Source organism: Conger conger, chromosome 3 (assembly GCF_963514075.1).
Source record: "Conger conger chromosome 3, fConCon1.1, whole genome shotgun sequence".
Classification (NCBI taxonomy): domain Eukaryota; kingdom Metazoa; phylum Chordata; class Actinopteri; order Anguilliformes; family Congridae; genus Conger; species Conger conger.
The window spans coordinates 42,961,237-43,105,415 of record NC_083762.1 but is presented as its reverse complement, the minus strand read 5'-3'; the positions used below and the strand labels follow the sequence as shown (position 1 = coordinate 43,105,415).

Here is a 144,179-nt window from a genome sequence, read left to right as displayed (position 1 = left end):
GATCATGGATGATTCTTCCCTCTGTAACTAATGGGTTTTTGGGAGAATCATTTATACCACACTGGACGCCAAGGGACTGCTTCATCGCATGCTAGTCACCACTAAGACTAACAATTTGGAGAGACCTGTTGACAAACTGTGCCTTCTTTGTGAAGCGGACACTTAGTGATGTTGGTCATACATGGACTCAAGTATTTGATCTTACACTTCCAGCCCAATAATTGTTAGAGCCAATTTAATATCATTACTGTTTTAGTTTGTATAGTAAGATTTTGGTTATGAATATAACCTTCCATTTAAGTTACTTGAAAGTAGGAAATGGTTTTAAATGTAAATATTCTAACATTATTTTAGGAGAAATGCACAGATGCTGAATGAAACAGCCTGCAACCTGGTGTAGCCACATTAAGATCTGCGCGTGCCAATTCTTCACAGTTATATCATTGAGCCCTCGGTAGTCCATATAGGGACTGAGTGACCCGCACCAACAGATGGATCAGACCAGCAACGAGGGACTCATCGATGTACTTCTCCATGGCTTGGGTCTCTGGCTTCAGGAGTTGCTGAAGACTTGGCTAATGTTGTGGTAGATGGTCAAAATGGAGGACAGGTCAGGAGGCGATTCTTCGGTCACAGGGGCAGATGTGGACAGGCCGACTGGAGAGAGGACTCATGGCAGCCGAGGCCATGGTCTGCCCAAAACCATGTGATTTCATCACAAAGAAGGCGGTTTCCTCCTGGTGGTTCCCCAAGATCAGGAGGCTGACAGGTGACATGATGGTGTTTACTTCGGCCAGGAGGACACCAATGTCTGGAGGGCACTCCCATCCGATGGACCAGAGTGGGACACATGAAATTGGTGTAGGCTCCCGAGTCGATGAGAACCCCCTTCCAGGAAATAGCAGTAAGCACGGTGGACTGGGAGGTTGAGGGGGATGGATCAATGGAGGTGCCCATCAGGCCCATCTTCGCTCCCCCAGACGTGAATCCACATGGATGGCCAGGTTGATGAGTCCGTCAAGAGTACCAGGCAGCTTTCAGGTGGTCAGCTCATCTTGAATGCGGTCAGACAGTCCATTATAGAAGGCACCGTGTAGTGCGGTGTGGTCTCACCCAGCCGAGGCCGAGTGGTTTGGGTGCAGCTGACAGTGTAGGTTCACTAGATCTTGGTTCAGGCAGCGTAGTTCAGATTCAATAAGCACAATATGAACATGGTTATTTTATTCTTCATGCCATTGCAAAGCTATTTCTGGCATAATGTGGTTTAAGGTAAATAATCCATTTTAAGAAAAGCACTTAATTAAAAGATTAAGGCTTTGTTAAAATTATTAGATGGAACAAAAACCAATATACATAGGAGTACTCCAGGACCAAGTTTGGGAACCACTTGTTTAGAAAATACTAGCTCATAACCATTAACTAATACTAACATCAGAAGCAATCTGTCGGCACCTATATTGCATAATGTGCTGTGCAACAGTATGCTTCCAGATGCAGTTAGTTGTGACTCGTTTTGGAAATTATGACTATTTCAAATACAACAATCCGTAAGAGCATGTATGTAGTGGGCAATAATCATTCACACTGTCAGCTAGATAAGATAGCTAGCTAGCTACCTCACCAGGTACTAGCTGGTTAGCTAGCTAACTTAGTTAAGTAGCCTAAGTTAGGTATTAGGTATATGTCTTGTTGTCTTGTCAGACAAGCTTTAAAATGCGATCATAATGTAACTTGGAAAAAAATATTTGGACGTCATTCACAATATATTGATTACCTAACAATCAACTATGCACATAGATTTTTATAGTGTAAGGAAATTACAAAACAAATTCAACAACATAATTAAAAAAATGGTTGTATATGTTGAAAATTGGTTTGCAGCAATGAAAAGTAGGCTACAGAAAATGGGCTTTAATTACATTACTTTACATTATTGGCATTTGGCAGACGCTCTTATCCAGAGCGACGTACAGTTGATTAGACTAAGCAGGAGACAATCCTCCCCTGGAGCAATGCAGGGTTAAGGGCCTTGCTCAAGGGCCCAACAGCTGTGCAGATCATATTGTGGCTACACCAGGATTAGAACAATTGATCTTGTGTGTCCCAGTCATTTACCTTAACCACTATGCTACAGTCCGCCCAAAATACTGGTGTGGTCACTTAATTTTCAGAATAGGTGAGCAGACCCAGCTGGAAAAGAAAAGGCATTGCAACTAGATAACTTAAACTTCCATCTCCAATTAGAAGTGAGGAATAAATGAACGTTAGTCAAAGTGTGACTATTCGTGTAGCAGTGCACTGTAAGGTCTGATAAGTGATAGCCAACCACAAATGAACCCATCTGAAGTCAGTTAAGATAAGCATGTATTTGGGAACATCCAAACTGTCTACAATGAATTTTGTACTCATAACATGCATATTTTGTTGATATATTCCTTTAGAGACTTTCCTTTTGTATTTCAAGCAATCAATGTAATGGTAGAGAGTTAGTGTGAGTGTGTGTGCATGTGCTGAACAGACGCACATTAGCACACATGTTCTTTGTCTGAGTAAAGGAAAACGGTAAATTTAGTGTGTTGCTGTAGTAGGCCTATTGGTGTGGCCTACTCACTTGCCAAAGAGGGAAGCAGTAGCTTCAACTCAGTATCGAAAGTTTGTTCAGTCTTACTGACTGACTTACTGTCCTTGGACAATTGTGTAGCTGTGAATTGTGGATTTCAGCGGAGATACGTGCAAGTTGGGGTCCTTTCCCATATGCAGCCCCGCGGCCAGTAGCGTAGTGGTTAAGGTAAATGACTGGGACACACAAGGTTGGTGGTTCTAATCCCAGTGTAGCCACAATAAGATACGCACAGCCATTGGACCCTTGAGCAAGGCCCTTAACCCTGCATTGCTCCAGGGGAGGATTGTCTCCTGTTTAGTCTGTACGTCGCTTTGGATAAGAGCGTCTGCCAAATGCCAATAATGTAATGTAATAAGCAGTTTGTTTTGCTGCAGTTCAAAGTTTTGTCTGCAGTTTCTCACAGACAGCTGAAGCAGCAACATGTAATTCTTTTTTGGCTGAAATAGGCCTAGACTTATTTACAGCAAGAAAAACTACTGTCTGTGGAGAACTTGGCCTCTGAGCATCCAGAGCAAGAGGGCAAGAAGAGTGAGTTGGCAAAAGGCCAAGTACCAGTCTTTGTCTTGAATGGCTCAATCTGGACTTGGATTCAATTTAGGTGGTCTCGAGTACCGCACTGCCCAGTAGAGATGCTCTGGCAGGACCTGACCTTTTTTTCCTATCCACGTGTTCTACAAGCCACATCATCTCAAACGCCCTGCGACCGTGACTCCGAGGCGATCAGGGCACTGTTGTATGTGACGATTCTACAGACCTTGTTGAATCCCTCCCCCCACCCTTAGCACCAAGCAATTATGCTGCTTCCTTGTCTGCTGGCCAAACTTGGCTTTTGGCAGGACCGGGACGCCACTGCGGCACAGTAGGAAAACCAGGTTCTTAAAGATAATATTTTCGTATTCTATGGCTTAATATTAATACGTGAACATATAACCTCTCATGTTCCTTGGCCGGAAGTCTCTTTTATTGTATCATTTTATTGTATTATTTTATTGTATAAGCTTGCAACTCTGAGGTCACATATCTGCCCAGGTAGGACATTAATCAAAGCACTTACCTGAATAGCTTCTGCAAATGTTACATTGCTTCTAGATTTTCTATCTAGCAATGGTCAACATAGAGTTCAATACAATAGAACATTATAGCCATTTCAGCTTTGTCTGCAGTTTGTCATAGGATCAAGTGCCTGTTTTCAGACATCCAAAAGAAGCAGTCATGTCTCATTTTACATTTACATTTTTGTCATTTGGCAGACGCTTTTAATCCAAAGCGACTTACAAGTGCATAGGTTCTACCACAAGTCAAAGCATCACATCCAGAACTAGGAAAATACACATGGAATGCTGTTCTAAACATATAGTCGTCATCATAAGTGCAATTTTATTTTTTATTTTTTTTGGGGGGGTTAGACAATCAGGAGGGAGGACTAAGGTAGAGTTTGAAAAGGTGCGTTTTGAGTCTGCGTCGAAATAGGAGGAGGGATTCTTTGCCGTACGGGAGGAGGAAACTACAAAGTCCTCAACAGTCAGTGAGAGGTCGATTGACGGAGAGGACTTAGCAGGGATGTAGAGAAGCTCAGTTTTGGCAAGGTTGAGCTTCAGGTGGTGGGAAGTCATCCACGCCGAGATATCAGCCAAGCAGGCAGAGATCTGTGTGGTGACTTGGGTGTCGGGGGGGAAGGAAATGAAGAGTTGGGTGTCATCAGCGTAAGAATGATAAGAAAAGCCATGGGAAGAGATAACAGAACCAAGAGACATGGTGTATAACGAGAAGAGGAGAGGCCCAAGAACTGAGCCCTGCGGGACTCCAGTTTGTAGGGGGTGAGGGTCAGAGACTGAGCCCCTCCAAGTCACCTGGTAGGAGTGACCAGACAGGTAGGAGGAAAACCAAGCAAGTGCCGACCCTGTGACACCCATCCCAGACAGCGATGAGAGCAGAATCTCATGGTTGACTGTATCGAAGGCGGCCGACAGGTCGAGGAAGAATTTGGACAGAGGAGAGGGATTTGGCTCTCCAAGGAATCATAATGAATGTGCCGTGCCAATCATGAAGGCTGTAAATACTGTCCAATGCCACTTAAGCTCTTGGTTTCATTTTTAAATGACCACAATTTAAATTGCACTGCATTTCTCTCCTGCAACTGTTTTCTTTTTGGAAGAGAATTTAGTTTCCCATTTATCAAGGACATATTTAATAAAGAGTTTGAGGTCCTTGAGGTGGCAGATTTTAGCTATTTCATCACACAGACCTCTCTGCCACCAGGGTTTATTATTATTTTTAATTAGATGAAGCCTTTGGTGCTGCTAGTGGGTGACTCAGTCATGCTACTGGGCCCAGAGTGGATTGGAAACAAATTATTTTAATTTTCCTCTTAAATTGGGTGAATGGACTAAATTGTGAAATGAAGTGTGCTACCCAAAATATCTCAGAATATACAATTTAAAAATAATTTTAGATTAGTTATTCATGAGTAGTGGCAGTATTCATGTAAATTAATGAATACATTCAACAAGGTATGCAATATAATTGGAGGCCAAGCAGCAAAGCTGCCTAGGCACACAGTGTGTTTCTACCTTTTTTTATTATTGGGGGGCACAGCTGAGTAGACAGTGTGTGTTTCTACTTTTTCTTATTATTGGCACACAGTGGGCCTTATTTATCAATATTTTCGGAAATCTGTGTACAAATGTATGTGTGATCGGAACCAAACCAAACAAATTCGCTTTTTTATTGTATCTACATGTGTATGTTTATAAATACTAAGCAATCTTACATCAAAGGTACATTAACAAAATTTGTGATTAGCATAAATTGACACCTCTAAAATATCACATATGGAATTTCAGCTTTTTAAAAGAAAAAAAGATTCTCTGAAGTGGAGATTGAAGTTCTGTTAATGGGCTCAGTACCCCTTCCTGGTTAGTTATTTGACCACTGGGGGGTTCCACAATAAGCAAAAATGTGTTTTCCCCAATAACTGTTTAAGTGTTTGTCTTAAAAATGTCATTCTTATGTATGGTTGTATATCTAGGGAGATCCCAAGGCAGAAACAAAAGCATTTGTCCATTACATTCAATCAAAAATGGCAGCGAAGTCGCCAAACTGGAAGCGAGGTCATAACTCAGGAATGCTTTGACTTATGAAAACCAAACTTGGTCCACAAGAACATTTTCATCATTTGACCACTGGGGGGCACTGCGTTAAGCAGAAATGTGTTTTGGCTAATAACTGGTGATGTGTTTGCTTTAAAAAAAAAGAAATTTTTTTTAAAGTCTGGTGATACTGTGAGAGTTCCGGTTCCGTCTAATGACGTCAATCATATTTGTTTACTGCTGTGCGTGTATGCTCTGCATCCGTTAGCTTCATATGTAATATCTCGTTCCTATTTAGCGAGCGATCTATCCGTCGGGCTGTCTCGCTAGGTAGATATTTATTTTAGTCATTTCCCCACTTCCATGCATGAGCTCCATCAGTTCAATTCATAAATGTATTGATTAATTGGTTTTATTGTTTGTGATGAGGATCCCCATGAGCTGATGCAGTAGCAATCAGCTAGTCTTTCTGGGGTCCACAACAATATAGTACCAAAGGTATTACACTACCTGGTGTTTTAAAAAAAGGTAGATAAAGCTAATTTAACTACCCCTTCATTGTATGTTCGTGGCCTAATGCTTTTGGCCTGCACTGCACAGGTTCATGTCACATTCAGCATTATTTACACATAACCAAGGTTAGTGGTTCCCAAATGTGGTCCCAGAGACCCCCTGTGCATGCTTGTGTTCATTCCAACAACAATTGCAATCCCAGAATGAGTATTGATTAACCTCAGTCTCACATTTGAACAAAATATGTTATTGTTTGCAATATAGCACAATAAGCGCAATATGAACATGAGAATACAATTATTTCAAACTAGAAATTAATAAAGAAAAAGATTCAACACAATTATGGACATTAACATACAGCATGCAGAAACAGTGCATGAGAACCTGTTATCTCAACTTAATTGATGTGGCTGCCATATTAGGCTTGATCAAAATGTTTGAAAACATTTCAACACCAACATATTTTATCCAATCTTCACAAAACTTGGCACATATCATCTTCAGACAAATTTAAAAAAACTTCTCTGATGCATTTTTGATTTTCAAAAACATTAGTCAATTACAGCTAAATCAAAGGCAAATTACCTAAATAGGTCATGTGCTCATATCTCAGTTACACCCAGTCTTTGGTCAATTGCTTAGAGTCACACTTTTAATATGATCCGATTAAGTTGCCATGGTGACCCTGTCCTGCTGGACTGCTTGCCCTTGCCCTCAACCCTCCTTGCATGTTTAATAAAAAAATTATTTTCCCACTGGCATACATTTTTTGAAAAAAAGGCTGTTTTATACACAACAATATATTTGATATTGGTCTCCAAGGGAATTGCTTAAATTTTTACAAATCTCATTCCCGAAAACAGATATTCCATTAGTATTCAAAATGAGTAGCAACCAATTATCATCAATTGCACTTCTGTAGCAAAACCATTTTTTCTCTTGAATGATATCACAGTGGTGTGCTATTAAAGTTCCTCTAATGCAATATAAATTACTATAATTAATGCTAACTATCTTTTCACTATTTCCATTTTTATTACAACCTTTTGTGCCATTTTAGTATTGAACCTCTCATGCGGTTCTCGTTTCACATAATTGTGATCCTGGCATCAGAATTGAAACTAAATGACAGGACTTTTTAATTGACAATTCTCTGCATTTCCAGTTTATGTTTTTAGTTTTATTTCTTGGGCTGCTTTTAAGACCATGTCATTACCACTTTGCAACGTTCTTTGACTTTTTATGGTTTGACGGTTGTCATGGTAGATGCATATATTGGCATGCATGATGCAGATACTGTGTCTTATAAAATGTTTCATGACAAGTGTTACCACTGCAATGTGACATTCACTTTTCATTTCAGTCTCATTAAGTCCCTTTGCCATTATTAAATTGCCATTAGATGGTTTCACTTGTGTCATAATGCTTGAATGCAGTGTTACAAACCCCCTTTGGCTAATTCAAACGAAGTGCAACAAAATGTAAATGTCCCTACACCTAAAAGTGGAGAGAGATTATAAGGATACCACATTTGATATTGCTGTATTTCATTGATGCCTCCAATAATGGATGGATAATAAAGTTGTGTGGTTGTTTCTAACTTGTTGTATCCTGCATCCAAAGCATGCCTCTTCGACTTGGCACTGCATTGCACAAAATATGATGCAATTGTATTGTCTTTTGTTTCATAGAGCATCAATAACGCATTGGCAAACGCGCAGAATGGTGATAGTCCAACCATAGCTTTTACTAGGCAGTGGACCTCCGCTAAACTTACTTGAGTTGTCTTGGGCTAGCCAGCAGTCAGTTTATTGTGATCACTGACATGGGTAACAGGGGTAGGCTAGGCTATCCATTATCCAAAGACTGGAGGAGGATGTGATTTTCCGGTTTCCAAAACCAGAATCAAACAATGAAAAGTGTAGGCTGTCGGCGAGAAAAAAAGAAGAAAACTCATTCACAAACTAACCCCTCAAAGAGTAAGCTAGCCTCAACAACACAAGAGACAGCAGGCTATCAAAAAAACAGACTCATACCAAGACACAAGAGGACAGGGCTACAGGCAATTCTCAAGTGGGACTAGATTATTTATGTTGGCTAAGAGCCAGACAAACAAAACCAATTTCACAAATTCTGATCAATAAAACATTTTTGCTCACTTTATTGTGTTGTAGATTTCATTATAAATGGTAAATAAAATTGTAAATGGTTTTGCCCATCAATCTACCCACAGTAACCCATAATGACAAAGTTAAAACATGTTTTTAGACCTTCTTGCAAAATGATAAAAAATCTAAAACTGTAATTTCTCATTTACATAAGTATTCGGGCCCTTTGCTGTGGCACTCTAAATTGTGGTCAGGTACATCATGTTTGCTTTAATTATTGTTGAGATGTGTCTAGAATTTGATTGAAGTCAACCTGTGGCAAATTTAATTAATTTGACATTGTTTAGAAAGGCACACACCAGTGTATATAGCTTCTGAAGCAAATTGTTTTGTTTTTCCACTTTTTGTCGTTCACACAACCACCACCAGGTGGCAAATGTGAGTACTTTAATCCATCACTGTCTGAAATACTTGCAATGTCTGACAGTAGGGGACAGAAGAGTGTTGTATCTGTAATATACATAGGCCTATGTTCAAGAACAGTCCATGAACTCCAGTCCATACATTGTTGTAGGCTGCAATGGTTAAACTTTTGTGGTTGGGAAATCTAATCTGCACATTAGGGCAACTTTACCCTGGAGCTGTGTATCAAGGCGCACCCAAAGTAAAAAAAAAAAAAGAATAATTCATAACTCCCCAGCTAAACAGTAGAATGCAGGATCATGCACTCAACAGGCAGGTCTATGGTCATTATAATAAATAACACAACGCTGATGTTTTTTGTTAATAGGCTTTATATTGCTATTCCATTTCATACAATGGCTTGATTAAATACTACATTTTTAGTGTTTGGTTATGATGATGATGGTGATGATGATGATGATGATTATTATTATTAAATGTGCCCGCTGTTTATGTCCTTTGTCGACGTGTGTTGTAGTCAGTGGCTATGCTTTTTGTTTTTCACACCATTCTCTGTAAACTCTAGAGACTGGTGTGTGTGTGAAAATCCCAGGAGATCAGCAGTTTCTCAGATACTCAAACCACCCTGCCCGGCACCAACAATCATTCCACAGTCAAAGCCACATTTCTTCCCCATTTTGACATTTGGTCTGAAAAACAGCTGAACCTTGTGACTACGTCTGCCTGCTTTTATGCATTTACTTGCTGCACATGATTGATTAAATATTTGCATTAACAAGCTGGTGCACAGGTCTAATAGGTCCTAATAAATTGCCCACTGAATGTGTGTGTATGTGCTGTATATGTATAATGTTTATGTCTTTTATATTCTTATATTATATTTGTCTGTGCCCATAAAGCACATTTTCCATTTCAATCACTAGCTAAGTGATGAGATGACTGAACTGTGATCGGTGAGCTTTATTATTTATTTATATTATTTCAATGCCAAGTCAGAATGACATTATGTATGTAGCATCGCCTTCAAAACATATCCTACATTTTCTCTCTGAAATTGAACATCCATTTGTCCAAAGTACTTAATATTTCCGTTGGTAGTTCCATTGGGTAGTTCACACGCTTTCATAGTTAAGAATGCCATGTTTTCTTTGTTGAACTTCCCTATCTTCTCTTCTTTCTCTCTCTTTTGGCTCTGCACTCCAGCGCATTGGATGTGAAATAAAAGAATGAATTGGTGAGATTAAAGTGATTAATTTGATGGTATTTACATCCATACTGAGGCTAGAGGTGCCTGCAGTATGGGATCTTTTCTTAATTACTGGTTAAGATGTCACTGCACCCTTGGATACATTTTGACAGGCTGGCCACTCCTGGTATGATTCACCACCATTTTATACATTCTTCAGAGGTAATGGACTAGTTAAATGGTAAATGGCAGGCATTTATATAGCACCTTTATCCAAAGCGCTGTACAATTGATGCTTCTCCATTCACCCATTCATACACACACTCACACACTGACGGCGATTGGCTGCCATGCAAGGCGCCGACCAGCTCGTCAGGAGCATTTGGGGGTTAGGTGTCTTGCTCAGGGACACTTCGACACAGCCCGGGCAGGGGATCGAACCGGCAACCCTCCGACTGCCAGACGACTGCTCTTACTGCCTGAGCAAATGTCGCCCCACGTTCAAGCGCATAGTAAGGTGCAAGGTTAAAAAGGGCTGGACCTTTTCCATTCCCTTTAACGCCAACTGCATTTGCCCCTTGGCAGACTGCTAATATGTTGGCGGATTTAGCAAGATGTTGAACAAACAAATTTACCACTGAGGAAAAAGACCCGCTTGTGTGCCATTTTAAAAACACTTTTACCCCTTTTTCTTCAATTTTCCAATGCCCAGTCATTATTTAATCAGTGCTCAGCGTCCTCTATTGACAGTGCTCTTATCTGAAACGTATTCTCATCCATTGCTTATGATCACAGCGCTTGCACAAATCTGACTTGGAGGAATATATTTTATGTGGAGCTTAACAGGCAGACTGATTGTGGCCATTTGATTGACCTGTGGGGGTCACTGGTGCTGTCATACATGACTGAAACCCTCTGATCCATGGGAGCTACTAGAGTAGGCAATGGCACTGTCAATAACAGAATGTGGGGCCCTACAAATGTATGTGTATCTAAAATTCATTACACTTCACAGCAAGCTGAAATAATGCCTGTCTTTCAGCAGAGGACTCTGGGGCTCTGTCTCTGAAGAATGCTTGTGTCTGAGCAGGCGGCTGTTCCTGTCTCAAGTGCTCCTCACATACTTCACTTTTTCCTTGTTGCAAATCAGCAGACTTCATATTGCCTCATCAATTGATTTCTAGAAAGAACCCAACTTTACAGTGTGTGTGCATTTTTGGTTTAGAACCATACTGTTTTTTTCAGCTGGAGATGATTACAGGGGGCCATTTTCTTTGAACAACAGTATTCTTTGATTTTAATTATTCCTTCTTTGTAAGAGTATTCTGTCATTCCCTGCTTGGATAGCATTTGTAATACCTGACTGTCCAGAAGATACTGTTTGCGGCAGCAATTTTTAGTCTGAACCAAGCGAACCATTGGCAACCAACAAGAGGTCGGAGGTTCTTGCATCAGGGGCTGACAGAGCAAAATGTGGGAGGTAGCACTCTGTGAACCAGGGCAGAAATGAGTGTGAGTGAGCAGAAACAATGAATGTCTGGGTACATAGATGGCTTTTTATGAGGATAAGTGGGGATGAAATGTCATTGGCCTTTGGTTATATGTGCTTCATCTAGTTCCATGCCATTCTGTATGCAACATTGCTGCACTAGTGTAGGACCCTTTAAGGATACTGGCAAACTGTTATAAGATCAAGCAGATGTATTCACATATAATGATCAATGGCAAATTATTGGCCCACTAAATAATGGTAATTTAGGACAATTACTGGGCCTGGAACATTATTTTTCTTTTTGTGCATGAATAAGAGTTTTTGTTGCCCATGCTTCACTAACAGATGTAGCATGTAATTTGGAAAGAAGTGTACTCTTACTAGAGTTTTACTAGGAATACATGATTTATATAGGGTATGATTTCGTTTCATTCATATGAGGAACAATGTAACAAGACACAGTGCGCTCCAGAATTATTGGCACCCTTAATAAAAATGTATAAATAAGGCTCCATATAATATATATATAATATATATAATATAACTTGGATAATGATTTATTGATATATTTTATGTTCAAACATATGGGAAAACGAATATACATTTCAATACATTTACTCTCATGTTTCAATTTTTTTTATTTAGTAATCTAATTTTATTTGAAATCCACAGGTGCCAAAATTATTTAATTTAGTTAATCTCAGTCCAAGGGAGCTATATTGTGTCATTCCATCACTTCCTGTTTCAGTAGAGTATAAAAATGAGGTAATAAGCATGGAAAATCCATTTGTCAGCCATCAACTTGGGAAAAAGCAAAGAACTGTCAATTCAGAAGACACAGATGGTAATTGACCACAAGTATGGTAATGGCTACAAAAAAATACAAAACACTTAAACATACCACTGTAAGGACAATCATAAAAAGGTGTAAAACTTATGGAATGGTTGCAAACTTGCCAGGAAGAGGACCCAAGTGCATATTACCCCCACGGATGTTAAGGAAGATGATGAGGGAGGCCATAAGTACCCCAAGGATTACATTTTAAGAGATTGGTTGTGTCTTGGGTTCACCATGTCAAAAAAAGAATAATAAAATGGCACCTCCATCCCAGCAAACTCTTTGGAAGGGTGGCAGAAAGACAGCCCTTACTGGGCACAATAAACAAAACCTAGCATCTTGAGTTTTCCAAACCAAATTGAACATTTTGGCCATACACAACATGTTTGGCGGCCAAATGGAATGCATACAAGGAGAAGCACCTCATATCAACTGTGAAATATGGTGGCGGGTTATTGATGTTTTGCTGCCAGTGGTCCAGGCGCACTAGATCAATGAATTCAACAAAGTGCCAGGAAATTTCAGAAGAAAATCTGGTTCAGGAAGCTGAAACTTGGTCATAGGTAGATTGTCCAGCTGGACAATGACTCAAAACACACATCAAAATCCACACTGAAATGGTTAAGTAAAAACAACAACCATATTCTGATTAGGGGGTATCCCAAGGATATCAAGGATTCTGAAAAGTTCTACATGGAGGAATTGTCAAACATCCCTTCATACGTGTTCTGTAACCTTATCACAAATTATAGGAAAAGACTCATGGCTTTCATCTTTGGCAGGGGCCCATCCATCCATCCATCCATTATCTTTACCCACTTATCCTGAACAGGGTCGCAGGGGGGCTGGAGCCTATCTCAGCATACATTGAGTGAAAGGCAGGAATACACCCTGGACAGGTCGCCAGTCCATCGCAGGACACGGACACGGACACACACGGACACACACACAGGGGCACACACGGACACACACACAGGGGCACACACGGACACACACACAGGGGCACACACACAGGGGCACACACGGACACACGGACACACACACAGGGGCAATTTAGACTCTCCAATCAGCCTAACCTGCATGTCTTTGGACTGTGGGAGGAAACCGGAGTACCCGGAGGAAACCCACGCAGACACGGGGAGAACATGCAAACTCTGCACAGAGAGGCCCCGGCCTACGGGGATTTGAACCGAGGACCTCCTTGCTGTGAGGCAGCAGTGCTACCCACTGCACCATCCGTGCTGCCACTCTTTGGCAGGGGTGTTTGCACAAAATATTAAACCAGGGGTGACAACAATTGTTTTTTGCGAAATATTTTTTTCTTTGAAAAATTGTTTGATTCCATTGAATCATTAGCAAAGCACACTGCACATATATATATATATATTGTGGCGCTCCGCTATGGCTGAGAGAGGAGAGAGAGGGAGTGAGTACAAACGGGAGGTAATTGACCAAGCCAGACCAGGATGAATGGTAAAACGAGCAACGTTTTATTTTTCAGACACCTTTAGAGTGTAAGCACCAGAGGAAATTGTATATTGAACAAAAAGTCGGCTTTTCTTTTGCCTTCTCTGTCTTCCGGGATTTTAGAAAAAAAACCCAAAAAACTTTTCATTCAGGACTTTCGTTCGTCTTTATCTTTGGTCAGCTAGCGGGGAGTCTCCCTTTTCGTCCAAGTCCCGGCCTTCCTCTGCTCCAGTCTGGTTTTAGCCCGGAGTGGCTTCCGTCTATGAACAGAGTGAGAGAGGGTTAATTTTCAAAGGCAGTTATGCTCACGTGCTCTTTCCCAGAGCTCTGTTTGCGAGGTGGGTCCTTTGTAGGGCGAGCCGGCTCCCCTTCAAATGTGGTCCAGCTGTATGCACCCTTATTAGCCGTGTGCGGGGGTGTATTCTGCACGTGGCTCATCTTTGCAGGTGACCTATATATACATATATATATATATATATATCAATACACAGCATATATCAATATCTGTATGATAATTTACAGCATTTTTTTGGGGCAATTCTTCAATTTTAATTGTGGTCGGAGGGAAAACCAGCATACACAGGGGGTGCCCAGGACCGAACATGGAAACCACTGATGTAAGGGATGAAGGGATCATTCACCGAAGTGAATTCAAACTGCATAACGTACAACATTATCCCGCTTATACAATGGATTACCAACAAAAAGGATAATTCTATTATAAACATGTTTCAAACATTACTGTATTAACTTACTGTAAAGAGACTTACTGTACAGTAGAAGCGTTGCTGAAGAAAGTATAATATTGCAACAGTTGGCTTATTAACAATTTTCAACAAATAATAAAATAATTTTCCATATAACACACTCAGACTTCAGTATTAAAACATATGCTGTTATAAAACACATAAACTTTTATGCAGTGCATGTTGAAAAATGAAAGTAAGAAAATTTTTTATATGTGCCTCAGAACACTGTTGGCTCACAAATCCTTTTTCTTTTCTGACAGAAACCATCAAAAGACAAGTTGCAGGGTCTGTAATTCAATGACAACTGAATCAATAGAATCTAAGGGGACATGAGCGCAGCAGTCACCCGTCTACATGGAGGCAATCAGTGGTGGCTCAGTGGTGGGAGAGCAATTCCCATCCATCACAAGAATGCTATGAATCTGTGACCCATTCCGTGTGTGATGGGAGATATCTGTGGAAAGCATGCAGCCAGAAGGAAATAAGTGATTGACATTAATGACAACTTTCACTCTTGAAAAACACTTTTTTCCATGCCATGGCTCTGAGAGTGGTACTTTTCATTGTTGCTTTTGTATTTCAAGCATTTTTAGAGAGATTGCATCCACTTTTAGTTTTCATAAGAACTATACATAGTTTAATTGAGAAGATCAGCTCAACGGGTTCATTCCAGTCCGTTTTATTTCTCCTTTTCTTGCCCCTAACTCCAACCATAGCCACAATAAGATCCACACAGCTTAAGGCCCTTAGCCCTGCATTGTCTCCTGCTTAGTCTAATCAACTGTACATCGTTCTGCATAAGAGCATCTGCCAAATGCCATTCATGTAATGTAATGTAATTAAAGTAATTAAAGTGGCAGATATGGAGAGGTGTACCCACAGGTCGATCATTTATACATCATGATTTTGGAAAATATACTTCTGCAAAGGATGTGCTCGTGTTCCCTCACAAAAAAGGAAGTTTTTACTTGTACTTCTAGCTCCTAGAAGGAACATTTAACCCTTTCCACTTTGCCCCGCCTCAAGGGCAATTTCAACCTATTTTGTACTAGTCCTCGAAAAGTGTCAATATCTCAAGAACTATTTAATGCACACAAATGGTTGAAGACTTAAATGAAGCAAGAGGCTTGTACAATCCAGAAATTGGAGACAAAACAAATCTATGTCAGAGCATGTACATACAATGTATGCAAAAAAGACACAAAAAAACCAAAAAATTACAAAATGCCATGTTTTTATAGTTTAACACTGAATTTCTCAATTTCTAAGTCAAATGTTTTATTCACATATATGAGAGTGTGTTTTCATAAAGCATGCCCAAAGTGTCCAAAAAGCTTTCCAAGAAGGATTACTCACCCTAACACATTCTAACCAATCTGCATCACATTTAAAATGGAACTTTATTTCAAAATTATGTTAACCAGCTAGCTCCGTTAGCCAGTACAATTAAAGGTTTAAAGGAGTCCAAATCCAGTAATTCTGCATGTCTGTATATTCATTCTGTTATGTGAACACAAAATATAGCAATGCATTTACGCTACAATAAGAAGTAGTTCAAGACAACATCCACTTAGGTGTAGTCCCGGCAAATTGTTCTCGAAAATGGGTGAACGGATTACAAAATGAACTTCGACGTTAGTCAGAAAACAGTCATAGCTTCATAACCAGATGGGATGTTTGATTCCATAAATATGTCTGGATCAAATCATTTGCAAAACAAACTTGTATTTCTACCAAACTGGAAATATGTCTGCTGGACACGGAATACAAGTGAGCTAAGAACATAAAAGAAAACAATGTGTTTATTTATGCAACTTCTGAATAGTATATTTTTGTTCTTATATTGATTTTTTTGATGTAGAGAAATGGTATCAAGGATTGTGAGAATGTCTTTCCTTGTCTGTGGTGAGGTGAGTTTGTAAACTGTGAGTGTGGCATGAGGGAGCGTGCTGTTTTATTGCCCTGCTTTGCAAATAAGTGGCAGTTAAGCATTTAAGCTATTGATTCACTGTTTTTTGTATGATATAAATATGCATGCAACAATAATTTTAGAGACGTTGACAACTGAACCATATGGGGGCAAAGTGGATAGGGTTGGAATGTCCTTAATGATGGCGGACTGGGTCTGGAGCAAGGAAAGGAAAGAAGTGAAGAAAAATAAGCAATTGGAATGAGCCCAAGATGATGAAATATCATGTCATGAGGAGTGAAGGGGGTAGGGGGCAAGCTATTTAATTATAATTAATTGATATTAAATAGACTGTACCAACATTAAGGTTAACAATTGTATAGTGCCTTACAAATGATTTATTCCCATGATAAAAATGCACATGATGACTAACTGCATGACATAATTATAGCTAATTATTAAACATGGAAAATATTCTGGTTTAACAATCTTTGGTGTATTCCCAACTATGGCTGGCGCTTAGAATTTTCTTGAATTCCGTGGCAGTTTTTTTTCCTGTGGTATTAAGTTTCTCAATTATTGACCAAACAGTGGAAAGCGTTATGGATTTAATTAATTTTTTATTTATTTCATTGTAACCATCTGCTGACGTGTGAAGGTCAACAACCCTTTGTCAGTTTTTTACCTTTCCCCATGGTTACAGATACTAGTTACTGTACATCATAAAATGTAAAAATTGGCTCATCCAAAATCAAGGACTAAGCTTTGTCCTAATCTTTCCCAAACCTAAAGTCCAGTTTATAACACAGCAACAGAGATTGCTGTGACCTTCGACGTGTCACTGGTCGCAACAAGATTTGGTTTATACTCTGGGTGACTGGAGTGCTATTGTATATTTTTGCTAAGTACAATGACCACAGTCTACATTGGGCAATAATATATGAATAACATTCACAAACGTACTGTCATTTAAGTCAAGCTCTATCGCTGGACTATAAACTAGCCTTAGGTCTAGCCTGAAATCTGAAATATAAGATTTTATATCAAAATGAATGAAAAGCTAAAAGATCTTCAATTTAACCTTTTGAGACCTAGGATGATTTCTCAGTTTTTATCGAATAGATAACCTCTCCTGCAAGACCTGTCCCTATCAGACAATGTCAAGCATAGACCTGGATATGATATGGTTTAGTTGATATGTTCACTTGAGTATACAGTATCAGAAGCAGCCATGCAAGCCCAACCCATGACACTTCCTCCACTGTGTTTTACAGATGAACTTGTATGTTTTAGATCATGAGCAGATCCCTTTTTTCTCTCCACACTTTGGCTTTTCCATCGCTTGGGTAGAGGTTACTATTGGTCTCAACAGTCCATAAAACTTTTGTGGCTCATCTTTGTACTTCTTTGCAAATTGTAATCTCGCCTTCCGAATATTACTACTGATGAGTGGTTGGAACCTTGTGGTATAGCCTCTATATTCCTTTGAAGATACCTTCACCCCAGCCCGGTGGAGATTGTTTGTGATGAGACTGACTGATGTTTTGGTTTATCTTTTCTAACACAAATGCAGTCTTCACAGGCAATACCCAAGGTTAAAACCAAGAGTAGACTTTCAGAACTATTGATTATTTAACCAATCAATCTAACCGGACACATCTGGGCAACAAGAAACTGTAAGTCACTTGTTCCAATAGTTTTCTCACCTAAAAATTGGTCTGACACAAAAGGTGATATGTTCTATGATGTTTAACAAATCTAGATAAAAATACCACAAAATTAAATCTGAAATTTGTACATCTTTTGACCTCAAACTCAATTATCTTCAGTGTATTGCAAAACAAAGTGACCTTGCTGTTCCAATACTTTTGGAGGGGGCAGTATATTCTGTCAACAAAAAACCAAGTACAAACACCTAGCAGCCATTTCGATCCACCTCACAATAATCTACTGAGAGAGGTTTTTATGTATTAATATTGCCATACCTTTACTTCTACCATTCTACCCAACCCATTCTTGCTTCAGTTTTACATGAGTCTCCTGTAGCATTGCAATAGAAGCTCTCTCCTTTTTGAGAAATTATAATCTTTCACATTTAATTTGATTTTTCCTCCCTTTTATGTTAAATGAGTACATTTTAATGCTAGATTTAGACCATCATACTGTACACTATATAGTCTCATCCAACCAGACCAATATATTTAATTATGTTTCCCCATTCTATACCATAGCAAACATCAACCCCCCAAAAAACAAATAAACAAGTATTTAGTTTAGGGGGCAGTAATAATTGATGCACTGTATTTATTCAGTAAAGGATAATGCAGTCAGCTCAGCTTAGTAACAAAGTTTAATTCTGAAGTTACCAGGATACAAAACTTGTGCTTTGGTCTATTCACATATCATTGGGCTTTCATTTTGTTTTAGTCCATTCAAAAAATTCTAAACTTCCATGGGAGAATCAAATCTCTTTTTCATAACTTTGTAGGCTATTCAACTGAGAGGGTAGCAGGAAAGTACATTGCATACCTTTTACCCACAGATTTCTGTTTATTTTTAACCAGAACAAACGCCTTGCGCTTCTTCTGGACAGCAGTGCTGAAGTCCGGAAAGATGGAAATTCGTCTTCCATGAAAACAAACCTTTGCTCGTTCCCGTGCATGGTTCATCACTTTAAATTTTTGCAAGTAGTTCCCATATGTAACAATTATCGGTCTCCGTTGTGAGGATGCATTACGTGTAGCAATGGCCTCTTTCCACCTGTGGAGCAGGGCAAAAATAGTCCAGCCCAAGACCACTGCAGGCAGATGACAAATAAAGGCCACAGTGTCATTTTTTTACTCACCCTCTGGAACACCAAAAATAAGCTAGATTGTTGACTTTTTCTCCAGGTAGCCATATCCACCTTTGACTTCAACACATCCAACGTTACCTCTCCCTCCGCCATAGCTACAGGACTCGCACAGGAGGTCTATCTTGCAAGTAAATTGGTGTGGGTAGACAATGCCGAAAATCGAATCGGGAAGTAATAGCCAAAAATATAATTCTTTTGAATATCTCAATTTATGAAACTGCGGCAAATATATACTACTAATACTGCACAATCAGTTTCACAAGTTTCTTCATAACCTTGATTGTTAACTTTGCATATTAATACACAAGGCAGACAGACCCTAGTTACTTGCGCTCCTCCTGTGCCGCCATTAAAAAAAAATTACTGCACTGAGCACTTTATTAGGACACTATACTAACACTGGGTAGTGCCTGAAAACAGCCTCAGTTCTTCATGGCATGGATTCCGCAAGATGTTGAAAATATTCCAATGAGATTCTGTTCCATGTTGACATGATTGCATCACACAATTATTGCAGATTTGTCAGCTGCACATTCATGTTGCAAATCTCCCATTCTACCACATCCCAAAGGTGTTCTTTTGGATTCAGAGCCAGTGACTGGGAAGGCCACTGAAGAACACTGAACTAATTGTCATGTTCATGAAACCAGTTTGAGGTGACTTTTGCTTTGTCATGCCTGTAGCGTAGTGGTTAAGGTACATGACTGGGGCCTGCAAGGTCGGTGGTTCGATCCCCGGTGTAGCCACAATAAGATCCGCACAGCCGTTGGGCCCTTGAGCAAGGCCCTTAACCCTTAAGGATAGTCTCCTGCTTAGTTTAATCAACTGTACGTCACTCTGGATAAGAGCGTCTGCCAAAATGCCAATAATGTAATGCCTTATCATGCTGGAAGTAGCCATTAGAAGATAGGTACATTGTGGCCATGAAGGGATGCACATGGTCAGCAACAATACTCAAAAAGGTTGTGGCATTCAAGCGATTGGTATTAATGAGCCCAAGGGGAGCCAAGAAAACATTCCCCACACCATTACACCACCGCCATCAGCCTGGACTGTTGACACAATGCAGGTTCGGTCCATGGATTCATGCTGTTGGCATCTAATTCTGGCCCTACCTTCTGTATGCCTGAGCAGAATTGCAGCAGAGAGTGGCTATCTGAGTTACCGTAGCCTTTCTGTCAGCTCAAACCAGTCTGGCCTTTCTCCGTTGACCTCTCTCATCAACACGGCATTTCTGTCCGCAGAACTGTTGCCTACTGGATGTTTTTAGTTTTTTGCACCATTCTCAATAAACCCTAGAGACAGTTGTGCATGCAAATCCAAGGAGATCAGCAGTTACAGAAATACTCACAAGACTCATGCCATGGGCAAAATCACTGAGATTAATTTTTTCCCCATTCTGATAGATGATGTGAATATTACCTGTATCTGCATGGTTTTATGCATTGCACTGCTGCCACATGATTGGCTGATGAGATAATCACATGAATTAGTAGGTGTACAGATGTTCCTAATAAAATGCTCAGTGAGTGTATATTTCACTGAAAAGATATATGAACATAAATCTTCTGTAATTTTGTGATTCATTTGACATTTGTCCATAGTGTTTCAGGGTTTTTCACACAACCACCACCAGGTGGCAAATGTGAGTGTGAATTTCCCCAACAGTAACCATTAAAAACAAGATACTTTTGTAGTGCATGTTATTATCGTTAATTTATACACGGTGGCCTCATAGCTAGCCTACAATATGATGAGTGTTTACAAAATTGGAAAATTCCAACTTCCAACCTCCAAGCATTCCAGGTGTATGACACAAAAAGCAAACAATTTGGCATGTATACACTTCAAATGCCTGCATTCTGCACTGACCCAAGGACAGAAATAACAACACAGTTGTTTGGCCCTTGAGCAAGGATTGTCTCCTGCTTAGTCTAATCAACTGTACGTCGATAAGAGTGGATAAGAGTGTCAGCCAAATGTCATTAATGTAGTCTAATTGTTGGAATGAAAAACGGGATACTCTCGGTGCTTTAATGACACATGTTTGGGCAGCCCTGATTTAGTACATGCAGAACAGATACTATATTCAACCCAACAACTATGTTTTAAAGAAGAGATAATGATTGGCAAAAGCCAAAAAAGACAAGAAATTCACACAAGCACTCAGACCATTATATTGACTTATGCACTGACAAGGCTCCCAACTACAATGCAACATGTACCACTGGGCAGGCTGCTGAGGATTCAATCAAATATTCTCTTTGAATCAACAAACTAAACAGATTATTTTCAGAGGAACACAGGACTTAAATAGTTGATACATTTATAGAAATCAATTAGGTAAGTATTTTGTTGTTATATGTACTTAAAATTTACCAGTGTATCTTATTACTTTCCAGTAATTAATGCTCTGTAAAATAAAATAAAAGAGGTAATCACTGCTAAATTACATAAGTACATAGTGTATATCTGAACGAAAATGAACTCATTTTAAAGAGCTTACAAACATACAAATGAATGACTGTGTCTCACTCTTGCTACCCTCCAAATTCAAATGCCATTACTCTCCAGTAATTAATGCCCTCAAAAAAAGTATATATATATATATATATCACTGTCACATTCAATGTATGATAATGTAAAGAATAGTGATAGAGGAATACACCCATTTACTTCAATCAATATATATCTCCGTATCTTAACTTTAAATATACTAATTTAAAGTATTTCAAAATATTGAATGTTTAATTTAATATGTACGTCTTACCTTGAAAGTCAAATATTGCATAGTTTGTACTGGTCTTAATACCAAAATCAATGGAAAAAATATGAACCAGCTGATATTAAGGTAAATCCTGTTGTCTTTAAATTTTCTGTAATATAGCCAGTTGGCTATGCAATAAAAAAAAAAAAAAAAATGAATCCACAACTGTCATTAAATGTTTTTAGGAAGCATATTAACATGTAGCTAGCTATCTGTAGGCTGCAATAATATATTTCAGGCATTGTTTTAATTTAATTTTTTTATTTCTTCATTGAAACGAGTTTGAAGTGTTAATAACTGCATTATAATTTTAGCTGAAGTTGTAAATAATTTTAGATGTCTTAACTTTGACATAGCCTACATTGAACATTGAAAACTGTGAAGGGAGGGTCATCATTTATATAGGTTTTTTCTTTTGTTAGGCTACAACATGTGGTCACGAGCAAAAATCAGCTGTTGGGGATGGTTGTCACATTTACTTTGGGGTTGTTACTTTTGGGAATGTAATTTTTCATGTCAAATCTATAGCCTAAAACAAATGCCTATGAAAGACATGCTTTTTATCAGAGCAGTAACTTACCTCATTCAGAAAATTTTGCTATGAAAGTTTTGATGAAAAACCTGGAAAAAACACACGTGGGCATATGTTCTTTCATTTAAACATTCAGTGTGTTTTAAATAAACATATTTGATGTAATAGATAGGCCTATTTCAAAGTTCTACAAATTTCTACAAGCTTATTTGGTGACTACAATATTTAGGAATGTTTAAAAAGATTAGTTTTTCCTGAAAACAGTTTTTGTGACAACCAACCCCATATCGTGTGACAGGTTGTCTTTGTGAGTTTATAATTTTTCTTATATTAATGCAAGAGGATAAAATGTATACATACTATTCATTAAGTCGTAAAGGGTTGCACTAGTGGTGAAATTACTTTAAAAAGTGTGATAACCATCCCCAGTCTCGCCTAATGATTCTGGTTATATAGCCTATATTATTTTCCTCTTCTTTTGCATATTTGTCACACTTACTTGATTCAAATGTTCAAACAAAATGTAATATAAAAAAGATAACCTGAGTAAAGTACAGTTTCTAAAAGATCATTTCATTTGTTGAAGAAAAAAGATTATCCAACAGCCCCTGTGTGAAAAAGTGCCCCCAAAATTTCTCCAAGAGTGCATCGACGACTCTGGGAAGTCACAAATGAACCCAGACGAACGTCTAAGGAACTGCAGATCAGGGTCAGAGTCAGGATTCATGATTCCACCATAAGAAAGAGACTGGGCAAAAATGGTATCCATGGGAGAGTTGCAAGGTGAAATCCACTGCTAAGCAGGAGGAACATAAAGACTCATCTCACATTTGCCAAAAAGCACATTGATGACCCCCAAGTCAAAAGTGGAACTTTTTGGAAGAAATGGGTCCCGTTACATCTGGCGTGAAGCTAAAACAGCATTCCACAATAAGAACATCATACCAACAGTCAAACATGGTGGTGGTAGTGTGATGGTGTGGGGATGCTTTGCTGCTGAAGAAGAATGGACACACAGCGATGTCAAAGACTGATCTCCAGTTATCGGTATCGTTTGGTTGCAGTTGTTGCTGCTAAAGGTGGCACAACCAGTTATTAAGTTTCAGGGGGCAATTACTTTTTCACATGGGTGATATAGGTGTTTCATAACCTTTTTCCTTCAATAAATGAAATTATCATTTAAAATGTGTATTTTCTGTTTATGCAGGTCATCGGTCATTTGTCTTATATTACATTTTGTTAGCAAATAATTGTTTCAAATCTTCAATATATTTGCAAAAATAGAGGAAATCGGGGAGGGAGCAAATACTTTTTCACACCACTGTACACACAGCTAAATGGAATGTTCACACATCTTTTAATATTACTCCGCGTTTGGAGATCGCCATTATCTACTTTGTAACTGAAAATAACGTGATATTATCATCATATCGCTGCTAGTAGCCTGCCAAAGTAAAACAAAACGAGCAATTTTAAAGTGTCCTTTCACCTTCTTGGGGATTCAGAAAGAAAAAAAACACATAGACTGAAAAACCATGAGTCATGACACCTTTTTTACAAAAAAAGTCATTTTTTGTAAAAAAGCAACAATTGAATTGACACAATAAATCATAGGGGAGAACCAGCACAGTTGTAAATGCATGCAATTCAAAGCTGTGAGGGCATACACTTGTCTGCTACAATAAGCCAAATTATGTTTGAGTTGCTCACAAATGGTTTGTTTACAATTTAAACAAACGTAAATGTTATCTGATGTTACAATTTTAAAGTATGTGCAGGTCATTTCTAACAGAGGTATGGTACAATTGTAACAACAAAAAATATTTGCAATAATCATTAACACCTGCATTATTTCCATGACAAAAACAATTGGGAATGCCATTTATTTTTAGTTTATTGTGAGAGATGGATTCACATTGTTGTCTCGTCCACATTCTGGGAAAAAGACAGCAATTGCACCCCTTACAAATACATCCATATTTAAAGCTTTTCTCTGAGTTGTGTATAAATAGAAACAAAATATAACCATGATCCAAATGTCTCTGTTGTTAGTTTGATTACCACAGATCTGTTCTGAGAACTGTATGAGAGTTCTGTGTTTCATGCACGCTCCCTCCTCATTAAATTCCCTATGGTGAGTATGTTGGTACTGTATTTACCTCTTGAAACGGACATTTCAGCTGTATAATGATAATGCAAGCTCCTTATGACGAAAAAAGGCACTACTGCCCTCCTACTGTCAGAACCTACAAGTATTTCAGACCGCAGAGTGCTCACTCATTTGGTGATGGTTGTGCGAACAACAAGTAGTTTCTGTGGAAAAAACAAAATATATTCAAATTTGGTGCTGCCCAGCAGATCTCCTGAGGAGGAGCACCAAATGAAACACAAAACACGAAACCACTGTAAACACAATGTAGTTCACTTATGAACGCTATGAATAATATTGGAGTGCACTGTATATATTTGATTTCATGGAGGTGAGTTCTCATCACGGTAAAGTGCTTTTCTTCTTCTTTTTCTTCTTCTTATTCTTCTTCTTCTAGTAATAATTATTATTATGTTCACAAAGGGAAGTCCACATCAGCATTCTGAACTAAACTTAAAGGATGAGGTAGGGTTAGATCATTCAAACAGCTTTTAAATTTCAGGAAAAACTGAACATGGGCACTGCAGTGTGCAGTAAATACTAGCCCATGATGAATGCAGAGGCAGGCAGTCAGGAGCAACAAGGCCTTCCCTGCAGTCCTAGCAATTCTCAGTGTCAAGTAAAAACAATATTTTCATAAATGCAATACATCGTTTTGAATATTTCATATCTATCAGTCTATTCTCTCATCGCAAATAGTGCTGTGTATGCCAGTGCTGTTGTTTTGCCAATCAGATTATTTTCTGTCATACCTAAACATGAAAATTAAATCTGTCCTCTACCCATAAGACCTTCAGAATTTTAATACGGAGGGACAGTGCCAGTCCTATTTGGTGCCCTCAGCAAAGTTCCTCTCCCCTGGAGCATCTAAATGTAATGTTAATGTTACCGAAAATAATGTTAGGATTACCGTTAACGTAGGATCTTCAAACAGCGATAACATTAAGTTCCAAATGCAGGCTTTGATTTCCACTGATCTGTTTAAAGAAATTGAATATATATATATATATATATATATATATATATATATATATATATATATATATATATATATATATATATTTGGTCTTGACTTGTTTTAAATAATTTTAATAAAATAAAAAAAAATATTTGCACATACAATTGTGCAGATTGTGGTTAAAGAAGAGACTTTAGAAACCATTTAGAAACAAATTCATGTCAGAGCATGTACATACAGTGCACACAAAAGTTAAACTAAAATACAAAAAAAATTGACAAAAAGTCTTGTTTTTATAGTTTAGCAATGAATATCTCAATTTCTAAGTCAAGGACCAAGCCTATCCACTTAGAGTTATGATGCGTTGTGTGTTCAGAGATGCTCTTCTGCATACCACAGTTATAATGTGTGGTTATTTGCATTACTGTCACCTTCCTGTCAGCTTTGACCAGTCTGGCCATTCTCCTCTGACATCTCTCATTAACAAAGCATTTCTGTCTGCAGAACTGCAAGCTCTAGAGACTAGTGTGTGTGAGATCAGGAGATCAACAGTTTCTGAGATACTCAAACCACCCTTAGATCACATTTGATATGAACATTAACTGAAGCTCCTGATCCGTTTCTACTTGTATGCATTGCACTGCTGCCACACAATTGGCTGATTAGATAATCGCATAAATAAGTAGTTGTAATAAAGTAAAAATATTCCTAATAAAGTGCTCGGTGAGTGTATATGAGAATATGTCTTTAGAAAGCTCCCCAAAGTGTTCAAAAAGCTCTCCAAAAAGGATTACTCAACCTAATGCTTTTTAACAAATCTGCATCACATTTAAAATGGGGTTAACCAGAGCCCCTGTTAGTCAGTACAATTACAGGTTCACGTCTATAGCAAGTCAAAATCCTGTAATTGCACACGTCTGTATATTCATTTTGCTATGGGAATGCAGTGATATGCCTAAACACTCCGTCGCCAGAATATGACACATAGCTTGTAGGGTTACGCAACGTAGTTCAAGACGGCACTTGCTTAAGTATAGTCCTAGCAAAAACATAGTTTTCTCAAAAATGGCTGAACGGATTAAGAAATAAACTTCAACGTTAGTCAGAAAACAGCTTCATAACCAGGTCGGACATTTGGTTCCATAAACTTGTATTTCTACCCAATGGGAAATTGCAATTGCAACTTGTGAATTGTATATTTTTGTCAAGGATTGTCTCAGTCTCTCACATTGTATGCTGTTCATATGGCATGGAGGAACCTGCTGTTTTATTGCCCTGCTTTGCAAATAAGAGGCAGATACGAATCTAAAGTGCTGTTCTCGCGGACAGAGAGTCTGTTTAACAATTGGGCATCACCATTGTGTGGTTTTATAACATCACAGCTTTTATTATCTTTTATTATCTTATACATATGATGTCAACGACTCAATAGCGTGGATGGGGTTAAACAATCTTCAAGTGCAGGTTAGCATTTGTTGCAATTTGGTAGTTAACTGAGTACTTTATCTTTTTTGTGTACACTATAAATACAATGTTGTCCCGGTGAAAATGTGCTTACTGGGTAGTGAATACGACATATTTTCTAAAGAGAACGTATTATTTAATCTTCTTAACTTGGCATGAAGAAAAAAGCTGTTAGATCACCTGTCAATGGATTATTCGAATCACTGACAAACTTGTTAATCAGGTAAAATGATTGAAAACATATCAGCAGCTGCCACTGTGATTGGTACAGCTGGGCCTCTGACACCTCGGACCTCTTGAGTGCTGGTTCAGTGCATTCACAGGCATTGCAGCATTGCTGTCTGTGAGGAGTTTCATTTGGGATGAGGTGTTTCTCCAAGGAAATAATTCTACACCCAGAGAGGTCCCTCTGGACACACAGATGGGATCTGCACTTTTCTTATTAAAGCCCTTCTAAGACCCCTTTGAACCCACTGAAGCTCTTTTCACAATGGTCATCTCTTTGGTTGAGAGACAGCTTTTAGAACAAATCATTTATAAAGTCGGTATGTACAAAATTACCAATGGTACGTACTGAAAATACATTTCAGCTCCCGGGCGGATTCATTTGGCCATATGAGCTGAACTCCCTGTCCCTCGCCGCCCCTATTGGTCCACACACTGCCCTGACTCTTTCCCATCTTCCCTATGCAATGTATGTGTTACGTCGGGGGGAACAGAGGAACCAAAAGCAGACAGGGGTGAAGGAAAAATGGCAGGTTTAATAGCAAAAGCAGGGGCAGACAGAGCGGAGTCAAAAAACAGGCCAAGGTCAAAAACCAGGGGGTCAGTCCAACAAGGCAGAGGTACAGATATCCACAACAACCAAAGAAGAGTCCAGGGAAGCAGGCAGGGGTCAAAACAGGAAATCCAGAAAAACAAGGGCAAGGACTCAGGAACAAGGGCAGGGACTCAAAAAACAGGACAAGATGAACTAGCAGGGTACAACTGAAAAGGACAGGTATAAATACAGAGGGGGATGAGAGAAACTAGGCGGGGCATGGGAGTGAGGGCAGTCTAACAAATAAACATCAGGTGAGACACATGAAAGGGTAATAGCATAACGAGAGGGAAACGAAAACACGGACTGGATTCACAAAGACACACATGTAATACAAACGGCTCCGGACTAGGGAGTAGACAATTAGTACTGTACAACTTCTACGTTAGGATTAGTATATTAGTGCTATCTACAAACATGAAATGGAGAGAAAGCTGGAAGTAAGTAATGCAAGATTGGAAGGAAGGTTGAACCCCGGAACTACCGTAAACACCCGAATAGTGGGGCACGCAGACAGGGGAGTGACTGGGCTAGTAAACATTCAGACTCAGACATCACAGGGGAAGACGAGTGCAAAGACTAATGAATATAAACATAACACTAGACATGAATATGAAAAATAATAAATTACAAGAATAATGATAATAAACAATGATAAACAACACAGGACAGAACACAGGAACATAACAGTATGAATAGCCTACAAGGCATTTCGGCAAATTATAAAATGCATGCGTACTTCCAATCACTTGGCTATACAAACAGAATGTTTCGTATTTGCACTGTAGGCCTTGTAAATATATTAACAGAGGCACGACAAGCAAACACACTAATCAAATTAATCCTGAAAATGTCATTAAAATCTGTTTGGTAGTTTTTATTAAAAAGATTAGTGAACATTTTAGGATTTTTTTTCTGGTCTTCTACAAACTTTTTACAGCGTTTTACAGTTTCTCACACAATTAGACACATTTTTTTAAACGGACTAGTGCCTTTTCCACAAAGCGGGTCTTCATGTGTTACAGTTGTTATTAAAATGTATATTTTTGGAAATCATGGTTGCCAGCTTGTACACAGTTTAGTTGATATGAAACCGCCTCTGATTCTTTCTCAGACCTCATTGAGTAGGCTCGCAAAGTAATGTGTTTGCATTTTTATGGCAAGCCAAACCAAACCCATAGAATGATGCACTTGCCAGAAAAAGAACTACTTGCAACATATGAATTGGTGATGTTCTGCCAGGCCTGTACTACAGCCATCATAAGTTCTGATATGGATGGAAATACCCTCAAATTAAAGCTGACAGTCTGCACTTTAACTTCATAGTATTTACTGTCCAAATACTTGTGGGCCCACTTGTGTATGTCATTTGGTTTACAACGTACAATCCATGAATACATGTAACACAATATATTTACTGGTTACATACATCTTCATATCAGTGGTCACACTAATGCAGAATTCTGTGCTACATACACAGAAGAAAAAAAATGCTGATTAAAATTTGTCTTCCGTTCCAAAAACACAGATATTTTGAGGTTAACTTTGTCTCATTAAAAGGTGCTGATTAGAGAAGCTACAGCAACTTCGACTGACCCTGTGGAAATAACTGAATGTCTTTCTAAGCCAATCAGCTTTCAGCATCTAGCATGTGTTGTAGTTTGTATCATAATATTTACATGGTCCTGGGTAGCAAGATATAGAAAGTAAAGTGCATGCATCTCTTTCATCACGTTTCTTTTTTTTGCACTAGCTTAGTGACCTAGCTAACTAGTTAGTTTAAAACAAACTTTAAATGCCATACCTGAAGGTTCGGCAAAATCAGCCATCATAATGCTTCTGGACAATTACCCTAACGTTCTCATTTTTGACTCTGTCCGGAAAAGGCGGAAAACGGGGTTCAATGCTTGCTGGTTACTTCAGTAAAGCTCTCGCTGTTATGACATTTACGTGTAAGGTCCATTATGTATTTTATAGGAAACAATCTTAAACTACTTACGTTCTCTTCTCTTTTTAAATGGTCAAATACACATTATATAAGTCATTAATAGTTCAAGTTATTATGGCAAAATTAGCACAGATTATTCATAACAGAAGTGGAATATTGTAAAACAGAGATTTCAAAATGGTGTATGTTCTGAAAACACATATCATTGGTCAGGGCAACCACTGTTTATATAGATATGATTACATTACCTTTTGGTAAAAACTAAAGAAGAGATAATGATTGCCAAAAGGCAAAAAAGACAGGAAATTCACAGAAGCAGCGAGAATATTATCTTGACCTATGCCCTGACAATGCTTCCAACACACAATGCATTAATACCTGCTACGGGTACTGTAACTATGGTCTACTTCAAACAACATGTACCACTGGGCATGCTTCTGAGGATTCAATCAAATATTCTCTTTGAATCAACAATAAAATAGATTCTTTTCAGAAGAAAAATAAGAAGAGTTGCTTAATTTCCGGAAACAGTTAGGTATTTCATTGCGATACGTACTTAAAATGTACCAATTATTTGTCTTGTTACTTTCTATTAATGCTCTGTAAAAGAAACTAAAAGAAGTAATCACTGCCAAATTATATGAGTACATTGTGTATATCTCATCTAATGGGAGCAGCCATGAAAATCAATAAGACGTTCCAACTGTATACCAAATTTATTTTTAAAGGGCTTACAAACATACAAATGAATTGCGGTGTCTCACTCATGCTACCCTCCAAATTCAAATGCCATTACTTTCCAGTAATTAATTCTCTGAAAAATAATTAATGCTCTGAAAAATATATAGAATATAATATAGTCATAGAGGAATATCAACACCCATTTGTTTCAATCAGTATATATCTCCATATCTTAATTTGAAATATAGCTACACATTGAAATATACGTATTTCTAAGTGTTAAACTATTTAATCTAGTCTTGAATAACACATACAATCCCCTCCAAAAGTATTGGAACAGCAAGGTCAATTATTTGTTTTTGCTATACACTGACAACAATTTGAGGTCGAAAGATGTATATGAGATGACAGAGCTCAATATTTCCTGGTATTTTAATCTAGATTAGGTGGTCTGATATCAACTTTTGTATCAGACCACCTAATTTTAGGCGAGCAGGTGACTGACAGATGTTTCTTGTTGCCAAGATGTGTCCTATTAGATTGATTGGTTAAAAAAAAAAATAGTTCTGAATGTCTCCTCATGGTTTTAGCCTTTGGGTTTGCCTGTGAAGCCTGCATTTGTGTTAGAAAAGATTAACATGAAGACTGAAACTTAAAAAGAGGGGATATCAATCAGGGCCATTGCACAAGCATTGGGGATAAAAACATATTTTGTAATCTTTGTCTCATGTCTCATGCTCATCTTTTTATCTCAACCCCAAATGTATTCAGTGTATTGCAAAAACAAAGGCCTTGCTGTTCCAATACTCTTGGAGGGGACTGTAGGCTTTATTGATTAACTGAAGTAGTTTCTCTTTTATTATGGATACTCAAATTGATATTTCACCCCAAAATGAAAATGTCTTAGCTGTTCTCTTACCTTGAAAATGGACTAATGGCTAAATGAATCCATATTGCATCGTAGATTATGTACTGGTCTTAATACCAAAATCAATGGAAAGAATATAAACCAGCTAATTTAAGCCAAAACACTTTCCTATCTTTACAATTCATTTGGGTTGAGCAAAGTAAGGTATGTATGTAAAAGATCCTTTTGAAAGTGAATTTATTTTTCCATTAGACTATTTTAGAGATAAGAAATCAGCTGACATTTGCTTGCTTTAAGGATCCATCTTCAAAATATAAATGCTGGTTCATTTTACAGAGCATTAAAGGTACAATAGGTAAGATCTTTGTGTTAAAACATTATTACAAGACCATTGTAAATACCTTCCTATCGTTGAAAAAGGGTCACTGACATGTTGCCTGTGTTTATATTCTGGTTTCAAAATACACAGTTGATAGGCCATCACTTTGTATCAAAACATTGTACAGCTGTAAACTAATTAAATAATTAAATAATTCATAATTCAAAATAATTACTTGGTTGAAAATTGGTTCTAATTGCCACAACCAATGGCATGGGGGCTTATTCTGATTGTTCATTTGTAGCTGCCCAAATTGCACTCCAGACAAGTGATCACTGAAACTCTGTATACTATTGCTTGTTATCCAAGTGAATAATAAATATCTAGTCATAAAACAATACCAGTTAATTATCGGTTGCAACAAGCAAATTACCTATTAGTTAGCTTGCCGAATTTACAAAAATCCATTGCTACCGATTGCAAACTGGTATGTTTTATGCACATTCCTTTTATCTCTTTACATCTTCAATCATGCGTGTCTAGCTAAACCTTTATTTGTCTCAAACTGTAAGTTACAGTCGCATTGTTTGCGGTAAACTTAGTTATATAGCCAGCTAGTTACATAGCCAAATACATTGCTTGCTCATAATATAGTTGGTTAGCTAAAGTTAAAAATTCAAAAAGACAAAAAATAGAAATAGTGTTGTGTCGCACACTAAAGTCAACATTTCATGAAGTCACCAAAAAATTTCTTACTAGAACATTATGAAAAGACGGCAGGCTCTGCCCATTTGTCACTGTCACTGCGCTGTTGTTAATTATATAATATGAACAGATTGTAACAATTATATTCCATGTTGATATTAAACAACTAACCTGAATGACACTGGGCTTCACTAAAAAAGTGGTTATCATCAACAAATCAACAAATCAAAATAGAAATATGAATACGAAACATGGATCTAAGAGGAAAATATTATAAAGGTAGCACATCAACAAATGAGAGAGTAATAATAATAATCCATCCATCCATCCATCCATCCATTATCTGAACCCGCTAATCCTGAACAGGGTCGCGGGGGGCTGGAGCCTATCCCAGCATTCATTGGGCAAAAGGCAGAAATACACCCATCGCAGGGCACACACACCATTCACTCACACACTCATACCTATGGGCAATTTAGACTCTCCAATCAGCCTAACCTGCATGTCTTTGGACTGTGGGAGGAAACCGGAGTACCCGGAGTAAACCCACGCAGACACGGGGAGGACATGCAAACTCCGCACAGAGAGGCCCTGGCCGATGGGGATTCGAACCCAGGACCTCCTTGCTGTGAGGCGGCAGTGCTACCCACTGCACCATCCGTGCCGCCCAATAAGAAGAAGAAGAAGAAGAAGAAGAAGAAGAAGAAGAAGAAGAAGAAGAAGAAGAAGAAGAAGAAGAAGAAGAAGAAGAAGAAGAAGAAGAAGAAGAAGAAGAAGAAGAAGAAGAAGAAGAAGAAGAAGAAGAAGAAGAAGAAGAAGAATAGGCTCATTATATAAATAGGAAAATTAATAAAATAAAAATCTCCAGTCTATGGATTATTATTGAAAATGTGTTAGTCGGAGGTGTGGTCATGTCACTGGACAGCACACCCAATCCAGCGGGGTGTCCAGTGCCATAACAAGTACCAGCCCATTCCACTCTGAGAATAGTGTAAATACCATAAACATTTTGATATAGGCATCTGGTATGCAATATAACAGGGGTTGTAAAGTGGGCAAACGTAGTTCTATGAATAGTGATGCTGATTGTCTCCATGTTTTATTTTCCCCTTGAAATTAAGATGAATTACATTTTGTATCTTTGTATTTACCTGAATCTGCTTTATATTGTAATTCCAAACCAAAATTATTTCTGTACTTTTAAAATGAATTACTGGACACCACCCTGGGTACTTCCATAAAATCTGAGAAAAATCAGGCATAATAGTCTCTGAATGAATAACTTGATGGTCTTGTGTGATCTTTGTTTAAATTCCAGCAGCTGCATTGCAAAATTTGCCAATGTGCCCTCTGCATTGGAAAGAAGAAATCTCACAAATAAAAAAAGAGAATGTTTTTATGAACAAATGGTATAACTCAAGGACTTCTGGTTAATCCATATTTTACAGGTAGAGATGTGGAAAAATGTTTATCTCTGTTTACCTATGCATTCACTAATTTGTTTTGGCATTACGCAACCAGTCAGGAACAATGCTCTCTGTGGGTGTTTGAAATTAGATGGTCCAAGAGTCTGGAGGCAAGATGTACGAAGAAATGCCAACTTACAAAATGTTGCATATTAATTTGCCTTATATAACAAGAAAATATGTAAATGATTAGATGCTATTTGCAAATCTGTTGTTGGATTGCTTACTCTAGATAAGCAATGAGATTGTACATGAGAATGCTGTGACTGTTATAAACTGCAGAAGTAGCCTGCCATAGAAACAGTATACCATGAACATAAATAAACAGAAATCATGCAACGCATTAAGCCCAGCACAGCTGGGGTAAAGCTCAGATCTGTTTCACAGGCCCCATGAACCTTGCCGAGAGTGCACCAGTGAGTGGGATGTCTTGTGTGGGGTTGTGTTCTGTTAGTGGAGGAATCTCAAGATTCAGTTTCTCTCCAGTTGAGCACCTCACAGGCCAGAATGATATTTATAAAATTTTAGAAAGAGAACAGTAATAAAGCAAATAGAAAAAAAGCCACCACCCAAATGGTGACTAACAATATGGAGGCAGAGTCTGAGTGAATGAAACCCTCATGCAGAGAGCTGGCCGAGTTGGCTGCTGAAATCAAGCAGAGTGGAAACAAATGGCATAATTCTGTCCTGCAAATGCTGCAGACAAAGCTACTGATTCACTGTGAACGGGAACACCCAGCCTCAGTCCTCACTTAACATGCACGTGTGAAGACAGCCTGTTACTCCAAATGACTTGTGTTTCTTGGCTACTGTAGTTCTAGTTGTGATTTTGAATGCCATTTGTCTGATATGCACTTCCTGTTTTATGATGTTGTGGTTGAGCGAGAGGGAAGGAGACGTGTGAGAGCATATTGGTTGTGCTTGAGTGTAGTTGTTTTTCATCCTTTTAAGTGGGAGTCTAATATTAGTTTGCATTTCAAAAACCAGTATGATCAGTGAGGTAAGGTGGATTTGCTTTTAACCCTCTGGGCTCTGATGGTAAACTGAGGAACACTGGTGATTGTCCTATGCCCTGACATTTGTGTAATTTTATTCAACTTTATATGCAGGGATTCCAGTGTTTCATGTTTTTTCAGCACAAACTCAATAGCTACAATATTATGGCAGCAGAAAGTAGGTCAGAATCATATGTGGGTAGAAAATTGCTCTAAACCGCACTATTTGTAAACAGTAGTTTTGAACATGTACAGGAATGTTGTAAAAACACACATTTACATTACATTAATGGCATTTGGCAGATGCTCTTATCCAGAGCGACATACAGTTTATTAGACTAAGCAGGAGACAATCCTCCCCTGGAGCAATGCAGGGTTAAGGGCCTAGCTCAAGGGCCCAGTGGCTTTGCGGATCTTATTGTGGCTACACAAGGATTCAAACCACCGACCTTGCAGGTCCCAGTCCCAGTAACACTATGCTACAGGCCGCCCAATCGTAACAAATTCTTTGGATTACTGAAATTTGTTCATCGAGGTCTTGGGTATCAAAAGATTACAAAATATTTTTGCAGATCCAATGAGAAATATATAATAAACCAGGTGACAATGGGAGGGATAATGGACTTTTAGTGCTGAATATTTATGCATAAGGGAGAACTTTGGCAAGTAGGCTATTCACACCTGGCCTCACCTAGGTGTGAATATGCGCTGTTGTATGCGGCGATCCTACTAACCCCTGCTGAGTCCCTCCCCCAGAGCCAATTATGCCGCCTCACATGAGCCGGCCAAACTCGGCTTTGGCAGGACCAGGAATCAAATCCCGGGCGTCGGTGTGCAGCTGTAACAAACTGATGCCTGCATCAAGGTCTGTTACTTTACTGTAACTGTTGCCAGCGTGCACAAGGTTTTTTTGGGGGGGTTGCTCACCCTCTTGGAAGCAAATCCTTACTGTTGGAAGATATTTTTACAAACTAAGTGTTACTGTTAACAGTAGTCCATTATAAACGGATGCCAGATAAAATTTGGGATGCATATTGTCCTGAGATAAATGAAAATACAAGGGTTCTTACTGCCATTTAGCAAAGTAATATAACTATAATCATATTTATTCTGCATCTGGTCAACCTTCTGTGTCATAAAGTAAGCGTTTATTATTTTTCCTTTTTAGGTCTTAACTACCTTTTGGTTGCTTCCATTGTTAAGTGCTAGGCCAGCTAACCTTAACATTAACTGAAGTATATTTTAAAAGGATTCCGGATTTGTTGGTTGAATTTGGTCCTGTGACAAATAAAATATTACCTAACTAGTACAAAGGTTTCTTTCGAGTTATAAAGCCTTTGTTAAGCAGCAACACCAAGTTTGCTGACCTGATTTACCACCTAATAGTTCTCTTTGTGCAGTAACTTAGCTAAACTTAGAAAGTTAAGAGGCGTTTTATCCCCCGGTTTTCTGCTACTAGCTGTTTGGAGCCACCAGGAACCAGAGAGAGAAATGGGCAGGCAGGCACAGACTGCCCAGACAGAAACGGTCACGCCTACATATAATAGTGAGAGCAGCAAAATTTTAGTAATGGTGGCTTGGGACAGCAGGGAGTGAGGGAGTGAGGAAACGGGAGAGGATGTGTCGAAAACAGTCTGAAATGTTTTCGTTTAAATGCGAGAAGTGTAAAAAATGCTTGCACTGGCATCAAGTATTTAACCTTTAAAGATTTAAATAGATCCTATGGCAGGACATTGCTGTTTATAGATGGTGCAACAGAAATCACTTTTGGCTGAGCAGTATAAGCCTGCCCGTTTGTATCAGCACCACTATCTGCGTTGCCGCAGTTAGTAACAAGGGATTTTTTTTTTTTATTAACGTGATTGAGAGAGCTGTTCATGCCCAGTGCCACAAGGGGGCGTTATGAATCAGTTGTATTTTCTTCCCCAAATATTCCTATTTCATGTTATGGCCTTGACGCACAAACACATGGAAAAGGCAGCGAATTGTTTGCGTCTAGTAAAAACGCCACTGTATTGCCTCCCACAGGATGAAAACAATGCAGAAATAGGCATAGCAGAATAACCAACTGTTTTAGTATATAAAAAGATATAGGAGGTTTTTAACTGCCCCCCAAAGAAAAAGCTAAAGTAAAAGGTTTTGAAACCAAAAGAAAATAATGATTGGAAGCTCTAAAGGAAAGTTTGCTGACAAGCCATGTTAGCTTTTTTTCCTTTTTTTTTCCTTGGCTGCTCCCCAGTGAATATGACAATACTGTACAATAGGTAATTTCGGACTCCTAATGGTCAAGAAAGGAATTGCAGCAGCAAATACCTTCAAACTACAACACTGTTTATCCTTCCCACAGTCACACCACATGCATAACATAAAGCGTTATTATGCAGTTCAGTGTTCTCATGCACTGTTTTGGAAAGCTGACAGTGATAAACACGATAGATAGAGCCTGCCGTCTTTTCATAATGTTCTAGTTAGAAAATGTTTGCCAAATGGGTGACTTTATGAAATGTTGAGTATAGTGTGCTACGCAACACTATTTATATTTTTTGTCTTTTTTAAGTTTTCACTTTAGCTAAGCAACTATTTTATTAGCAAGCAACTTATTTGACTATCTAAGCTATATGACTAAGATATGATAGTCTACCACAAACGATGCAACTGTAACTTACAGTTTGAGACAAATAAAGGTTTAGTTAAATAAAGATGCATAATTGAACACGTAAAGATATAAAAGGATATAAAAGGAACGCTGCCCAAATTGCACTCCAGACAACACTGAAATGTTACAGTAAACAGTTATGTTTTTATAGATTTTTACTTTGATCCAATGTTGCTGGTTACATATCCATTTGTGTATTGAGGCAAACTGCAATGTCAGTTTTGTGTCTTTACAGGCTAATGTATCCTACTATGCTACTTGTGCTTAGAAACTTCCAAGCGATTTTGTAGCTGTAAATGGGCTGACCACATGTACAATCTCTAATTGGCTATGGAAATATGCATGGGCTGGCTAGCTGTCGTCCAACACATAGACCAGCTAGCCAGTGATAATATATAAGCTTATCTAAAATCTTTGCTAAAAGTTATTGTTCTAATTAGCTAGCTAAATTTCCATCAGCTAGGTTACTTATCTTACCTAGCTAGCTATCTATACTAAGGGCTTAACATACTTTACACCTTTTCCCTCTAGGGTCTTTCAGCGAACTTATCCCTGGTCATGGGTATGCACTTTGTTGTACGTCACTCTGGATAAGAGCGTCTGCCAAATGCCAATAATGTAATGTAATGTACACCACAAACAGCATCTCTGGTTAGTCTGTAGCTATTCTAGCCATTGAAAGTCTCTATCGGTGTGTCTTGTTGGGTCATTGAGGTATCGATAGCTAGCTAGCTTATATCGGTTCAGTGGTAAAATAATGTTGACGTAACGCAAATGTTTTTGTTTTTTTTGTTGCTGCACTCTGGGTGAAGTTGCCACATAGGATCTAGGATCAGATTTCCCTCCCAAAATCCTAACCTTAACCATTAGTAGATGAAAAAAACAACAGACCCACAATCTGACTTTCTTGTTTTCATTCTTGTTTTTTTAACACTGGGCAATGTTGCCATGGCAAGATGGGGAAAAAAACTTGCTCACACAACTTGACAGAACCACAGCATTTTGGCTACATCATCCACTAGCTATGTCATCCAGTATCTATGCAGATTCTGCACAGATCTTTAGGGTATTTTTATTTTCCCAATAACAAAACTTTTCAGGAGTTGTATCTTACTGTCTATGTGTTGCAGCTAATATTATTCCATTGAATGTCTGAATACAGCTGATGACTACACCATGGCAACAATAGGCTACATTTTCAAGGCACAGAGAGCGGGGTGGGGTGAGAGGATTGGCTGGCCTGTATACCATCAGTATCTAGAGCACTCTGTAAAAGTAGCACTTGCCTTATACTGTGACAGCGCAGCTACAGAGCCTGTGTTCCCTGATAGTGTGTCTCACTCACGGTCTGGGTGCCTCATCTGTGCACTGACAGGCGTAGCTCCGGCCCTGGAGCACACACACAGGGTGCAATTCTGCAGACGCTATGGTAGAACATAAGAGCACTGTGCAAATGCAGCAAGCATTCTCTTGCCGTGGATTCACTCCTCAGAGTAAGTGATGATGCATTTTATAGTTAATCACAATGTACTACAAATACGATAGTCATTCGTCAGCTGGCAATAAAACAGAATTGTGACAGAAGTGTCCGCCGCATATATACAGTAATACTCATAAAGCACCAATTTGTTATTATGCTTTGTTAAGCGAGATTATACACTTATACAATATATACTATACAAATACCTACTTATTAGGTATCATATTATTAGGACTTCAATTTTTTTTTACTTCTACTGCTGTAGCCTATCCACTTAGATTTATGATGTGTTCTGTGTTCAGAGATGCTCTTCTGCATACCACTGTTGTAATGTGTGGTTATTTGCGTTACTGTCACCTTCCTGTCAGCTTTGACCAGTCTGGCCATTCTCCTCTGACATCTCTCATTAACAAGCCATTTCTGTCTGCAGAACTGCTCTCACTGGATTTATTTATCTTTTTTTCACCATTCTTTGCAAACTCTGGAGACAAGTGTGTGTGAAAATCCCAGGAGATCAGCAGTTTCTGAGATACCCAAACCACCCTGTCTGCCACCAACAATCATTCCACGGTCAATGTGAACATTAACTGAAGCTCCTGACCCGTATCTACATGATTGTATGCATTGCCACACAATTGGTTGATTAGATAATCACATGAATAAGTTGGTGTAATAAAGGAAAAATGTTCCTAATAAAGTGCTTGGCGAGTGTACATGTGTATATTTCAAATTAATATATGGACATATATGCTGATTTAAATAAATGGGTGTTGATATTCCTCTATGACCATTCTTTACATTATCATACATTGAATGTGACAGTGATATATATTTTTTATTTTTCAGAACATTAACTACTGGAGAGTAATGGCATTTGAATTTGGAGGGTAGCATGAATAAGACACAGTCATTCATGTGTATGATTGTATGCCCTTTAAGGAAAATCAGTATACATAGTTGTCTGAACATCTTATCGATTTTCCTATCTGCTATCATTAGTTCAGATATAAACTATGTCATTTGACAGTGATTACCCCTTTTAATTTCTTTTACAGAGCATTAATTACGAGAAAGTAACAATAAATTTCCTGCCTTTTTCGTCTTTTGCCAATCATTTTCTTTTCTTTTTTTGGTGGTTTTCGTTTTTTTCCGATCATAATGACATTGGCCGCGTTTCCCGAACGCGTTAAGAACGTTCTTAAGCTAAAAAAGTTCTTAAGGACCGTCAATTAGAAGGTCCTTAAGAACTTTCTTAGCTTAAGAACGTTCTTAACGCGTTCGGGAAAGCGGCCATTATCTCTCAATTTAAGTATGAAAATTAGGTAACAAGCATGCAAAGTCCCTTTTTCATCCATCAGCATGGGAAAAGCCAAAGAACTATCAATTTAGAAGAGACAGATGGTAATTGACCGTGACAAGTCTGGTAATGGGAACAAAAAAAACATAAACAGTGAAACTTACAAAACATGCCACTTAGCGCTGTAAGAGCGATAATAAACACTTTTTTACACAATGGAATGGTTTCATATTTGCCAGGAAGAGGACACAAGTGCATGTTGTCCCCACAGACAGTGAGGAAGTTGGTACGGGAGGCCAATGATGACAGTTTAAGAATTACAGAGATTGGTTGGTCTAAAAAAGGACTCTATACTCCAGCACATTGATTTGAAATTAAGCAATGACTATGAAGTAGTTTTAGGCTGTCACCTTTAATTTACATTCATATTGGGTAATCCATGTGGAAATTACTTCTCGTCGTATATGTAATCCCCCCATTTTAGGAAACCCTAAATAATTGGACAGTCACCTCCTTAGTGTGGCAGCACGGATGGTGCAGTGGGTAGCACTGCCTCCTCACAGCAAGGAGGTCCTGGGTTCGAATCCCCGTCGGCCAGGGCCTCTCTGTGTGGACTTTGCATGTTCTCCCCGTGTCTGCGTGGGTTTCCTCCGGGTACTCTGGTTTCCTCCCACAGTCCAAAGACATGCAGGTTAGGCTGATTGGAGAGTCTAAATTGCCCATAGGTATGAGTGTGTGAGTGAAGGGTGTGAGTGAATGGTGTGTGTGAATGGTGTGTGTGCCCTGTGATGGACTGGCGACCTGTCCAGGGTGTATTCCTGCCTTTCGCCCAATGTATGCTGGGATAGGCTCCAGCCCCACTGCGACCCTGTTCAGGATAAGCGGGTTAAGATAATGGATGGATGGGTGGATGGACCTCCTTAGTGCAGGCATAAGAAAGTTTTCAGTATCCAGTCTTGTTTGTAGGATCCTGATTGCCTTTGGAGTCAATGATTGGCATTTGTCAACATAAGAACCAATGACAGTCAAGGATTCCATTATGAGGCAGAGAAATAAGAACAAAACAATTGGTGTACAAAAATTATAGAAATTGTACCACTGTCCAAATACTGTACTGTAATACTACAGTGGTGAATTAATGAACTAATGGACAGAGGCTGATCCATAGTCCTCATAGACACATTTTTTTTTTGCAGTGGTGGAAGAAATTAAACTGCTGCCTCAATTTAGGGGTAAACACTGGTAAGAAGGCATTACATTTCATGAGATGCCTTGGTAGGGTTCAAGCCCCAAACACACAGGGGGGCTTGTACATGACTGGAGAATTGGCTGCTCTACATCTTGCTAAATATATGGAATAAATATGTTTTGTTGTTCCTGAAAATACAAGGTTTTGGTGTTTGTGTGACTATAGCAACATTTTCTGACACCGCACATCCTATGTCTTTTGGCAGAATTGTTCTTGACATCAATATAAAAACATAAAAGTAATCAACTTCCTCCAGACACGCTTAAAATGAAATAGCGAACAAGATGACGCAAATTGCTCCCAAGTAATATCTATAGCTGCACTCATATTCAGTGTGTATTACCAGATGGGACTGATTGCATTTCATGTAGGGGCCGTCAGACAAGTGCACTTTATATTTCAGGTTATAACAATGAAAACCAGAACAGGCTCATTTTAAATTTTAATTTATTATTGATTTTTTTTTATTTTTTACTTTATTATTAGTCTGTTGGCAAACTGGGGTAAAAAACATAGTTGTTTTATTTTATCTAAATATTTAATACATACTGGGTACCTTACACAATAGAAACATGAAATTATTTTACAATAAATATTACAAGTGGATTATAAATATGTCTAATGTACAACATGTACAGGTTTTCTTATTTCAGTAGGTTGAGTTTGTTGCAGAAGAAGTCATTATCATTGTGCATTCAAACAATCCTCTGTATCAAGTAGAAGGTCATGGATCCATTACGAGGCTGGCACTTGTTACCAGGTTCACAGATAATAAAAGACACTTGGCCACTTGTTTCTCCTCTATAACAATGGCAATTATCCCTACAGTATAATTTGTTGCTGGCTTCAGTCTTATATTGAAATGTTTGACATACAATACTATCAGAAAAAAACAATAAATGCTAAGGTTTCCCTTCCCTTTGCCCTTTTTTGTAAAATCGTTGTAATTTTTTCTTCTTCTACATTACTCTGTCATCACTGTGCCTCCAGCACATATACAGAGAAGACTGGAGCTGAATTCTGTGAATTTAATTTCTCCAATATACCTTTGCCCACAAGCCAGAGACTATTTTACACCCTACAGAAATGACAGAATAACCACAATAACTTCTCACAACCAAATGAGTAGCTGAGGGGTGGTTATGTAGTAGTAAGCCATGAATCCCTGGACAGCCCCAGTGCCTGTGAAGTCCACTATGTCCCACTGCTGAGCACTCTAGGTGGACCTGGAGTAACCTCTTCTGGTCTGTTACCTGGATTCTCATGAGTTTCAGTGGTCAAGTGCTTTTATAGTCTAACAGGCAAACCTTGACAAAGCACATTGAAAGAACATGAATAAGTGTCATTTCATGTTCAAAGGCATACAACATTTGATCGCCTATGAAAATAAAAATAATATTGATGATACATTAAATATCATGTTGCACTAGTACTTGCTATGGTGTTGTACATAATGGACACTGACACAGACTCATTTAGGATATGGCATGAACTCAGAACAGAGGCTGGAGTGGGAAGAGGGCTGGATGTGAGGATAGTATGGGGGGGAATACCTCTGGTCGGGCCAGGGCATGGAACATCATGGCCACAGGGTAAGTAATACTTTGTCTGGGATTTTTGGCCTTTCATTAATTTATTTTCCTAGCACATTAGTCAGAGTCTTCTGAAGAGCAGGGTGTTGAATGGCTGAACTTACAGTTATACTTTCTGCAGCCACTGTGAGCATGCCTCTCTCATCCTTTGCAGGTCTTCGGTCAGTAACTGGGCTAGGGTTTGCCAATGGAGCTCTCTGTATTTTTCTTTTCCTTTCTAACCTGTAGCAGATCCTAGAATCACTGTCAGACACGTCCACCTTAGCAAATAACTCTAGCCCGTCAGATCCGCCTGCTGATAACCAACTTGCAACTGGAGGCTGACGGGCCTCCTCTCCCTCGTTACTCAGAGATGCACGTTTTTCATGTTCAAAGGCATAAAACATTTGATCTCCTATAAAAATAAAAATATTGATGATATATTACATTTATTGTTACGTTACACTTTGTACTTGCAGTGGTGTTGTACAAAAAAAACATTGCAGTAATGCAGTGTCCTCAAGACTGCTATAGCATTGGCATTAATTCATTTGGTATGTGTACTGTCAGATGTATTCATATCTATCAATATTAGATGTATTTCTATGGTCTACATTCATGCATGATTGTCTTCTCAATGTAAATAAATAAAAACAAAGAAACAAAGAACACAAAAGTTCTATGATCTGTTGGGCAAAGATTAATCACAAATGGATTTAATTGGCTATGTGGTTCATTTCTAGACAATAATTCCAAAGTACAAATGTCGTGCTATTATCGTGGTTTCAGTGTACAAAATGAGCATGATCATAATGGACATAATGGACATAATGGACGCTGATACAGACTAATTTAGGATATGTCATGAACTCAGAACAGAGGCTGGAGTGGGAAGAGGGCTGGATGTGGGGATAGTATGGGGGAGAAAACCCCTGGTCGGGGCAGGGCATGGAACGTCATGGCCACAGGGTGCAGGCCAGTTGGGGCCACAACAGAGAGCTCAGGTGGGGGCATGAAGGCAGGGCGTACTGGGGGGCACATCTCTGCTGCCAGGGATGGAGGGGTAATGGGGAAGACCTGGGAGAAAAGGTGGGGTTGAGGCTGCAGGAGGGTGGCGTGGTGCTGGAGAATGGTGTGGCGGATGGTGATGGAGGTGGAGGACATGGGCGGGGGTAGGTGCACGGGGTGCAGAATTGGAGAGGGGACCTGGATGGGCGGACCAGACAGGACTGGTTTCAGCTTGCCATGAAATCGAGCCTGTGGTCTTAGCGCTCGCCTCTGAGCCTGGGCCTGAAGGAGGCGGTGTTTCTCCATTGTGTCTGAGGGATGCTGGAAACCTTGTTGACTTGAGAGGAATGCTCCACTCGCATTTTCAAACCTGAGGCCCTCGCGACTCAATTTCACCTCCTGACCTGCAAGGCCTAGGTGCCTTTTTAGAGGCTGGCTCTGAGAGTTGTGCTGAAATGATTTGCCAAGGCTCATGCTTTCTGAATTTTGCTGCATAGCTACCTTCACCTCCTGTTGGAAACCATTGGCCTTGGTGGAAGGCGGATTATGGTCCTGTGTGTTGCTAATTTCAGCCTTAGATTCAAGATGAGATTCACTCCTCATGCTCATGTTCTCTATTGTTCTGAGGTCTCTGGTGAGTGTAGATTCATGATGACTTGGTCTGGGACATCCAGCCCTGTTCTGAGCACTAGAGGGGCCACCAGTCCTCCCAGTACACTTCTCTATTTGGAGACCCTGTGTCAAGGAGTCAAACAAACAGCTGTCATGACCCCCATCAACACAAAATACTTTGTCTGGGCTTTTTGGCCTTTCATTCATTTCTTTTTCTAGCACATTAGTCAGAGTCTTCTGAAGAGCAGGGTGTTGAATGGCTGAACTTACAGTTATACTTTCTGCAGCCACTGTGAGCATGGCTCTTTCATCCTCAACAGCCCTTCGGTCAGTAACTAGGCTTGGGTTGGCCAACGAAACTCTCTGTCTTTTCCTTATCCTTTCTAACCTGCAGCAGATCCTAGAATCACTCTCAGACACGTCCAATAACTCTAGCCCATCAGATCTGCCTGCTGATGAGTGACATGCGACTGGAGGCTGACGGGCCTCCTCTCCCTCGTCACTCAGAGATGCACGTTTCCTCTTCAGAGGGCAGTCTTGGTGTAAAGTCTGACTACAGCACGGGGATTGCGCCTCCATTGTGCTGTGTTTCTCCGTCTGAGGCAAGGGGATGCAGCTTTCTATGAAATCCGCTTGCCTCACTGATGCATCTTGCACATTTATTTTGTTGTGTCCCTGTGGCACTCCACCATTGCTGTGGTTGCCACTTGAAGGAGGTTGGCTGCCTGCTGTGCCATTTATGCCGCCTGCAGCTTTCCACCTCCCGCTTCCTGTTGTGTCTACTTTGCTAGCATCGCTGCTGTTCTCTTCTTGATTTTGAGGTGATTGCTTTGACTCATCTAATGGCTGCACTTGTTGTAAAGTGTTGCTGCAAAATTGGCTATCAAATCCATCCCAGCACTCAGGCTGTTTGTGGAAATTTGTGGATTTTTCTGTTTCGCTGTCATACCTGCCAGCACCCTTGCACATCTCCCTCCTCCTCCGTCTCCTCCTTTTGTGGCTCCTGTATTCTCGCCTGCTGTTTCTGTCCCATGATTTGTCTGGGGCTCTTTTGCAGGAGTGAGTCCACTTTTTTGATGGCTTCCTAAAACATTTTTGTTTTTGCTTTCCATACCTTTTCAGCTGTCTCAGACAGCCCGCCCTATCATTTTCAAAATGGTCATCCCTCCCTCCCATGGATGCACTCAGATCCTGATGCCCTGAAGAGCCTGGCAAATAGGAGTCTGTCCGACCAGGGCTGTTTTCTGAGTCATGTGCCGGCTGCTCGATGTGCTTATCAAAGTGTAATGGGGTTTCTGGGCCACCGGATTCTGTGCCATCATCAGGCTTCTGTGACAGAGTCAAATTGTTTGTCTCACTCGTTCTGGCCCCCCCGGTCCCTTGTTCAGTTCGGTTCCTGGATGCCCGGAAGTCAAAGTGGAGGGGGTTACAGCTGAAGGACAAGGATGGCACCACCCTGGTGAAGGACAACATCTCAGATGGCCACTGCAGCACGGTGCTCCCGTCTTTGCTCAGCACCGAACAGAAAGGCTGGCTGGGCTTTGTGAAAGGAAGTGGTGCCCCGGAACCCATGTCCACTTCATTCCTCACACAGGAAGGCGTGGCTGCTGTGGTCTCGTTTGAGGATGGGGGATCACTGAGGGGGTGTCTTGGTTCCATGGCTCCTGTTCCGTGCGCTCTTGGCTCGCTACCAACTTCCTGAACAGTTTCGCATTTCTTTTCTGTCTCTTCACATTTTAAAGATTCCTGTGAGTCTTCCATATGCAGCACAATGCCTGCATCGTTTAAGTGAAAGGGAAAAGTGGATGGGGAGATGCAAGGGCTGGATACATCTGCCGAGTAAACAAGTAAAGCACACAAATCAGAAGTTACTTCTGGGCTGGCTTGATTTGACACCTCAGAAGTTGTGTGTGTCTGTGTACAGACATTTTCCTGGCTGACCAGGTCTTCCTGTGTGTCGGCACCGTAAATCGTCTCCCTGTAATTCAGCGCTTTTTCAACAGCAGGAGTAGATAGGAGATTGAGCTCGGCAGCAGCTGCTTGGAGCCTTTGCCTGGAGCTCCGATCTGCCAACCCCTCTTCTGTATTCTCACAAAACACTGCAGCCGACGACTCCAGGCGGATGGATGCCTTCTTTGGGAGGGAGATGGAAAAGGCGATTTTTTGCCGGTGCATCTGTTTTTTGGCCTTGCCAGTGTAGGGCCACTGGACCTGCCTGCTGCTGCTGGTGTTGGAGGCGCCATTTTGGGCCCCTGTGTCCAGCGCTGTGGCAGGCTGTGATCCCTCTGCATTCTCCTCACAGCCGGCCTCTCTAGAGCTGCCCTCCACCGCCACTGTGGTCGACCTAAACTTGGGGCCGCTGCCAGGGGCGCTGCAACACATGACACAAAATATTCAAATCAATATGTAACAGCACCCATACCCTCAAGCACCAGAGCATACTGCAGACAAATACACCATTGCGTAGCAGTGCTAATTTTAGGTACTGCAGGCCACATCAAGCAACAGAATATACACTTGGGGCTTGACTACCTAGTCGGCAGTAATGCTTTTCAATATGATGGGCCTAGTCAGCACAAGCCGAGTATACACTTTGCTGTATTACAAGCACATCCCATATTGTGCTTAAGATGGCTTCTGACAGATGAGAGTCTTGCATAGTATGCATAACAGGGAGATGTTAGGATTGATTTAAGTGAGATGTACTCCTGACTGTTATTTCTTAAATAATAAATAAGGGCATCGGTGTAGGTAAATAATGTATTTATTATTAATCAATGCAATAAAATATTTAAAAAGGAGATATAACAATAGACAATGAATTTATGCTAAACAAGATTATGTACACTAAAACTTTCAAACATTAAACAGATTAGCCTTCTTAAAAGCAGCAAAGAAATAGACATGGGAAAATCTGTCAACACTTTTAATCTGCAGGTGAGAATATTTAATACAGCATACAGCATTCCCGATAATTGTATGGTAATGCAATTATTACAAATGTATTCTGCCCCTGAACAATACAGTGAAAAAAGTTGTGCCACTGTGCACATTAAATAGGCATATTCTGTTTCAATTCTCTTTTCACAGAAATCAATAGCTACCAAGCTAGCAAAATTTAGTTGAGATGATTTCCTGCTGCTGGAATGTAACCATAACAACAGGGCCAGTGACTAGATCAAAGGTCAACATATCTGATTTCTCAAAAGCAACTGGCTGTAAATGATAAATGTGCTATAATATCAGTCCGACCTCTATGGCTTATTTATCTAAAGTAGATTCTGCTCTGACTGAACCAACTTTGATTGATGTACACTGATTGATTCATGCTGTACACTGTAGATTAAATGGCAGTTACAGGACTGCACCCACCATTGCACTTCTCTGCGCTGCTCTGCCAGTTCATGCAGACGTCTGAGGGCTCTCTCCTGTTTCCTCTCATCCTTCCTCAATTTTGAAGCCACGTTCCGGGCAAACTCCCTCTGCTTCAGCTCTTTTAGCCTCTGAGGAAAAAAAACACACACACCTTGGTATTCTCTTTGAATCTGCTTTCATTTGTATTGACATTGGTTTTGGCATTTCCCACAAAATAGAGCATTGCGTGGTTCAGGCAGGCCACCACCCCAGCTCCTCCCTCATGTGTATATCAGACTATCCTTATGGGTTCAAGCAGGCCACCACCCCAGCTCCTCCCTCATGTATTCATCAGACTATCCTTATGGGTTCAGGCAGGCCACCACGCCAGCTCCTCCCTCATGTGTTCATCAGACTATCCTTATGGGTGGCACATTGGTGGACTGAATGGAACTGTCGCCTCACAACTGGAGGGTCCAGGGCTCAAATCCGACAGGGGACCTATCTCTGTGGTGTTTGCATGTTTACCCTACGTCCATGTGGATTTCCTACCACATCCAAAGACATGCTGTCTATCTTGTATAATTAAAGGTTAATAATGTTCGTCATTGCTGCTGGATCTGTTCTGTGTGCCCCTCTGGGGGAGGGATTTGCTGCTACCCTCCCTGCCTTATCCCTGCAAGCTTGTGTGGATGGCTGGGAGGGATCCCAGAACCAAACCACACTGCCAAACGTAACTATATTACCTTTTAAGATTTAAGATTTAATAACGATTCAAACTTTGACCAGAGTGGTCCTGATTGAACCACAAAAATAGTGTTCTCCACATTTTTAGATGTTCGGTGCACTTTAGTCACATATCTTTATCTCTTCAAAAAAATACAACACATGTTGGAGATTTTATCCGTTTAATAATATTCTTTTGGTTTGGAATGTTTTTCTGGGTTTTTCATGCAACTGTGAGAGTGGATGATGTGAGCAACCTCATTCGCTACATCAGTGAATGCACAAATTAGTTAGAAACCAGAAATATCCTAATAGTCATATCTGAGTGAAACTGGTGCTGAGATGAATGAGCCTGATGTCTCTTCTACTGAATCTGAGTTTATAAAAAGAGAACAACCCATTTTAGTGAGTGCAAACTTATTCTATCTAGATATCACAGATATTACAGTTAACTGCCAATTAAGTTGACAAGGTTATCAATTGGCATAGTTTTGGAGGAAAATAAGGCAAATCATAGTTACTTGTAATTGATTAAAAGGTTTGGCTTATAAACAAATATATAAATGCATATATTGTGCTGTATAACCAATTATTGTCTACGTGTTCTTCATTTCTTATACTATACAGTAGTTTCAGGAAGGTGATGTCGCAAAATCTTGATGACTAAACTACAGGGATAGTGATAACAGATTTGTAACTATGGAAGTATATACAGCACAAAAGAAACATGGAACTAATACTTGTGTAAAGCACATATTAATGTTTTATCAGTAAAGATTGCCAAGTTTCCCTGTCATCTCAAAGGGATCATTGCTACGTACCTGGTGAACCAATACTGTCCACTTTTGTTAAGAGCTTATAGTTCATCTATAGCAGTTACTCAGCCCGGTAATGCATTGTTCAAAAAATAACAGTAACTTCACTCTTGCCATATGTTTGCTTCCACCCTCACACAGAAAACTGTGAATCCTCATCTTTTGGAATTCCCTTTTTGCTAATTCATTACTGTTAACATGTGGCATTGGAGGAAAACAATGAATGCTCATACTTCCTACTTAAATTTGCTATATTAAAGTACATTTACATTACACAATCACATACAAATTATGTATAATTAGAATGCATTCCAAAAAATAGCTTTTTACTGGCTCGTAAACATTCACACACATTTTTTGGCTAACCTTATATCAACAAGGGAGTACAAGACTGTTGTTGCATTTGTTTTATTTGTGCCAGTGGTATGGAAGTATGCTTGAGAAATATTCAGAAAATTCAACAATTGGTCTTCAATGTCACAAAAATAATTCTGAATAGTAATTCTGTTTCAGAAGTGTTTTCTGGGAAGCATCCTTTCATGGTAAGATTGGCTATCAGACATTCAAAGACACACAGTCAGCGATTAAGAGTCTCTTCAGAACTAAAGGAGGTAATGAAGGTGTTTACATACCAATGTTCTGCTTCATCAAACCTATTTTCTACATAAATGAAAAATAGTTCCACATGAGGTTGTTCAATTGCATGAAATTGTCCAATTTATCTAAAATAAAACTGCCTGATGATAATTTACACTTGACTTCCTGGTCTGACTGCATATATATTTTGAATCTCAGATCTCTTTCTCACCATTGACTAGACTAGACTTATTGTCAAACTTCTTATGAATATATATAAAATATACTAATTGTGCTACATGTTTTAAGAATCACGTACCTCCTAATAATTTCCAAATCCTTCACAACACTCACAAATTATTGCTCAATTAAAGAAAAGAAGAATGATTAAAGAATTACTAAAATGAATTATACTGTTATATTATACCAATTATACTGTATCTTTAGATTTGAACGAAACAGCAGTACAACCATTAGGTGTGCAGCCAAACTGAAGTTGAAGTGAAGATCCATACAGAATTGATACAACAGGGCTGCATTTCATGAAGCCTTCTTAACGCTATGTCGTTCGTAAGTTACATTAAGTACCTTAAGCTCTACCTTAACGTTTCAGCATGTTTCCCGAAACGTCCTTAGCTAAGTATTCCTTCTGTACATTGTACTTTCGTAAGGTTGGTCCTTAGCGATGTTATCAGCTCACTCCGCTAGTGGCCACCACTATTACGACCGCAAGCCTCTGAAATCAGCTGTTGCACTTAATTACATCAATCTGTTAAGCAATACGTACACTAATAATTCCACAGTTGTAGTTGGCTAATAATATTACTAAAATACCATATTAATGGGACTGTTTTTATGCAAGTAATAAAATTGTACGTTATGAAGGATGCATGTTGCACTTTATTGAACATATTGCCTAATTGTCTTTTAAATGATATTCATAAACAGATGATTTCCCACTCTCTCTGTGGGCTGGAGTGATGTTTAATCATAGTTCTGTCTTTGTTTTGTTGGACACTGTAGTCCTAAAACTGGAAAATAATGTTTCTTTATTCAGCACGATGTTAAACAATATCTCCATTTTGTTTGCTGTGAAGCAAAACCATATCTTATGTTGTTTTCGTGTTGCTGCGTTTTGCTTGTTGCTTCTGGCAAATCAACCCTGATTGCAAAGTCATTTAAGGCACCATGACAAAGATATCAAAAAAATGTCTATAAAACATGACATGCCAAAGAAGGCGTATTGCTAGATGGTGTAGCCACAAACCGTATCACTAACCATATATATATATTTTGGCGAAAATTACATATACGGTTGGATAATTTAGTTTTGTAAGTTTTTAATTCTATTAATACGTTCCCACCAGGCGTGATGAATGCAATATTTTTAAGTATTTCTGCAGTGTTTTATTCATAAATAACACTACTTTCTCTCATTACGCAGTCAAACAGTTGCTGCATGGAGTCCATAATTGATCTTAGAGCGAGTCGATGGGCCTAGTAACATCGCACGTAGAAGCTATCCCTTAAGCAACCGCCTAAGTGATAGTTTGGGGAAGATACATAAAAAAGTAAACAACTTTGGTAAGGTATACCTTTCGAGTCTTGGTAAAATGCTAAGAGGCACTGTTATCAGGGAAACACGGCCCAGGTCTTCACCATTTCAGTTTTGAGATTAGATTAGACCTACTTCACATTAAAAACTGAATGTTATTATTTTCCTGTTTAGAAATGTGAAAAAGTAAGCATACATCTTCACCCATGGTGTAATAACCCCTTCAAAAAAAGAAGATTGCACAAGGTCTTTGTCATTTGAATCTTAACTATTAAAATCTCATATTTTAATACATATATTCAAATCAAGCAGCATTGCAATCAGCACAATAAAGTGAAGATGAACATACCACTGACAAATTAAATGTTTTTTTAACAGAACTTACATGGGAACGGCATGTCTATATGGATGTATAGGTAATTACATAATTACATAATTTGCGCAATTTTATACTAAAACTAATCGTGACATAAAACATTGAGCCATAAATAAATCATTTTTCAGCTCCAATATAATTGTTTCACTGTAGTGGTTTGGATACATTTCAATTTAATTTGCTGCAAGGCAAAACACTGGCTGAAACAGGCACATTGACTCAAATTTGTGTTTTTACAGCTACAGGGACACTGCTGCATTTTAGTAGTCACAGTTAGAGTAGGGGTAGCTGTGCATAACTGCAGCCACACTCACAAAAGGCTGCAAGAGAGTCCACTTCAACATTAAGCATTCCACTCGAGCAGTGTGATGTTACACATAGTTCAACAGCACTGTAACCTTTCTTATTTCAAGCAGCTCAGATGATTGCAGTTATAGTGGATGGGTTTCATTGTCGAGGCCGTCATGCGTTCACATCAGATATAATTTTGGCATGTTAACGGCCTCCCCTTTCAGAGTCAGTGCACAGGGGTAACTGATTTGATCCCCTCCAGATAGGGTTCACACTCTGTTGCTTCTGTGTGGGCAAACCGAGTCCCTCTTTAATGCACTGGTCTTTGTCTGCCCATCCAGCAGAAAATAGCGGGCTATCTACATCTGTTAAAGTCCCTTGGTAAAATACAGTTTCTGGGAAAACGCCTTACTCCTACTTCATATAATTACTGCAGATTTTCACAGTCCTGCAGAAATTAATTTTGTAATACTGTATCTGCTGCAGTTTTCTGTTTAGACTCTCATATTGATTTTGTGGCACAAAGATGTGGCAAAATGTTACTGAACAGTTCTGTGTAAGAGAGGTTGGCTAATATAAAACATTAGGGAGATACAAGAAGAAAGCAATTCATATTTGATTAAAAGGGAAGATGTGATGAATCTGAGATCATATATTTTTATTTTAGGGTAGCTTTGCTAAAAATGTCTGTCACATTTTTTACATTACAGAATGAGAGACATTTTAGGCTATTCATTTGCAATTTTCCAGAGCGTCTTACAAGAACAGGATATACACAGCACACCTGATATATGCTGCAACATTTTAAAAATGAGGAATGTCATGGTTCTGCTCTTTGCATTATGTTCATGACACAGTTTAAGCATTGTATGAATCAACCTAATAGAGTAATATTGGGATTACACATACCCTTTATACATTATTATGGTAAAAGAGACATTCTATGATCAGTTGAAACAACAGTCTGCACACTGTAACACTCCCATCTAATAATTTAATGAACCAAACTGAATGATATTTCAGGGACCCAGGGCCTTCATCAGACGTGACATGGCATGGGCCATTGTGTCTGATGAAGGGTCTGTGCGCCTGAAATGTCACTCATTTTGGTGCATTAAATTATTGAACGGGAGCCTTGCAGTGCACTGATTGTTGTTTGATGTACTGTATCGTAGCTCATATAGATGTTCTGTCCAGCACCTGCTGTCCTAATTAAGGCAATGGATGTGTGTGCCACTACCACTCTTGTTAAAAGTGACATTCTACCCATTACAGTATTTTTGACAATGCATCAGATTAAATAACTCCAAATTGACACATATGGATGACATAGTTCTTTGAACATGTTCTATCAGAGATTTTATATTGCATATATTCTCACCATGAAAGTGACTACGTTCACTGGAAGCACCCTAGCAGCAAATATAAATATGGTTACCTTATATTGCGTGTATGTCTACTCACTGTAATGACCAAGGAAGTTTGCATAGCAGTGCACAAAGTGTAGTAAACACCTGTGAACTGTGTGTGTGCTCAGCACAATACAATAGACTACCGCCAGCCCATCTGTAGTCAGTTAAAGTTACTGTAAATGTAAATCCTGGTAAATAATTTCTGATGATTTTCTGGGGGTGCAGTGTTTAATGTTATTGTCCCACAGTAAAAAAAGGTCCTGGATTCAAATCCAAACAGAGGTCTTTCTGTGTGGAGTTTGCATTTTGCTATTTGACACCTTATCCCTCTCCCAATCTCCTTCCTTCTCCAATACTATATACTTCTTGAAAATATATTTTATGGATACATCACTGTGTGATAATGTATGGCTCTTTCAACTTTTTCCAGCCCTTTTACAGTCACTTCATTCCTTTCCACTTTGCCCCATGCCCCCAGAGGGCAATTTCCACCTATTTTGTACTAGTTCTATAAGTGTCCGTATCTCAACAACCATTTACTGCACACACATGGCTGAAGACTTAAACTAAAGAAGCTTCATTCAGAAATGTGTACACAAAAGATACACTAATATACAAAAAAAATACTCTTTTATGTTTTTAGAGTTTAGCACTGAATATCTAAATTTTGAAGTCAAGCACCAACCCAGAACAATTTTTTTTTGTGCACAAACTTGATGTCAACATGTCTACAACATATGGTAAAGATATCTACAGGCATTCACATACGTTTTCCCAAAACTGCACCCAGATGTCCTCAAGTGTCCATAAATCTCTCCAAATATGAAACATCTGTGTATCTTTTTTCCAGGCACATGAATAATTGGAAAAGCGTATTTTTCTATTAAAACAGATTTTTTCATACAAAATGTAAAGAAAATGAACCTTGTGTGTTTTACTCACATGTATAGTAAGCATGCCCAAAGTGTCCAAAAACTAAAACGATTACTCACACTAATGCTATCTAACCAAACTGCATCACATTTAAAATGGAACTTTATTTTGAAATTAGGTTAACCAGAGCCCTGTTTTACCCTGTTAGCCAGTGCAGTTACAGGTTTATCTATACCAAGTCCAAATCCTGTAATTATGCACATCCATATATACATTTTTCTTTGTGAAAATTTATTTTGCACAGCTCCTAACTGTCCTAAACTATTCGTCACCTGAATATGACACATTATACGTTATTGGAAAGGGTAGGAAACCCTGTACAAGAAGCTTACCATGTTTTATATTAGTTTGGTACTGCATTCACGCACCAATAAGAAGTAGTTAAACTTATATTTCTACCAAAGCAGAAATATGTCAGCTGGATGTGGAATAAAAGTGAGTTGAAAAAAAAAAAAAACAATGTGTATATTCGTGCAACTTCTGAATTGTATATTTTTTGACATAGAGAAATGGTATCCAGGATTGTTAGAATGCCTTTTGTTATCTGAGTCTGGCGAGGTGACGGTTGTAAATCGAGAACATGGTGGAGGCTGGAGTTTTATTTCTCTGCTTTGCAAATAAGAGGCTGATAAGTATCTAAACTGCTGTTTTTAACAGTCTTTTTAACAATCTGCTATCACTGTTTTTAACTTTTATTACGTCACAGTTTTTTGTATGATATAAATACGAATGCAACAATAATTTCATTTGTCGACGACTCAATCACAAGGGGGAAAAGTGGATAGGGTTAAAAATAGCAAATCAAGCAAGTTCAGTGGACTATTGCTTTGTTCAGTGGACTATTGCTTTGTTCAGTGGATTATTGCTTTGTTCAGTCAACTATTGCTTTGTTCAGTCGACTATTGCTTTGTTCAGTTGACTATTGCTTTGTTCAGTCGACTATATTGTTTTTTCTAGGGGTGTAACGTTTCACCTATTCGTCCCCAACCGTTTCGGTACAGGACATTCGGCTCAGTACAGCCGTGAACTGAATGAATACAATCTCGCTCACCTCTAAAGCAGAACTTAATTCGAAGACCTGCTGTATGCTAGCTGTCTGCTAGCTGGCGAGTGACGCAACTGTCAAAATAACAAATAAAGCATTAAACATCACGTAATTTCGTACATGAAAGATAACATAACGAGCATAACATAACATTCTTCCGAATACGTAATTGTTTATTTGGTTCAAAATTACAGGCATTTGGTTATTCAGTTTGCTCAGCTGGCTAGCTAGAACCTGTAACACAGTACAACGCCATTAAGGGGTTGACGAGGAACAATAATTTACTTTATTTTAGTTCCTAGGGGGCAAAGCAGGCTCTAGAACATATTCGTGTTGGCATAATAAAAAATTCATAAATGCTTCATGAATGCTGCATTGAGTGCTTATGAATGCTTCATGAATGGTTTATGAACATAGAGTTCACATACACTATTTCCATAGGCTTCTTGCCTTTTGTAAAATACAAATTTAGGCATTGGCATAATAAACAGCATTCCCTGTGATCAATCAAAAAGAAAGGCGAAATTCTATTTTTGCATTTCTATTTCCCCCCGCTGTACAAAAAACCGAACCGTGATTTTGTGTTCTGTTGAACCCTTAGTTTTTTCTCATGAATGTAGCTAGACAGAAAGGCATCCCAATACAAATAATATTGAAGAAACTTTGACAAATACTGTATTTTGTAGAAAGATACAACAATAGCCAGGATACTACTACTACTACTACTACTACTACTACTAATACTACTCCTACTACTACTACTAATAATAATAATAATAATAATAATAATAATTATTATTATTTTTATTATTATCATTACGCATTTCACAAAACACTTTTCTTTCATACTCACTTAATTTTGTTGCAGTTAGAGATAAGAATGGACTATGGGTATTGTACAGTCGCTTTGTGAATACTATGCTCGACTGTTCATTGCAGCAGCTCACTTACTGAACAAAAGGGCCAGAGGCTTACTACTTCACTCACAACTTCTGAAATGAATTGCCAAAGAAACAAAACTTTTTAGTGAAAGGAGCCAAAATGTCTGATTCTGCAATGCCCACAATCCTGGATATCGATCAGTATTTGGTTTTATGTGCCAGTCAACAAAATTTGCCTTCACTGCTAACCATTTCCATTTCAATAAGCATAAAATTGTGTTTTTTGGGCTGCATTCTTTGAATAATTCCTTATCAAAATGTTCATATTTCCTATAGTTTCCTATATTTGCTTTTCATTGCCTATTTCAAAGTCAGGCCACATTTTATTTTAATAGTATTGTGTATGTTGTGACTAAGAGATAAGAGATTTTCAAATTATATACAGTGGAGCTCACTTTTGGCATGTGACAGCATAAGTGCAAATTAACATGGGTGTGAATGGAATTGCTACTTGTGTATTATTATTATTAAACATGCATTTCAGATGTTTGGAAGGGGGTTAGTGGCACTTCACAATACAGCCCTCAGAACGTCAGTGCATTATTTGTGGCATGTGTTGTGCATTACATAGCCATACTCCTTTGATGTTAGTAGACCTCACAGATGACACATTACAGGACATTCATGCAGGGAGAGGCAGATACAATTGGCTGTAGATCTATTTCCCTCGTGAGTGTAGGCCCACATTCATCTAATCATTTAATGTGTGAAATTAATTTTAGTTGAAGTGATGATTTTTTTCTTTGTATTTTACATAGTGGTATTAAACAAAACTGACATAAAAGAAACAAAAACCTATAGTAAATTAAACTAAACATGCCATCTTATTTCCTGTTCTCTGGTTCACAAGTGTGATGCTTGCCAACTTCATACAGTAGTGGCAGCAGCATGATGGAGAGGCTAACTGGAAACTGTTTCTGCCAGCTGTCTCCTGCTTCTAGCCAGTCTGGGAACACTGAAATGGAATTGTTTGTGGGAGCCATTTATTATAGTTTTTAGGGGGGAAATAAATGTTAAAACTAAAATATTCAGTCTTCTCATTCTTTCGAGTAGTGGGTCTTAGAGATACCTGTAATGCATTTGTTGACATACAGTAAGGCAATCATGAAACTGAAGAGTGATAGATCAAGCCCAGTTCAAAGCTGGACAATCATGTGATAGATCTTCATAAACAAGTAGTTTCCCAGAAACCTTTGTAAAGCACAATTACAAACAGGCAAATATACAGATTTTTTTTTATTTTTCCACTTTTTACAACATCAACTTGTCAGTCTTTTGCTGAATTGTCAAACAAAAAAATAGGAAAAACACATTATTGGTTTGTAACCATTGGGGAGATATGGTATGCAAATGAAAGGTATTTTTAGCATGAGCAAAGATCTTCTCTCATCCATACAACTCAGCAGTCTTCTTGACACTGATGCACAAACTTCAGCATGGGCCCCTCCCCACCTCAGGCCCTGGTGCGATCACACCACTAGTCCCGCCCTTAGCTCCGCCCCTGCCTGCCATAAAGTGTCACGTGCATTGACTGACTTAACAAACTGCCTAGAAGGCTTACTGTGACAGGTGTGTCATATCACTATTTGAAAATAACTATGTTATTTACTAGTTGAAAGCGATGTTACTATGTGCCAACCCATCAAATAATGATACTTCATGCAAAAACAGCTTGTCATTAGTTTATATTCTTTTCTGTGTGGGTTGGGATGACTTAATCTTGATAGGCAATGTAAGAATGTTAATTTGTTGTGAAACACACCATGGAACAGCTCTGAATCTGAAATGCATCCCTGCAATGGCTTCTTTAATACACTCATTTAAAGTAAAATGTTCCCGTCAAGACCATGTCATCTCACTGTGCTGAGCATGTTACCTTAAAGTTTAATTTGCATTGGCCTGTGTTACCCATTCTTAGAAATGATGTGGCCACCAAAGGACAAATTTTATGTTGTTTTTTTTCAGTTCTGCTTCTCTAGCTTTAAGTTTCAAATGCATCAAAAACATCTTGCCATTATAAAAATATTTAATTTAATTGTACTCAATTTTAATGTAATCCAACAAAGTTAAAAATATATTTCATATTCATCCTTCATGACAGGCAGTCAAGCCAACAATATCCTAATAGTGAGCATATTACTGGCAGTGGAGAAGATGGCATTAATTGGTCAAGACAAAGAAAAAGGTTGACCAACAACGAGTACAAGTCAGTATTTTTACAAGTATGAATTGAAAAACCATAACATTACTGCCCAAACTAAATGAATGAACTCACAGATAACTATTTATTTAAACTCATGACAAGCTGCTTTTTTTGGCAGGCTGGCACATAGTGACAAAGCTTTCAATTATTAATTTACGTAGTCATTTTCAAATGTCATGGTCAATCTGTCGTACGTGTGCATGAAACCTCTGTCATAGTGAACCTTCTATGCAGATTGTTATGTGAGTTCCGTCATAACACAAACTGAAGATTCTCATAACAATGGTATGTCATAGTTATGAATGGACATAACTGGACACTTCATGACAGGAATTATGTCATGGTAATGATGACCACTGTCAAATACTATGTTACCAATTACTCAAATAACAATGTCCTATTTATATCTACTTGTAATTCAGACCAATATATAATGCTTTGATAATTTGATACTTTTCATAATTGTATATTTACTGCTCTTAGTCTCTATGGCTATGCTGTATTCAGCAGTATTCTGGAGGAATTACTCTTCATTTCCTCTCTATTTTGTTAAAAGCAAAGAACTGTGCTAGTTTAATGTATACTGCTCTCAGAAGTGCGTGAGGTAAGAGGGACCAGTGGTGAGTGAGTTTAAGTGCACATTTTTACATTTCAATAAAGGTTTCATCCATCCATCCATCCATTATCTGAACCCGCTTATCCTGATCAGGGTCGCGGGGGGGCTGGAGCCTATCCCAGCATACATTGGGCGAAAGGCAGGAATACACCCTGGACAGGTCGCCAGTCCATCACAGGGCACACACACCATTCACACACACCATTCACTCACACCCTTCACTCACACACTCATACCTATGGGCAATTTAGACTCTCCAATCAGCCTAACGTGCATGTCTTTGTACTGTGGGAGGAAACCGGAGTACCCAGAGGAAACCCACGCAGACACAGGGAGAACATGCAAACTCCACACAGAGAGGCCCTGGCCGACGGGGATTCGAACCCAGGACCTCCTTGCTGTGAGGCGGCAGTGCTACCCACTGCACCATCTGTGCCGCCATAAAGGTTTCACGACGAAGAAATTACAGCAGTGTTTATACATAGTCCTCAATTTCATTGCACCATAATGTTTGGGACACAGCAATGTTATGTAAACGAAAGTAGGATATGTTTAGTAGTTTGTTGCATATCGTTTGCATGCCATGATGTCCTGATATCTGTTGACCTATCAGCATCATCAGAGTCTGGATATCTTATTTTCAGGTTGTCCTACAAGCAACACTAAAACTCTTGGGAATGGATCTCTATGGGAATTGACAGGTGGGACTAGATTACGCTTAAATTATACTGATACAGTATGGAACACATTTTTTGGCTAAATGGCTTTAAAGCATCCAGTCTAAGGTATGAAATGGGCCTTAAACCACTGTTCTGCAGAAAGATATACAACAGATATGACAATAAATTTTTTCCTGAATATTTTTTCCATTGAGTTCAACAGGAAGATTTGTCAGGAGAAACAATTATTTCTTCTTGGACCCTGGATGACTTAAAGCCATTTAGCCAACAAATGATGGGTCTTTGTCCCAAATGTTATGGAGGGCACTGCATTTTTGTGCCACTAGACTGGTGTGTGGTATTTCTGTGGTACAGTATTATGTATAGCATTTTTATTTTATGCATAAATATATTATTATGTATAACATTTGTGTGGGATTTTTTTTCTATATTATGAATATTATTTTAAATCTTGCAACCCCACCCCCGGTCTGATAATGTGAACATTCCTTACAGGTGTCACCAGTATTTGCCTGCTGTGATATAGCTATTTTATGCCACATGTACTTCTGGTGTTAGTGTGCCAATGGATCAGAGGTCATAGAAGCATTCAGTCGATAGTTCAGATATTGACAGTGCCATAGACTCAGGAGATAACAGATTGTATGTCTTCTCCTCTTGATGGGACGGAAAGTAACAGTATTGGTCTGAGGGGGTCATAGTAAACACCAACATAAGGATTAATGCCCCATTTCCAAAAAGGCATTAAGGTTGTTGTGGTCGAGCTATTAAATCTTATATATTGATTAAAACACTTAATGAATCCTCATTCAAATTATCCCATCAAATAAAAATACATTCCAAAAACATCTAAACCATCATTTTCCCATCCATACTTTCCTAATAGCTACCATCATTAATTTCGGCTAGAAAGTACTGTGTAATTAAAAATGTTTTACAATGCATCTTGTTCAATTGATAGTTCACCATACTGAATGTTCAGTATGAATGGATTTCTTCAGCACCTTTTAACTCCTGCAGAACAGTACACAACAGCGCTCAAGCAATGTACAGCATATTGCTTTGTTTGTAGAGAACCTAGCAAATCACTTAAAATAAACAACATGGAGAAGAGCTGGAAAGGTATCCTTATACCAATAAAGTGAATGGCCACACTACAGAATAATTGATGTACCTTGGTGTTTATTGGGAAAACAGAGGAAGAAAACGGTTTTATCTCCATCCACAAGAGATGGAAAACAAAGCTGACATCACCAATTTGTCTGTCTCCCAAGATACTGTACATGACCCTGGAAATAAAATCACTTCTGCCACAAACAAATCTTCCAACTTCTATGGGATGCGACAATAGATCAATTTGTCTTGTACCTGTTTGGCACAGTCTTTGTCTTCATCTGCAGTTAACATTCCAACATTTCTCACTCACATAAAGAAATTGTCAAGTAAGAAAAACCTAATTACCTGCGTGTGGGCATGATCATATGAGTTGATATGGTTGTCAAACTCCTGATGTTTGTAATATTGTTTGTCACACAGCTTGCAGTAGAAGTTGGCCTTCAAGTCTTCAAGGGCTTTGGCCATTGTCCTCTCCTTCTCTGCATAATCCTGTATTGCAGAAAGGGATTGAAATCAGTGAGGAAAACACAAAACTTTCTGACCTTTGCAAAACGTACTTTGCTGTGATAGAGCAAACTCAATTGATTTTCTAAGCCTGTGCTTATAATTTCTGTGTGCTGGCTCAGTTTTTTTTTGTAAACCAAATCCATGTACAGTACAGAACTTAGTATTAATGAGAGGCACCACCCAGTGGGGTTCCCTTTGATATTACATCTTGTAAAACTACATGAAATGCTATTTGACCATTAGAGGAGGACACAATTCCCTCACAGAAATTATGTTGACATTTCAACGGGATCAGCAATAAACATTTTACTTGCTAAGAATATAAAAATCTCCATTGAACCTCACAAAGAAAATAAAACTGGCCACACTTTTTTCTGTATTATATTTTGAAGTAATGTTGTGTAATGCAATATTTGTTAAATCATTTAAATTAATGTAAAAATGTGGGAAAAGTGTATAGTATTTCAAGGAGTCAATTTCCCACATTAAACATGGAAATTAAAAATATCCTGATTAATCAACCTCTACATTAAATTTGACAATGCCTTGAAAACACAACCACCTCAGCAATTGAACACTGCTCCAAGCTCCTGTCAACTCTTCACCTGTCTGTCTTCTCACCCTGTGCTTTAGTTCTCTTGCAGTATAAATTTTTACCTGACAAAATGAAAGGCAATAGCTTTTTGAGTTTTGAGTACTTGCAACTGCAAGGTTCAGTTCCACAGCATGCATGAGACTGACTGGGATTTCTGACACATCTGTTGTCATTGTAAAAATGAAGGGGCGTTGATCAGGGAGGTTAACTGCTGAGTTTCCATGTAATGAAATGAGAATCCCTGGGATAATAGCATGGGGTAAATGCTGTAGGGAGTGGGGCCCGGCAGTAGTGGGCAGGGGGAGGAGGGGAGGGGTTCGGTCACAGGATCTTGACTGATGGACAGCAACTGTCATGTCAACTGAGGTATGAAAAACATTGCACAGCAAATTCCCATCAGAAGTACCTGCAGGGTCAGAACATTTGTTGAGCAAATATCTGATGATCCGTCTCTGTTACTAATTCTCAGGTGAAATGTACTGAATGTGTCGACAGGCCTGCTCTGCTCAGTGTGAAGTGTATGTGTATAGGAAGAGATTTGGTTTATTTACCATGTACTGTATATCTCTCACAGTATTACATTGTAAGACATACAGAAACACAGGGTTTGTGAATTATTTTGTCCCAATTTAACAGCATACCTATATTATTTATGCTTCTTTGATGTATATACAGTATACAGTGTAGCATGAGAATGTATTGAATCTTCAGCATTGTCTGCACTTCAAAAGCCCCCCCCCCCCCGGCAACTGACCTCAGCTGTTTTTTTTCACCAGAGGCAGATCACTTTTCAAATCTATTTTTTTTAATACTTGGGAGATGTGGAATATTCCAGATTCAAAGCACAGCATGTAAAACCCATCTCTTGAAAGAAATATCTCTTAAAGTCATACAGTGCTGAAGGAAATTGGCCCCAGTCATAATCAGAATCTATTTACAGCATAACCTGTTCCAAATACTAGACAAGTTACCACTGAAAAACTAGACTTCCCAGTATAAAAACAAAAAAAAGTTGTAGAAATACACCCTGGACACCAATTCATTGCAGGACACGCTGTCAGGATTCAGACTTGGGACCTTAGTAGTGCTACCCACTGCACCACCACCAAAGCGTATTTCATCTGTGCATTGTGTAAGTGCCCTTTAATAGTGTACTTTAACTATGATTAAATAAAATCATATATACTTTCAATAAGGATACTAAATTACACTGGTTTCTTATTTCATTTGCTGTTTTTGGCCAAGAATGCTGCTGGCCGGGATTTGTAGCAAAATTACCCATAATCCACAGTGGTTTAGGCATGCACAACCACCACACAACCACCACCAGGTGGCAAATGTGAGCACTCTACTCCACAGCTAAACAAGAGACTTTTGTTGTGCATGTTATTGATCTTGCATGCTGTTTTGTTGCCCACCATTAGAACCCTTTTCTTAAATGTCTTGGTTTCAGTGACATTATTGTCAATTCATACATGGTAGCACAATGGCTAACCTACAATGTGACAAGAGTGTTAACCATGTGCTTTACACACGGATTTACGAAGTGAACTAAAGTGATCACAGACAATTTGTGTACAATTTAACCAAACGTAAATGTTGTCCGTTGTTGCAGTTGTAGTGTGTGTGACATTTGTAACAGAGTTGCGGCACAAGTGTGACAATGAAATATAATTGAATAAATCGTAAAGATCTGCAGTATATTCCAGGACAAAAAATACTTGGATTGAAAGAGCATATCTTGCGTGGATGTTTAAACCAGCAACCAATTAGAAATGCCATTTATTTAAGTTTATTTGTGAAATTGGATGAGTTGTGGTTTCTCGGTTAGTCTCTTCTCCGCATTCTGTGAACACTAGAGAAAAATTACAAACAAATCCATGGTTAAAGCTATCCAAGTTACCATAATCATGATATAAATGACCAATTTAATACCAACTGTAAGCTAGCAAGTCTGATTCATTATAATGTTTCAGTAGCCTAATGTATGCTAACACATATAGTGAATGGGGAATATCCCCATGACTATGCATCATAGAAATACAGTATACTTGCTGTTTCATTGCTTTTCAATTTATGCAATACAACCCAAACACATATGGATTCGGAGCCAGGGGATAATATCAAAATGCTATGTGTTTTGGTTTAATGAGCACAAACATAGAAGAGCAAACAAAAAACCACTACAGATTATTCATTTACATACATTTTTTTTTAAATAGCTCACTATATTAATGCTTTTTCACATCTGTGCTTATATTTTTGGATGAGAAAATGTGTTTTTTACAATTGTGAAGAGTTACAATTGTGCCAGTTATCCCCTATGTATAAATTGGATTGAGGCCCTTATTGAAGAATCTGTTAACATTAAATTACCTAAATCTACTAATTTGGTGGAAATTAAATTAGTAGAGCTGACATGCTTGAAGCCACATTGTTAGTTCAATATAAATGTGTGAAACAGATAATTATCAAAATACTCTTGATCCAACCTTGTTATGCTGGATGTTTGTGTTAAGTCCCATCACATTAGTAGAACAATAGTAGGTTACTATAGCTCCGAGAGAATTTTATATTTTTTAATTCTATAAAAAAAAGACCACCTGCCATATTAAAATCCATGGCATCTAACCCTACATCACTTTCACCAGTATTACAAGGTACTGCATGTGGTGAAACTTTATTTATTTCTTAATATGAAAAATTATACAGGTTCTGGAGCAAGATAGATGTGATCATAAACACTAATACGTACCAAGATGTTTAGTTTAAAGAACAAAACAATGCACCCCCCCCCCAATGAGATTTCTATTTTCATTTAAAAATTTAACTTTTGAATACAATTCACTTATGATTATCTGCTTATTTCAGTACGTATATCATATAATGAAATATTACGTGTTTATAGACAAGTTTATACAGTTTAAAGCATTTTTATTCATGAAAAACTGGTTCAAGCAGGGTTTAAGCAAATAGGTGTATATACTGTACATGAAGGTAAATTGAAGTATAACTTTTTACAAGTATATGAAAATACCACTGTAAATATATGTGTAAATATATATGTGTATATGTGTACTTTTAAAAGCATTTTAAGCATACTTTAAAATACTTTAAAGAGTATAAGCACACTTGAAACTATTTTGTTTTGTTAAATTATGCATATAATACATTTAATGTACATGCACACCCTGATATTGATTCTGACTGAATAATAATAATAATAATAATAATAATAATAATAATAGTCCTATCGTAGGCCTAAGAAAACATTGACAAGATCAAATGGATAAGCATTATCTGGACTTCCTACATTTCAAGTGTCAATTCATATCATTGGGTCAATATGCCCAACAATTCAGGACAAGCTTCGAACCAATATGGGTCAAAATCATTGCTATTTTGGCCATTGTCTTTTGACTTATCATCTTCAAATCTAAAACTTATTTTTGGTTGTTATGATGTTTTCTGATGCTATGAGTTATGTGAACATGCACATCAATGAGATATGGTTAATGGCAGAGGAGGAATCCAGGAAAAAAGTCAATAGGTATGACGTTACAGAGCTTTTATCTTCATTCATCTTCTATAGTGCCATTTTGATCACTATTTATCAAATAAGCTCTCTATCGAATAAGCTCAAAATCCATCTCAAATCAGCATACTTTTTGTTTTTGCAATATTTGGCTTTTCCACTTAGCTTTTCTTATTTTAGACTTTAAAGTGCATAGAATAGCTTGATGAAAATATGGCTAATGACAATATGGTGCCTACTCCTATATGATGTTTGCCCCCCAATAAAACTAATAATAAGATTCCAGCACAAAGTGTCTATCTGGGAGAGTAGATTTTTGTAAATTGCCAGATTGTTCTACCAGCCATGGAAATTGCACTGCCAAATAAATCTGCGTGATTGGCACAGATAATGACGCACTTCCTTGGCACCCCTGCTGTGAAACTATTACAGTATGATTGTGTTTAATGAGTGTCTTTTATTACCAAGTGTGCAGATGATGTAAACCACATTTACTGAGAGAGCTTTGGAATTTCTTCTTCTTTCAATAATTAGTTACAACCTTTTCTATACCCAGCTGTATGAGAGTGTGAGAATGAGAATTTAGGATTGGGAACCATCTGTACTTTCACACAGAATACATACCTCAATAAATAATATTTGTATTTATTTAATATTATTCAAATATTTATAACGCTAAAATCTGTCTGTAATTTTGATTGGATAAAGATGATATCATTTCAAATACAAAGAAAGAATAAAAATGTTGAATTATATTTTTTACTAAATAACATTTTTGGCTGCAAAAATAAGGAACAGAACCGGTGAAAAAGAATTTATACAAGCTAAAATGTTACTGCGCTTCATAAAAAGAATGGCTCCAATGAAAGAAAATTATATGCTCCTACGAAGGAACAAATAAATCTAAAATTCATTTTATTATCATCAATACAACACTGCTGTGGCAGGTGGCAGTGCGTACATCAATTAGCAATATACTACAGAAAAAAGCAGCACCAAGTTAAAGTGAGCAATTAAACAAAGAGTGAAAAGACCCGCCAGATGAAGTGGCGGAAAGCCGTGAATCCTTTCACACAGCAGGGAGAAACGATCGCGGCTGGCACCGGGAAAGTTCGGCAATGAGACATGCTCTGGGGTTTCCTTCGTGAATCTGGGTTGAGTAGCAGAGGTTCCGGTTTCCAGTGAAGGAAAGTTACTGACTGAGGGCACATCGTTCAAATTGGCTTCCTACTCTTGCCATGGAAGAGCACATTATAATTGCCTTGGTGTGCTGTCACTGCCACGCAATCTGTCATGCAGCAGGTGGCATTGGAGAACGGTGGGTGTGCGCAAAGGCACGCTGCTAACCCGAAGGACACCCGCTCTCTTCTCCAGCAAGAAATGCATTACTGTTCACAGTTTAGTATGCGGCCTTGGCTCCTTTCATTTTGCGTAATACACATTTGTTTTGGCCATTGTTCCTCATCTACCCAGACATACTCTCATTTCCAAATGAATTGGTTCATATAGTGTGTGGTGTTGGGAGTTTTCAAAAAAATATTTCAGACCTGGCAAACACATCAAACCAATACAGCAGAATGCAGAAGGTAAATGTACATGGCATGGCATGTAATAAAAGTTTCTGTGTGTTTCAGTAATGACATTAGTGTGCTCACTATGTGCCTTTGCAAAATGTGTAAGGGTAAAAAGCAGGAATACATCTCTCAACCTTATTCTGTGGTGTCCCAGCAGAATTTAAAGACAATCAGCAGGAAAACATATTTACTGTGTATACGTTAAGTAAAATAATTTATGGATTTTAATGTCTCTGTCTTTACGATCCTTTAATCATCTATGATTATGACTGATTTAGTGTTTATCACTAAGGAGGCAAATATTTGGCTAAGTACTGTGCATCATAATTAGTGTTTAGGGAATAGTATAGTTTGTATAGTTAACAACGCACAGATAAGTGAAATCACACTGCTGGTATTTCCACCGGCAGAGAATTATGGTATTGAAAAACATTTCAAAAATGAAATATTAAAAAAGCTCAAACTTTTAATTGAAAACATGGCTGAAGCTCTCAAACAGGCATTACATACTACCCAGACAATATTTCACCCACTGGTTAGTAAAATTATGATGTATTACCAAACAATATATTGTACAGAAAGTCCCTGGCTGTAAAGACACAACCCCTAAGAGAACACAGTACCCACAGACTAATTTGTTGTTTATTGCTCACAAATGGGATCTCCCCCCAATACCTGAGAGACCCCAATATATGGAAGAATAGCTTTTCCCAGTTTGCATAATTCTACACATTTGCTACACTGTAAAGGGAGGATTTACCATGTTATGTAAAACAGCCCGTGTTGTAAGAGTTAGAAAATGATTTCTGAGTCAAATGCTGCCATGTAGTGCCTTAAAATAATTGGAAGAAAATGGGTAAAGTAGTTGCCATGACAAACAACCGTTAAATCTTTCTGTTGTTCAGGTGCTTCAGAGGAGACAACTCTACTCAGCTACTTGCTTGAAATTCGAATTTCAAAGAAACACACCTAAAAAGCTTTAATGACAATACATGTGTCACAGGTGATAAGAGAATGACCAGGAACAGTTTGAAAGTACACACATTTCGGGTTTTCAGACTTAATTGTCTGGCTTCTGTTAGGATTTTTGTCATCTCCTTAAATTCTCTCAGAGCATAACAAGACAGTATGGTAAAAATAGGGTTTATTTTATTATCCTTTTGTCTGTCTGAAGCATAATGCTTTCATGTATCCTCTCCCACAAAAGAGAGAATGACTAACTGTTTTTTTTTTCCACAAAGAAAATATTTTTGTGCCCCAGTTTGGCTGCACTTACCCTGAACACTGGCAGGGTCCAATACTGACTACAGTATATCAAGCTTTGACTCAACTTAATCAATTTAAATATTTGTTAAATATGTTGCTTGTAAAACAAGTGTTGCTTGTGGCAGCTTTAACAATAATGTACATTATATCCATATCGGGTTCATCTCTGAATCAATTGCAGCCTTTTTTTACATATACACTCAGTGAGCACTTTATTAGACATTTTTTAGACTTCTACTGCTGTAGCCTATCTACTTATGGATATGTTATGATGCATTGTGTGTTCAGAGATGCTCTTCTGCATACCACTGTTGTAATGTGTGGTTATTTGCATTACTGTCACCTTCCTGTCAGCTATGACCAGTCTAGCCATTCTCCTCTGATATCTGTCAATTACAAGTAGTTTCTGTCTGCAGAACTGCCGTTCACTGGATTTTTTGCACCATTCTTTGCAAACTTTAGAGACTTATGTGCATGAAAATCCTAGGAGATCAGCAGTTTCTGAGATACTCAAACCACCCTGTCTGCCACCAACAATCATTCCATGGTCAAAGTCACTTAGATCACATTTTTTCCTAATTCTGATGGTTGATGTGAACATTAACTGAAGCTATTGACCCGTATCTACATGACTGTATGCATTGCACTGCTGCCACACAATTGGCTGATTAGATAATTGCATGAATAAGTAAAAATGTTCCTAATAAAGTGCACAGTGAGTGTACATTTTATACACAATTTTCCAAGATGGCTCATCAGTACAAATACAGAACCAAAACCTCCAAACCCAAAACCTATAGTCGTTACTTTTTGAGCTCACTGAAATGCTTGAAGATCAAAACTGTAAATGAGAGCTAAAACTAGCCCCCCACAGACATCTGTTCTTTCTCACATAATCTGTGCTCACAAGCACCGATCCAGAAAACGAAGAAAAAAAAATACGAGGGAGCAGATATGTCAGTAAGCACTGCATGAAACCTAATACCAGAACCGCAACAGCAAAGCCCCAGCAGATGCTGAGCAAAACTTTGATCCCTGAAAACAATACTGAAGCAATATCACGTTCGCTGAGGGACTTATTTCCTTCTAGTGCAGCCATCTGTTCTATCTGACTCCCTCCCATTCAGTGGTGCAGTGAGTCAGTAGTTGGAAAAGGCCTGATATCACATATTAATGCAGGACCCAATTCAGGATTCAAGGGGAATCACAGGTATTACTACAGGGCTTTTTGGGGAGTTTACAAACTATTTCTGCATCTAACTCCCTGAAAAAATCTCAACTCTCAAACTCTCAAACTAAAAAAAAAAAAAAACCTTGTGCCCATATGCAATCCACACATCATCCTTTGATTCTTTTTCTTTTTTATTATGACGCATACAAAAAAAATACAAACAACCAAATTGACATACTTAATTTAGTGTATTTACTTCATTTTGGCACTTCTACTGATGATACAGGAAATAGGACACACTATTGGCAATTCACAGCTTGGTACTATTATTAGAATATTTCCCTCTGTTTTTAAAGGTAAAACAGACATACAGTACATTTGAAAAATATATGAAAAAAACCATATTCTTCCAGGGTATCCAGACATCCCACTATACTTTCTTTTGGGTGACTCAAGTTTACCAAAGGTTATAAATTATACTCCAAACCATGGGAAATGTCACTGCACCGAGGACTGTTTTAGCTGGATGTTCACCAGGGAATCCTATCCTATTCAGAAATAGCTTCAGCAAATTTGAACAGCACATTTGTAAACACCCAAAATGTTGGTTGCATTAAGCTATGGCAACCATGTACATGTATGTCTGTGATTACAAAAAAGATGTGCTACTAGCTTGAATAAGTTAAACGTTAACACTTTACACCATTTTTTACTGACATTTGTTTAATTTCCAGCTGCATGATTCATTGATTGATCAATGTATTAACCTCATCTGTGCTTAAATACTTACTGTGTGATTCTGCCTATGATATACTGTAGTCCAGCATGTTACAGGCAAACACAAAAATTCTTATTATAGGAGAAATGAGCTAGGAAAAATGAACTATTTTCAACTCATTCAAAATTCAGTTTGCCTTATTAATGCCTTTACATATAAAATGACAAATAATCTACATTGGCAGCATCCTGGTCATATTAATTAGGGATTTTCCATTGAACATTTTCTTCCACGGTAAATGTAATTACTTATAGTTTAACAAAATAATCCTTATCGTAAAAGTAGAAGAATGAATGACAGGGGAAGTCTTTTGTATAGGGATGTTTAACATTTTCTTTTTTTTTCTGTGGAAATAAAATAGCCCGTTCTGTATAAAAACCGATGCAAATTAATCAAGAAGAATAGAAACACATTTCGAAAAGCATTTCATAGGCTCCAAGCACAGGGAATCGCAGCATGGTGGGAGGGTATCTTTCTGTCTCAGAAAGAATACATGCAGTAAAGTTTCAGGAGATCTGACTATATGGCTGCCTTTAAAATTGCTTAGCCCACCAGGTGCTGTGTCTGCTGGTTTGGATTCTGCAGAGCAGACTGCTCAAAGAGCCGTCTATTTGCCATGATCGCGCAGCTTCGCGATTGTCCCTTTGACTGCGGCTCTCACCCCTATCACAACACCCGGAAAGACTATGGGGCGGTTTTGTCGAAAGTGCGGTTCTTGGCCTAATAAAAAAAGAAACCTGTCGAGGGGCTGTAAGTACAGCTTGACACAAGGGCCTAATTGGCAGCCTAGCAGATCGTTTGACTGCAGGGAAATTGGCTCAGCGCTGTTTCTCTGGTGTCACAGAGCAGAGGATAAATGATAAGGCTTGATGCTATCCGTGGCCGCAGAGACGGAGCGCCGGTAAGGAATGCGGAGGTGGTCCTGAGGTTTATTCATCTGGGAGCCCAGGCTCTTATTATGCGCGAATGTGTTGAAAATCAGGAATGTAATTCACTCCCATGTTTCACTACCTGTGAGTTCCATAGCCCGAGGCCTGCTTTCTGAAGAGAGCACGAGGCAGACGTGGCAGAATTAAGAGAGGGATAGAGGTGAAATCAGACAGGAGGCTTCGTTAATAGCTGGCTTCACGTGCTATATGCTCACCGTGCCGATGGATTCAGGGCAAAGCATAATGAAATGAAAGCAATCGTAATGACTGTACTTATAAAATCAGCGAACCACAAAGCTTACTGTATATTTCACGTAGGCTAGTCACACAGGGCAAACTGCTACAGAGAGAGAAAAAAAATAAGGAAGGGTGCTTCAGAGATATTCCTGACAGCCCTGGCAGTAGATGTGGCTTTATATGACAGCTGTTTTTTTTTCTTTTTTTTTAAGTTGCCCTCCCATCGTGAGGGAAGTGGCGATGCGGTAATTATCATCTGCAATCAACTGAGGTTATGATGGGAACAGCTCTATTTTTTTCCCTTCTTCTCTTTAAATACATGACACAGGAGCTCAGAAAATCAGGAGGAGCAGGCTGTAATTACGGAGACATCCTTCTGCCTGATGAGACTAAGCTCACATGCCCCCCCCCCCCCCCCCCAAACTCCAGAAGTTTCCTCTGAAAATTAATCTACTTAAAATACACCCACATCTGGAGGTTCTATAAAAAAGAGAGGATTGAAACACTAGAATACATTAACAAACAATACAGGAAAATATGGTGGTTTTCGTTCTCCATCTACCATGAAGGAGAGAACATGCTCAAAAAATGGTAAAATAATATAACATACCCACCCTTCATTCTTGGGTTGTTATATATAAAATGATGAAGGAAGGAAAGCCTTGCATTTTAACAATATTCAGTTCATTGTTTTCCTGTGATCACTAATCGTGGGTGGAAATTGCAGTCTTGACCTCTAGAGGCAAATGTGTGGTTTTCTGTTACAAATTTTGGCACTTCAAATTGAAATCAGTTTATGTGGCACTGTCATTTACTCCATGTAAGCAAATGTATTTTAACCAATAATTTATGGGAGGAGGATGCACATACTGTCTTGATATTTGTCATATTCTTCTGGAAAAATATTTATCAACTGCAACGTTCAGGGTCTGCACCTGTTTTTGGTGCATGAACTTGAAAAATGGATATTACTGTACAGTTATAGTTCATTACTGGACTTTCCAGCCCCTGGCATAGCACAATTTCTGCTAATTATTTGAATATCGTTTCCGGAAAAGTAGTACCCAGAATACAGTATCATATAGTTTGTGATAGCTCATAATGTCAATACACAAAATACCAATAAATAGGCAAAAAAGAGCACAAGATTTTAGTTTGATATTGTTCAATGTCATTAACAGGATTCCAGTACGCAATGCACTCGCTTTCCCAGTTCTGAGCTTATGGACATTAATTCTATATAGTGAATGGGGGATGCTGATGAGAACTTAATATGAGGTATGGTTATATTCATTTATAAGCCGTTTTCTTTGAGTAATTGAGTGCTCTAGTTCTGAAACCCCTCCACACTAAGCGCACGGTGATTTCAAAAGAAAACAGTCTTTCATTATCATGCTTAGGAAATCTCACTCCCCTTAGAGGCTCTTAGATTTAATTATTAAGCCCCCCCCCCCACCTCCCCATTTGCTGTCTGTGTGAATTACCAATCCTTTTAATTGAAATAACAATACAGATACAGCACTGCAAGCACATGCAATGGGTTCGCTAGTAACAAAGATTATTTAAAGGGATTACTTGTATTTTGCAGAGCATTTCAATGAATCTATACTTAGAATTAGGGACTGTAATGAATAGCATGTTAGTAAGGCAATGCATGCTTTACTTATCTTCTCTTAGAACATTTTACACATTTTGGTAGGATAGTATTCATAGAACATTTGCAGGTTACAATTCCTTTACCTCGACTGAAATGACAAATATGTTACAATATAATCTTGTAAACTAAGGAGTCACAATGTGACTTCACATTATTGTGTCAGTCATGGTGCCAAACCTGGGAATAATTTATTTCAGGAAATGCATTCAGTTTAGCAGGTGAGATTGAATCAAATAAATTTGATTTGATTTTACTTGCAGCCAATAATCAAAAAGCCACCCTGCACATGTTCTGCTACCAGAAGCATTACATTTTGAGAGATACCTGCAGGAGTCCACCAACCAAAAACAGGACGCAATATTATGTGCAAAATGGCACTGCATAATGCTATTATCGGCTTGGCAGCATACTGAACTTCATTCGGATGTAAACTGAGACAAACAGGATTAAAAACTGCCCACAAATCGCAGCAAGGATTATTTTGAAAGATGACTAAGTCTCTTGTCTTCTCATTGACGTAATGAGGTGTGAATAACCGTAGATACGGCATGTAAGGCCTCCCTGAATTTCCATTTTCTTTACAGCATTGCTGAGGCTGCTGCATAATTTTCATTTTATCATCTCATGCCTCAAGTGTGCTAAAATGCATACTTAAAAGCTCAGTTTTATGGAATGATAGCAATAAAATGGAAAAATTAACTTCAGCTCTCTACTTGCTATTGACCTTAGCCTCTTGGCCACCACTCAGGAGAACAATGGTACTGGACATGTGGATACATTTTTTTTTTTAGCTACACTTAAAGAGAGGCAATCAACCTGACCACTAAAATTAAAATGATGTGAGCATATGTCTCTAGTGGTGTATAACTATCATATTACTCTTTCGTCAAGAAGAGACTACTTCGGAACCCTTGCAGTGAAACTCAGAAAAAAGACCAAATGTCCATACTTCATACATGTAAAACAAGAATGCTGAAAATAGCACAGCTTTCCGACAATTGTTAGCTATGTTTTTGCTGGTTGAGCAGCTTAAAGATGTTTTAAAAGTAGAAATTAATACTGGGACACTGTAAAGCTGAAATAAATTCAAATTTGATCCAACCACATGAGCAATGTGAGTTACTGTATGCATGTATGAAGGCCAGTGTTCATTACTATCAAAACTTCCTGATCAATGCTTAATAAGACTGTATGAAAAAATGGCTTATTTCTTGTATCAGTAAGCATGGAAGCGTATTGTCACTCATTTTTGCACCTAGATTTAAATTAACCCTATCTTGTCTGTGCTGGATTGCAGAGGTTGTTGTGATGGTTCTCCTTGCTTAACATATTTCAGAGGATGAGATACTGACTGCAAAATGAGACAGATATTCATGCACAGCTCTACATATAACTAAGAATAAAAAGGTTGTTGCCAAGGCAACTTTGTAAACAATCCTCTGAATTAGCATGGCTATATTTAGCTGCAAATCCATGCCGACCTGTTGTTGGCATATTGAATGTATCTCCAGTTCACATTCAATCACTTTATTATTGTGAGACACAGATTTTCAGGGGATTAAAAACTCACTCTGGTTTCCATGGTTGCATTAACATTTACTGTAACTAAAATGTAAAATGACACACAGCACATGGAAGCTATGTGACATTAATTCCCTCTCAATTTGGTTAATTACAGTTGAAGTGAAGGTACAGCTACCGGTAGGTGGTCAGCAATTTGGCTATTTACACATACACCAGTTACAGTGAGGTCCATAAATATTTGAACAGTGGTACAATTTCTGTTCTTTTGACTCTGTACTCCAGCACATTGGATTTGAAATAAATCAATGAAAATTGAAGTACAGACTGTCAAGTTTAATTTGAGGATATTCACATACATATTGGGGGATCTGAGTTGGAATTACATCCCTTTTTATACATCGTCCCCCCATTTTAGAGGATCAAAAGTAATTGGACAGTTGGCTTCTCAGCTTTTTCTGATTAGACAGGTGTATTCAATCACTTCCTTAGTACAGATATCAGAATCTAGCTTTCAGAATCTAGTCCTGATTCTAGGCTTTTGATTGCAATTTTGCAAGTTTGTCAACATATATACTTTTATCATATATACTTTTTACTCTCATGTCTCAATGTTTTTTTATTTAGTAGCCTAATCAAATTTTTTATGATATCAATGACTCTGAAAAGTTCTGCATGGAGGAATGGTCAAAGATAATGTGTTCTTTAACTTTATCACAAATTATAGGAAAAGACTCATGGTTGTCATCTTTGCCAGAAGTGTTTGCACAAAGTATTAAACCAGGGGTGCCAACAATTGCCTGTCTTTTGAAAAATGTAAGACTTCAGTTGATTCCACTGAATCATTAATAAAGCATACTACTTTACACATGTTGGAAAATAAAGCTTATGTCAACTATAATTTTTTAGTTTGCAGCAATTTTTGGGAAGATTTATCAGGGTTGACGATAATTCTGGAGGCCACTGTATATGGAATTTATGTTGGAAATGAAACTTCTTTCAAATGGTATAAAAATAGTAAAGGAACTGTGATTTTACACATTTCATAATCAATCTGATATGCTTCTGTGATAATTACCAAACTACCTTGTTTTAGCCTTGGAGATGACATTGTGATGATAATTTTTCTGTAACACAACCCATACACTGCATATATGTAACTCTCTGTATTCCCTTAACCGTCTCTTTTCATCGGTGCTGGTGCTTTATGTGCAAATACAGTACAGGAGACCAACCATTTCACTAAAACTGAGCTCCCTGAGGACCCGACCTTCAGCATGGATCCCAAGGAGCATGTGACCACTGATCAGGTTTTTTTCATTTCTGAAAAATTAAATCAAGCATTCTTCTGTGAGACTGAACTTTGCCCACCCATTTCCAAGATTTTCTTCACTTCTGTCCCTGCTTAAGACACCACCCTCAGATCTAAAGCCTGAGGATTATTGGTCATGTCACCCCAGGCAACATCTAATGTTAGCTCTTTCAATACTGCCTCTGTTGTCTCGTATGCTGCGGTGAACAGACTCTTCCTGTACAGTGATCCCGGCCCCTATTGCTCTTTACAGGATTAAAGTAAAAAGTGTTTAGTACGGAACGATTCAACTCCAGGTCTTGTGGGTTGCTGTGTCTGTAGTATTTGCCCCAACCATGTACTGATTTCACTAATGAGTTTACTTCCTGACAGCGACGGTTGCTGGGCTAGAAATAGATGGAGCGGAAACCTGATCATTGGTCTCCACCTGTTTTCATTTATTTCCATTGATTAAGAAGTGTGTCAATGGTCTGAATAATCAATTGGCAGGTAAAAGCCCAGCTTCTTTCTTCACATCATATTAGGCAGATTAAAGGATAAATTAAATTTAGGAAAAACTGTTTTAACCACAAAATACCCACTCTGTTAACTACCACATTTGCTTTCAGCACAACCAATAAAAGCTACAAAACAAGTTCTTCAGAATAATTTAAATAACACAATCTGTGCATTGCATGAATATTGAGTCATACATACAATGTGGGAGCAGAGAACAGAGTGCACAATTTTAAATAATGTTGATAAAATATGCATAATTTTGTGATGCAAGTAAAAATGTTATTACTCACCTAATTCATTGTCAGTGAGTATTGTTGTATTGTTAAACAAGGGAACTATTGAAAACAGATAAAGACCAATATTCAGTTCCAGGGAAAGTTTTCTGCCCCGATAGTTTTCAGCTCTGCAGCTGCCACTGCTTCCTGAACCAGGAAATGGCAAAAAAAAATCCATCAGTAACCATCAATGTTGCGTCGGTCAATAATAATGATGGAGAACCTGCTGATCGATGCAGATTGCAATTAATCCCATGCCTTTGTGACTGCTGGCGTGTCATTACCAGCTGCCCTGACATCGTCCCATCTTCTGAAGCCATTTAAAGACGGCCATACATATGACAGGGGCACATGTTCAGGGGATGTACCTGCAATACAAGGGTCATTTCCAGGCTTTCTATCTATAAAACCATTGGAGAGCTCAAAGGACACCGTGCACCAGGAAATGGATTGAAATGTCTCTGTTAGGAGCCCCATACTGTATATAGCCCCTGATTCCTATTGCCTTACAGGTCTTAGAGCAAGGCCATTTGCCACCGGGCCTCAGAAAATTTTGGATATAATACAATCATTGCTTGCCCCCCCCCCACTATCTTTTATATCGGTTAATGATTAAATATTTGTGTTGAGAACTCGGCTGTCATTTCTGTTTCACTTCTTTACTTCAGCTGAAAAAATTCTGAAATGGACCCAGCAGGACTCCTTTAATATGGTAAATGGTGCTATTTCATTACTGTAGGCTGTTAGTAAACCAAATAAATTAAATTTAATAGTAAGGTTGAACTGTATGTGTGGTAATAGCCTATTTGTCACAAGCATGCAATAAACAGTCTATTTCCTACACATTTAACTTCTGTTTATATTATAAAGTTAAACATCAGTCATATGCTTCCCAGTCATTCACTGTTTGTTTTGTGATGTCCTAATGTTTGACCTACTTAAAGTACAACAGACTTATTGATATTCCAGTCGTGCACTCTCACCCCCACCCCACTCGACAGCTGGTCCGCAAAAATACTGTCAATACAAAACCAGTCTGCGGTGCGAAAAGGGCTATCTTAAAGAAAACTGTTAATTGGAAGGCTAGTTACTGCCACTGCACATAGAGCCATTGTGGATTCAGTTTGTTATGGCCCTACCTTTTGAAAATAAAGGCATGACTGAGTGGTATTCAATCTTGCGTCCTTTAGGTTATCAGTGCAGTTTTGTCAAAATAGGGTGTCGCTTTGTGGTGGAATATCACCTTTTGACCCTCGCTACACAGCAGAAAAGGCTAACTGAAAATGAGCTCGAAAACACTTCAAAGGGGTAAACAAACTACTGCACTTTGATGAAAGGACAGATTAGCGTACACATTTCCTCCGGCTCAATTACTGCACCTCCTCCCCTAGCCGAATGCAGTGAAGAAAAGGAAAATATGAATTTCAAAAATAATTTGACCTACTTCTGTTTTCCCTGTGGTAAATTTCAGCAGTGTCAAGAAAAACAATGCAAAGATTATAAGATGCATCATTGTCTTTTTCAATGGAATATAAATCACCCCAGTGCTGTCATTTTCCATCAATCATGGCAATTCAGGTTTTTTTGTGAAGTGAAGTACAATGACCAACCCAACTTGAAACAATATTACATATGTTTGAAGAACCCCTTTTGCAATCAAGTATTCAATCTGTGGTCAATTAATTTATTTCAAATAGTTGCAAACTATTACAAAATATTCAGATCTTACAGCCATGTCATAATTCCAGATCTATTTTTCTTTGAACTATCAGGGACATAGCTTATGAGAATATAACAACCGTAAAATACAATTACTCTAGATACCTGAAATATAATAATTTTTAATTTGGTTGCCAATTGTACCCTGTTTATTTAAATTCATGAGGAAATACTACTACGACCCTGTCCCCCAGCAGCTCGGCTTTGGCAGGACCGGGGCATCAAACTGATGCCTTAGCCATGCGCCACCCCCAAAATATAATTTTGGACTCTGTTCTACAGAGATGTTCCTACTATTGCCTGCTTTTTCAGACACAATTAATCAAGGAACATTTTAGAATACTTACTACATAGCCTGTTTCACAATCTTAATTATATTTGAGAGGTCTTGGGGGCTGGGGATATGATGGTGCTGTATTCATTTATCAATGTCTATTGGGAAGGACTGGACTGCAATCTTAAAAAATAACACAAAAAATGCAACTGTAGACTTAAGAAAATAACACACCTGGCCACGTAGTTCTCCCTGCTTGCCAACAAAAATAATGTCTTCTACTTCCATCTTATCTCCCAAGAAACTGACAATGTATGTGTGCCCATGTTTAAAATCTCTTCAACAACTTCCCTGAACGAAACAGTAGTATGTCAGTACTCTCGGTTGCGCATCTCTTCTTTTCACAAAGACAGCTTTTGTTGAAGGGCAGGAGCAATCAAACAAGCGGCTGCCTTTTAGAATTTAGCCGTTTGATGTAAATTGCAGGAGATTGGGTAATTCTGCCTGGTAATTAAAGCTGTTCTGTAGACTGTATCACTGATTAGAGGCCACTGCCAAATTGCAGTTCTGGTTGAGAAGAAAAAATATTTTTTCAAAATCCCCTCATCTCTCTCCTCGAACCTCTCCTCTTCTTCACAGTGGCTGGCTGTCCCCTCGGTTGTATTAGAACAATAAACTAAAATGAAGCAATACATATAAATAAGAAATATAAATAAATAATGAATAATGAAGAATATTATATTAATAAATAAGAAATACAACTATTCATTCAGATAAGGAATTTACTATATGTGTTCGTTTGATGGATTTCCTCGATATGTTAATTGTTGGCATGATTCCGGTCTGACATACCATATTAGTGATTGAGGGGGAATATCTTTCCCCGCGTTATCTCTTCTTGCATCACTGGGCCATCTCCCCTCTGTGGGTCTTCTTCTTTCCTTCCCTTCTTCATTCGATACGCTATGATAACCCTCAGAATTTCTCAGAAGGAACAATAAATGAGGCAGGGTGGCTAATTGCTTGTAAAACAACTGCCGTTCAATTTTTAATAGGCTCCTCTTCTGGATGTATTCCGAAAGGCTGCTGCGACTTCACATCTAAGAGTCAGTTACTTTCATATTGGACAACTTATTTGAATTTGAGTAATTGAGTAAAGATGAAGGGTTCAAGGGGAATTTTATACACTAATGTCTTGAGAATCAAAGTTGAAATACTAATGAACGGAAAAAGAGAGGTGCCTCATTGGCCCAAGGTAGGACCATCGTCAGAAAACCTTCCCATTAATTTTGATTGGATTACATGCAAATACACCTCATCTTAAACCCTAGCCAGGAAAAGGGCTCTTAAGAGACAGATCTGGAAAAAGTCAGCTTGTAGAAGTGACACGAGCACCTGAATTTTATTGCTGTTAAAAAATAATATTCATTTCATAATTATTCTGAAATCCAATCTGTGGGAACAACCAACCTTCTGGCAGACAGTTCCAAAGTGATGCCGCGAGAGTCTCCAATGGCTCCGCAAAATCCATTACAATCAAAATGACATTCATTAGTATTTACAACTGTCTTGTTTGCCTACAATAAGCCTGCTGGTTGAGAGTACTCCTATCATTCAGATTAAATACCACTATGGGAAATCCAATTAAGGTGATACACTTTTATATGGCGAGATCAAAGGAAATATTTGGCCGGTGTTACATTCTCGTTGAGAGAAGGCAACAGCAGCGCGAATAAGCCACTGCTGATAACTCCCAAGGACAGTGAGAGCCAGGTGTCAGAACCTATAAATGTCCTTTCGCGGGAACACACACGTGGTATGCTGTTTGGGATTCTGTCACGAGCTATTAGCGACGGCGTAGCCGCTCTCCGTGAGGGAGCAAGGGGTCCGTGCAGCGGAGGCCCCCGCAACGGGCGCACATCTGGGAAAGGATCTCTCCAGGGGGGCGCAGAGCTTCTGCGCTCGCATATGGCACATGCGCTCCGGTTGCCAGGTGTGGCTCGCTCGCCCACGCACGGAGGAGAGCGAGAGGAAGAGGGCGTTCGGCCCAGGCGAGCCGCGGCGCAGTGCGAGTGAGATGTTCTCAGATTGGCACTCCGCTGGCCCCCTGCTTCATAATCCAGTTGAGTCCTCCCCCCACTCCATCCCCCCGCCTGCTTGCCGTGCATTGTTGATTCCACTACAACCGCCACTCGCATTTGAATCCTTACATAACATTACATGCCTGCATTTGTGTGTGTCTGTGTGTGTGTGCAGGTGGGTGGGTGAGAATATTGTGTGGGATGGGAGGGGGGGGGGGTTGAAGGGGAGGGGGCTGATCTGTTAAAAGCATTGGCCCCTAGCGGCTGAAGCGGCTTTTGTCTCCTGCTTGTTTGGAAAATGTCAGCGCCGTGTTGGCAGCCGCAATCATCCGCCCTGCAGAAGCGGCTCCTCCACTCCTCCACTCCTCCACTCCTCCACGAGAGAGGTGAGATACTCCTGCTGCTGAAATGTGCCAAACTCAGGGTCAGGCTGGGGTGAAGCGGTCAAGAGCGCGGCAGAGTGGTGGTGGTGGTGCAAATCCTGAAGATTCACTGTCTACTGGAGGTTCATGCTGCAGAAAAATCTTACTGTAATGTAATGTAATTACCTTCAGATGTAATAATTTACAGTGCAAAGTCCCTTCCTGGATGTATGCACCAAGGTTGAAAATCCAGCTTGTCTTTGTACATAGCCACATTTTGAATTGGCCATGTTTCTGGCCGTTGGTGCTCTGTAGATCTGTTGGTCAAACACCTGAAGTTTGCTCTGTAAAGTGTGTTATTTGCCCTTGCATGGCAGGAGGAATGAGATAAAACTCTGTGGGATTACAGACTGGGAGCCTCTGGAGACCTGCTCCCTTCCTTCTATCAGCTGACTTATAGAGCATGGACAGGTGAAAACAATAGCAGAACCATCACTGTGTCAATCAGTGGTCAGTTGCAAAGAAGGGAAGATGTGAGGGAGGATGCTAGTTCAGAGTAGTGTGAAGAAGTAACAGTGAAGAGGACTGTTATAGTGACCCTCAATAGCAAGTAGACAGCATTTAGTCAACCGCAATACCATTAACTATATCTAACTGTACAAATTTCACCAATTCTCAGCAGGGTTCACCGAATGGTCAGTGTTACCTCTGTGTGCATATGCCTCCCCTTTGGTTGTGGCAGGCTACCAACCACCCATCTTTGTGTTTGATCAATTCATGTTTTCACCCAGACTATCCTAGTTCAAGTCAATATGCAGGCATACTGACAGGTTAGATCGACCTAAAGGTGATAAAATTAGCAAAATCCCTAACAGATTATATAAAGTTATATTTCGCTTAATAATCTTGAACAGGAGTAGACATTGTATTACTGTATACAAAACTATACTGTAATACAATATCAATATATACATTCACCGAGCACTTTATTAAGAACATTTTTACTTTATTACACCTACTTATCTAATCAGCCAATTGTGTGGCAGCAGTGCAATGCATACAATCATGTAGATATGATCTAAGTGACTTTGACCACTGAATGATTGTTGGTGTGGCAGACAGGGTGGTTTGAGTATCTCAGAAACTGCTGTGATCTCCTGGGATTCTCCTGCATACTAGTCTCTAGAGTTTGCAAAGAGTGGTGTAAAAAAAACAAAAAAAAGCAGACAGAAACGCCTTGTTAATGAGCGATGACAGAAGAGAATGACCAAAGCTGACAGGAAGGTGGCAGTAATGCAAATAACCACACATTACAGCAGTGGTATGCAGAAGTAGATAGGATACAGCAGTAGAAGTCTAAAAAATAAGTCTAATAAATACCTAATAAAGTGCTCACTGAGTGTATATAACAAAGTTAAAGGCGAAAGTGTTGTATTGGGAGAGTGATAATATTTTAGTTTTTTGGCTCTGTATACCAGCACATTGGATTTGAAATGAGACAATGAATATCATGTTAAAGTGCAGACACTTTATACAAAATCCCCTCAATAATTTTGCATTTAACTACAGGTATACTGTATATAACAGCAGCTTTGCACCATGGCCATTATGTTTCAAGTTCCTCATCTACCAATCTATATATTTTTTGGAACCCTGTAAAAAGCAAATTAACATATTGTATACTACAAATATTATACACTAATTTCTTAGACTTTAATTCAGAGAAAGATGTAGAGGTTTTGCACCCTCTCTAGTTGCAGGATTTTCTTAAATAACTTATGTGGTCAGGAAAAAATGTGGTATATCTAAAATCAATTAAAGACTACTGATTTTCCAAAGTTCCTTAAAGTACATGTATGCTTTTAAAAAGTTTCACAACTGACTGTTCTGCACTTTCAAACTGAAGATGTGAACAAAGGGCTCTTGACAAGAATCTCAGCATGCTACCAACGCTGTCAGTTTGGATAAAGTTATTTTAGCTTAGTTAGCTTTTCAAGTAGGTTAGTTTTTTACTTAATTAGAAAGTGAGAATCCTGTCACCAGAGAGGAAAAATGCCATGCATAAAACCACAATAATTTAATTTGAAGACCGACCACATATTTATGATCAACAGCAAGGAAATCTGACAGGAGTTTTGTAATTAATAAACACTTTGTACTTTTTGTTACTAGAATGTGAACAATGTTCATAATACAATTAAATATAATTCATAAATATCATTAATGCACAGTAAATATCATAACCATACTAAGTTGTGTATAGACAAATTTTGAGCTCTGAGCTGATTGATTGAGACTTCACGATAAAAATCAGCAGCGTGGATAAAAATCCACAGAGAAACTGCACTGACACACACACATTAACCTGCCTTACAAATTACATCTAAATAGTTATACAACTGCACTAAGTAGTGATGTGAGAGAAACATGGTTGCCTTGATTCTTGAACATGAATTATCCATCGCAGTGGCCTCTCTTTTCACTGCAAGCAATGCAATTCCCACATAAGCTCTTCCTTGTTCAATAGTGAAATATTAATAAAGCAGATATCCTAAAAGGCAATCCGGTTTAGAGTTTCCTAGTCATACATCCAAGCAAAGTGACCAAAAGCAGCCTGATTTTCTGCCTAATTTAACATGGGTGCTGTGCTCTCTGGCTGAGGACCAGCAATACAGTGGCACAGGGCTTATCAGCTGAAACTGTGCCATTATATAAAAGGTCGCCGAGGCCAAGGCTGTGGAACTATTCAGAGGAAATTTGTCAGGATGCGATGCCCCTGTGTATTATTTATAAGTTGGGCCAGAATGAAATAATAACTTTCGGCACCCTGCCCATTTTGTTTTTTGTTTGTTGTGTTAGCTTTCAGAGATCCGTGAACTAAAAGTGCCATACCACGGCCATATCCTCTAATGTGTTTTCTAAACGCTGTGTTTTTGGAGATGCCGGAGGAATGAGAATGTTTTTTTTCAGACTGCATCTCATTTTGGTGTCAGACATTTACAAATATTTCTCAGCATCAATAAGCACACTTTTGCATCTAAAAGCACCACTCATGTTTAGTTCCTACACTGATGGCGTTTTTTACAAGATGCTCCAAGTCATTTAAATCGAGCACACATAATATACTTTATGACATTCCTTCCACTCCCTCACTTTACTACTGTATGGCTTATCTAATTATCTTGCTGGTTGGGCCTAGAACAATATTATATTACAACCTACCACACTTAACATTTTCCAAAGGTCGGGTGCAGAACACAGCAACACAAGATTAGGGCACAAGAATCTTGGAGCAGTCAGCCTTACCTACTAATTAAAAATCCATTGGACTCTAAATCAATCTTTTGCATGTCATATAATAAGCTCAAACAGTACATGCATGCAAAGTATTGAGCCATTGTGGCATATTAATAAGAAGCCAGTACGGCATGATTGGGGTAAGACACCTGATGACTTATGAGTTCAGCTAGCCAACCCCCTCAATATTCAGTCTGCATTTTCTTTTCATTTACACCCCTCCTGTCTGGTTCCATAGACTTGTTTTATGCTTGGTCTGTTCAACATAGAGGTCTGTATTCCGAACCGTCCTATCTAACGTTCCTGGCTCCACTAAGCCTGATGTGTAAATACTCCCAGGAGATGCCTGCGCCTTGTCCCCTTGTCCTCAGTCCATCTCCTACTCTGTTCATCTGAAAGGTCAGCCTCTTTCCATTGACCCTGCCCATTATCCAAGATCTTTGGAAGCAGAGTCATGCACACACGCACACACACACGCACACCCATACACTCAGACACACACACACACACACAGGTGCATGCATACTTGACACACAGAAACAAACTAAGCAACAGACAGACAAGCAGGAAAACAGCACACATTTATAAAGCTGTGGGTGAATATGAACAATAGTGACCCTGTTCTCTCTACTGAACACAACAGGAACAAAAATTGTCACAGACTAATTTCAAATACACAGCAGTAGAGGAAAAAAACTTAAATGCTTGAGGGCTCAGTAACTAAAAATATACTTATGTTTTTGTGATGAACGCTCTGTGCTCTGGTTCAAACCAACTGGGAATACCATAGAAGCACTACACTGGAGAACAGATAGCAGTCAAAGAAAGAAATTAAAATCAATTGCAGCAATGGTAGGCTTAAAGTTTAAAAGTGCTTTGGGGATTATGGATGCTTGAATCTAGAAACACGGTAATGCTCTACCTTACTCCGTCTATAGAGACAAAAGCCAGGAATAGCACAAAACAATATACACTCAGTGAGCAATTTATTAGGTATTTATTGGACTTATTTTTTAGATTTATTAAGTCTTCTGCTGCTGTCTATCCACTTAGTGGTTTGACACGTTGTGTGTTCAGAGATGCTCTTCTGCAAACCAATGTTATAATGTGTGGTTATTTGCGTTACTGTCACCTTCCTGTCAGCTTCGACCAGTCTGGCCCTCTGACCTCTCTCATTAACAAGGCATTTTTGTCTGCAGAACTGCTGCTCACTGAATGTTTTTTGTTTTTCGCACCATTCTCTGAGTTTGTTGTGCATGGAAATTCTAGGAGATCAGCAGTTTCAGAGATAGTCAAACCAACAATCATTCCATGGTCAAAGTCACTTAGATCACACTTCTTCCCCATTCTGACATTTGGTTTGAAAAACAGCTGAACCTCTTGACCACGTCTACATGCATGATTGGCTGATTACATATTTGCCTTAACAAACTGGTGTACAGGTCTACCTAATAAAGTGGTCACTGAGTGTAGAACGCTGTCAGGATGACTGAGAGGCCTGGATACATTCTTATACTTTTCATCCCAGGTTACAGCATTTCCTTCAGGCAGTGAGGGCTGTTGTTCAATATAACAATACCCCCATTCACACAGCCCAGTGGTTTGAGGAGCATGAAGGTATCCATATTATGGATCTATAGTCACCAGACCTGAACCTATTCAGGCATTTATGGAACATGTTGAAACAGTGCTTGTGACACTCACTGCTATCAACTAAGTGTGAGCTATCTTTCTCATGGAAGAGTGGTGTACTATTCCTTCCACAGAGTTCCACACACTTGTAGACCACACCAAAGTGCGCACAGGCTGTACTGGTTACAGCTAACATAGTGTACAGTGACTTTACTTTGGTATAATCATTTTTATTGCCTACTTGTTTCACAGATCACAATTTAGGTTTTATGTTCCACTGTTTTGTAGGTGTCCGTTTACGTTTTGCAGTGGTCACCACCAGATGTCTCAGGTTTTTCAGGTTTTTCAACAGCCCCTGAACAATGTATTCTGTGCAACTCTTCATGAGAAAGCAGTTGTAAAAATGTACTGGGACAGATTTTATTGAGTGAGTGATTGATAACTGTGAACTAGGATGCCCTGCTTGTGCTAGGACAGTGAGAACCATACAAGCTGGTGTGGGCAGCACAGTGGTGAGTCAAAAGACAAAATTGCCGATTTCACTTTGGGGAGAATGAGAAATGGAAACAATTATTTTATAAAAAATGAGACCATACGGAGGCACCACACAAAGCCCAATGATTTGTTTGTAATTCCTTTTTACAAACCCCCTTTTGCTTTAATAATCGTTTCACTTTCTTGGCAAGCTGCGTAAAATATTTCTGAAGTATTCCTGGTGGTCCTGTGGTTACATTTCCAGTTTGCAAGAGTTGTGGTTCTCTCATATTCTGACGCGCTCCTGTACCCTTGTCGAAATGTAGTTTCAAATGCTTGCAATGAGATTAAAGTCATGTGACTGCAGTGCCCAGCCCGTAACCTCAGTTCCCCCGAAAAATACGCTTCCCCACCGCAGTCATAGCAATATGTGGTGTTATCACTGCTGTCCTATGATTCAAAATGCACTGCCTGCATTAATCTCAAGAAAGGCTTGAAATTAGTATTGAAATTCAGGTTCAAAAGTATTATTACGTACAGGCGGGCGTTTCTATATGTGGAGACTACTTATTTCTGACTGTGGACGTGTGATTAGAGAGGTTTCGTCATCCTTAGCCTGCCAGTCTGTAATGGAGACTGATCTGTTCCCTAAAGCTCTGGTTGTGTGATGGAGGCACTTTAATGTGCTATGCTCTGAGATCACCATGGCCAAGCCACAAAAGGCCCACAGTCTGAAAGCAAAAAAAAAGGATACTCTTCTCCGGACTGCCAAAATAATACTGTGGGTACAGCACATTTCTGAGTGATGTATAGTGGTTCCTTCTGGATGTATGTAATCTGCTCGATGACACCGGTTCAGATAAATAATGCTCACGAAGAGCTAGCCAGCCTTGAGGAGTAACAGATCTACAAGGCCCGATTTAATAACACTTTGAAGAAAATGCTGGAAAATGTGCACTGCTCCAATAAAAAGGGTTCTTGTCATCTGACTATGGGGGTGGGGAGTGAGTATGGTTGTATGGTTAAGCTCCGTTTGATTTCCAATGAAGCAGGGCTGGAATATGGATATGTCTGCCTCTTCTTCTTAAACCTTCCTGTCCTATCTGTGCGGTTTGAACACTGATGCCCAGAGACTCTTTTTGTGTTTCTCTGTCTCTTTCCCATTAAATTGCTCTATAGAAGAAAAAAAAAACACATACCGAGAGGAAGGAAAATGAGTCATCTTTTTTATATGTGAATGTTCCTATGAAATGAGGCTGTAAAACAGTTGAGTGGTGTGGCCCGTCGGCACGGCAACCAGATGGGTCTAACCGGGAAGACATTCCCTCACAGAACGGCGCCGTTCTCAATCCGGGAAAAGATAGGAGGGAAATAATGCCCGGTCGCAACCGATCCACTGGGAGGCGCTAAAAGTATGACGGACGAGCCAAAGGGCAGACAAGGTGATTCTTAATGGAAAGGCGAGTCATCGGAGACAATACTTGTCCTGTTACCAGTCTGGCAAAATGAATTCCCATCACAAAAAGAAATCAATACTCATTGTACCCTCCTTCCTTTTCCACAGTCATTTGTCTTTTAAACAGAATTCTGTCACTTCCAGTGGGTCAGAATAGACGAGAGCCCCACTCCTTAAATCCCAAGGATGTCTTTGCACTTTTGTTACCACTGTGGGTTATATTTAAACAGTAAATTATGGCTTCTCTCTATCCCAGTGGAAAGAAGGAGAGAGATAGTATTGTCCTCTGAAAATCTATCAACTAGAAGAGGATTGCTTTCCCTTCGCATGTAAGGCGAATGACATAATACGATGACATTACTTAGATAGAGCGCTGCAAACAGAGCATCTGAATTGATAGGTTTTGGGCTCTGGGCACAAATGGACACAAATGGACACAAAGTCCATTTCCTTTTGGCGATATCAAGCCTTCAGCAGACATTGAAAGAAGGAATTCCCCTGGTATTAAAAATGGCCAGACTCTCTCTGCGTATCTGTAAACAGTCACTCGGTTTTATTATGACAGGAAATGAATATCATGGATATTCCTCAGTCAGTTATAATTCAACAAACTGAAGCCCAAATCTGTGCCTGTGTTGTTCTGGTGATTGACCGCTTCTATGGCAAGTCTATACTCTCTAGTATTGGACAACTGGACCTGGTCATTGTGTGTTTGCACATGCACAGGACCCTCCTATATATATATAACTGTGCAGCTTGTCGTAAATAAACCTTTAATCGAAGTGCTTCTTCCTCTAAACTGAGCACCAAATGTCACTGATGGCAGCAGAGAGAGAGAGAGAGAAAAACTGCCATGGTTGTAAATGTCACTAGACCCAAAATCAACAGTAATAACCACTTTGATCAATAATGTATTGTGCTGTCAGGTACAGAAGCAGCCTGTATTAATTAACTCCCCTGAGCGAAATGTTGTCTGACGAGATGCAAGGCAAACCCCCGAGTTCAGACAACAGGGGGTGGGGAGAAAAAAGGAGGGTTGGACCCACCAATGTTGGAGAGGCAGAGAAGCTTTGATAAGGGCGCAACACCAAAGAGAAAATAATGTGATGAGTTTGATCCTCAGTGGCTGCTGCTCCTCATTTAACAGATTTTTGCCATGTTCAGTATGTCCCTCAGGAAGACATTTCAGTATTTAAAAAAAGAAATGAAACTGAGGATAGAAAATGAAAACACCCATTTTTTTTTATTGTGTTCAGTATTCTATTTTTCTATTGAACTAAATAAATTCAAAGCTGGATATATGCTATAATAAGCTTGGCAGGGCAGCATGAATGCAATATATCTGCACACAGGGGCGCCATAAAGGGTGTGTTGCCGGGTGACTGACAGGGGCCCTGAAAAAAATATGACAACATAAGATTTTCTGGGGTGGTAGGGCCCAGTGTGATATCGTTTCATGGGGCTGAAAATCGCATATTCCTTTTTGGCAAATGAGGATTTTCGCCATACTGCTGAAAAGAAAAAGACAACAAAGGTTACCTTGTACTCAATCAGAGTAGTCAAAGCTATATTGAATTCTCATTTCAGCCGAATGGATGCTTTCTCTTTGCAAAACGATTTGAAACCGAAACTGTTCAAACACAAATAGGAAAGCATTTGCCAATGCTTCAAGAACGTGCTTTATCCCTGGAATAACCTGTTCGGATCGTGATGTTTCCGAGATTTATACTGCTTTGTCGACTATATTGTCTGTGAATAAAGAACAGCTGCAGTCTGACATTCAGTGCTGCGGTGCATTAAAACCTACCAGGACATGTGCAAATTGGTTCTTTTAATGCCTGCGCTCTTTCTTTATCTGCAAGTTTATGTTGGCTGCAGGTTCATTGTTGCTGTTGCTGTTCATTGTTACCATCCCTCAAAGATGTACTGCATTATTGCAGACTTCGCAATGGACGACACCACATGCACATTCACATATAGTACCAAGGCCCATCTGGCTATAAGCCAGATGCTGCACGAAAAAAAACTAAACAAACAAAAATCATTAATTTGCTATGCTTTCCGTATGTCAGGGCTCTGATTGCTTATCTCCAGCACTGATTGAGGTGATCCTAAGCAAATCAAACCACCTTTTACTCTCCGCCGTCAGTGCTACAGGAATACACTGACCGCACATTAATTATTAAGCAGCCAAAGTACTGACTCATTACTGGGAACTGCAGATGATAAGGAAAACCTCTATAGGAAAGCAGAGATTCTATCACAGCCCCACGTACTCAGCCCACAGGATCACAGAAAATCCTATAAATAAATTGGTCTAATCCTGAACTAATCTTCTCAGTGCTACAAAGCATTTTGTTTAATTATGGTATAAAAGTCTTTTTTCTGCTTTCATTCTGTTGAGACCGAGCACGATTCTTAAAATAATTTAGGTTACAAGCTGAGGACTGTGATAAGAAAAGTTAAAAGAGGATTTTCATTTATTCCATGATGAGAAGTTATTGAGAAAATGCCGGTTGACCTTAAAAAATACAAAAGTCGCCCCTCCAGTACCTCCAAAAAAATTCCTTAACGTACTTAATTTGACATACAGTTCAACAACTTAATTAGCTTTCCGGTACTTAGGTGGAGTAGCTAATGAATTTGATTAAGTTGTTGAGTGTCCTGATGACACTCAAAAAGTGAGGGTGGTGAGGAAAGGAATACATAGCTGGGTGGGAGGAGACAGTGGTGAATGGGAAGAGACAGAATTAAGGGTGCGAGGAGATATATCCAGCTAGCAAGAGCATACACACCCACAAAAACGTCATAATCTCTCCATGCTCAATCACCGAGGGGCAAAGTTTGGTGGAGTCTATTTAGGAAATGAAGGAAGCAGTGACAAGTCTTTAAATGAGCAGAAAATGTAGTATATATAAACATTTCCACTTTGCCCCCCTAGAGGAAAGTTTCCGCCTATTTTGTACTAGTCCTAAGTGTCAATATCTCAAAAACTATTAACTGCACACACATGGTTGAAGACTTAAATTAAGAAGTTTGTACCATTCAGAAATGTGAGACATAACTAACTTATGTCAGAGCATGTACATACAGTGTACACAAAAGATACATTAAAATACAAAAAAAGAAAAAAAAACCTTATGTTTTATAGTTTAGCACTGACTATCTCAATTTCTAAGTCAAGGGCCAACCCAGAACTACTTTATATATGTGCACAACTTGATGACAACTTTTGTTAAAGATTTGGTAAAGATATGAACAGGCATTCAAAATCCACATGAGTTTTCCAAAAGACTGCACCCAGATGTTCTTGTGTCCTCAAATCTCTCCAAATACAAAACATCTGCATATCTTTTTGTCCAGATACATGAATGATCAGAAAAGCTTATTTTTCTATTAAAACAGATTTAAAGGATTACTCATGATTTCTAACCATCCTGCATCACATTTAAAATTGAACTTTATTTAGAAATTAGGCTAACCAGAGCCCCGTTATCCCCATTAGCCATAAATATTACAGGCCTATCTATAGCAAGTCCAAGTCCTGTAATTGTCTGTTACCACCTCATATGACATAAACATGGGGTTGGATTTTATGAGGCAAACGGACATAAAACAATTTACAAAAGTACAATATCCGAATATACACAGACCGAAAGCACTACGATGCCTGGAGTACCACCAAACTTGCTCTAAAAAATAATGCTCATAATCTTCTGATATTGACAGTAATGTATGCAGAAATACCCCAGTATAAGCTAAAAACTCTGTTTTTATAACGTTATACATTTTGACAGTTTTTTTACAATGATATAGCACATCCCTTTGGTGAAAGCTTTGTATATTTTGCACAGATTTATGTCAAACAAAGATTAGCCTGAAACGCAAACACTCATAAGATGGTCACGCATGTATATTCATTCTGCTATGCGAACACAGCGATATTCCGAAACTGTGCGTCGCCTGAACATTACACATTATGTCTTCTTGGGTAGGAAGGGTAGGAAACCCTGTACAAGAAGCTAACTATCTTTTACATTAGTTCAGTGCTGAAATGACTGAGCAATGCATTTATGCAACAATAAGAATGGTTCAAGACGACATTCGCTTTGGTATAGCCCGGGCAAATATTGTTGAAAATGGCTGAACGGATTACAAAATAGACTTCAACGTTAGTCAGAAAACAGTCTTAGCTTCATAAGCAGATGAGATATTTGGTTCCATTAATGTGTCTGTATCAATTAATTTGCAAAACAAACGTATATTTCTACCAAACCGGAAATATGCATATATGCAAACATGCAATAAAAGAGCTAAAAAAACAATGTGTTCATTCATGCAACTTCTGAATTGTGTTTTTTTGTTCTTATATTGGACCATGATTTTTTGACATAGAGAAATGGTGTCAAGGATTGTTAGAATCTGCCTCTTAGAGTCTGAGTCTGTGGTGAACCGTGAGAGTGGTTGTAAACCGTGAGAGTGGCGAGGGGGAGGCTGGAGTTTTAATGCCGTGCTTTGCGAAGACATGCCTATGACATGCCTATGACGCATTGCCGACTAGATCTATAGCTGTGAGAGTGGGAGGAGACGGAAGTCAGAGTGGTAGGAGATGATAGCAATAGTATATTAAATCATCAGTCTAAATCAGATGGTTCTCGGAAGTCAACCGATGCCAGAAGTATGACAGACGGGTCATTAATTTAAGATTGAGCTGTTATACATACTGTACTCGATGTCTTCCAGTATTCAGCCAGAACTATACCAGGCTGTCGTAGGGGGCTGTGCAGTAGGGTGGGGAGGAGAAGCCCGAGCAGACTATGAGGCACTGTCAGTTTCGCAGCAACCACATGCAGACCTCTCTCTCTCGGAGACTGCATAGGTTCCTGGCGCAGCCCATAGCAAAACTGAGCCTGGGTTCGAACCCCATCCATCCCCTGGGCCTGACCCACCTGACACCTCCTGCCATGTACTGCCCCAGATCCATCAAACAACAGCAGCGAGGCTCCAGGCACAGTGTGTGCAGAGCAACTCCCAACTGAACAAACAGAGCCAGCAAGGACACCCCAGCACCGATACATTCAAATTACTCACAAAGTGCATTCATTATCATACAAATAAGGTATAACCAAACAAATGATCGTCAATAATGTCTATGTCACCCATATAACAATTTAGGCTGAGGTAACAGTATTGCTCAATACACACAGCTCTGTGCTTTAAGTTGAATGGAGTACAGTATATGCTATGAACATAAAAGCAACAACTCATCTGATCAAATGAGTCATAAAGTGGGAAGGCGGTAATAGAGAGCGTATATGAGGCAATGAGGTATAACATGACACGATATTTGCATGAGAGGCACACTTACACAATCAAACATACACACAATTACACACAAATGCAAATACATACATGCACATACAAACATGAACGTGTATACATGCACATATACTGCACACTCACATACAGACATACATTTAGAATCTGAATGTGCACACAAACATATACAGCTACACCCGCAAGCATACACACAGGACTGGACACGCGCATATATGCACACAAACACATGCATGCACGCACACACCCACACACACACACACACCCACACACACACACGCACACACACACATTTTCCGACAGAAAGAACCTGCAGCAAGCAGTTTCTCTCAGCATGAGAGTACTTCAATTTACACAAGCACCACAGACCTGACGAGCTGACAATGCATATTTCTGAAGATCCTTCTACAGCTATTACTGCTGCTTTTCTTTCAAATGGAGATTAAATGAGAGGCGAGAGAAAGATAAATTCCTGGGATCTGCTCGGCTGAGGGCCAGAAAAATCAATGTTTTATCAATGTGAGCATTTTAATGAAGGGACCGCAGGCCTCGCCTTACAAATCACCAGCAGGTTTAGCTCCTTTGATGCTCATGTTATCCCAGGCCCTTTGTGTTAAAATAAATGGGGAACCAACTGAAAGAAGCACCCTTTATTAATTAAGTCAAAGGTGCTGCTTCTGTTATACAGTCTGTTTACTCCACTGTGATAATAAAAGCCTGCAAACTATTTTCAAAATGTGACTGCCTTTAGGTACCGTTTGTGGAAGTGTATGATTTATTTACATTTCCTCATCAGTAAAGCTAGGCAGCTGTGCTGTGATTTACTGAGTCTGCCGATTTACCGCTCTGATCCCAAATCCGACCGGAATGGATTTGTTGCGGCTGGCAAGCCCGTTTGACCACCCCAAACCCGCCCCCCCCCACGGTCAGCAGCCACACTGAGGCTTAAAAAATAAACAAAATAATAAAAGAGGAACATCAGCTGTGGTAATCGGATCACGGGGAGGAGATTAGGAGGGTTACCAAAAGGTGCACGAGGAGGGTGCAGCCTAGACTCGCAGTCGGAGCAAGATATGGGGAAATATGCTTTCACTTAATCAGGAGGGCTCCCAAATTCCCAAACTTGCCAAGCCAGAAAAGAGCCACCAGTCCGATGTTCTTAATCCGCAGGCAGTAAACGGAAAGCGGACAGTGAGTGTGACTTTTTTTGGGGTGAGGGTTGGGTATAAATGAGCAGGAAAGGGTTCAGGAGGAAAGCCACATGCGTCCACAGAAGACCGCATTGTGCTCTTTCACAGAATGAACACACATACAGTACAAGTGTAAGCACAATAAGACTCCTGCTCTGTTTCTTCCACTCCCCATTGTGTTGCACACGCAAGCTAAACAATGCATTCTGTAGGGCAATAAAGTTTCACAGCTGCTTCTCGATAAAACCCACAATGCTGTTGCCTATGTGAACACTGTGATATTCCCGCTATGTCAAATTGAGTCAACGGTTATTTTTGTATTTTCACAGGCTTTTTTTTCTCTCTTTCTATGCATTAGCTGTCTCCCACAGATTATGAAAGGACTGTGGCTCAGAGGCACTGAACCACCACAGCATGAAATTGGTCCAATCACAGTCACTTCCAGTAATGTCGGGAGGTAAACACCACAGGATTTTAATGTTTGCAAAAATGTGACAAGCTGTGGATTTGAGGGTCAGGAGTCTGAAAACTGCTGTACTTTGTGTCTTGCTGGTCCTTTTCCACTGCCGCATAAGAAAATAAACTCACTACAGGATGACAGAAGCACACGTGGGGGTGTGTGGGTGCTGCTTACAGCCCTCAAACTAAGGTGGTTGGCTAAGCCAGCGGATACCACTGCTTCAATGTTTCATGTGTGTAGGTCAACCGTCTCTCAGAAAAATTCCTGCTCTCTTGTATCTTGAGACGTTTGGAAAATTTCCCCCAGTGATTTCTACACGGTTCAAACCCAAGGGCAAAACAACCTCTAAGAATCCTCCTCGCTTTGTTCAATATCATTGTCAGTAAATAAAGAAAATCTATCAACAGGAACTCAATACAGCTGCTCCCCGATTCAAAGGATTATGGAACCCACTTTAATAATAAAACTCAGAGCTGGTGTAGTCTCACATCGTGACCCTAAGCAGACACATTCTTTAAAAATAACACCTTTGAAATTTAAAGACAGGCAGAGGTGACTTGTGGAGGGGGAAAGTGCTTCAAATATGCCTGTTCTAAATGTCAGGATGGGCGTTGCGTCTCTTTTTCTGGCCGTAGTAGTGAAGCGGTGAAACATCCACAGATTTCAATCTGTCATCGTCCACTTACTGTCTCACCACCTACTGTACAAACCACTGAAATGGCACCCAATGACCTCAGCCTTAACCGGCAAAGTCCCCTAACCACCCACACCTGAGTTATACAATCTGTCACACACATGTCCACAAATATGCATGCACAAAGCTTATGCGCGCACACACAAGGCGTAACAGATATCTGCTCATACCCTATGTACAGGTCATGTACACATGAACATAAATACACACACAATAATTATTTGTGTACACAAACATATACAGTGGGTTCAAGAATTATTGGCACCCTTAATACAAATAGAGAAAAAAGTGCATATAATAAACAACATGGATAATGCTCTCTCATGTTCAAATATACAGGAAAATACTTTTAAAAAAATACATTTCCTCTCATGTTTCAATGTTTCAATTAAATTTTTCTATTTCCTCACCCCTAAAAATAAAATAGTACTTTAATTTAGTTAATAAAGGAACTATATTGTATCATTCCATCACTTCCTGTTTATAAAAAATAGGTAACAAGCATGCAAAATCCCAGTCATTCCATGTGGGCCAATCATTCCATGGTCAAATTTCTTCCCCATTCTGACATTTCGTCTGAAAAAGCTGAACCTCATGACCACGACCATGTCTACATGCTTTTATGCATTCAGTTTCCGCCACATGATCTGCTGATTAAATATTTGCATGAACAAGCTGGTGTAGAGGTCTACCTAATAAATTGCTCACTGAGTGTACACACCTAACCTGAACAGAGCTTCCGAGCACATCTTTAGTTCCTACATGCATTTTAATGCATTAAAAAAATAAATGTGTTGGCTAAACTCTCTGACAGCTATTAAATAATATTTGATCCCCAATAGAACTGCAGCACCAAGCCAGAAATGTTCAATTTGCGTCTTCCGTCAGTCAACAGTCAACATGGTAAATGGTCTTCATTCATATAGAGCTTTTATCCAAAGCGCTGTACAATTGAAGCTCATTCACCCATTCACATACACATTGACTCACCAACGGCGATTGGCTGCCATGCAAGGCACCAACCAGCACATAAGGAGCAATTGGGGGTTAAGTGTCTTGCAAACGGACACTTCGACACACCCAGGGCAGGATCGAACCGCTAACACTCCGACTGCCAGATGATTGCTCTTACCCCCTAATGCCACCGTTAAGGTTGCCTGTTACTGAACCTTAACCTCTTTGGATGAAAGATGTCGAGATCCATAGTGAATAAAAAAAATGTTTCCAAGGACACTTGAAATATTAACAACCTTCAATTAAGCTTCTTTCTGAAAGAGTACTCGGTCACCTGTTCTACTATAAGAAGAAAAGGTGAGATGAATGAGGCTCGGCAACCTCACATAATTAAGCCAGGCACCAGGCAGTCTGCGGTGTGTTCATGCAGGGAAGAGCTCTGTTGAAATTAATTGATTCATACAGCAGTCAAAAAGCTGTCACTGTCCTCTTTAAAATCCTTCTAGTTTGAAGGCAGTGGGAGGCATGAGAACGCCTACTCACTCAGCACGTATCCGTATGGTCTTCTTCAGAACATGTCACCAAGGAGCTGTTCGCTGGAACCGGAGCAGTTCTCGCAAGCAATGCGGTGTACGTCACCTGTGTTTCTGCCATTCATCTTTCACCTCGTAAAGGTTATTATTGTAGCTTTTTCTAGAAACACCAGGCATAAGCATACCTTAAAATGGGCAAGTGAGTTGGAGTGCACATCTGGCAGACAGTCAGGAAGAACTGAGCTGTAACATGGTACAACAATGTCTTAGCAGAGTGAGCCAAAGTTCATCCATGAAACTCAATTTAAAATAATAAATGTTTTTGTATTTTAAATGTTATGCCTGTTCTGTTTCTTTTTCTGAGCAACCGAGTACATTTATTAAAAGCACCCTTTTAAGATATAAATAGTACATTGAATAGTTCAGCAAAACCTTTGGTTGTTTATGTATTATATGATCTGTATTAAGTATGCTTAATTCCTACATCATTTGTATTGCCCGGTTGTAAATATAACCACCTGATTCTCGACAGAAATATGAATGCACAGCACTAACTGAAAGTTACAAATTGTTATCAATAATGGAAATAAATAATACCATGAGAAAATAGTATGTGTTGATCCAAATATTAATAGCATACTTATGTTTTGTTATCAATTGTTTTATTATTATTTGAATACAGATGGAGATTGTGGTTATTATTCAGTCGTCTTTTATTTGTTTGTATTTGCTATAAGGCACTGATAGCAACAACTATTTTTTAAAACTATTCAAAATTACCAATCAATTCCAATGTACCCTGAAATGTAGAATTTCTGAAGCAATTTAAATGTAGATTTTCCTCAAGGTTTAATAGAAATGTATAGAAATGCACAATAAATGTAATTATAAAGGCAGGACATGATGTATCCACTCTCTAAACCTGTAATGGAATTGATTTCTTTGAATGAAGAAAAAAAGGCTATTTTTGCATTTAATGAACAATCAATGGCTTCTACTGAGATCAACCCTCACTTTCCATGCAATACCTCTGAACAAATGTCGGCACATAAAGTCTATCATATCGAGAAAAAATTTCCAAATATTTTAATATTGCACCACTATTTCCAATTGTAACCTTATAGATGAACTATTATCCAGTAATGCAGTGTGACTGCAAATGTGTTAATGTGAATAGCCCTCTGTATTTTTCTGCAGTGATCATACAATTGTTAAATGTGGTCAAAACAGCTCAAATATAAAGCCACTTTGACAGAAAAGATTCCATATTTCAAAAGCTGATTCAAAAAATGATTCAAAATGAATTATTTGTAGTGTAACTGTATTAAATGATTGTTTTATTGAGCTATTTTTACCCTGCCAACACTGACTGCACATAGCAGATTCAAACAGGAGAAAGGATATGCTGGAGTGTTAAAAGCACTATTGGTGGTCATATTTTTGGCAGCAATTTATACTATAGTGCAAGAATGCTTAATAAATTATTAAAACAGCTTCATACTGTACATCACTTAAGCACATTGTTTCCATACGTTTTGATACAGTAAATGTGCTGGTGAAGAGGTGGCTAGAGTGAGAAAATATTAGAAAAGGTTACAACATAGTGCATACTGTATAACAAAGTCATTTTCGATCACCAGTTTGCCAGTTTCCCCTACACCTCTGAGATAAAAGAAAAAAATTGGATCAGCTTTTCGGCCAAATGCAGGATAAAACACACCAAAGCCACTCGAAACTGTACAATAAGATGTCATTTTCAGGAAACATGATAATTAATAAGCTTTGAGAAACTTGCGGTGAGCAGCTTCGAGAAAATGATGGGACAACAAAGAGATTAACTTGTTCAATTATAGCCACAACCATGGGATACTCTCTCGAAATTCTCGATATTCACGTTGTTGAAACTTTCAGTCACCTTCCACGTTAGTTTGTTGTGTTATTAACCTTGGTGGAGGTTTAGGCCCCCCGGGTCAGAGGACATGTCATGGAATAGCTCATGGAGAAGTAAGCAACTGCTGGAAGGGAGGAAGAAAGGTCGACCCCAAAGATAAATGAGCTTTTGCATGCAAATTTAAAGAGGACACATGCACAGACACATGCACGCATGCACACACAGACACGCGTGCATGCACACACTTGCACACACGCATGCACGTTTATGGATGTTGACTTAAGCTTTCACCCTCAAATAAGAAATGTTACCATGGTGGCCTTTTTCAATTCGAGAAACATTACCAAAGTACAGCCTTTCCTCTTGCAAACAGATGCTGAAAGGTTAATGCACACTTTTAGTACTACCAGATTAGACTACTGCAATGCTCATTATTCTGGTCTTCCAAAACAAATATAGAGCTGCTGCAACAATCCTGACATGATTCAAGAAGAAAGCGTGCCTGGCCCCTGTATTCTTTTTTTCTTCGTATTGGTTGCCTGTGAGATTTATAATTGAATTAAAAATAGTTTTAATGGTTTATAAAGCACCAACTCAGTTTTTAAAGCATTTTACCGCACCCGGCTACATATTTATCCTTTTAATTGCATAGCAGCCCAAATGTGCTCTCAGATCGTCTGAAGATAGTCTCCCATGTAAGTGGCAACGCTTGCTTTCATTTTTATGGCCCGGCACAACAGCATACCCAACCCAGACAGTTCAGTCACCTGCTATGGCACTTTAAGGGCCTAAGAGTCTAAAAGCCTACTTCTTTAAGATGGCGTTGAGATGATTGCACTTTGTTTTATCTCTATTTTCACCCATTTTATAATATACCGATTATATATTTTATTTTATTCTGTTGTATTAATTTGTGTTTGTAAATATGTTTTACTGTCACATCTGTTAATTCTGTGAAGCACTTTCAGCTGCAATTATGAAAGGTATATTATTATTATTGTGTGTGTATGTGGGGGGACGGGGCTATTATTGAAATTGAATACTTTGATTACGTTCACTTAATACTTACAGCTTTTAAGCTGCAAATGTTTCATTCTGCATTCTATGCCGGATCCCCAGGATAATCTGTGTATGGTCTGAAACCAAGCAGGGGAGGGGGAAAATGACATATATTCAGAGAGGACCCACCGTCATTTAGAGCAATTCAAATATTTATTTTTTCCAGTAAACAATAACCTATATAATAGAGACAGGGCCCTTGTGTACAGTACGGTGTGAATGATTTCATTTTGCAATTTCAGCTGAGTGTGAGATATGAGTGTGAGCTATTGAATGGTAATGCATCTCTTGATACTGTGTAATTTTGGTATTATGACACATCAACAGCCGCACAATAAAACCCTGCTGTGCTTTTGTGTCGCATAAATACTCTGTTTATCTAGGGAAGGGCTTTTTTTGGGAAAGGGAAGTAGTGTGCAAATTATTTCACCTCTGGCAGAAGAGAGATTTGCACATTTATTAGGTTCTGAATTGACTCCTGAGCCGCTTTTGTTTGGGAAATTGTTAAAGAAGGATCTTAAAGATAGTGATGCTCCATCATCATTAGGTTGCCTGTGATACTTGTACAGTACGTCGTCTGAGATGCAAACACACCAGGAATGGAAATCTGACCTGGATCACTGATTTCGTTTTTATAACTTTGAAGTCAAAAACCCCTATCTTATATTTGATTTATTTGAACCGTGTATATATTAGGATTGCGGCTTACATTAATGTTATGATTGGTTTAAAGGAGCTAATAACAAAACAATTATCTGGATCTCATTAGAACATGAATGTTTTCTTTGGTACAAGTCAGCTTTCTGGAGGATACGCCTTTTCAGTGAGCCCATGATTTTGGACTTGTGATTGTGTTATGGTGCTTAAACAATTCAACTTTAATGTTACCACATTGATTATTCTAGCAAAAGTGCAAATTCTGCCCCTTTCGCTACTTTTGATTTTGATAAATTTTTCATCAATAGAAAAGTGAGACGTGTTTCAGTTTAATACTCAGCTTCATGAGCATTTTGTAAGCACTTCATATGCTTCACTCCATTATTTAAACTTCCAAAATTCTAAACGTCCTCGCATAACTCTGGAAGTTCAGATCTCAGATGTCCTGCTTGAACCCTTCGTGCTGAGTTTCTTTTTAGTATCCTTTAATGTATTCAAACAGTATATGGACACATAATCACAGTTTTTGTCTTAAACCATGTATGACAGGACAAGCAGCCTCTTGACTTGTATAGGATGCTACAGTCGTATAAGCATTTATCTACAGCTATGTGAGTGAATAGATCAGTGCTACACCATAATTATCTGAGAGAGCATGGTCAGCCATGTCTGAATACAACTGTAATAACGCGCTGTTCTTTTACATGTTAATAAGTGTGCTTGAATAAAGGTTTGTACACCGGACTATGTACAACTTTTTCTATTGCTGTGCTTGCAACTGTATTGATTGAAATAATGACTTACATTTTGGACATCTCTGTCCTTCAGAGTCTTAGAATGAATGGTAAAAAATGGTCTAATAATTAGTCCCACATTTGGTGACCAGCCAATGACATGAATACAACAATTTCATAAGCATTCACCATTATATAAGTGTAGAGAAATGCAAAGAATATACAACATATAAATATATAAAATGTAAACAACATCAAATTACAAATAGAAATGAATTAAATGAAGAGAACACAAGAGAGTTATCATACATGATAAATAACAATAAGGGATAAAAAGTCAGTCCACCAGTCTAAAGGCTAACTAGCTGCTTAGTGTAATGAGTTATTAAACTATTACATTGATATCATTGGCTGATCACCAGTCATAGGACTGATTATAAAGAGTCTTTATAAGAGGATCCGTTACCACTCATTAGATTCTGAAGAAGGATAGAGTCCGAAACATATGCCATTATTTCAATCAATAAAGTTGCAAGCACAGCAAGTGTTGCAGAGTTGATTGTTTTATTAATAGCGGTGTGCTTAAAAATGCAAGAGGTTGATTCTGATTTACACCTGGGTGATATGCTGAACACACAGAAGGCTTCTACATTAATTACCAAGCGCAGCAAATCAACAGAGGCTAATTTCAGCATAGTTAATTTTGTCATTAATTAGGACCAAATTTATCACAGAGGTCCTGAACTCACTGGGATTCGCCCGCACCTCATGGGAACTGGTTTCTGTCAAAAGCAGAACACAGCTTTGTAGTCTTCTCATCCAAAGATTACAGAGCCTCTGTCGGTTCAGCCTCGAGGGAACAGCAGAAGGCGGGCTTTCTCAGTCTTCTATGGCGATAGGGCCATGTTCACACCTCGAACTCGAGCATTCCTTTTACAACAGCGCCTGCAATTAGCGCATTCAGGGGCGAATTCTGAAGAAGCAGCTGTGAATCCCAGGGACTTGGAGAACAGAAGTGCATAAGTCGCTCCTCAGGAAGGGAGGGGTTTACCTTCTAAATAACCCTTTTAACACCCATTTTAGTTCCTGGTGTTTTGTCTCCTATGAGATAAATGCATTGCGCTGTGATGCTAATGTTCCATCCCAGAGCTGCGTTATTTTTGTTACTGGAATAGGGGAGCTCCTTTGACTTGTTTGGAGCCATCATTCAAATTTGTATCGCAGTGCCAAGAATTTCCTCCTCAAGGAGGAGGAAATTAAATACTAATTCTCCCTGACAGTTTACAGCACTGACAAATATAAATCACTGCCTTTATATCAATATCAATATGGGTGGTGGCCGTCGCAACAGCTATATGCACTCAGCTCTAGCCTTCAGGAATAAAAATAAGGAACTGCGTGACGGCCTAATTCTGCTTTTGAAAGCAAGCTGCCACATTTCCAAATTACTGTGGCAGATGTTTGGCCCAGACAAGTCGGCAAAGGAGAGAGAGGGTGAAGAGAGTGGGCAATTTTTTTCCCACCGGTTCATGTCAGACATCACCGTGATAAGACAGCAGAGGCTACAGAGGTTGAAAGGCATCTTGCCCCCCCCCTGCCATTTCCGCACAATTCCCCATTCTCACTGTCCATTTGGCGGCAGTGACCGCGGTTCCTTTTAATGACCCTCACCCAAACGGCATGCGACGGGTGTGCCTGTGACAGCCTCTTAACCTTTTACCGCATAGCCTACCCTTATCTCACCATTTTATTTTCGGCTTTGTTGTACACTACAGGAATTGTATTAGGACAACCTGCGTGTCAGGCGAATCACCGATCACATTGCACCCAAAGGGAATAAAGTTGGACTTGGCAGGAGCTGTGCAGCCTAAGCGTGACTCAGAAAGGAAATCGATAAGGGCTGCAGAGATAACCCTGGCAATATGCATATTCGCGACAGCTGAGGAGAAAAATACCCCTCGCACCCCATCACTCACTCTCAATCTGACGGAGGCAGGGAGCGATTGCAACAGCGTGTGCTTTTGCGGCTCCAAATGTACAAACAGTACACTTACATTTTTCTCCCTTGAAACTGGCAGAGTTCACATGGCAGACAGAGCTAACACGATTTCCTGTCAAAATTTCCGGCCTGGGTTCGACTCATTGCTTGTCTGTTTCTGCTTATTTATCGATTTTCTTTACTATACCACTTCCAGAAAGTCGGCAAACTGTAACAACCCCTGGGTTCATTTAACAACAAATCATACACATGGGAAATGGCGGAATATGTGTTGCTAATGGGCCATTTAAAACAATTTCCCCGTCTTATCCAACCTCATTAAAAAAGAGCTGAAATCAAGGCAGGGGAATGAAGTGGGAATGTGTGGAAGTGAGGGGAGAGATACTCAATATGTGACAGGGGGTCTCTTCACTTCCTGCTGCTGCAACATCAGCTGTTGGGGGTCTAATTTCGGTCTAGTGAGCTCAGCATCCGCACGACATGAAATTAAATCTCGCGCTAATGATAACAGTTTGAGTCCTTTAGTGCGGCGCTGCACTGACTAGGGGCAGGCTCTGCTTTCCCCACAAAGGCTCCTTTTTTCTCCATCCTTCAGCCTGTCGCAGTCAGAGGCATCAAAGATCCCGGCACAGCCGTAGCCTCGTGTTTAGACAATGCGTTACGACCGTGCCCAGATCCTTCACTCTGGGAGCAAACGGGGCAGGTAACAGGCTGCGTTTTTTGATGTGCGCCTTTTGTTGGTCACTGCCGGTGCGCCGGAGGGCTTCCCGAGACCTCACCCGAACCGCATTCCGCCCCACATCAAAGCCTTTTCCTTCTAGAGAAAACCATACCTTTTTATATCATTGTCCGCTCCCTCTCCACCTCAGCCGGTGTGTGGTGGGCGTTCTGCCACGGTAACTAAGGTGGGTGCTACACACTGGTACTGGTCTGTCTGTCTGCCTACCTACCCGCCCACCCACCCGAGCGCACTAAATCACAGCGATTCCATAAGGCGAGGAGAGCGTGCCTACAATTACAGGGGATAGGTTTCACTGAGCGTCTCTCCAATACTGCAAATACGAGTGGGCCGCACCGCAGGGCGACCACCGCACCGCACTTCCTGAGTTCACCTGCCTCGCGCCTTACCACAAAGCCGGCAAACGGGAGCCTCTTTATAGACAACGCTCGCCGCGCAAACCTTCCCCGGCATAACGGCTTTCTTCCTTCACAAGCCTCCCCGTGCTCTAGGAGCCAGATGGCAGCGCATTAAAAAAAGAGAAAGAGAGAGAGAGAGAGAGAGAGAGACGAGATGAGCGTAACTCTTACAGAGCCACACGTGCTTCGATACGCTTCGGAGCCGTCAGATTTACGGCCGCAATATATACGACGGCGGGAGTGGAAATGTATATTTACCATGGCCGCACGCGGTGGCAGGCGGGAACACCCCTACCCCCCACCCTCTACTCTCAGCCCCATAATTCTAGATTAAATGACATGAGGTCCCCGGTAGTAGTGAAATGTAGTGAGGCCATTGTGGGAGAGAGCTAGATTGAGTTGGATAATTGCACCGAGCTCAATAGCCTGGAGGGAACTGGAAGCCCTTTTCCTTCCTGTTGACTGGAAACAATCTGTTGCTGCTCCACTGTGGTACTGCTCAAACCCTCCCACCGTTTTGCTGTTTTATCAGGAAAGGGGAGGCTTGTGGTTCATCGATACCGCGTCTTTTTCAGAATGTAGAATCTGGAATCATCTGCCAATGAGAACTGTTGCTCTTGAAATGATTGACTCTGATGTCAGTAAAGCCCCCCCCCACTCATGGTGATATACAGTGCAGGGCGAAGAAAAGCAATTAGGGAAGGCGTGAATTTTAATCGTTCTTTAAAGACGCAAAGGCAATGCTTCGGGAGCAAAGCATTAAATTATCGTTGAGGAATGCAGCACTTTCATTTCAACAGACTCCCTGTTGTTACACCAAGCAAAGGAAAACAATCTTGTTTATTATTTATTTTGAGTGAACTATACCTGCCAAATTTTCTATTTATGCATACAGACAGTATAGGTTCTAAAGTCAGAATTGTATATAGGTTCTAATGTCAGAATTGTTTTGCTCTAAATTGAAAGTGTTGTAACGTATTATGTGTTTAGGCACAATGGGAGAGTTGTTGGTTGGGAAACAGAGAGATTACGGTGGGGCTAAGCCCAACCACTGGGCTAAAGCTCGACAGGAACTATTAGGACTCAATCCCAGGACATCACTTACGACTGCCTGTGTTGGGATTATAGTCATCCCCATCCATCTGTGAGGCATTACGCCACTGTCACTGGTCAGAACATTTCTTACTGTCCATCTAAAACGCTCTCGACACATTGTCATGATGAATATTAAAATGCAACCCACAAAATCTGCCAACTGCATCCCTATATTGCATACACACATGCATTTGTGCACTCACACGCATACACCCCTACAGACATGCATTCACCTACCCACCTACCAACACAGGCAGCACACACCCACCACCTGTCCACCCGCACACGCAAACAGCACATTCACTCTCACGCCACCCGCCCACACTCGAACACACACACACACAAACACAGAAAGTTTAGCACTGCCACATGCCTTTGCGCTGAACTTTCTAGGATGCTTGTGCTGAGACCATTTCATCCCCTTTGTCTCCATTTCCTTTCCCTGGAGTTTCAGTTACAGCGACAGTAGGTGGTGTGTGTTAAGGAGAAAGCGGGGAGTAGTTACCAAGTTCTTGTTTCCGTTCTTGCAGAGCGGGCCTCGGAAAACTCCTTTGATGTTCCGAAAGTGGCCATTGCTGAGGTGCGTGGAGCTGATGACGATGTAGTAACAAGCCATGGGAGATCTGCTGCCTCCGGGCACCGAGTGCGCGCGGTCCGGACAGACGGGGCGAGAGCAAACTTTGTCCTGAGCGAAGAGAAGAGGGGGAGGTCCACAACTCCACTTATCTACAGATGTGCACTCCCCTTTCTGCAGCCAAAGCCATGGGTCAGTCCTCTCGCTAAATCAGTGGGGAGTTTCTCTCATTTCAGAAGGGGGAGGGTAGGGGAGGAGGAGGGAGGTCGGGGAGGCTGGGGGAGGCGGCTTCAGAGAGCGCGGAGCATCACGGTGGGGGAAGCCGGAGCGGCGGTGGGCTGGGGGCTCTTTGCAGCGCTTCGTTCCCCTCTATCGGCGCGGTCTCTCCGCGGTCGCTCTGTCTCCGGCTCTACTCCGGTCTGCCTGACGCGCGGGCGCTGCCGCTCTCTCCCTGGCCGTCCTCGAACGCGCCGCTCGCCGAGGAGGGCATGCTGTTATAGCGCTCTCTGCGTTGCCGGTCCACCGCGCGGAGCCAATGGCAGGGAGCCGACGGTCTGATGGCGAGGGCTGGGGAGAGAAGTGCATCTGTCACACGCTGCCTCTCTCCAGATCCACTGAGTCAGCCTCTGCTCTTCAGCCAACCAGGAGGAAGCAGCATCGCTCCCTCTCTCTCTCTCTCACTCTCTCTCTCCCTCTTTCTGTCTACACTCTTACTCTCTCCCTCCCACCCCCTCCCTTTCGCTCTCTTCAAGGCACCGTGGCAGAGCTTCTCCGAGACTCACACGAGGAGCAGGTACTGTAAAACAGAGTCTGCCGTTAGCCGAGGATCAAGGGTACGCTTTCCGAAGATGCCACACGCCCCCTCTCATTTATCTTTCACGGCGCTGACATGTCGCTGGGGCTCTGTGCTGGGAACGCTCAAGCTGTGGTGCGCAGCGCGAGGGCACACGTGTGCGTGAGCTTCTGTTTCTGCACGCATGCATTCGCCTTCTGTCTCCGGAACATCTCAATGAAATGTTGGCCTCGTCAGCATAAACAATTCTGTCAGTTCCACGATTAAAATGCAGATTACGAGGATTCTTTATGTAAACATATGCCCATAAACACATTTCAGCAGCGTCGCGCAAATCATTTTCCACTAAAAGCTAGGTAAAACAGCAACTTTGTTTTGTTTTTTTTTAGCTGGTCTGCATTCAAGAGAGACCCGTCAGTCAAGTAACCTGTTAGTCACAATGCTCAGAAAAGCGAGGGCAAAACAGAATGCAGTAGACCGGAGTAGTTCTGGAGTTAACGTAAGAGCAACACTCTCAACACACTAGCTGGGTCTGGGTAAAGGCAGCAGAGAGCAAGCCCCCCAGGAGGAAAGGGAAGCAATAATGCCTTGTAACCAAGCAACAAAATTTTCAAATCAATTGCATGGGAAGGCTAGTGGGAAGAAGTCAGGAAAGAAATATTCTCTTTTCTTCTGGCCTCATTTGTTCCTTAGCACCAGTGCTGTTAATAAAATGTAATTTATTTCGACCAGAACTGTAATGCCACCTAACGAGTGAGATGTTACGGAGTTCAAGAACAGAAGATCTAAGAACATGAGTCCTCCCAGCTCGCCAGAAACAATGTTGTAAATGAGCCGTATTATTAGCAGGGGAATGGAAGTCGCCATGGAAGACTGTGTAACTGAAAAGAAGGATCATAATGGGATTTTGGAAGACCTCTCTTCTAGCACTTCAAATCTCAAGGTGGTTAATTTGATTATCAGTGAGATGGTAGCCTTTGTAACCACATGATTGTAAGGTCATTACGGAAATACTTGTAGTAAATATGAAAAATAACTCGAAATAGCCATCCCAGAAAAAACATATAGTACATATTTTAATAGTTTGTTAAACATTTATAAGGTAGTGCAAAATTCCATCAAGTAATTATTAAATCAGACTAAATAAACATACTTCTAATGCAGTAGGGCATCTTTCACATGCTGAATGTTTTATTTATTTATTTATTTCTTTCTTCGGGGCATTATTTAAATTCTTGTTTACATTATAAACACAAAAATCCATATTACATTAAGTCTACAGTGGCGCAGAGTAATCAGAAATGCATTCATACTGGAGATAAAACACAAAGGTCATTGAGAGTAAGGGTAATGAGCTCACACGGGGTATGAGTGAAAACTAGCACGTGTTCATTCATGTGTGCTCTGTGCTCATGTACTTCTCTACTTATAGATGTACATCAGAGAGGCAGGTTTAGCCAGCTTGAAGGGCAATTATGCCAACAAAACTAAGAAAAATTAAGGGAATAATATTTAGATGTGGTGGAGTGTCAACAAAATGGTCAACAAAATGAATGAAAATAAATTATGGAGACAGCAAATGTAGTCTCGGCTGAACCCTACATACAAGCAGTGATATAAAAAAGGGTTGATTTGAATCTTAAATCGAAAAAATTATAAGCAGCAATAGACAAAGCAGTAAGGGGTGGTCACACAAAATGAGTCAAATGCAAGAATTACCTCAATCATAGGTAAGACCTCTCTCTGCGGTATCGTGCCTGACTTCACAATCACCCTAATATGGATGATAATTAAATAGCATCTTATTTGTTTTAACGTAAGAAGGTCTTATAAATTGTGGATAACATTTTTAATGAGCTGCAATAAAATTTGCACAATAAAATGACACTAAAATGTGGATATAACTGCTCCCCAGGTGTCAACCTTGCATTCACCAGGGCCTCGCACATTAACTTCCCAGCCAAGAGTGACAGACGACCAGAGTTTTCATGGCTGCAGTTCTGAAAAATCAGCACAAAATACAGTACTGTGTCTTGTATAACATTCTGTACAGATTCTTTCCAAAATAATTCAATGAAAGGTCCTAAATAAACATACTATGCATTTTACATTACATTTGATTAATTTGGCATAATAGTTAAAACTGCATCACTTCTCTGAGATAGCCAACGCTGTCCTGCAGTTCTATAAGACAATCAGCAGGGAGGTTGTTCCAAGCATGATGAATCTCAAATGTGTTATTTTATACAAACACACACTAAAAAATAAACATATACAGTATATAATAAAGTTTAGGGTGCCTAAGACTTCTGCACAGTACTGTACATCAGCCAATACTGGAAAGTTAGGAATAAATCAGTAGATCCCTGGTTGAAATAAGCATGACTCCGAATGGGCTGCAGTGTCAAAATAAATAAATGTTGTACCAAGCTTGTCCTTGTATTGCACTCTAGAATTGAGATTGTATTGGGAATATAGTTGAAATTACTAAACTCACCAACCTTTATGAAATCCGGTGCACATAAGCCAGCAGAAATGACTCATTCTACTGCAGAAACACACTGCAGACTTAGATATATGCAATTAAAACACATTCTATTCAGTCACGTTTGTTCAAGCCATTCAGTGATAACATATGTAAAAACTGTGTTCATGTTGCTAAAGAATGTGTTGTTTGTTCACAAAACCAGTCATGAGGCAGAGCTACATGCTTAGGTCTCCAAGGAAGTTCATTAAAAGCATAAATTAATAAATGAATGGTGGTACTCTCAATTACGGGAAAAGCGAGTGAACAGTAATACGTAGAACACACTCATAATTGAGGCTCCTTGTCTCACTTATTAAGGAGAAATGCCTGATTTGTTCGTTCCAGTAATCAATGAATCCCTGAATATAATTTTATTTTTGTCACTTCCCCATTGAGAAATGCTACTGTATTAAACTCTCATCGAAAAGAGCCCACTTCACATTCATATAATCACGTTTCCAAAACTAGTCATAAAATAGCAATGAACCTGTTCATCAACATCAGAATGAACTGGGAAGCCGATTGCCCACCATTTGACACCATTATTGAGAATAAAAGCTAGTCCTATTTACAGGACCCATTGGATGTTCACTGTTGGGCATAGGGTCCTCTTGATGCGCTTCTTCCATTACACAATTATTGAGGCCCATCTCTGTATAGGACTTCTGAAGCTCTGTTAGAGTGACTGTTGGGTTCTTGATCACCTCCCTGACCAAGGCCCTGCTCAGTTTGGCCGGATGGCCAACTCTAAGAAGAGTCCTGGTGGTCTCTTCAAACCAAAGCTTTAGAAAAGCTCAAAGCTTTAGAAATGGTTTTACATCCTGTGCCTCAACAGATTTTTATCATAGAGGTCTACAGAGTTCCTTGGACTTCATGGCTTGGTTTTGTCTTGACATGCAGTCTGAACTGTTGGCAGTTCATTTATCTTAGACTCCAATCAAGTTCTAGACACATTTCAAGGATAATTAAAGGTGGTTAAACAGGGTGGCTAAATGGCACTGCTTACCAATGAGGAAACCATCTTCAACTTATTTCCAACATCTTGTTTCTTAATTTAAATGATGGCGGAATGTACGGAAACAGGTTGCACGTACCACATGGCAAAGAGGAAATAATGTTTAGCATCTCGCAATAGCCATTGGAAATTAGCTGCTCATTGATGAAGTGATGCACACGTAAGTACAATCTACAGCTCAGTCCAGCAATAGCATTGAATTACTTTTCAAAATTGTCTATTATGCGACAGTGTATGGCAATTGCATATGCGTTGGCATCAGACAATTAATGCTGTCCAACACATTGGAGAGTATGGGGTTGATTGACAGCTGGGAAATCCCAGTCCTGTCACCCATCTCCCATTGGAACGGCCCAGTCATTAAAAAGCTTATGAGGGAGAATATCTGAAGAGGCTGTTGGACCTTCGTCGCAGGTCCACTTTCACTCCCCATTCTTCCTTTCTCTCAAAACCGTGTTTTCCAATAAAAGCTGAAAAAGCCCCCCAAAAAATAATAATAATCACCCCACCCCAAGCTCTACATTCTGGTTTGACATCCCTGTAATGCTTTCCCTTAAACACATTAATGGCTGAAATGCTAAATGGATACAAATCTACTAATATAAAATGATTCTCCACCAGGCTGCTAAGTGGCTTATCCAGATAAGGCACTATTATTGTTCTAGTGCAGGGGTGTCAAACTCTAGTCCTGGAGGGCTACAGCGTCTGCTGTGTTTTGAGTGATGAATTTTTGAGTGATGAATTTCAGTTTTTCATTTGGGTGACCCATAACTGGTACCAGCACCACTCTGGGTTTGGATAAGCTCAGTATCTGCATCTTATTCATCTCAAGCAACCCTCCCCGGGGCCCCTGTAAACCTGTCTGTTAAGTTGAGCATTGAGTTTCTTCCTTTGATGAATCTCTGAACGAGTCTTCCGGGCTACATTGTGATAGGAAGAGGTGCTGGACATTGCCAGCTTCAGAGAAAAGCATGTGCTTGTCTCTGCTCTCCTGAACAGACAGTGGGAGCTCCTGAATGACTGCTGATACATAAGATTTGGCATTACAAATTGGTGAGAAAAATCGACAGCCGCATGGTTTGCTGGCTTTTGTTGTTACTCAGCAATTAATTGATTACCTCACCTGATTTCTTGGGTGTGAATTGGTTGTTGATATTAAGGTGAAAACAAACACCAGCACATCATGTGACTCTCCAGGACCAGGAGTGAGGACCACTGTGTTAAACATTGATTATCCATCTTATAGCTAATCTAATGAAATGGCAATTGCATTTGAAGAGCTTGGAGAATTGGAAATAATATGATCAATAGATGGGTATTCATCTCAAAAGAATAAAACAATTGAAATTGATTAATCTATTACCAATCTATCAGCCATTGAAATCACCAGAACATTGCCATAATACTATAATTTAATGCACATTGATTTTTCTGGTAATTTAGATTCAAATCTTTAAAATATTTTAAAACATATCATCATGCTACAGTAGATACAACATTTTTCTGGAATTGAACCTATGGTCCTTTTTGACATTGCAGTGGAACACAAATCCTCGTCTGATGTATGGTGAGAGTTTTGAAACAGAATGTTGACTATGCTTCACACAGATGGGTGGTCTTTGAGGTCATTTATTTTCTTTAATTGGTTTATTTTTTGCTTTGAGCTCCCCTTGAGATAATGAGATAAATGGTGCTACATCAATGAAATGCACAACATTATCAATGTATTAAAATGTGCCCATGGACCATGCCACCCCGGATGCATTATTTTTGACAAAAGACAAATCATTATATGTAATCTGACCCTACTATGAAATGGGCATCAGACCTCCTGTTGACTTGATCAGAGTGAGGTTTTGCAGAATACATTTACAGAGCTACGCCCTCTAGCAAGTAAGGAAAATCAATATGAATTTTGTGATTTTATTCGGTTCCAGCCTAATATATCGCCTGTGCATAAAAGGCTTTCATATGATCATAAGGGGGAAAATGCCAGACAAAATTAATAGTTATCAGTTAGTGAGAGTAAAATTGCCAGGGCCCCTGTGTTAATAACTTCATTAAGGCCCCTGAAAGAGATTTCTGTGGGGGTATTGGACTAATAGGTCAAAAGGGACACACAATTTTTTTTTAAACACCTCTGCTCTTGCTGTAAGCATAATAAGCAAAGGAATACATTGTATATCAACTGCTTCATGATAATTGCACAAATGCAGCTTATTATAATAATAATAATAATAACAATAATAATAATAATAATAATAATAATAATAATAATAATAATAATAATTATTATTATTATTATTATTATTATTATTAATGTATTTTTTCTAATAATTATTAGCAGATTTCAATATGCTTAATATGTGCTGTTTCACCTGAAGTTTCTATTAATTATTTTCGATACATGTCACCATACATAAATCCCACATGATTTATCCCATCAAGAATTTAGTGGGCAAACATGAATTTGATGGTTGCATGGAGTGTTCTCATAAGGACATTATCAAGACGGAGCCTATATTCATTTATTATTATAAGGTTAATAAGGTTAAGTGCTCATACTGACATCGAAGTCATTATGCCTGTGATGAGCAGTTCGGGATACAACTCATGTGTATGAATTAAGTTAAACCACAAAAACAATTTCCCATAATGTAAACCTTCCATGCCCCCGACAGCCTACTGCTGTATGCCGTTAAAAAGGACTAAATGGTAACCACACACTTTTGGAGTCATGATTAAAAAAAAACAAAAAAAAAACATTCTTCTATTCTTGAAGATGAGGGCTACTGTGATTGACCAGCAACATGCGTGAAGTCAGCTGACCTCTCCCTTTCCTCTTTCTGCAGTCAGTCAGAGGAGATAGTAATGATGGTGGACAACTTTAAAAATTGAGTTTTACTGTTTCAATAAAACAGTGTTTTAATAACACATTATTATACTATAATAGTCATGTCAAGATTTTTTAAATGTATTTACTGGTAGACTAAACAGTCTGTTACAGTAAGACGCTTCTACCCAATTCACAAGTAATTGCCAAATTCACAATCATTCCTTTCTTTAAAACACACTATTTTTGTCAAACATTAGAGATCCAGGCCATTGAGTTAAGCTGCTTATCTCTCACACATAGAATCCCACTTTCTGCTGGCTCATGCAATGACAACTCTCCATTTTCTATTTTTTTCAGATGGTAATATAGCAAGGTTAAAAGTAAAGCATTTGTGTAAATTTAATCAGCTCATAGAGGTGGCAGATGGCAGACATCAGGGGGCAGTATAGCAGGGTAGAAATGAAATGGTTTTCTATGTGAGGATGTGCAGTGTCCTCTAAAAGTATGGGATGTTGGGTAAGTGAGAATTAAGTAAAATGTGATTAAAGCAACAATTTCCAAATTCCAAATAGGGCTTTGGTGATAACTTTGCTGCTGTGGTTTGTCAGGCTTTACTGCCATTGTCAACCTGATGCCTTGTCTCCCGATCAGACCTTGGTCAAATGTGTAATTGTTTTCGATTAAAATACTTTTTTGTGCTGGATTGATCTTGCCTGGTGCAACTGAGCCAACAAAGGACCAGAAGGCAGGTTTGCTGTTTTTGAGAGTATTCCATAGGTTCCAATACACCTATCAAGGTCAGTAAAGGATAGAATGTATTTGAAAAAGGAAAGTATTTGAATGCAAAACATAGACACATTTGACCCAGGCCTGCTCACTATATTTCAAAGGTAAAGTTCTTTCTAACTTTTGCTTACCATTGGTGTCCAGCCACAAGCTTTGCCAATGTCACTGATTGTTTCAGATTTGGCTATTTTTAGCCTACAAATTTAGCCTATAGTTGGTAAGCCTATTTGATTGCAGTTTATATGACAAGTATTGTTTGGATCAATGCCATTGAGATTACTGGTTTATTACTTGTAATAAACCAGACTTGAAATATGACTTGAAATAAACTGAACTGATGAAAATATTACATTCCTTCAAATTGTGTATTTTAACATCACTTTCAGAGTTCTGGAAATGTCACTGTTCCGAACAAGCTTAATTTCCATTATGTTTTGTTCTCTGAGGTTCTATTGTATTAACCTATTGTAAGTTATGGAATCCTAAGAATATGAGGTATGCCAATGTGAGGCAGGCCACCCCAGTTAATTGTTTTCAGATTCATATGAGCAATGTTACGATCACAAAGCAAAGATTACAATGGAGTTATAATTGCACAAGGTACCAATGAACAGCAAAATCGTTTGCCCTCATGAGTCTCTTTACCTCCACCCCTCCCACCCTCCTATATGCTTTCTATTACAGAAATCCACCTTCCACATCAATGCTATAGGCAATTATGCCTTACCCTGCAGCACTCCAATGCCAGTGGACACTACAACAGTTTGGATTCAGTCCCTCAGGGCTGCATTCAGTACTGCTATGATCTTGATTCAATCAATGACTAAACCAGATGTGCCACTGAGGCACCCACTGGTCAAATTTCCTCATTTATTGGGAACTTGGAAAATTATTAAAATTATCAAGTATCACTCAGCATAAAGGCAAGAAATAAAGAAATCTGTAACCAGATTCTGGTAGCAAAAGCCATAGTGGCATAGTAGTCTTTCTGCATGTCCCCACTGCCTGTCTGTGTGGAAGCTATATTGGGCTTAAATCTATTCACAGAATCACAGAAAAAAGGTCAGCCCGGAAAGCCATACAGCATTTATGTTTCTTTCGCTTTGGTGTTAATTTTCAACAAGCTGGGTTGTGTAGCTGGAGAGGGCGGCTTTACCCAACTTTTCTTGCTGTTACTGTCACTGGTGCATTTGGGAATCTAAATCAAGAATTGATTTTGGTTTTAGCTGACAGATTTTTCTCTGAGTAAATTTCCTCTGTGGCAGTATGATGACTCATTATTCCTGCAAAGGATTCAACTGGTGAGCTGTTTTGAATCGATTATGAATGTGCTCCTCAGCAGACAGCTGAATTAATAGTATTATTATTATTATTATTATTATTATTATTATTATTATTATTATTATTATTATTATCATTATTCATAACCTGTAATTTGCAAAAAAATAACTTCAATATTTAGCTAATATTTTTAATATCTTTACTTATGTGGGACATTTAATGATTTCATGGCACAGTAGAAAAATGTAAGTCACATAAAGTATGGATATAAAGTCAGTTCTTTATATCAGTACACATCTTAATATCAGAACCATTGAAATGGCCTTTGCAAATGTAGCCTATTAGGGATGCACCCGACAGGATAAGATCATCAAATAATTCATGACTGATATGAAGTTTCGGTCAGTTAAGGGATCAACCCCTGTATTTATTCAATCACTTATCAAAACCTATACACCAGCAAGACCCCTCTGCTCCGCCCCTTCGTGCTATCTGGTGCCTCCCCCTCGCCACAACTGCACTTCTCGCTCACAACTGCTGTCTGCCCTGGTCCCACGGTGGTGGAATGACCTCCCGGTGGATGTCAGAATGGCAGAGTCTCTGACCTCTTTCAAGTGCAGACTGAAGACTCATCTCTTCAGGCTACACCTTTCCCTCCCTAACTCACCACCATGATTAGCCTTATATATGCCATAGACTGTAATGGCACTTATATAGTTGTATAGATATTGTTGTTTTTTGTATTAGCTATTGTATTGTTGTACTCGGGGTATTCTAGCTGCCAACTGTGGTATGCTAGTTTGGAAGTTGATGTATTCTTCAAGGGTTCCGATTGTATCTGTATGGTTACATAAGGAACTGTACTGTCCTCTCAGGTCCTCTTCGCACCTGTACTTGTGTTTGATCTGCACTTGTACATTGCTCTGGATAAGAGCGTCTGCTAAATGCCTTGTAATGTAATGTAATGTAATGTATTGCCACTGTGGCTACAATATGGCCAGCACAGAACTGACAAGTTTATTCATTGTTGATGTTTATTCATTGTGTTTATTCGGTGATCTCTGGTGCTGTCCTGAAAGCTAAAAGGGTGTCAAATTTTTTCATGCAAAGTTTTCAGCGATCGGATAACTGTAGAAAGTATTTAAAAAATAGTTTATATTGTGGATAATCTCCTTTCGGGTATAATAAGCAATTGGGGGATGGGGCTGCTTTCATTTTGTTGTCTTGAGCTAAAGGGAGAAGAGATAGGCTACAGACTAGCTTTGTTAGCTTTAGAAGTGTCTCCTACATGCTCTGAGTGAACTGTTGGCATGTTTTTGATGGGTTTTGATAAATTACAGATATGTAAGTAGTTCATAATCTGACCCGCCGGTGGGTCAATCGCTAGGTGGCCGGAGGTAAAGGGCTATGTAGCCTATTAGAAATGCACCTGACAGGATAGGATCATCAAATAATGGAGTATTGCAGTTGTGGCTACAATATAGCCTACACAGTACTGACAAGCTGATATAAGTGTTTACATTTGTACATATGTTTTCCAGACATATTCTTTGTACATATTATCCTTCATCACGTCCAGCCTCATAGCATATACATCCTTCTGAGCACTTTTTGTGAATGTAACATTAATGAAGAAAATTTTGAAAACAGAAATTAAGATTGCCTTTCTCAAAACCCACCAGACCATCCTGCTTGATTAGTTTCAATTTAATATTATTTACTGCATTTAAGGCAAGCAGTCTGATATGTTATTGTATAAATGTGGTTTTCAAACCCAGATCACAAACAGGAGAAGCTAATATGCTAACCAGCAGAACCTCTACACTGAACCAGCCGAGTAGTCAAGCCCAGCTCCTGAGAAATGCCTCCTCTTTTGTAATTTTAGGTTTAGCACCCCCAGTGGACATTTGATTTCAAAACTGCAGCAATGTGTACCTGTAAGAATGTAATTGTGGATCTGCAAATAAGCGCTCAGAAGTACGTATTCGCCATGAGACTGAGTAGGCCAAATTTCATGATTTTGAAACATTGTCAAGTTTCATGATGATTTTATGGATTTTACGGATTTTATGGTACTTCTCCAAATGGTGAAAGGAGAGAAAATAGTGTGTCAAGGGGGCTCAGGCCTCTAATAGAAATCTAAACAGTGTCCATTGAACGAATTAATACAACATGCATGCTGGCAATTCAAATGGTCTTGCAGTAGACGCCAAGTGGCTGAAGATCCAGTAGGTGGACTCCATAGGGCCTTTGTTGCCTGAGTTGTTATTATTATTACTAGAAGTAGTAGTACTGCAGGCTTGTGCTTAGATGTTTGAGTCTGGTGAAGTCAGCAGACCAGTATAAACTAATCAGTAATCGCCCATGGGCCTCTCCACAGGTACTCTGGGACTCCACCTCCACTTCAGACTAAATTTCCAAAAAGTTAATAAAAGGACTTCTTCGAGTCTCCCAGTGGCTGGAAATGTCACATTTAAAAGGAAGCAGCAGAGAAATAATTCCAGCTGGCTAGGAGCTTGGAGGATGGATTAAGCTCCTTTTCCATGTCTCCCCCTTTTTCTTTCCTACTTCAGCAACCTGAATACCCACCATATGGCCAATCAGGCTGCATAGCTCTGCTGCTCAATCAGCATTTAAATGAATAACTGCTTTGATAAATCATTTCAGAAAAGAATAAGGTATTTACTTGGCTCCCTTAAGTCAATAAGTGCTTTCTGTGCTCTTGCTGTGTGTTGTGAGAGACGTAACGTGTCCGTTTGAAGCTTTGACGAGAGTGGGTAATTAACCGGGAAGCTTGTTATGGCTACGTTTCAGGGAGATGGAAAGGTATGTAAGGCAATCTGATGATGGACATGCAATTTAGTCTGTGCCAGCTGAAACTGCACACAAATATGTTGTAGACAATGTATTCTAAAAGGTCTCAATTTCTTCATAAAAGCCCTAGATGTACACACAGCACTCCTCACATCATCCTCCAAGAAAAACCAAAGTACATTCTGTGCCTAACAATGAAATGCTGATTTAATGCTTGGAAAATATTGCCCATAAATACTTAGCAGCTCTTTAGTGCACTAAATTTTATTGCAGATCGAGGTGTACTAACAAGTCCCATTCATAAATGCATTGTGATTATCAAAAATGAAACTGTTGCTGACTGTTACTGTTGCTGAATATGTTCTCATTAACTTAAGGTAAGGTAACTATTCAGGGAATATAAAAACATAACTTCTGAAATAATTTGGGCAATACAATGTGCAATATATTGGCCCCTAGATATAGACAATATTGTAATTTGAGGTAGGGATGGCGTAAGTTAAATGTCGTGCTGCTATTATTTTTATTATCTAGACTTGCAATGTAATTTTCCTGGTACAGGCATCGGTATCAGCACTTCCCTTGCATTCTGCCAGAGCCTCATAGATAGAAACACTCAAACCTGCCTACAACATTACACGGTATAGCAGTACTGAATGAATGATGAGAGGAGCTATCTAATTTTTTTGCTACAATAGATAGCCAAGTCTTACCATTCTTTAGCAAGCCTGACCACACCCTGGGGTCCGTTCCAGAAAACAAGATCACTAGGAGCGGCCTGTAGCGTAGTGGTTAAGGTAAATTGCTGGGACATGCAAGGTCCCAGTGTAGCCACAATAAGATCCGCACAGCCGTAGGGCCCTTGAGCAAGGCCCTTAACCCTGCATTGCTCCAAGGCAGAATTGTTTCCTGCTTAGTCTAATCAACTATACGTCGCTCTACCAAATGCCAATAATGTAATGTAATGTAATGTAATGTAATGTAATGATTAGCAAGTTATTTGAATCTATTAAAATGTAGAACAAACCCAACCTACCTCACAGCATTTGGTGAGATTAATTAAGCGGATGAGACACTTAGCAGATGAACTTCAGATCATGTCCTGTAATTATATAGAAATAAATACAAAATCACATTATTTTACTGTATTTAGCCTAACCATGAATACCCCATTGTGATCTCTTTTGTAAAGGTATCTGAAAACTGACTTTTTAAACTTCAAGCATTTGTCTACTGTTGCTACAGTTGCACATATTATTTCTGTCGTTTCTCACTGCTGTATTTGAGATATAATTCTCCATCATATTCAACGACTTTGCGTGCTGACTGTTCCGCCATTCAGCCAATATTTTGTGTTATTTTCTTTCAGTCTTTTTGTTCAGTAGGCTGTTTTTTTTTTAATGCAAGCCTGCTGACCCCCCTAGAGGGTTGCCGTTTTCACAGTGAATTCATTTCAACTAAAGTTGTGCCCAGATGATTTTTGTTTTCTTCCTAGTCACTGAAGTGATAGGCTCCATGACTCCTGATTGTCCATAACCACCAAATAACATTCTAAACTTTCATGTTTCTCCCCATCTTGAATATTTCCCTGTGGCTGTGAATATCTCACAGTAGGCTTGCAAAAAACTGGGCAGGGGAGAGGGGACAGGTATAATTTCCAGCACCCACCCGACAAAAAATAGCTCTGCCGTCTATGTTTTGAGGTATATCATCTTAGAGCCTTGGGAAAGTATTACATCGCCATGACACAACATATAAAAGTGATCTGTTATGAATGAGGACATGATACAATATTTCAAATATGGATTGACAAAAGATGTCAAGTATACAAAAGTCCTGCTTATAAATGCTTAATAAAGTTGATATACTACGATAACAAAGCCATTCTAAAGGTTTCATGAAGGGTTTAGGAGTATCTTTACTGCTTGGTGATATGTACTCAGTACCAACATGTTAAGGGATTTTACCAATTTGTTCATGTGAGAAATACCACAAAGGGATCCACACTGTGGAGGATACTTGCTGCTATTGGCATGGAAACAAGTCTGCATTTTTTAATTCAAGACTCAAGGATGTGTCTTGAATCAAAAAATAGAACAGTATTGTAGACCTTGGCAAGTAACAAAAAAATAAAAATATACTCGTAATTATAAGTATACACTCACTGAGCTCTTTATTAGGAATATTTTTACTTTATTACACCTAATTATTCATGCGATTATCTACTTAACCAATTGTGTGGCAGCAGTGCAATGTGTACAATCATGTAGATACGGGTCAGGAGCTTCAGTTAATGTTCACATCAACCATCAGAATGGGGAAAAGATTTGATTTAAGTGACTTTGACCGCGGAATGTTGGTGGCAGACAGGGTGGTTTGAGTACCTCAGAAACTGCTGATTTCCTGGGATTTCACGCACACTAGTCTCTAGAGTTTGCAAAGACTTGGTGAAAAAAAATGTTTTGAAAAATCCTGTGAGCAGCACTTCTGCAGACAGAAACACCTTGTTAATGAGAGACATCAGAGGAGAATGGCCAGACTGGTAAAAGCTGACAGGAAGGTGATAGTAACGCAAATAACCACACATTACAACAGTGGTATGCAGAAGAGCATCTCTGAACACACAACGCATCATAACTCTAAGTGGATAAGCTACAGCAGTAGAAGTCTAAAAAATAAGTATAAATATATAAATATCTAAGAAAGTGCTCACTGAGTCTGCTCATGACAGTTACACATATGATGTGATTCATTCACTTTACTGTATTTGACTTGCCAGCTTTTCATCTGAGATGTACTGATGTTAGTTTAAAATCTGTTTGGACTGTGCAAATAATACTGCTTGACCATTGATGACCATTGAATGAGGTCTCCTGCAACCTGAGTAATGGGTGTGGTACTCTAACATGCCTATGGTATAATGTAAAAACATGAATAAATAGTGCTGGATTAAGGCATAGGCATTGCATCCATTACAGTGGACTCAGAAAAGACAGAAAAGTATGAGTGAAAGAAAAGATGTGGCTGAGATTAACATAAGCATGTCAAGTCTTAAGCATGTTCTGAAGTTTCATTTTCCAGCATCCCTCCACATCTGCACTCGTTTTCATTTTAAAGCAGCAAGTGATTATCATTTCCCTTACAGGGCTAAATAACAGTTGTCTGCCCAGATAGCCCCCATTAATCTAAATATCAGCATTTAACTTTACTTTTATATATTATACATTAGTCAAATGGAAATACACCAAGATTAACCAATTATCTAAATGGACAGGTCCATTTGGAGAGCTCCCACTTATTGGAAAGTTGCCATTCTTAAACCAATTTTATGGCCAACACATAAATGGACTCCTGTGTTATAGTCACTTCTACAATTCAATAACGGAACTGTAATCACTTTACCCTTTCAAAAATTATTGATCAGGATACACTCTGTGCAACTCGATTCGAAAAAGATTTCCTTTTGGATCTGTATGCTGCTGCTCACTTTGAGTTGTTTTTTTCTGACCCTATAATTATGTTGTTTCAGTGAAGTGGTTCATCAGTGTGGTTTCTGTGGCATGTATAAAGGTGGATGCTAAAAATACTTGTGCCTTGCGACACAAAGTGCTCCCTTCCTGCCTGGAAGAAATTCAAAGAAAAAAAGATACCTTGCTTTGTACAACATTCCCCTACAGCATTCAGGAGAGCTGGCAGGTTGATGGTGTGAATACAATCCATGGGGGTCAAGCTCCTTGTTCTGTTCTGGCCCTTGTGATTGTTTCCTGCAGAGAAATCCATTCATGGTTGGTACCGACTGTGGCATGTTGTTTTACTCTCACCAGTCTCCTTGCTGACATAGACACAGGTGATGCTCACATACAGCCCAATGATTGAAGGTTTGGCTCCCTTTTTGTGTTGTTCTAACATGGCAGTGACAACGATAATGATGTCGTTTGCATTCTCTTTCATTTCTCATTGGTTGAAATATGTTGACTCACCTCTGCCTGTGTTTATAGTCCTTAAATTCGGGTTTCACAGTGTACATTTGTCGAGCCGCCACTCTGTATCAACAACATGTTGTTCTTCAAATTCTTTTAAAAATCCACCCCATTTGCTCCCATCTTGGGATAATAATAATAGGAATAAGAAGAAGAATTATTCATTCATTCCTCATCAGAATTAAGACAGTATGAAGAACTTTGAATTGTGTTTGAAAGAAATTGTAGTTCCTGCAATAAATGCTTTCAACAAAGAGCACAATGGCACCAATCTGCATTCCCTTTATGAGTCACGTCATAGAAGAATATTCAGGCTCAAACTGGTAAGGTTATATATGTGCCATTTCACAATATACTTTGGTAGATTTTTATGCACAGTATCTGTCTCGCTCATGACTGCAAATTGACACTTGTAATGCAACAACGGGAAGCAGCCATGTGACGTTACGCTCCCTGGATGCTTTGCGCAAATTCAAGATTGGATAAGCCCATACTTTCGCAGTACATAAAATATAATAAAAATGTTATTGCATGGATTTATTTATTCATAGACTGATAAGTAAATTCAGTAAGATTATCTTAATGCCAGAGGTTTCTTTTAACCTCATTTCCATTGCTTCATAAGAACAAAATACTGTCCACTGTCCAAATACTTATAGACTGCACTGTATTTTTAAGACCTCATTCAAGACCTCAAACTACTCAATCTATCTTGATGTTTCTGTTATCTCTTATCAGAAAAAAGAGACTTGGCTGACCACCTGCTAGAATATGTAAATACACAAAGTAATACTTATAGGGAAAGTGAGGAGGGAACACTACTACTAACGTACTTATAGTGTATTACCCTACTACTGACATACTTATAGAAAACATATATGTATAAGACTAGGGCTACAATGTTGCATAGTACTGCCTGAGGAGGCAGAAGCAAGTGCCCACAGTACGAGGGTAAATACCGGCAATCATGGAACATGAGAAAAGGCTCTTAATGCAGGATTCCAACAGGGAAACAGCTGTGTCAGGATTTAGAAGACATTCCTCAGCCTACTTCCCCCCTGCTCATCCAGATATAATCATTTTCATCCACAGATACAAACTACATTAGCATATATATTGTGCTACCCCTCTGTGCCTCCGAGGAGAGCCAACATGGACGCATTTGCTGAAGATATCATTTTCCCTCCCAATACTGGGAGCACAGCAGCCTACAGTGAGTCTACTTCAGTATATGGCAAATAAAAGGCAGCATTCGCACAAGAAGCAAGGACTGCATTATTATAAAATGCTAATCAGATATAAGAATTTTACATCAGGAGTCTGTTGTTGATGACAATTGAACAACTGGATCACAATAAATATTCCACAGGGGTTAAATGGTTTTCACAGAGGAGGCAAAGAGAACAAACTACAGATCTACTGAATATTTAAATCTCTAACTTTGCAGAAATGAGCCATCAAAAACAGATATCAGAACAGATATCACAGACACCAGCGATTCCTACATGCAGATGATGGTCACCACAAGTCAAAGAGAGACTTAAGTAATTACTGAAAGTTTAAAGGTACAATAGGTAATTTCGCACTCCTAACAGTCAAGAGAGGCATTGTAGCAACAAACAACCTCAAACCATAACACTGTTCCCACAGTCTATGAATATAACGCGTAATATAAAGCGTTATTATACAGTTCAGTGTTCTCGTGCACTGTTTTGGGAAGCTGACAGTGACAAAAGCAATAGAGCCTGCCGTCTTTTCGTAGTGTTCTATTAAGAAAATGTTCGCCGAACAGGTGACTTTATGAAATCTTGACTTTGGTGTGCTAGACAACACTATTTATATATTTTGTCTTTTTTAAGTTTTCACTTTAACTAACCAACTATATTATGAGCCAGCAAGTTATTTGGCCATGTAACTACCTGGCTATATAACTAAGATATGATAGTCTACCACAAACGATGCAACTGTAACTTACAGTTTGAGAGAAATAAAAGTTTTGCTAAACACGGATGATTGAACACGTAAAGAGATAAAGGGAACGTGTAGCTGCGAAAATTGCACTCAGACACTCTGATAGCGAACTGGTATTGTTTTATAACTAGATATGTAGTCTTTGCTTGGATAATAAGCAATAAAAGTGCCAACTGGCTGTGGCAGCTAGACCCAATTTTCAACCAATGAGCTTGAATTGTTGTACAGCTGTACAATGTTTTGATACAGAGTGACGGCCCGACAAATGTACACTTTGAAACCCAAATTTAAAGACTATAAACACAGGCAATAATAGGAAGGGATTTACAATGGTCTTGTAACAATGTTTTAACACAAAAATCTTACACAGTGTACCTTTAAAGTGCACATATTTGCATGAATATACGCAGAGAATGGACCAGGCAACTGTGACCAAAACCGAACATTTCACCTAAAATATTCTCAGTGAATGGGTCTACGGAATGATGACTTGGTTATACAGCTGAAGCTTGCTATCTGGGCTCATGTGCAGATTATTAGAAGTTCTGGGAATGATCCGCATATCTGCCCAGATTTCAAAATTCAGCAGCAGGGCCCAGATTCAGCATTCATCCAGGAATGTTCTGTGTGCTGTAAGTGAACATTTTTATTCTACAGTTAATTGTAGCACCATGTAACCACTGACCACCTGCTTGTGACTCTGGAGGAAAATCATATACTGGGGGATTACCCATTCGTATGCTACGGAAGGTAGAGAAATATGGCGCATGACCATGTTGTTAAAATCTGTTTTTATTTGATCCAAGGACACAATACAATAAACAACAAAGTTCACTTCATGGCTCAATAATTAGCTATATTCATCCTAAGTAGCATATTCAGAAGTAAGAGAGATGGGTCTGAGCAGAAGGTCATTTATGTAAAGGGACATCCATCTAGCCCCTCCCAATAACACTTAGCATATATTATTTGTGAGCACATTAGTGGTAGGAAATGTAAAGCAGCTCATTCCACAAAATATATAACATGCCAAGCCAAAAGTCCCAAAGTATTTAAAACAAATACTCTCATTACATTCCATTGAAGGAAAATGTTGCATCTAATGCTATGAGACCTTGTGCTGTTTGTGTGGAGGAAAGTGTATACATAATATTAAATAAGTGTGTTTCCACCTTTTAATTACTACCCTTTGGTCAGGAGAAATTATATTGTAAGAAATAATAAGAACAAATATTTTCTTCATGTTTTCTATGTAAAAAGTATCATTGCATCAAATATACTGTATGTCAGTTCAAAATGACAGATTTGCCTCAGTAGGGGCCACAGTTAGCAATGAGGGCCAGGTCCAATTATAACCTGTTAATACTTGCTACAAATATATATAATAACTCTAACTCCTTTTGCATAAGCATATTCCCTTTCCCATGTGGTATGGTGTAAATATCATTGAAGAGAAATTAAGTTCACAGCCATCCATATGCAGTTTGTAGCTATTGATATAAACACAATGTTATCCAGGTATCTTGGTGGGACTTGGTTAAACATTCCAGTACAGATGGGAGTCGCAAAATAGAGTTTGTAATTTATGATCCAAAGGTAGGCCCATATCTGCTTTTTCATTACTAAGACTGTAGCTCCTTTGGATTTGGCAACGCAAGTGCTGGGCACAGCTGTGGGAGACAAGAGGATTACAGTCCCCAAAAACCTGCTGAATTATTCAATTAAATCCCATACCAAAATGGCCATTTACATTACATTCCTGTTCTGTGGCCAACCATGCAAGCTATGCATCACGGGCCAAGCCATGGGGAAAGTAGGGCTAATGAGATGCACTCTGGAGTACAAATAACACGGTTCCGGGTTGATAACGTCAGCCTATAACGGACCACCTCCAGAGGCACGGACAAGGAATCACTTCTCTGGGTATGCAAATGACCTCATTTTCAATATTTGGCCCCTGACTCAAAAAAGGGTGTTTATTTTATCAGCACACTTTCATGTAATCCATATGCAAATTTGCAGAATTCTTACCCATACTGGGAATGACCGGTGGAATCAGAAATTACTGCAGCTTGATTGAAAAATTTGTGTCTGATTTGCTTATAAAAAATTGCTGCAATAAAAAACACTATCCGAGAGATTATTCTTTGTTCGTGAAATATGTTTTCCTTTTTGTTGCACTGTTACAATGTTCTCATGTTATGAATTTGGATTCTAAGCTTCTACCAGAGAGGGCTTTGTTGAAACTGTAACAGTGTTATGGCCTCCACATGCTAACAACAAAATGCTGTTTGGAACGTCGGAGAGCATTGGGAAACTCCTTTCCAACATTTGGATCCGGGTGTGCTGCGTCTGAAATTTTCTGAAACCGACATTCTGAAGTTCACACACACTTTCCGCAGCCATTGGCCAGGTGTGCAATAGATTAGAAAAGAGCTAATTAGAGATTTCGACTTTGAGTACTAATTTAAGTACAATTCTTTTGCCAAATTCCCTTGATTTTATTTACGATAATTGTTTGGGGTGCCAATCTCCATAAAAGTTGTTGCAACCGATTATTAAATCACATTTAACTGTCAGTCGCAACAACTTTTAGATTGCTTTCACAAGCTAGCATTTAGTCCGTTTTATTCGAACCCTGGTCCCTGGTGCAGTTCATTTGGGTGATTGTGAACGCAGTAATTGTACCAAATGTGAACAAAACCAACTGGTCCGAGACCGCTTGCGAGAGGTGGTCTCGGACCGTTTCAAGCAAACCCTAGAGCGGTTTGATTGCAGTGAGAACATAATCTTGACCCAATTGCGGGAAGTGAACCAAAACGCAGAGGATTATCGGCTGCCTGCGTGGGCATTTGTTGTTAGCCTAGCAGCTACTAAACAGAAGGACAGGTAACATGGCTAGGAGAGGACTGACTTGGACTTCTGCTGAAGTCCAATGTCTGCTTGACATCTGGGCCAAAGAGCACTTCCAGAATATGCTGAATAAAGTCCACAAAAATAATTACATTTATAAACTCATTCGAGATCAACTGGAGGAGAAGGGATTTGTGCGCACAATCGATCAGTGCAAGCTAGAAAAAACTCAATTAAAAAAACTCAACTCAACTCAGACAGCAATATTTCAAAGTCTTCGATTCCCTGCATCGAAGTGGCAGCTCTGCATACAAAAAGGATGAATTTGAATGGTATGATGACATTAACAAAGTAATTGGAACAAAACCCCAAGCCAGAACGGTAGACATTGTGGAATCCTTTCAGTCCAGCCCTCAAGGCCTCTTCAGGTTCATCTTCATCTTCATCTCCTCCACCGTCTGAAGATGCTAGCATTAGCACTAGCATGTCCAGTGTAAGTGCTAAGTGATCTGATATGCTACATTCTTAGCACTCCTTCACATTATGCATTTGCAGCTAAAGCTGTTGGCTACATTATCATTAGTATCATAGCTATTGTTGTTGTCTCTGCTTTGTTGCAATCGTTTTATGCTGTTTCTGTATATTGTTGTTGTTCCAGTAACTTACCCCTCTTCCCATGTAAAGCTTATTGTGATGCAGGTATGTATGTGTATATAAATGGCCTTAAGCCCCGTTCAGATGAAAGATTTGTGATGTGACCACTTTTACGTCTGGAGAGAGAATATAGTAGGCTAGCCTATAGATAGACTAGCCCAGGCTACCCCAGTCGCAGTGGCAGGACATGGAGCGCACGCCTGCCTCTCTGTTCTAATTTTCTACCTTGTGCAAAGTTGATAGTCATACAGAGTCATAGTTTATAGTATCATCATCAGACCAGCAGCTTATTTATCATTGAAGTCTAGCCTACTAAAATGATGTCTGTTAATCATGTCATATCGCCAACAAGTCAGGGAATAAGGGAGTGGAAATTTCCATCCTAAGAATATAGCATGTGTAGAAGACAGTGGGGCATATTCTGCTGTGTTAGCAGTGCCAGCACACTGCCGATCGTTTGTGCCAGCAGAACTAGATCGCCTGTAGAAATAGTTCTACTGCTGATGCCACGAGGGTGGCCATGTCCTGAGGCCATATGCTGAGGGAATACCCACTCTGATAGGTCCAGAGTACATGTGCGTCACAGGCAAAATTTCTGACCAAGAAGAAAATATAGACTAGACCATAGGCAACAAGCTTGTTTTCTATCTTCTTCCGAGATAATGCAGTGCACTGAATACCACAGATGGAATTAACCTCACCTTACCTATTGAAACATTTATTGTGCCCCTTGTTCTGTAGACTAAATAAATAGCACAATACATCCATGCAATATAATACATTGTTCACTTCACTGCTATGGCCATAACATGCCTGTACTGTAAAGATACATAAGTAAGGGATAACGTACGGCCAGCCGGTCATTATCAAAAAATAAGAGCCTGACAGTGCGTTTGCTTATTACACGGATACTTGCCAATGACATTAATGCATAAAGACAAAATATTTATTTGAATATATTAGATGTTTATTTTGTAGCTTCAGCGTTGCCCCTACCAGTGGTCAATATTGCTCCGTTGCCCCTAACGTCGGTCAGTTGTTGAGAGATAATTCACTGTAGAATGTCTTGATTGTCCAATCAGAATCGAGTATTTCAGAGCGCCGTGTAATAAGTGGTGTCAATCAATCAGCAGGTGAGTCAACACAGCGCCTGGTGGTGAACCAAGCACTCTGCACAGCGAGGACCCTGAGACGACAGGGATGGTTCATCAGGGGGGCCCTTCAGAGAGGTGGGCCATTCCTGGGGCACACGCAAGGAAGTGAAAAGGTGAACATTGATTTCAGTACTGTCATTAATATGTTGTAAATTCTCTGTGTATATTATTATCATTGCTGCTGCGAGATCAAGGAACCTAGACAACTGACGATTTTTACTCTCATTACAGCTGTAAAACTGGGATGTAGCAATGAAACCCATTGAATCCTTGAAAAGCTCCTCGCAGGATGAGTGACCAATTCCCAGGCTTCTTTGAGGAACAGAAAGACCGGCACTTTGCTACGATGCAAGCTCAGCAGCAGGCCAATCAGCAAAGTTTTGGGCAGCTAATGTCCACTCTCATCTCTGCAGGACGTCCTGTCCAATCTCAGAGCCCACCTGCACCCAACTGGGCACCTATGCCATTCTCAAGTGCTGAGCCACCCATTCAACCTCCATTCAACCCATCATGCCTTGGCAGTCTCTGCCACCACATACTCCACAGCACCAGCAGCATATCCCCTTTCCCTTAACACCACTACACCCTTCACACCCACCCATGGCACCACATGCCACACCTCCACCTGTGTCACAGCAGCCCATGCCTCCAAGTTCTTCATCTGATAGTACACCACGTGTCATTGATGCTGCATGATGTAATTTATACAACTGGTGAGCTTTTGTGCAAATGATATCAGTCTGTACTCACAATATGTTCCAAATGTCATAGTTCAATTCTGTTTTTCAGCAGGTTCCTCAATTCCATGGCAGAGACAGTGAGACAGCTTTTTTAATTGCAACTTTTAATTCAAAAACTTGAACTTTATAAAACAATTCACAACATTTGATTTGTAGTTAATGACCAAGACATTAATTGGAAATGGCCGCACCTCACAGCCCTATGATGTGAAGTTTGGCATCTCATACATAATGTTAAAGCCTGAATTATACTCTGTAAGCCAAGCTTGGCTCATGCCTCATGGATTCCATGACAACCAAGCTAAACACAACTGTTTTTTGGTCAATATTCTTGGTTTATGAGCTATATGAACAACACTAGTATCAGCTCATCTGTGATATCCTGCCTTTGGCAGAGAAGTTATAAAATCATTTGGGTGCTGTTCATTATGTCAGTGTCAGCTAAGGTTATTAATAAAGAATGTATAGTCTTCCTTATAATAATATCAATTGTGACGTGCTCAATCAGTCAGAATCAGTTTCCATAGAAATGCCTAGGCTTTCATAATCTGCAGGAATTATTTCTAATTTCGACTGGGAAATATAATTTTGAAGTGTAGAATTTAGAGATGTTTGTGTTGAACTTACTGTGGCAAAATGTAAACATTGTTCCCAGCTAGCAAGTCAGCCGTTTCAGCTCCCGCTGTCAAAAAGGTTTTTCTCTTCCCATAAACTATGTAGAAGGGAATAACACATTTGATATTTGGAGTAGAAAAATAATATTGATATCATCGGAAAGCTAACATTCTCCTCTTCCCAGTGGTTAGGGTATAAATGTTTTCGGATCAAAGTGACTGATTCTGTGAGAGCAAGTCACAATTTAACTCAAATCTATCAACTGGTTGCTCAAGATACTATACCTTGATCTTCCTTGAAATCTTCTGAACAGGTCATGGTAGGACTGCATCAAGGCTCGCCTTCTCTGGGCATACCGTTGTCGGATCGCTACACATCTCCTTTGGAAGTAGTGGATCAACATATTGTTGACAAGCCAGAATTTCATTCTGATTCGGACTATCCAAACAGACTATACTTGTTAATATCCCCCTAGTTTATACTGAGTCACAGACAATTTATCGAAATCATCATTTAAATCTGAATGGGGATGCGTTCTTATCGGTTTCTACATTTTGGATGTTGGTGACAATGTAGCAAAATCCATATGATTATACCTCACCTAACTGTAACCTGGCCTGAGGAAAAAGCAGGACTATACTATACCTCTCACATAATTACCTTCTCATAATTACCTTCGAATGAAAACTGCGAGTGTGTTCATTTGTATCACTCTTTTAATTGAAATTAGAGAAGCACACAGAAGTGCTGAATTACTGGTTAAAATCTTCTCTATCAGACAGTTTCTCACCCAACCTTCGAGTTTTGATCTTTCCAAAAAGAGATAAACAACAAAACCACCTGACATGGTCGGACAACGTGTTGCATGAATCAGTTCGTTTCAAGCATGTGGAAGCCTTTAGGTATTATGCCATCAAAGTACACTGCTGGCATGAATCATTCCACAGTTCACATTTAGACGACATTTCTTCCCCTTTCTGACATTTGGTCTGAAAAACAGCTGTACCTCTTGATCATGTCTGCATGTTTTTACGCATGAGAGGTTAGAGGAGAAGGACCAGACTGGTCGAAGGTGACATTAAGACAAATAACCACACACCAGTGGTATGTAGAAGAGCATCTCTGAGCACACTACGCGTCAAACATCTAAGTGGATTGGCTACAGCAGCAGAAGAACAATATGAAAAATAAGTCTAATAAATACCTAATAAAGTGCTCACTGAGTCTTGTGTGTGTGTGTGTCTATATATATATATACACATATACACATATGTATAGACATATATATATATATTTATTTATTTATTTATTTATTTATTTATTTATTTATTTATTTATTTAGTTAGTTAGTTAGTTAGTTAGTTATTTATTTATATAAAATACATTAAACCCTTGTCAATTTGTGTAACAATTACTTGGATGACAAGGAAATTATCTTGACAAAAAATGCATTTGTATTCCATTGATAAGACAAGGTTAATCACTCTGCTAGAGCCAAGATAATGCTAATATACTGGGAAGCTTCTCTTTAATTAATATAATTCAGTCACTCAATGCATTCACAATAATACGGTCACACAGCACATGATAAGATTGTGGAAAACCTTTTCTTTAAATAGTAAAAAGAAATCTATCTATACCCAGCTGTAATAGGACAGTTAGAATACTCGTGGGCAATTAACTTGAATTGTGTGTCTATGCTGTTGTTGTACAATTTCCTGATGTAACATTTCAACTTCACCACTTTGTGGCAAACCCTATTCTGGTATTGTTTTTGACTACTTCTGATGAAAGGATTTTGAGATCAGGGGTTTATTAAAAAGGGAGGCAGTGCGAGTCATTTGGAGGTCAGCGGTAATGTGGTGACTGTGGGGGAAAGGGCAACCACGAGTGCTGGCAGTGAGAAATACCAGATGTTTCAAGTCAAATCAAGCTCGTGAGATTTGAACATATTGACAGCGGATCGACTAGAAGCAGGGAAACGGCAGAAGCCACTGGGGCATAATGCATTTATACACATGTGCCGTTATAATTGCCTTCCCTTGTGACCGGCTGGCCAGTGGATGTGAAGTAAAGTGGGGGGGGGGGGTTGTGGCCCTCTTTTGAAGGGCCTCTCGTTTGCCTTTGTCAGTGCGATGGCAGAGCGAGCTCTGCTGGGCAGACACCCGAGCGGCAGAGGCAACCAAGAGAAGCATGAAGGGAAGACAAAAGAAAAATCGATGAAGAAGATCTCAAAGAAAGGGAGAGAGGGGGAGAGAGGGGAAAAAAGGAGACTGCACCATCTGCGATGCAAGCGATATCTTAAGTGATAGCCAGAGACCCTGGCAATGAAACTGATCGATACGTGCCAGTCTCCACGGAAACCGTGCCTTTTCCAAGGCCCCCAGCATGCCGGCGCACCGTAATTCAGCCAGGGCTGGCCAGACATTAACAGCGGCAGGCGCACCTTTGGCTCTTTTGTGAGCCGAAGAAGGGCGTGTCAGGACTTCACTGTGGCAACAGCAATCGCGCTCATCCTCAGTAGGGGCGGGCAAACCTAATGAACCGAAATTGGCAGAAACTGACGCAGGACAGCCCCGCTCGTAAGCTTTAACGAGGCTCCGGCTTGCGTTTCCTCCTCCAGGCAGTGTGTGACGTGCGGGAGGCCGAAGGGGAGCGTGTTGCGCATCCCTGGTGATGGGGGCAGGGCATGGCAGAGCGGACAGATGGGACCCTTCCACAAATGCTTCCCTTTAATGATCTCACGCCAGAGGGAGTCATGCGCTCCCGCTCTGCCGCTCCGGTCAATTTACAGCCCGACAGGAAAACGAGAAAAAAGTACATATTTTATGTGCGCGCCACCATATTGCACGCTGCGGTGCCGGAGATTATGAAGCCAAATGGGCCTTTACAACCAACAAACCTGGTGAAAATTTGTTTTATTGGGTGCGCTGTTGCTGCAGCATTTTCCGCCTTTTCTTTTTTCCCCTCAGTCCCGCAGTAAAGTGATACAACCATCATTTGAAAACACAAAAACCTTTCTTTTCAGACATGAAGATCTGCATTCTCGGTTTCAAGACTTTGAAAAGAGGTAATAACCTCTGTGAGCACACTTGCCTTTTTTTCCCCACATCTCTCGCTGGGCAGGATAACGGAAGTACTGATTGGCAGAGCACTTTGGTGTGATAATGCTTATTTATATGGCGTATGAACACTTCCATTACTGCAGCAAGGAGTCTGACTCAAATAGCTTTTAAGCACTGTTCTCCCCTGACAAACAACCGCACAAGCTACTTTCAAGCTCTATTCAGCTGGTTTTGCCTCTTTCCTGCTAAACACAGAGGAATCTACATTTGTCAGTGTAACAGATCCGGGGGAAGCTCCTTTAGCATGAGTGTAAATAGAATTTTAATACGCCTAGTGAATCAATCATCCAAGACTGCAAAATAATATAGATCTCAAAAACAGTGGCGGCTAGTGGCCATTTACCACGTGTGTGTATAGCACGCACACAGACACACACCAGTACTCACCTCCATTGTCTATAATTACAAATACAAAAAAAATTACAATTTTTAAATAAATGATTTTGTATATACTTAACCACAGTCTTAACCTTGGAGGCTTAATGCACTATACAGGGTTAATAAAATAATAAAAAAGAACATCGTAAACATGTTGTCGCAATTAACCTACTTGACACTTGATGTTGATAGTACGGAACTAACTAACTAACATATGATGTCATCATCTTCCCTTGAAACATTTCATACTGTATGTTTTGGGAGCACGGATTAAAATGATCCAAGATGGCAAGAGGCTTTAGAGGGAATATATGGTGAATCAGGGGATAATCAGAAACCATTGAGAATTGTTCTCACAAAGATGAGACACAACAATACCTATTTCCTCAAATCAGGAAGTTAGCGTTTGAGCGCCTATCAATGACGGAGGACGTGTACCAACCACCTCAGAGGCTAACGTTTCTATTTCACTGTATTGTTTATAGTCCTTAAAGGGCTACAATACATTTTATTAACAAAATTATTTGTATCAATGCAAGATGGGACTGAAAACAGCGCTTGCTTTGCTAGCCAACTGGACTGGTTTTATTCCCTGCCACAGACGGCTCACAGCTAACCCGAGGTTGAGAATGCTGTTTCACAAAAGTAGATCTTCACCCACAAGATTCGGTTTACAACCCGGCGCCTGACCTGAACTGGTCCATCCCCAAGAACTTCCCACCTGCAACCTCTCTACACAAAAAATGACCTACCCACATAACACATAAAGCACTCATCCCCTACAGTGGCATTTCCTTCATAAATCCCTCAGTAACACAATACGTAATGATCATAGAGTTAGCAATCTAATTATATCTTGGTAGTGCACAGTAGCCAGCAACTTGCCATCTAGCCGGTTAAGTTGCTGGAGCCACAAACATTATGCTCTATAAGCTCTATAAGAAGACAAAGTCCTGCCATTTCGGCTAAACTAAATACATATTTAAACATGAAATAAATAAATGACAACGTACTTGCTACATCTATGATGGAGCCTAGCAAAGGCTTGCTGGGCTTCTGCAGTTCAGTATAAACAACTCCAGTCCCTAAAACCTAAAAAATAATATTGAAATGTCTGCCGAAAATGAAAAAGAACCCCACGGAAATGTCAAATTCTGTCACTCACCTTCAACATAATAAAGGGAAGTTAGGGAACGTAATAACGCAAACTATTACAATTATGTGCTGATGGAATTTCTTGCAAATCCATTCCTTTCATTCTTTCCTCATCTCCTACCAGGCAGGAAGCGTGGAGGGTAGAAGATTGCTAGGAGTGGTAGGAGTCTCTGCTCTAGAATGTTAACTAGGGGCACTAAAGTGTGTGCTCGGTGTGGCACAGAAACATCACCAAAAAGAGAAAACACTGTACTGACAGATTGGGGGTGTGGCAACGCCCGATGCACCCCCATTGACCGGCCGCCACTGCTCAAAAATGTAAAAGAAAACTAGGGCACTTTACTGAAATAGAACAACATAATGGTGTTTGGGTGTTAGATTAACCTTGTTTTGATCGTCTGACATCACCTGCGCATTGTAGCTAGGTAGAACAATTCTTCAATTTCTTTTCTTGCCTCTAAATAATGGAGTTCTCTTGTTCTTTCCTGTTGAGATCTTTTATAAATGTTCATTCTGAACCAGCAGTAAATGTCCTTGATTTTATGACAACAGGGTGAATTGATAGCCTTGTGGTATTCCTGACTGCCTTCAAAGCCTCTCAGTGAGGAAAAGAAGAGCCATACATATCATTAGCTTGGTTAGCCTAATAACAACTCACTGATACCACATGTTCTCAGCGCCTTCATATGAAGTCTTAATGTCTTCATGCCTACCAATGGCAGATGATGAGCCAAGCTACATGAATAAAAAAGATGAACAGTGACAACGATGAACTCGTGAACCTGCCGCTTTGTCCCCGGGGGCCCACAAACTCCCCTTCTGCAGTGCTGATATGCAACATTAAAAATGAATGGATTTAAGCGACACACTACCTTCTAACCCATGATAGCTGCAGATACACGGGAAAAGGTAGCGCTGGTGGAGAAAAAGAAATGACAGATAGAGGCAGGGCGCTCTCTGGCATTCTGGGCGCTAGGGGGAGGCAGGTGCGCAGGTGCGCAGGTGCTGCGATTTCTAAAGGAGCTATTAGGAAACAAGACCTGCCGCAGAGTCCGGTAATGCGAGGAGTGGGACGAGAGTGAATAGGAAGGGGCTCTGAAAATCACCAGCAGCGAAGGCATCCTTGAAGACATATGTAGCTCCGCCTCTGTTTAAGGTCTCTGCTAGATACATCTGCAGAGGTGTCATAATTCATCAAAAGGTAAAGGCGCATCCACTACATTCAGGATGGATTGGGGAGGAAGGCCCTTGGTCCTGATGCACTGGTGGAATTAGGATACTGTTGCACAGCTGGGGGGTGCTGCATGCTCATTGGAGAAGAAGGGGAGTAGTTCTGATCTGGCTGGTTTGATTTACTTCCAGCTTCGAGAATATCTGCCATTTTAGGCACTTCTTATCTTAAAACAGAATCTTCCTTGTTCCTTTCGATAAAGTTTTAAATAAAAGATATTAACACACCAAACACATATTCATATATTCTTAAATTCTCCAGGGTTTACCTTTAAAGCTCAGAGACCACAAAAATGAACAAAAAATGTAATGGCTTACAGAATGTGTAAAGGTAGTTTCTGAGCAGCCCAGAAGAATCGGTTGGTGGATTGCATGCATGGAGAACGCCACTTTTGCTGTCCGCTGGCATGCTTCGTTACTACTACGCGTACATTCCACTTTTAGCCTCCAGAAGGCTAGCTCATTGCTCACATCCTCCATGCCTGCATGCATGGTGGTCAACTGGTTGGGTTGTTAAGAAACTAATTTGGCCACATAAGAATGTGCAGTATAAGCACAAAGAAATATTCTCCATGTAGCTTCATTTTGAATCCCCTACAAAATTATATTAAATCAACATTCAATATATCACCCAGCTGTAATGGTTTCTATGGCTTAATGGCACAAGCTAACTAGTAAATAGAGTTATTAACAATCGCTCTCACCCCCAACCCCCCAACCCGATTGGTTCTTATTTGCTAAATCCCCCACCGATTCTCAATTGGTCTACAGCTTCTTCTGAGTTTATTTCTGGGATTAGTCTGGGATGAAGTCTTGTCTGTCTTAAGAAATTTAGCAACATTTCTGATCACCATTAATGTCAATAAAATACATTCTGTCTGTTTTTTACATGCTAGCAAACACACTGGAATTAATATGATTAGCAAATAAGTCACTGTACAATAATGACTTTGGTGTGTTCCTTGCAGTTAATCCAAAAATATTGTGGCCCTTAAAATGCCATAGTCTGTATGAGTATGTGCCAGCAACAACAGCCCATTACCTCTATACTATGTTGTATCACTTGTATCCAGGCACCCTCATTTAGTAACATCACATTTTCAGTTTTGGTCTACTCCAGCATCCTCAATTTAACATCCAAATTTATGTGCTCTTTGGATTTAGTGTGTTGCTTTCTAGCCCAGTTAATAGCATTAAGGTCACAGAAGCTTGTGTTTATCCAAGTATCAGACAAGGGCAACAGTAGGGATGTTTTATCTGCAAGCTATGTTAAATTACCAGTCAGCCATCGGTATTTTCTCCCTCCTTCAATACTCTTTATGGATAGTATTAGTCTTCTTCCTGATTTAATGTAACAATTTCCCAGTTGTCAATTTAGCAAAATGGCTTCAATTAAATCACTGCCACCACATTTGAATTCTATTATGCCCCCACAGAATAGTTCAGGAACTATCTGTAACCAGAATTATTGGAAATGCATTCTGGTTTCTTTTTCCATTGAACTGGACAGAAGAGAACCATGAACCTTGTGAATGACAAGCACCCTTGATACACCCTTGGCAAGTCCACATGTGTAAACTATGAATATATCTGAGTTTATTACTTGCTTTTATTTGATTTGTTGCTGGTAGTAATACATCTCATTGACAGAGGCTCCCACTGCCTAACTGAGATGAGCCAATGAGACATGTGTGATTAAACTGACCTGGTGCTTTGATACTCTTCAGCATACCACTGTTGTAATGCATGGTTATTTGTGTTACTGTCACCTTCTTGTCAGCTTTGGCCAGTCTGGCCCTTCTCATCTGAGCAGTTTCTGAGATACTCAAACCACCCTGTCAGGCACCAACAACTTCACTGTACGTCGCTCTGGATAAGAGTGTCTGCTAAATGCCTTGTAATGTAATGTAATGTAACAATAATTCCACAGTTTGAGTCACTTAGACCACATTTCTTCCCCATTCTGACATTTGGACTGAAAAACCGCTGAACCTCTTGACCGTGTCTGCATGCTGTATTTAGTTTCTGCCACATAATTGGCTGATTAAATATTTGCATTAACAAAATCCAAATATACAGGTCTACCTAATACATTGCTCACTGAGTGTATATACATAATGGGCTCCAGAATTATTGGCACCCTTCATAAAAAAAGAAAAAAAAGAAAATAGGCTGCATATAATAAACAACACAGATAATAATTTCTATGTTTTGTTCAAACATATGTGGCAACTATATGCTTTAATACATTACTTTCACGTTTCAATGTTTTTTTTGTCAATAATCAAATTAATTCTGAAAATCATGAGTGCCAAAATGATTGCCATCCCTAACTATTATAAATAAAATCAAACAAAGTGAAATTGGCAATACAATTTTACTTCATTTAGTAAATCTCAGTGTAAGTGAACTCTATTGTGTCATTCTATCACTTCCCATTTCATTAGAATATAAAATTGAAACAAGCATGCAAAATCTCTTGGTCATCCATCTGCATGGGAAAAGCCAAGCTATTCAGACGTGACAGATGGTACTTGATGAAACTTTCTTGTAAGAGGTGTGGGAGGGAGGCCATGAATTACTCAAGGATCATCGTTTAAGAATTACAGATGTTGGTTGCAGCTTCGTGTCACCTAAGGAGTAATCTAATCAAGGAGAATGAATGCTAACAAAGAAGAAAGGGGAGATAGGAATGTGTGTGTGTGTACGTGTACACGCGTACATATGCTTTATCTTAGACAAAGGAGAGGTGTGTGTGCGCAGGTCAGTGCACGTGTACACATAATTGCACCAGTAACTCTTTTTTCTGCACAAAGTGATTGTATAGTGTGCATTAGTGGTTATTAGTGGAGTTTGGAAGAGTTAGCTGTGTGTGTATCCACACGTGTGTGATTAACTCTACAGGTTACATATGCGATAATGCCGAACCGATTCACATAAATAAGCTACACAGCTAACAGAGCATACTCGCATAATAAAGTTACAAACAGAAAACGCATACATTCACAGCAGGCAAAGCACAATTAAATCTAAACTAAACAGTAGGATGCCTACATGCCTGGATGTTTGTTCAGTCTTACTGAGTCCGTTTACACGTCTCTGGTCATGAGTGTCCTGGAGAGACACAAATTTCAGTGGGGAGCTACGCGCCAGTTGGTGACCTTGGCTTTAGCCTAGGCAAGGGGTGTTAACTATTAAACCAGGGGTGCCAGTAATTTTAGCACCTACGGTTTTCAGACATTTGTTATACTTATATGAAATAAAAAACATTGAAGCATGAGAATAAATGTATTTAAATAAAAGTATATGGTTATCCTATATGATGGTAAATGGACTGCATTTAAATAGTGTTTTATCCAAAGTGCTTTGACAACTGATGCGTCTCATTCACCCATTCGCACACTGACACACCAATGGCAACTAGCTGCCATGCAAGGTGCCAATCAGCAATCGTTGGGACATTCTCCTTTTTCTAAGAGGGCACTGTCAATCATTTTCCAGACACTGGCAGATTATAATGCTGTTAAAGTTTTTTTTTTGTCTTCACTCCATCCTCCTCTGAGCAGCCATCACAATTTTAATCAAATGCATTGTATGAAACACAGTGAGGTCTACTTCTCATATTGTACCTTGCATGCCTTCTTAAAGGAACACTGCAATGTTGTTATAGCTTTATATGTGGACTGCCTGTACTCAGAAGGGTCTAAAACCATGGCACACTAACAATTTCAGAAATTACTACGGGTTTAGTTCAATTCACCTTAGATTGTACTTGCAAACATACTGTTGCAATGTACAATTTTTAGTATTTAATAACAGTAATAAAATATGCTTGACGACGGTATTGCAAAACCACATTGCCACACCATTGCGTAAAGTCAAACCAGTAGACATAAAAATAATGTTTACCGACCAGCCCTACCCAGAACTGTGTATGCATGTGAATGCGTGTGTGTGTGGGTGTGTGTGTGTGTGTGTGTCTGGGTGTGTGAAAGGGGATAGTAATCACACATATTTGTAAGCTTACACCATCTTGGGTAACACTTTAAATTATTGTGCAGATTCATGCTAATAACTGAGCTATTCATCAGAGTTAATGATTGCTAGTTATTTTGTCATTAAGATGAAGGTTTTGGTGTCCAGACTAAGAAAACTCCACCCAAGGTTAGTTAAATATTCCCGGCTGAGATGGATGTTCTGTTTATATTGCAGTATGACAGCACATTTTGCTATCTTGTACAGAATGAATCAGTTAACCGTGATCTTCTCCTAAATATCATGCCTATGAATATTTAATAATGTCCAACTAAAAATCAAGAATGTATCTTTTAAGAAAGTATAAAGCTCAATTATGCGTTAATACTGAACCGTAATTTAAAGCGTTCCCCCGCATTAAAATTAATGAAGTCCTGCTTTAAAATGACTTTACCTGACTAATGCTACCACCAATATTAAAATGACCTCTCCTGCATTTACACCTGCCTGCATACATAAACATAGTTTGTACTTTAATAGCTAACCTCCATTTGTGCATTGTGTAACATAATTAAACTTTTCAGGCGTGTGCCCATCTAGAGGTTAAGAGATAGTTGTTCCTTATCACTTGGCTAAGGCCCAGGATATTATTAAACAAATGCGTTAAACAGTGTTAATTAACGCACACCCGCAGTTCATGTGTGAAGGGCTGGGCGTTCCTCACACAGAATTGCAGAGGTGATTTATCCCTCTTTTCCGCCGTTGCATGTCAGAAATGCCGGGCCAGTCACAAGATGAATCTGAGCCGCCTCCAGCTCCTACACGCTGGCTGCTCCTCTGCGCACCGGAGCCATCAGCCCCATATAAATCGCCATGGAGACATGAGGGCATTTTTCACTCCCATCAAAGTAGCCATTTGGAAGTAAATGCAGAACGTGGGCAATTTGCGCCCCGGAATATGAGCCCCACGCACTGGTGAGTGATTAACAGCTCACGGCGGTGCCGTCCCTCATCGGAGTTTGTTAAGGTGAGAATCCCCCTCCGATCACTCACCGATGCACGGAAGATGAAGGCGGGTGCGTGAAATGACATGGCGGACACGCAGGAATTTCAATGACTCCCCCAGACCCTGACACGTCACACACCACACCCTTGAAACTGCTAATGTGCAAGAATCTGCCAACAGAAAATATGACATTGTAAGACAAAATAATGTAAAATAGCAATTCTATCCATACCATTGTCTCAGCCCGATGTCGAAAATAGGCAGGTTTTTCAGTGTACTACTTTTATTTTATTTGGAATGATTTGGGCCACATGCTGGGGTCTTGATCCACTTAGCTGAACATCCATTCATTCAGTTGAAGCCTCTCTCATTGACAGCAGGCATAAGTATAAATTATGTCATGTGTGGTCATTTTTTAAATCACAAATCAATCCAAGGACTTCAAAGTTCATCACTGATATGCTATCAATTGTATATTAATTTATCTCTACACTTAGAATGTTGGGATGTGCTAGCCCTCAGTGAACTGGTTCAGGATGATGTTGGATGTCTTTTCAGGTGATGGTTGTGCTTTCACAGCAAAATCTTAACACAAAACCTGCCATAATGGTAAAGGGCCAACAAAGCTGTGCTCTCTGCCAAAAAAGTGTTTTCTTGGGCATTTTCAGTAATTTAACTTTGATCACTACTTTTGGCTATCTGGCAACCGACAGAAAAACAAATTTATGTTTAGAAGGCCTCAACTGAAAAGGTTGCTTGGAACAGTAAAGGCTTGGACTGACTGACTATCCAGAAACAAGACATTGGCAACCAACTGAGCCATGTTGATGCAAAAAACATGCCAGTAAGGCAGGACTGATCTCACAATAGATTAACAAAGACACACACAAATGGTCTAAACATGCAGATTCTTCAAATTAATCAAGGATTAGTGGGAATTGCATTTAAACAGAAATGAGAATATAGCTCAAATGCTTTCCCAAAAATAATTAGGGTGATTTTCAGGCCTAGGTCCAGACAGCAGAGTCTGCTGCTAAGGACAAATGAAAAAATAAATAGTAGCTAATAACTATGAAAAAAACCACTAACATCACTTGTCATCTATTTACCTACTGTAATTTAGGCCTACTGTAAGATTTAGCTTAATGTTGTGTGGGTTGCACTAACTTACTAAATGTACATGGCTGCCTCCGATAAAATGAATGAATTTGGCATCAAAATTGTAATGTTTCTTTTTCAATCCATTCGTTAATTAATTCAGAGGTGTTTGCTCATGGGATCTGCTGAAGTATCATTACCTTTTAAATGGGCCAGAGGTTTCAATGCCTCCAGGGACATCAACAGATTGGCAAGGAGGGAAATGTCTGAAAAATAATCCCGTTTTATTTCCTCTCTCTCTCTCCCTCTCGGATGTTCTATCCAGTAATGTTACCGCAGAGGCTGTCCTTAGGTGCCAGCACTTCAGCTAAACTTGTTGTGGCAAATGGTCCTTGTTATTGTTTTGTAAGTGCTCTCATCTGTGCTGAAAGGGGTTTTGAGCATTGTGGGTTTACGGAGAACATATTCCGCATCACGTTTTACCATTGATAGGCTTAAAAACAAACGTTGCTCTCATTCTTAGTGCCCTTAATCAGGAGATGCGCATTGACATTTGGAGTTTTTGGTAAGCCACCCTTAAGATGCACACGTCCTTGAACGCATGTCAGTACAGTCTGCGACAGAAGTATCATTCCGAGACTCAAATGCGCAAAAGTCCCCGAATGTGTTCTTGCATACTTGAAATTGCCAAATATTGTACTGCGGCATAGTAAGAAGTTATTTCCCGGAAGTCCTGCCTGACACCACTCACATTCAAAGGAACATGACAGTAGTGATGGAGGGCGTTCCTTTTGGAAATTACACTGTGCAAATATTGTGTGAGGCATACCAATCAAATCTTTAGAAGCACCTGGATTCACTTTCTGATTTTTAATCGAAGAAATTCCAGAAAACGCGTAATCCCACATCCAGTGTTTTGCTTTTATCTTGGCTTCCTTCTGACACAGAGGAGAGTGAGGCGCTGAGTGGGCGGTGAAATAACATCAAGGTTGGTCCACTGCCAGGGTTTCTTTTAAAGTCTGATATTTCAGAGAGATTACAAAAAAAAAACAGGCTCAAAGACAGCAAAGCTCACAACAGCCAGCTCAGCCTTTACTAGTACACTGCCCCTCAGTGATCAGCAGATGCCATGAGCATGATTTTAATCGCAAACGAATATACGCGCTCGGAACAAATTTAATACAATTCATATTTATGTGACAGCTGTCCTGAGGGACAAAATGAAGCTGGGTTTATTTAACATTTTTCCAGTAGGGAAATTATAATAACATGGCAGAAATGGTGTATTAGTAAT

At 39.4% G+C, this 144,179-nt stretch overlaps 1 protein-coding gene across 1 annotated transcript; it reads right to left on the bottom strand.

Annotated features, from left to right (window-relative positions):
- Window positions 1-42,038: 42,038 nt before the first annotated feature.
- On the bottom strand, window positions 42,039-106,941 carry znf804a (zinc finger protein 804A). The gene is made up of 4 exons (XM_061236089.1): window positions 106,831-106,941; window positions 61,781-61,924; window positions 48,169-48,299; window positions 42,039-47,167 (listed from the first exon to the last, which is right to left on the bottom strand). The coding sequence occupies exons 1-4, from the start codon at window positions 106,939-106,941 to the stop codon at window positions 44,047-44,049; spliced, it is 3,507 nt and encodes a 1,168-aa protein (XP_061092073.1). The 3' UTR covers window positions 42,039-44,046.
- Between the last annotated feature and the right edge of the window lie 37,238 nt (window positions 106,942-144,179).

Coding starts and splice junctions, on each gene's coding strand:
- znf804a (XM_061236089.1), bottom strand. CDS start 106,941: ATGGCTTGTTACTACATCGTCATCAGCTCCACGCACCTCAGCAATGGC. Junction 48,300..61,780: donor ATGATCATGCCCACACGCAG/GTAATTAGGTTT, acceptor TTTTTTCCTCAG/AGGCTAAAAGAGCTGAAGCA. Junction 47,168..48,168: donor CAGCGCAGAGAAGTGCAATG/GTGGGTGCAGTC, acceptor CATGTGTTGCAG/CGCCCCTGGCAGCGGCCCCA.